This window comes from Mus caroli, unplaced genomic scaffold, assembly GCF_978045245.1.
Source record: "Mus caroli unplaced genomic scaffold, Mus_caroli_1 scaffold_13, whole genome shotgun sequence".
Classification (NCBI taxonomy): domain Eukaryota; kingdom Metazoa; phylum Chordata; class Mammalia; order Rodentia; family Muridae; genus Mus; species Mus caroli.
Window position 1 is genome coordinate 28,445,642 of NW_028227268.1, and position 144,179 is coordinate 28,589,820.

Sequence of the window (144,179 nt, forward strand, 5' to 3'; positions counted from 1 at the left end):
TACAAGTGATTATTTCACAGAACTGATTACCAGGACTGGCTGCCTTGAAATCACATCCTTCCTGGCTCATAGTTAGTTCCCTGGAGAGCTCCTCCACCCAAGGTAGGAGAGCTCCCCACCAACAGGCTTCTTGCCCTGGTACCATGGAGGCACAGTCCTGGGTTTCATGCTGAGCCTGAGAATAAAGACTGCTATGACCTTTGCTTTGGACCTCTTCTAGGCTTTAAGCTTCTGGGAAGATCCTTCCAAGTCAAAGATTTGGGAAGTGTGAGGATGTCACATTTACAGTAGGTCCCTCTCAGCACTGTTGTTTAAGATAAATATCCAGTAATTTTACAGCTGAATTCACATATATTTGACACAAGAATCAACTTGCATTGATGTGATCTGCATTTAGCCCCCAGAGTCAGTATTAAAAAATGGTGACATGCGATTCCATACATTTTTACACTAAAAAGTAACACATTTTACTTCCAGTAGCTACTACAAAACCTTATGTTATTAACCCCTCTTGCATAGAATGAGGTAAACCTGTGCATATTACCAATGCTATTATTCCCAAAAGTAGAGCAATATTTTAGAAAATAAATTGCTGGTTTTTAATGTTCTATGCATTTAAAAGTCAAACAAAAATCTTACCTAAAATGTCTCCTGGGGTTTTCCATTAGCATTCTTTTTTCTTTCTTTCTTTTTTTTTTTTTTTTTTTTTAAAGCATTCCATAGGCTGAAGGGCTGCAGAGGTTAATCATTTTGATTAATTTCTCATTAGCCCTGCCTATTTTCCAGAGGAAATGGGCAGTATTACCACTCTGAAGAGGCCAGGCTCAGACCCAGAAGCACTTCTAGAACAGATGCAATGAATTCCTGAGAGTTTAGTTTATGAACCTCACTGGTAAATGCTAGAGCTCTCTGATTCAGTCACAATTCGGTAGAAGGTTAGAAAACGCAGAGAGCAAACCTGTCACCAATTTACCCTTTCATTCTACTTCTTAAGGAAGCCGTATGAATTTTAAAATAGGGAATGTTTAAAATGGTCCAAATCAATTGTTACAATAAATTCTGACGACAATTAAAGACAATTCATAATGTGTGTGTGTGTGTATGGAATTTTAAGAAAAATTTCTTTCAAATCAGTTTCTAACAAATCCAGGACAGTTAAGAGTAGAGCTGGAATGATTCTGAAATCTACACTTATTTTGGTTAACAATTTTTTCATGTGATTCTTTTGGTAATAGAGGACAGTATCTGCTTTCAGGTGTGGCTACATCACTTGCTCTCTCACAGATAGAAGAAATGGCAGAGGTCTGATAAGAATATCCCTTTTATGGGATGTTTTCTAGCAAGGAAAACAGAATAAACTTAGGAAAATACTAATTTCCCCCAACCCTTTATGTAGACTGAGATCCTGTGTATTTTGTCAACCATTCCAGTTTAACACTTTAGTGTTAGACAATTTTAATCATCTTTACGTGAAGGAGAGCATATAAAAGTATCCAGAGTTCCCCTAGTTTCATATACAACTCCAAATAAATTTTAGCAGAATGAAAAAGTTTCTGTACAAACAGTTAAATGGGCTGCAATAAAACGTCAGCGAGCACAATTAATGACCCCTTCCGTGATCTACATGGTGATGAGCCCTCTGTGAGGGGTTCAGTTGCATATTTTCGCAGCAAAGGAAGCTGGAGATGTGACTGGCCTAACTCTAAAATCCAAAAAAATCTCCCAACAGGTACCAAGAAGGTTCATTTGTAATGACAGTTCATTTGCATTTACAACTATATCCTTCTTAATCATTTCCTTCAATCCTGCTACCTAAACTTTTATCTTACCAAAAAAGTTATAATTTCAGTTCTTGTTAACAATGCACATAAATCCAAACTTGGAAAATATTACAAAATTCTTTCAAAAGCTTCAAATACAACACAAAAATTGTCCGTCTTTATAAATTGAAAAATTGCCCCCCACCAAAATAGTTTCCCCCCCACCTGAAAAATCTGAAACTGAACTTTTTTCTGTGTTTAGCAAAATGTCCCAGTGGAATAGCCTGCTATACAGCTGGCTGATTCCAAATCAGTCCTGTAAACAGCCCCGTCTGCCCATGGTTTCTGAGTCGCCTCATGGCTCTTGTTTGATGTAGACGGTGGCAGAGCCATTGCTCTCCTGGTCAGATGCTCCGTGGAGGAAGCTATAGTCCTCCCCATCCAGCAGCTCCTCCTTCAGCTGTGACGTGGTCACTGTATGAGACAGACAGAAACGCATGGCTGTTACCAAGTCTTCTGGAACGCACTGGGGTTCATCTTCATGTTCTATCAACTTTACAGCTAAGACTCCGTCATTTCTTCAGTACCTATAAAGAGGAAACCATGGAAGGCTAGGTGAAAGTCAAGGGCAGAATGCTTGCCATGTGAGGTGATGGAGCCCAGCATTGTAAGACAGACAACAATGGTTGTCACTCTGTTGGTGTGTATGGTTCTAGGGCCTTGCATATGTTAGGCACATATTCTACCGCTGGGCTACACCCCTCAATCCTAATTTCAAGTATATTGTTCATTGAGGAATGCTAAGAAAAGGAACAAAGCTGCATACTGCAGAGTGGATGATCTCCAATGGAAAGCTCAACTAACAGTGTTCATCAATTCCACTAAAATAATTGGAATTTTTCTTGGGATTAAATATTCACTTTTATGTCAATGCCTATAGAAATGAACATATTTCTTGTACATTTTGAGGTATGACAGAGTCTGCCTATTTAGCCCAACATGGCTTTGGAATTTGTGATCTTCCTACTCCTATATCCAGAGGGCTGGGATTGTGGTGAATATATAGCTCCTCCATGGTGTGTATACATATATATGTATGTACATACACACACAAAATATACTTTAGTACTATCTTATGGTTTGAGACATCCAAGGTCCAAGGTGGGGTGCTTTTTTTTTTTTTTTTTTGGTTTTTCGAGACAGGGTTTCTCAGTGTAGCCCTGGCTGTCCTGGAACTCACTCTGTAGACCAGGCTGGCCTTGAACTCAGAAATCCGCCTGCCTCTGCCTCCCAAGTGCTGGGATTAAAGGCGTGCACCACCACGCCTGGCTTAAGGTGGGGTTTTGAAACATACATTTGGATGACTGTTTTAGAATATATAATTTGCATGAAGAAGGACTGCATGTGAAATATAAAACTAATTATATCCCAAACTCCTGAAATAATCCCTTTATTTCCCTCTTTTCCTCTGCCCCTCACTCCTTGCCCTGGAATTGGACCCTAGGCCTTAGGCACACTAGGCAAATGTCCTACCCCATGAGCTCTCACTCCCAGCACCACTTTTAAAGTCTAAGACAGGGGCTTTGCCAGGTTTCCCCAAACTGGCAAAATTTTCATCTTCCAGTCTAGCCTTACAAGTGCTAGGATTATAGAGTGGGAAATCATCATGGCCAGCATTATTTATTTTTTTATGGTATTGGGGACTGAATTTAGTTTTGCCTATGCTAGGTTAGCACTCCACTGGTGGGCTACACTTCTAGCCTCTGCACACTGATTTCAGTTATGAAGATTTCCTCAAAAATTACTGACTCCTCTCCCAGTCCAAGCATGTTAGCTCATACCTATAGTCCCAGTATTCTAGAGGCTGAAGTAAGAGGATCTTGAGTTTGAGGCCAGCATAGACTATATACTACATAACAAGATTAACAAATACACAGAAAACCCAGCTATAGGATATCTTTTTCCATTTTTACCTATTTATCTGTATTTTTTGAGATGGGGGTCTCACTTTGTAGCTCTGGCTGGTCTGGAACTTGTTAGATAGACTAAGCTAGCCTTGAACTCAAAAAGACTTGACTACTTGAATATTCAGCTAGCACCTGACACCTTATTTACAAATTTTAATGAATAATCTTTTGAGAGATGGCAATTCATCTTACTTTGGTTCCTGTTTTGGCATTTATGTTGAAAAACTCAATAGCCCATAGACAAAAAAGTGAATATACTATGTATAGTAAGAGCAGAAGAAACAACATACTGTTGAAAGGCAAAGCACATGCAACTGTATAGTTCTTCCTTTGCTTAACAAACAGTGGCAAATATGCATATAGCTATCCTTCAGATCTAACCAACATGCAGTAAATATCAGGGACATTTTAGCACTTATCACAAGGATAAACATGGTAACAAAACCCACATTTCATTAAAGGTGCAGTACCCACAATAAAAGGTTGAATGTTATCTTGTTCTATGATGATTAGATGGCTAAATGAATGGGAAGTACCATGCTTCAAGATCAAAGATGTTTCACTTAAACGGATGTTTTTATGTAAGGAAGATAACCAAGGTTCTGAAACACATCCTAAAGCTGTATCCATTTGTACTCAAAACAAGTATCTTGAGAAGAGTCATTTTAAAATATGGAAATGATGTACTGAAAAAAATCACTCAAGAAGAAGGTGAAACATTCACTCAGGTATGGAATGTTTTAATGTAAACTTTCAGTTTTCATAGAAACTAAAATAAAGCCTGTCTGCTATCATCCCCCTTTCCTAGCCTTTATTCTCAAACAGTGACGGATGAATGCAATAGATCAAGCAGCTCAATGTCACATTCTACAGCAATGTACTTTCTAAGCTCTGCTTTTAAAATCAATCACCTAAGTGACACTAATCATGAAAATGTCACAAGAGAAGCAAATGGAAGAAGTGACATCTTTGCAGGTATAAAATCAACAATAATAAATTTGCCAAACAATCAGTCTAACAGTGGCTTTCAGGTATGAAGGTAGCAGTGCAGTTCCCACAGCGCTTCACTAAGCAGATCATACCACGGCCCACAAGACACACCCCTGAGCAAGAAGACATGACAGGCACTAGAGGAATGAGGAAGTCGGAAGCCATGAGGTTTGCCGTCTAGCATCTCCCAAGTCTAGCTAAGTTCGACATGAATCAGAACCTCTAACAAAGTAAGGATAGTCATATTTGATCAGGTAAAATACTATTTCATAAACAGTGTGTATTAAAAGAGAAAACTTAACAATGACGTGGAATGCTCTTAGTCCTTAGAGGTTGATCATTAAAGAGTAGCTAACACTGTTGGCTTTGTTCAGACAGTCTCTCAGGAGACTGCTTGAATTCCCAATCTTCCTGTTGGGGTGAATGGGTCTCACACCATGCCTGACCACAGCAGATGAAATATGAGATTTGTAAATCCTACTCTGCCTTTCATGGAAAATGAAACATGGAACTTTCCCTTGATGTACGGTTGTCAGAATGGTCATCAGAAACACGGCCTCGTGGAAAGCTCAAGATGACTACACACATTATCAGAGCTGTGAGAGGTAAGAAGTTAAAAAAAAAGGGGGCTGATAATGTCAGGTACAAACATCCTGGTAAACAGTAACAGGAAACAACAAAGTCATTAATTCCACTTAAGTTTTTAAACTACAAAGCCATTTAGGAAATGCTGAACATCTAGAACAAGTCAGGTGAATACCATGATCGATAAGTAATGTATTTTTAAATCTGTGATGATGTTCAGCTTAGTTTATGGTAAATGCTACCACTAAAATAAAAATTACTTGAACTCAACACACGTTTTCCATGAATGACCCACTATGGAATGTTATGAACAAAGTCTCACTTTTAGGTCTGATTATTATCAGCATCTCTCTCTCTCTCTCCCAAGTCAAGTCCATAGACATCTACAATGTAGTATGTTCAACCATTCTAACCAAAACATCAAATATTGGAAGTTGCCTCATAATTCCAAAAAACTAAAATGATGGCTTTCACTGATGCTCCATATCAATCAATTCTTCCCTGATGGCTCCTCTTAGTGAAATGGCTGCTGAGAACCAGTGGAAATGGATATTTTTAGTTTAAAAAAAAAAAAAAAAAAAAAAAGAAGAAAAAGGAGGATTTGGATGAGTGGGCCCCTGTCCCGCCAGCCCATGCTTTGTCTCCCACCACCCTGCCCAGCACCTGACCCATACTCTATAGTACCTGTGATGCTGCTGTGACTAGTTACCTGTTTTGAGGCTGGGCCTGAACTCTCGGCTAGTGCTGGGAGGTGGGAAGGCCTCCAGGGCTGTCTGTGCTGGCAGGGTTCGATATGGAGGAGGAGTCAACTCTTCGTCCCCAGAGAAGCTCCTCCGCACCCCGCCTGTCATGGGCAGGCTCGACAAACTGACAGGCTTCTTCCCAACTGGCATCTTCCTCTCTAAACATCAAGTCAGACTGAAGTGAGCTTTGACTTACGTGTGTGCTAAGAAAGTGCATTGTATTACTAGGGAGGCTAGGCTGTCTAGGATGCTGCAAAGAACTGACTGTGCAAGGCTTAACTTCTGCAGATAAGTGTGTGCGCGTACCCGTGCACGCACAGCATATGAACATGCTCTGGGGCAGGAAGAGGGGAGGTTGCTCAAGTCTCTCAGGCCTGATTAATTCTGGTCTTGATGCTCAAGTTTAAAAAGAATGAGGTAAAATAAACTAGAGAGTAGTTAGGGTAGAGAAATGGCTGCTGTCCTTCAAGAAAACTCACCTTAAATATTGGGTGAAAAGTCTTTTTAATTTTTAATTTTAATTTTTTTGTAGTAGTGCCAGCAACCAGCAGGCTCTTATGCACACTAGGCAAGAGAACATTTCTGAACATGACTTTTAATAAAGACAGCATTTCCCTGGGTATAGAAGCCTAATTATGGTCCTTCAGTGGGAGAAGTCAAACAAAAATAGCTTCAATGCATTAACAGATGGCATAGTTCACCATTCTACAGTGTGCTCCCTAAGCTGAGCAGTGCACTACACAGCATTTGTAATTCTGCCCCAGAAACGGACTTCTAAAACCCAAAGCTCAGTGTGTGTTGCTTACAAAGTTCCTAAGCTCACATATTAGAATAGGGTTTCAGGCAGCTGATTTTTTAAAAAAGATTAATTTCTTTTTATGTATATGAGTACACTGTCACTGTCTTCAGACACAGCTGAAGAGGGAATCAGATCCCATACAGGTGGTTGTGAGCCATCATGTGGTTGCTGGACTTAGGACCTCTAGAAGAGCAGTCAGTGCTCTTAAGCGCTGAACCATCTGTTCAGCCCTCGGCCCAGGCTGATTTTAAACTCAATACATACACCACGCTGGACTTGAACTCCTGCCCATCCTTCCTGTCCTCATCTCCCTAATGCTGGAATCACAAGTGTGTACCACTATGCTCAGCTTGCTTAATTTGTTTTCAAGACAAGGCCTCACATAGACAAGGCTGCCTTCCTTCAAACTCACTAGGAAGCTGAGAATGGTCTTGAGGTTCTGACCCTCCCGTCTCTCCCTCCTATGTGTTAGAGTTAAAGGCATTTATCACTTTTTATAGTTTTATAAGGAAACATACTCTAGAGCTTATAAAATGGCTTTTACCACACTAAAATATGCTTGGAACTTTGTAAACACTAAACTGCCAAGCATAGTGCAAAAATAAGGGTGCAAAGTGAAATATTGTCACGTTATCTTTATAGATGTATACTTTGTTTTCCTCCTAACCCAATAACCAGCTAAATTTCAGATAATCAGAATGAGATACATAAATCTAAGTCAACAGTATTCCCATATAAAATGGATCTGAAAGGTAAGTGGATCCACACTCAGCTCGCAATTGCCATGCCAATGTCACGTGCAGTGATGACTTAACACATTTACAAGTAAAATACCAGGGAAACCCACTAAGTCCTATATAAATAGTAGCACCTCAAAGTGGTGAAATCTGAAATGGGTTCGGAATTACTATGGGTTGAGAAAGACATTTTTCTGAGGCTGAATATTTATAAAACCCTCCAGGTCAAACAGTACTCTTATTTTCCAAGTGCTAGTTAACAACAATCCCTACACAACACAACTATGGCATAGTTGGCTCACTGCTCACCATGCTACACAGTGGATAATAAGGACTACCTTACCCACTCTAGTACCGAGGAAACAGCATAGCTAGAGTACAACAACCTATCGGCAAACTTAAGACAAACACCAGGTTTTGAAACTCATCTGATATGGTCAAGTCTGCTGTAATGGAGAGCTTAAGATTTTAATTTTCACTTATGTGTATGTACGTGCCTGTGTGTCAATATGCATATGCATGTAGGTGCCTTCAGAGGCAAGAGGCTGTTGGATCTATTGGAGCTGTTGCTATAGGCAGTTATGACTCACCCCATGTGGACGTTGGATTCCAACTTGGGGCCTCTTCCAGAGCAGCCAGCAATCTCGCCAGCTCCCAGACAACTTAGGTTTTTTTAAACCCCAAGTTCTTTCATGTTTTAGTAACAGGTTGTGTGGGAAGGATTTCTTTGTGTGTCTGTCTGTGTATATGTGTTTATGAAGAATGTATGAGTGTGTGTGTGGCCAGAGGTCTACTTCAGGAGTCATATACTTCTGAAACTTGCCAGTTAGGCTAGGCTGATTGGCTCAAGAGCCACAGGATCCTATTTCTGCCTTAATGCCTAGCACTGAGATCACAGCTTGTATCACAGTGGTTTTTTTTTTTTTTTTTTTTTTTTTTAAAATGTAGGTTCTGGGAACAAATTCTGATCTTCCTGATCTTCAAGACTATGACAAGTACTTTACCGAGGAAGCTTTCCAGTACCACTCTGCAGTCCTAACCGCCCCCTTTGAGACAGGCTTTCACTCTGTAATTTAGACTGGCCTAGAACTCACTATGCATCTCAGGCTGGCCTTGAGTTTGCAGTAATCCTCCTGTCCTGTCCCCCGAACACTGGAATTAAATCCTGATTCACCACCACTTAGCCTTTTGGAAAAGATTTCTAATAAATGTTTGTAGTAGGAAAAAACAAACCTAAGCAGTAGGAAGAGGACAGTACCTTAATAATGTAAAGCTATTGCTTATTACAGTCCTGCTCTTCAATGCCAACATTCAAAAAAGCACTTTTCTAAAATGTTGGCAATAAAATCATACTCACTTGATGACCTATTTATTATTTTCACTTGGTCCACTTACTGTAAACATCTATAGTTTGCTTCAGAAAACACCCCAGAGTTTGCAGTGTTACACATACAGTATAGATTTCTTTTCTGAAGTGGAAAAAAATTTCCAACTCCAAAACAAAAACATATCTGGTACCAGAGGTTTTTAGTAAGGACCCATGGATTTATGTTTTTCTTTTCTATGTCAAGTAATTTAAAGGTGCTAGAGATGATGGCACAGTATTAAGATCAAAATGTCAGAGTTAAGGTGTGTTCCAGATATAACTAGAGCTTATCTCTAGCTAATTCAGGAATCTGACAATGTTAAACAGCAATGAAATTTGGGTACTATTATTCTTACTTCATCAATTCATTTATTTACTCCCACATTCCTATCCCAGAAATGCAAAGACCCAAACTTTTAAGCCAGAAACAAACCCTGCAAAGGTCACAAAGGGGAAGGCAAGCAACTTGTGCATATAATGCTCATTAGTCAGTCAAAAAGATTGTTTTTGTAAACACAAAGATTCTATGTATATACATGTGCATCTGAGTGTATATGCTGGTGACCTCTGAGCCAATAAAGGAACCTGGATCCCCTGGAACCAGTTACAGGCCATTTGTGAATTGCCTGATGTAGGTTTGGGAACTGAACCTAGTCATCTGCTAGGGCAGCAAGAGCTCCTAATGGCTGAGACATCTCTAGGCCCCTCTTTCTGTTTTTAAAGACAGTCTTATATTCTAGGTAGGCCTGAAACTTGTGGCCATTCTTCTACCTTAGTTTCCTAAGGTCTAGGATTACAAGTGTGAGCCACCATGACTAGCCTAGTTAAAAAGATTCTTCATAAACCACTGGGAGGGACTATATATTATACATGCACACACATATATGTGCGTATATATTGAAAATCATGTTAATATTGTGCAAACAAAACCCATATATATATATTCCCCCTCCTACCCTTAAGACAGGGTCTCATGTAGCTCAGGTAAGCCTTGAACTTGCTATGAAATTGAGAATAACCTTGAATTCCTGATCTCCTCTCCTTTGCTTGTTGAATGCTGGGATTACAGCCGTGTGTCTCCATGCCTAGCTAAAACCATTCTTTAACTTCAATGTCTTAGAAACTTAAGAAACCTTACTCAAGTTCTTGTCCAACACAAAATAAGACAGTTTAAATAAACCAGTTAAATTCTCTTTACAGTAAGTTGAGTAGTCATACTGCCATAGTTAATTTAGAGACACAAAATTCAAATGTGAACTCTTCCTAAGCAAGTTTGAATCAGCAGATCTTACTCTGACGGTGAATGGTCTAGCAGTGCTCTCTAAGCTCTTGTAGGTGAACAACTGTGTTACCAAGCTCCTGATGGGCAAAGTAATCCTGACTCTATTAACCACTGAGCCACCTCTCCAGCAAGAGATAGGGCTTTATGCTAGAAGAAAACTTGTTTTCAAAGCACCAGCACAGTAATTAGGTTCCTTACCTAAAAAAATTATAAATAACTGTAATCAGGAAGAACTCAGAGAATACTCAGATCAGCCTTAGGTCCATTTCACTACAAAAAGTGCCTTAAAACTTCTGTTGTTTTTTTAAATCTTAAGAATAAAATACTCTGCAAGTTTCACAAATAGAGAAACCCATGGCTTATTATGGTAGTGAAAAATACTATTATTATTATTGTGGCTAATGACAATCATAATTTACTGTTACACAAAGCATTAAAACATTGACTTTGTTAGACATCAACTCTGATCGTTTTCTCATTCTGTTGTGTGTCTGTGATACACCCATGGATGTATGTGCGAATGTGTTCTTCATTTGGAGACACAGTATTCTTCACCTTACTGGGTTTGTTTTTGAGACAGGGTTTCTCTGTGTAGCTCTGGTTGTTCTGTAACTTGTTCTATAGACCAGACTCATCTCAAACTTAAGAGATGGACTGGTTCTGCATTCTCAGTGCTGGGACCAAAGAAGTGTGTCAGCACATTAAGCCTCCACTTTTTCATTTTACCCGGACTGTGTCCCCAGTCCTTCTTAATAAGTGCGAATTTCTCAGGATTATCGTTCCAGATAGAGAGTTAATGACAGCTACTGTAAGCATGAAGCACTGCTTTATTGCTTCATTCAAGTTTTTAAAAAGGGATTAACTTTACGTAGGTATATAATTATTTCAAGAACCATTATAAGGCTTGAAAACACACAGATAACAAATACCTGTCTTTCTTTCTCTCTTTCTCCCCTTCCCTCCCTTTCTTTCTTTCCTTTCTCTCTCTTTTTTGTTTTTCCGAGACAAGGTTTCTCTGTATAGCCCTGGCTGTCCTGGAACTCACTTTGTAGACCAGGCTGGCCTCAAACTCAGAAATCTGCCTGCCTCTGACTCCAAAGTGCTGGGATTAAAGGCGTGTGCCACCATTGCCCAGCTGATTATTACTCCTGTCAATTAAAACTGTTTCTTAGTATCAAGAAGGTTTGTTTGCCTTTTATGTCATACTGCACCTTTAAGCATAATACATAGTGAACATACACCAGTTCTCACAGGGATGTAATTTTCTGTGCAAGAGTACTGTGACCTTAATTGTTTAACAATTAGAAAATATATGCAAACACATGGTGACCCACTTTTCTTATGTCCTTTGTATTGCTGAGACTTAGCCTTTTTCTTCTGTTTTGAAGAAGCTGACTGGCTTTCTCTTGATGCTGAAAAATAAAAGGGAAAATTGGTAACAGAACAATTATACAATCTTTTAGGAAGATCATCATTCTTTAAGCAATACCACTCCTGGGCATATACCCAGAAGATGCTCCAACATGTAATAAGAACACATGCTCCACTATGTTCATACCAGCCTTATTTATAATAGCCAGAAGCTGGAAAGAACCCAGATGTCCCTCAACAGAGGAATGGATACAGAAAATGTGGTACATTTACATAATGGAGTACTACTCAGCAATGAGTTTATGAAATTCTTAGGCAAATGGATGGATCTGGAGGATCTCATCCTGAGTGAGGTAACCCAATCACAAAAGAATACATATGGTATGCACTCACTGATAAGTGGATATTAGTCCAGAAGCTCAGAATACCCAAGATACAATTCACAAACCACATGAAACTCAAGAAGAAGGAAGACCAAAGTGTGGGTGCTTTGTTCCTTCTTAGAAGGGGGAACAAAATACCCATGGAAGGAGTTACAGAGACAAAGTGTGGAGCAGAGACTGAAGGAATGACCATCCAGAGACTGCCCAACCTGGGGATCCATCCCATATACAGCCACCAAATCCAGACAGTATGGTGGATGCCAACAAGTGCTTGCTGACAGGAGCCTGATATAGCAGTCTTCTGAGAAGTTCTGCCAGTGCCTGACAAATACAGAAGTGGATGCTCACAGCCATCCATTGGACTGAGCACAGGGTCCCCAATGGGGGAGCTAGAGAAAGGACTCAAGGAGCTGAAGGGGTTTGCAGCCCCATAGAAGGAACAATAATATGAACTAACTAGTACCTCAGAGCTCCCAGGGACTAAATCACAAAAGAATGCACATGGTGGGACTCATGGCTCCAGCTGCATATGTGGCAGAGGATGGCCTAGTCAGTCATCAATGGGAGGAGAGGCCCTTGGTCCTGTGAAGGCTCTATGCCCCAGTATAGAGGGATGCCAGGGCCAGGAAGCAGGAATGGGTGGGTTGGTGAACAAGGATTGAGGGGAGGGGATGGGGGTTTTCGGAGGGGAAACTAGGAAAGGGGATAACATTTGAAATAAAGAAAATATCTAACAAAAAACCCATGAGCCTTACTATTTACTCAACAGCATTTATGCAACAATGCATTTTCAGCCTGTAATATACAGTTCAACAGTAGTGTAGTTTAATTTGGTGACTTCTGGTTTTTTCTATTTTACTTCCATGTAACCAATATGGAATTCACATTGCCATGGCATACACAGTCTAATTCTGTGATATTGTTGGGTCTTAGGATTTTACCTGGCAACTCATCAGACATTGATATATTCTTGTCCTGTGAGCTTGCCCTCTGAGATATGAGAGTTCTATGGAGAATTTGCAGGGTTTTTTTTTGTAAAATAAAAGAACATGTTTTCTATATAGTAACTTACACTGTGATGCTGGAGGCTGTAGTTGATATCCAGTTAACTGACACCACCCTACAGGATAGAGGTCAGGGGACTCACAGTCTACCCACTGATCATACTCTTCTTCCCAACCATCAAAATGTATCCTCAAGAGCCGGTGAATAATTCGAGTAACTGTGGCTACACATATTAACCGTGGCTCCATGAGATCTACAGCTTCTAATTTCATTCCTACACGGAATCCGTGGTTTGGAACATCCTAACACAGAGAAATAAAGTATTAACACTGGTACTCAGAAGGACACAGACGAAACATTTGAAATCATTTCCTAAAGCTCACAACAGTTCCTCAGTTATCCCACCACATGGCACACACACACACACACACACACACACACACACACACACACACACACACACGCGCGCGTGCCCACATCACTCACTCACTCACTCACTCACACACAAAGTATGTTTATAAACTTGCTTCTTTTCCTAAGAAAATACTTTTGTTGATTTAAGAAATTCTAATATAGGCCAAAGAACATTAACTCAAGAAAAGTTTCCACTCATGTCATGATCATGCTACCATTCAAATTTACCTTATTAAATAGTTTTACTGGTGCTGCAATGGAGCCGGTTTCCCTGAGGTAGTCAAACCATTTAAAAGGAAGTTTTGTGTAACCTAAAAAATACAAATGGTTTAGGTAACAGTGCATTTAAAATTAACATAACCTTAAGATGTCAGTAACTTTAGTACATGAAATCTCAGATTTTAGGTGGTAAAGGTAATTTCTTTTCATCCGAGTTCTTAAAAAGACATATTTTTATTTTTGAGATTGGGGTTCCAAATCACTCAGGCTAGCCTTAACTATGCTATGTAGTAGAAGGCAAACACCTCCGCCTTAGTCCTTTTGTCTCCACTTGAAAGCATGGAGTAAAGACGTGCTACTTTACTTGGTGATATGAAGAGCTTCTGGTACCACATTATGAAGATGCCCCCCCTCCCCCAACATGTGTATGTCTCCTTATTTTAATGCAAACGTGACTCTTTTGTTTTCTACTCAGAATATCTCACAGCTCTTATATGTTTTAGTCTACTTATACATACTCACACATACTGTGTATAAATACACGTACAACAACTAAGATTAGGGCTATGTTAAATTTAAGCAGATTAACACACAAAAACAAAGCAAGGCTAAAAACTGAGTGTTTATACCAGGATGGAGTACCTCTGGGTGGAGTCAGTTCTATCATGTTAATTTCACAGAAACCCACAGGGAAAATAGAAGGAGAGGTTGCATGATAACAGAACCAGTCAGATCCATCTGCTGCTTCTGAGCCATCAATCCCAATCATCAGGAATCCATCAGCCAGCACCTTTGAAATCAAGAGAATCCCAAGTACTTGAACATGTATACCACTATTATAAAAATATTTTAAACAACATTCTAAAATGAAAACCTATTACATGAAGATGCTTTCCAAGTGAAAAACACTTCCTCACTGGATGTTAAGTAAAGAGATACAATAACGAGAAGCTGATACAGATTGTTAATGAATATCAGAAAACAAACAAACAAAAATCATACAGAATTGACTTCAGAAAAGCAAAGTTTACAAAGGGATGGCTTAAGATGCTTGGGAAAACGAATGTCTTTGGCCAATTACTGACTAAAATACTTTATGATTAAGCCATCTAATGCCCAGTGTGTTGAATGCTTGACTGCCAAAGTCTGATGACCAGAGTTGAATTCACAGGACTCACATAGTAAAGATATCCCACTAAGTTGCCCTTTGATTTCTTTTTTTTTTTTTTTTTTTGGTTTTTCGAGACAGGGTTTCTCTGTTAGCCCTGGCTGTCCTGGACCTCACTTTGTAGACCAGGCTGGCCTCGAACTCAGAAATCCGCCTGCCTCTGCCTCCCGAGTGCTGGGATTAAAGGCGTGCGCCACCACGCCTGGCTTGCCCTTTGATTTCTACACAAACACAAAAAATAAACAGGATAAAAATAACCATCTAGTGGTTAAGTGTCAGATTGTTAGTCCTAACATGTTTTCCTTCTCTTCTGATTTTTTACATAGATAAAACAAACAAACAAACAAAAAACCAAACCTTTTGCTAATCCCCCACCTTCTCCAAGCTTCAACTTGCTGTCTTTTACCATATTCTTCTACGACACTACGACTGATTGGGCCCAACCAAGAGTCCTCTTAACTCTGTAATCATGCCTTAGACTCCAGTTAATAAGTAGCATTCCTGCCTTCCAGTATTAGCTCTTGAACTTGAAATCCTCTTGCTCCAAATTCCCAAGCCTGGAATTACAGACTTGTAGAACCATGTCTAATTTTCCCTGCATTTATTTTTAACACTTTTTAAAATTTTTATACTTCTATATCTTGTTCAATTATCACAAGACCTTTTCCAAACACATGTTTTACACCCTTAATATTTCCCAATTCCATTACACTGAAAGTATTTTATACCCTGTCCAACAACCCAGAAAGAAAAAAAGCAAAGCAAAAAACAACAACAAAACAAAACCTGAAGCAGGCTCAAAACACAAAAGGCATAAGGGTATCACTGCAGTGGAGTCTGTAGACTGCACTCTGAGACCTGGTTCAAGGTACATATACTGCACAATTTGTTGTCCCTTTTTTATCCTTATTTAGCCTGCAAAATTCACCAACGACCTTGTTTTCTCAATTCAGTGGTCTGTTTTCCATAATACTAATCTCCTAAAATATAACCTTATTTAGTGAGACAAGATCTCACTATGTAGCCCTGGCTGGCAAGGAATTCACTTTGTGGTCTGTTTGGCATCAAATTCAGAGATTTGTAGCCTCCACCTCCTGAATGCTGAGATTAAAAGCATTCACTACTATCTATGCCTGCTCTTAAATCTTATTTTATATGACATTTGATTAATGACTTTTACTTTTTTGTCCTTTCACACTCCCAGACTGTCATGTTCTAGTTTATTGATTAATAGTCACTTCTCCATTATTCCCTGTATTGGGTTTTTACCTCCAACCCTTAGATTTCTGATTTTAGCTCTTTGCTTTGTTTCAATGATCTCAGACACAATCAACTTCATGACTAAGGGGAGTTTCCCCTCCTTTAGAGCCTCAGTATCCATTCGCTCTGCATGCTGGACACGTTCTCTGAGAGCTAGTCAGTGCCTCAAGTCAACAGCTCCTTCTTTAGTCCTTTAGAAAATATCACTTAATTCATAACTCTTATCTCAAACATTCTGGATTTTGCTTTTGTAAAAAAAATTTAAAGTACTCATTAATTTTTTTTAAAAACTGATGTATACGGTGATTTTGCCTGTATGTATGTCTGTGTAGCATGTGTCCCTGGTGCTCATGCATGTCGGAAAATGATATCAGAACTAGGGTTACAGATGGTTGTGAGTGGGTGGGTAGTGTAAACCAAAACCCAGATCCTCTTGCAAGAGTAACAAGTGCTTTTAACTGTGGAACCAACTCTGAAGTCTGATTTTTTTTTTGTGGGTGGTGGATCTTGGGGGGTGGGAAGTTGGGAGGTACAGGGTATTGATCGCAGAGCCTTTTACCTGTTAGGCAAGCACTCTATCACTGAGCTACATCCACAGCTCCAACTTTTTTGAATGCATATTGTATGCACATCAACCACTTGCCATTTCATTAATGTGTTGATTAGTCTCTGTTAACTCAAACCAGAGTCACCAGGAAAAAGGGAATCTCAACTGAGGAGCAGCAAAATGGCCTGTGAGCATGTCAGTGGGATGTTTTCCTGATTGTTAATTGGTGTAGTAAGGCCCAGCCCCTTTTGAGTGGTTCCATCCCTAGGCAAGTAGGTCCCAGATGGCTAGAAGTGGTAGTATACACCTTTAATGTCAGAACTCATGAAATAGAGGCCAAGGCTAAATAGGGAGACCCTGGATCAAAGAAAAAAAAGGTAGCTGAGGAGATCAGTGAATAGCACTACTCTGTGATCTGCTTCATTATATTAAGTTCTTCACTGATGGCCTATAGAAGTTAAGCTAAAATAGACTCTTTCTCCCCCACATTGTATAGTGGGTGCTGTTATAAAGGAAGCTTTCTGCAAGACTCTAGCTCACATCTGAACTTAAAGACTATCTCTTCTTACCTTATTCTTCAGTGTCTAAGTATTAAACTAACCTATATTTGGATTGCCCTGTTGGGCAACAAGCATATTAATTTCATTAGTATGTGTACTGGCTATTTTTGTGTCAACTTGACACAGCTGGAGTTATCACAGAGAAAGGAGCTTCAGTTGAGGAAATGCCTCCATGAGATCCAACTGTAAGGCATTTTCTCAATTAGTGATCAAGGGGGAAAGGCCCCTTGTGGGTGGGACCATCCCTGGGCTGGTAGTCTTGGGTTCTATAAGAGAGTAGGCTGAGCAAGCCAGGGGAGGCAAGCCAGTAAAGAACGTCCCTCCATGGCCTCTGTATCAGCTCCTGCTCCCTGACCTGTCTTGAGTTCCAGTCCTGACTTCCTTTGGTGATGAACAGCAGCATGGAAGTGTAAGCCGAATAAACCCTTTCCTCCCCAACTTGCTTCTTGGTCATGATGTTTGTGCAGGAATAGAAACCCTGACTAAGACAGTATGTAAATTTGATTTCTATCTTTAATAAAGGGTAAAATTATACACATGCCATTTTTCTCCCTCTGTGTAACAGAGCTCTGGCTGTCCTGGAACTTTCTTTGTAGACTAGGCTGGCCTTGAACTCACAGAGATCTGTCTCCCAAGTGCTGAGATTAAAGGTGTGCAACACCATGCCTAACTCCAAAAAATAGTTTTCAAATAAATTTGTGGTGTGTCTGTGTGTGATTTGTACAAGTATTTCATAAACCTGTATGTCATGGGTTTCATTTAAGTTCTGGGTGAAAAGGGGTTGTGAAGTCTTTGACTATCACACATTAAAAATTAAAACAGGTCTGACAACAGAACTCAAGTGTATTTAGAAAGTATTAATACCATTCTTCCCAATGAAGATCCAGACATACATTTTTTCAACTGACACCTGCTGATTTTAAACCTGGTTCCTCTCATAAAGAAATGAATATACATACATACATACATATACATATACATACACACACATGTGTGTATGTATATATATATATATATATATATATACATACATACATACATACATATATATATATATATATATACATACATACATACATACATATATATATATTTCAGAATATATATTCTCTTACCTTTCTAATGGTTGCAACACATATTGTAGAAAGATTTAATGGGTCTATAGCTTCCAATTTCATTCCTTCTTTGAACCATTCTCCACTCTGGTCTACTTCTTTTACCTACAGAAAATATATAAACTATTACATTACACATCCCTTAGAACTATTTATTTAGTGTGTGTATATACATGTGTACATGCCAACAAGCACATGGATAACTTGAGAGTCACTTCTTCCTTCCCACCGTGCTGAGGTAGAGTCTCTTGTGTCCACTGCACTGTGTACAGTGCCATATGAGGTACTGCTTCCCTGTGATACTCCTATCTGTGCTCCTACAGGAGTGCCGAGATTACACATCCACTCCACAGTGTCTCAACCAGGCTTTTTACAGATGTTCCAAGAAATAGGATGTGCAGTAGTACTTGACCCTGCTAAACTAGCCACAGGTTGGCTTTGTGGTAATCCTCCTACTTCAGCTTTCTAAATGTTTCACTTGAATGATGACAGTATGCCCAACTTGCAAACATTTACTAGATGCCTTTTCCAACCTAATGTTAGAGCTCAGTAAACATATGTGATATCCATAATTTTAGGAACTGCCACAAGCCCTTTTCAACTGAAATTACAAATGAGGGCTTGCAGAAACTTCTTACCTTAGCAAATAAGTGTGGAGGTGTATCGAAATGTCCGTCCTGTTTCTTCGTAATATCTACAAGGAAAAAGTACAGACTAGTCTGTCAGCAGTCTTTTGTTTTGGGTTTTTTTTTTTTTTTTTTTTGGTTTTTCGAGACAGGGTTTCTCTGGGTAGCCCTGGCTGTCCTGGAACTCACTCTGTAGACCAGGCTAGCCTCGAACTCAGAAATCCGCCTGCCTCTGCCTCCCAAGTGCTGGGATTAAAGGCGTGCGCCACCATGCCCGACTACCTGTCAGCATTCTTGAGAAGACCAAAAACCACACTTCCTTGAAGGGTTCAAACTCACAAGGTATGTAATATTCTAAAACACGGCAACCCCCCCCCCCCCGCCCATTTTCTGCATTTATTGTGGTGAAAATAGTAACAACCTTTTCTGTCTTTAGAGCACATGCATATATGCTATTACATTTACATGCACATATGCTATCACAGTGCTGGTAATTCCACAATAAGGGAATTACATTATCAGCAGCTTTTTTGTCTTTTGGTGTAGTACTGGAGGTTAAAGAGCAGGCCTCGCAAATGCCAAGTACTCTAATACTGAACTGTCTCCGCAGCTCTTTTCACTTTTTGTTTTGAGTGAGGAGCTCACTACGATGCTGAGGCTACTCTTGAACTTATGATGAATGATCATGCCTGACCCTCCTGCATAGCCGGGACTACAGGCCTGCACCACTAGGCCTCTCTAGAACAATGTTTCCTGTGTTTCATACCATGTCTAGTTAAGTTCAATCTTGCTATTTAGATTAAAATTATGTGGAAAGGAATTTCCTTATAGCTTTCAAATGGTCTGGATAAAAAAAATAAGAGTAGGAATACAATTGTAGTTGTGAGAAAGGGATTAAAATTGTCTTTTTGTGCTAGAAATAAAACTCATGGTCTCATGCATGAATGTACATTATTTTAAATGGAGAGGAAGTGGAAGGAACATAAGGAATTAGTACTCTATTGTAGAATAATCAGATTAGAATGCTATTTTGGATCTATACTTTGTAGGAGAAACAACCAAGTAGTTATGCAATCTAACTAATATTATCGAAAGTTTTTGTGACAGTTGCTTACCTGATCTCTTGAATCGATGGCCTATGCTTCTTGACCATCCAATATGGTGGATTAAGGGGCTGTGCATGTGGCACCAGAAGTCGTCTGTTCTATCTTCACTCTCTTCATACACCAGCCGTAGTCGTCCTCCAATTACACTTTCCACCACTGCTACTCTTGTTCGACATAAATGCCTCTTGTCAACTACTTCTACTCTCATGCAAGGTTTGAAAGGATATTGCATACTCTCAGAAACCTTCAAATAAAAGCAGAAAAAAAAATCTTGTTGGAGACTTATGACAACGGTCTATATGCAGCTTTAATATTGCCCTCCCTCCTTGCCTGTCTGTCTGTCTATCTATCTACCTACCTATATTTATGGGTTTATTCTGTAAATTTTGTTCCCCTAGAACAATGGTTCTCAACCTTTCAAGTAATGGAACCCTATCTACCTATCTATGAATGAATGAGAGACAAGGTAGACCTGGCTGTTTTGGAACCTGCTACATAGATATCGCTGGCATTGAACTTACAGATATCCACCAGCCTCTGCTTCCCAAGTGCAGAGATTAAATGTATGTATCTCCAGGCCAGGCCTGGCTCTCACTCTTTAGCCTACAGGTTAACTTTAAACTTCTAGCCATCCTTCTGCCTCAGTCTCCTCAGTGCTGAGATTATGGGTATGAAAATGTACTTGGTATTTAACAGTTCAGAAATTACAATTCTGTAAAAGTCCTTCTAAATCATTCTTTTAAAACAGCTCTTCAATTCTTTAAGGATCCTATTTTTACCTTTTGTGAGAAATCAGGAGGAAGTGTTTTGGCACCAGTAAGTCTTTTTACTAGAAAAGCTTTCCAGTTTGTATATTTATGTTGAACAGCTAAAATAAAAGAAATAACTAGTTATCCTTTAGCAGACAGAACTGTTCCACAAATTAATAATAAACCCCCCCCAAAAACAGAGAAACAGGTTAACAACAAGTTATGAGTATTAAGGTGCTTAAAGGTAGCAAGCATGGAGAAAGTATACATCTTGCTAGCATAAGAATTAATTGACATAAAAACATCCACTTCAATTTCTGTATTACTTTAGAATACTATGTATAAACCACCACTTAGATCTACATTTTTAAATGACCGTGGGCTGGGAAGTTGGCTCAGTGGTTTAGAGCACTTGTGCTGCTCCTGTAGTACTAGGGTTTGATTCCCAGTGCCAACTGGAGGCTCACAATTGGTTAGAATTGAAGCTCTGAGGGGCTCCAATGCCCGCTGTGGGGTCAGGCATGCACTTATTCATGTATACATAGATACATACAGGCAAAATATTCATACCTATAAGACAAATGAATCTGAAGTTTAAAACAGAATTAAATGACCATGAGGCCACTCACTTCTAGGAGGAACGAGAGGTTTTCCACTAGCTGCACACCAACCAACTGGATGAATATCAGACCCACATATATTGCACCAGAAGTCCAGAGAAGAATCATTTTCAAATCCTTCATATCTCAAAAGGGCATTATAACCTAAAGTCAACAAATCAATCATTACATAGTAAGAAACAAAATTAAAATGATACAGCTTTTAAGGTAATGGCTGTCAAGCTTTGCTGTCCCCTTGTAACAGAACCACCTGCTGTTTATTAACAGAGGTGCCCCTTCCAAGGACTCCAGTCCTATGCTAGGGAATGGGATGGTGTGGAAAATCTGTAAGTCCCTGGCCAATACTGATCTGTTGGACTACTATTCAACTTTGAGAATCCCCTGTTAATACAAAGACAACGCTTCAGAGCATAGCTTTTTCCTCTGTATTTCTATTTTACCTATAATTTCTCAAATGCTTAAGATGGCGAACACCACAGTGGGAACACGTGGTGTGGGAGGACACTTTCCTCAGAATGGGTACTTTTCTTTTGAGGTAGGGTCTCTTGTAGATGAAGCTGGCATCAAACTGATTGCAGGGCTGAAGACTCTTCCTCCACCTTCCAAGTGCTGGGATGATCAGTATGATTAACATTTCCCAAATCGTTCTTAAGAGGTTTGTTTTTGCTGTGTGTGTGCGTGTGTACGTACATACATGCACATGTAGGCAGGTCAGAGGACAATCTCAGTTACTGGTCCTCCCCTTTTACCCTATTTGAGACAGGATCTCTTTGTTGTCTGCTAGTGTATGAGTTTTTGGGGGATTTTCTTGCCTTTGTTTCTCTGTACTAGGCCCTGCCTCTCCAAGGCTTACTACCAAAATAGTAAAGAATATACTTGGAAGACATAGGAGGCAAAAAGAAAAACCAGAAATATAAAACCAGAATCAGTAATTAGGAATAATTCTTGGATAGTAAATGTGCTATCTTTTGAACAATTTACATGCAAGTGATTTAAACATCTGGGACATAAATGGTGTCTTTAATATATATATTAACATATATAATATACATGTGTCTCAAGGAAAAGGCCTGGGTCTGAGTGGATAGGAGAAATTACAGAGTGAGTCTAGGACTCTTGCCAGAGTGATCAAAGGCACAAATGTAGCTTACTAGGAGAGGCCTTGCCCAGCACACTCAGGCCTTCAATTCATCCCCTCAGCACTCCTGGATTCCTTTTTTTTCTCTGAGATAGCTCTTTCTGTTGTATGGGCCAGGCTGATCTGAATCATGCTATATAGCTGGGGCTAGCCTTGAACTCAGAAACCCACCTGCCTCTGCCTCCTGAGTGCTGGGATTAAAGGGATCAAAGATACCTCCTTTAGATAGCTCTATGGGCAGTGGATAGTAAAGCAGTATTTACTGTTATTGGGAGACAAGTTGGAGATTAAGTCCATTTGGCTGGCTTGGAATACTGTTTGTTTTAAATGGCTGGAAAGAACTGAAATATAATGTTTCCTTCAGATAAAGTTGTGACAGCTTTATGAGATAGACTCAAATGTCATGAATAAAATTCTACAGATATATACATTTGTTTATATGCTGTTATAGTTGTTCACAAGTTAAAATGAATAGAGACAGGAGTGTAATAGACTGCAAACACCACAAATCCAAGAATATTTACTGTCTGGCTATGTATAAAAAAAAAATATCTGCCAGCTCCTACACATGTATTATTTGTTTTGTAATAGTTGAAAAATTTGTATACATTTTTTAAAACAAAAGTTTGCATCCCTGGCATTTTCTAGTAAATCGCCATGTATGTTTTTCACCTGCTAATTTTATAATTCCAGCAATCCAGAAGACTTTGGTAGGTAGACTGCAGTCTGTATTGGGAACTTCTATCCTTACATTTTCCGAGATATCACCCCAGCAGGTCCCCATAGGTGCCTGTCATACAAAAATTATTAAATTATCATCTTGGTAATATAAGCATGAAACATCATTCAAAATTAAGTATCACCAGTAATGGAATATCAAATAAAGTATTTTAATCCACCCATTTTTTTTTAAATGCATAGTTTCCATTCCTTGTAAAGAATTTTATTTGAAGAAAGCCAGAGTCAGGATCAAATTCAAGATAGAAGACAGAATCTACAAATATTAGACCTATGTTGACTTTGAAATCCAACAGATCAAATGTGACATTTAAGTAACAATTATTCTAAAACCTGAATCACAAACTTGGCGGACATCATATGAAGCTGACTTGAAGAACTTAGTGTTTTTAACGTGTACTGAGTGAAAAGTACTTTACCCCTTAATTTCTAAAAATCTTGCCCAAGAATAGAGAAAAATAATTAACAGGCTTCATTCAACGTGATCCAGAGAACTAGAACAGGTATTTGAAATGCATGTTAAATCCACATAATGTAAATACAGTCTACAAGACAGACAGGAAAAAGCAGTGGAAGGGTAATTAAAGAGGGAGTTGAAGAGATCTGGGAAATAAGGCCCACAGTAAACAGTTAATTTATCATTTCAAAATTTATTATGCAACAATTACTATGAGAAGAAAATTTCCAGTGTTAGAGCTGTTGGCCACTGGTTAGGATGGCAACCGAGCAAAGTACTTAAGAGCATAACACCTGCATTTCCCAAAAGGTAGCATGTTCCCGAACCATTCTACAAGTCCCTAAACTACAAGGTCATACACAATTACTTGGATTTTATGCAATAAAAAAATTAAATCAAGTACAAGAGTTTATAATTATTCATTAGTGCTGAAAATTCTAATTTCTGTGGCCCTGGATAACCAACATTTTCATGAAATGTAGAACACTAGACATAAAAACGGTGAGGTTCCTGAAGACCTGATAATAGGGATACATCAGCTAAAAACAAAACAGCCTCAAAACTAAAAGATAAGCAAGCATAGACATCAACTAGCAAATACGGACATTGGGGAAGAAAATATATTCTGTCAAAGGAAAGCCCCTAATAAATTGTGATGGTAACCCAGAATCCAGTCAGTCTAAAGCAACATTTAATTCCTGTCCTCTAAACAGTTAATAAATCTCTGAAGGAAACAGAATGTCAAAAAAACAGTGAATTAAGATAGATCTAGAAGCCAAAGACACAGCAGTTAATGGCTAACACTTTGAGTAAGCAAGCAATGAATACACCTTACTCACTTGGAGACATGCCCAATCTCAATTGTTTGTAATTATGGGGAGGGAACACGCATCTATCTTCTCAAGAGAGGAGTGAAAAATAAAACTACTCCCGTCCCCCTTTGACATAGGGTTTTGCTATGCAGTTCAGGCTGGCCTGGAATTTGCCATGTACATCACACTGGCCTTCAATTTGAAATCCTCCTGCCACAGCCTCCCCACATCCCAAGTGCTAGCCTTATAGGTGTGTGTGCCATCATACCTGCTTTTCCTTTTTAAACAGGAAGACTGGACCCTTCAGGTTCTGCTACCTCCCCCTACATCACTCTAGACTGTAGGGCCATCCCTAATGCCAGCAGATATGATCAGAAAAGGAGAGGCTAGAAGAAAACAGGTAGTAAACTAAGGTAACATATATTAATAAAGACCATATATTTGTTTCTTGTGAGGATTAGCAACCGGAGAAGACAGGTACAGGTAAATGCATGCATAAAGCTGCATTAAACTGTAGTAGGATAGCTACTCTTTGCTTCCAAATCTGTGAATGTGACTTACTGAGAAGAGGCATGGTTATGCTGACATGCTACAGGTTAGGTGGGCACAATACTAAATGAAATTTGCATACAGGACTCCTTTCTGAGCTAGGCTTGACAATTGTGCTGATTCTTTTTTAAGGCTTCAGTATTATTTTTGGAGAAAATATCTTCTAGTGTTATTCATTAAAGAAAAGACATGTCAATGTTTATTTAAAAACAAACAACAAAAAAAGTAATGTTCACTTGAGTGGGAGATCTTTGGTTTGGTCCCTATAGTCTGGATTGGTATAGGAGAAAGTAGCAGAAAGTGACATTTGTTCTTGCCTGTAAGGTTGTGGTTCTGCTAGGCCCTCTTAAACCAATCCATATAGTTCACTCTATGAAAAAAAAAATGAAGAAACAAACATCAACAAGATAGAGCACTACAGTTACAACAGAGTATGTGCTCGATGTGTTGAAATAATAGCAATTTCATATATAAATCTGCCCTTTGGTTTTAAATGAATATTCTTTTAAGTGTGGAAGACTGAATGACCCAGGGCTTGACAGCCATCTTCATCCAAGTCATCTGCCTTCTCTTGCTGGCAGGAGGGACACCTTGAAAGTCTGGATTGGCATAGCATGAACTAGCAGAACCATCATTTACAGGTAACAACAAATTTACCTTCCAGACTCAGGATGCGAGGTCTACCTCAGGCTCCTCCCAAACAAGGAAGATCTGCTCCACCACTTCCTGCTTCAGGGCCACTCGTGAGAGCTATCTGGGAGCGACTCTCCTTCCCTGCAAAGTAAGCTGTCATCAGGTCCTGTAGAGATGGCCAAATCCAAATGCTGAGGGGTCCCCAACACAAATGTATGATAACCTTCATCTATCTATCTGAAAGAAAATAATCTGGCAGGAAGTCTTATTTCCTTTACTCCAAGAACATTCCCAGATAGTCCAAATAGTCCAGATGACTGGTATTCTGATTCTCAGAGGGCACACATGATGCTAACAGAGACAAAGATTTCCTTCTATAACACTGCTAAATGGCAGTATAAATGGGCAGAGGTTAAGACTTGAAGTTGCAGGTAGGAAACCAAGAAAAGACTTTATCCCCACGATAAAGCAAAATTCATCATTATAATTCCTCAGAACAACAACAAAAAAGTATATGCTTACTAAAGTTTACCTATTAGAGAAAGATTAAATAACATGTGGTCAAAAAAGACAAGACAAGAAGCTGGGCACAGTGCTGCACATCTGAAATGGCTGCACATCTCAAATGGCAGTACTTGGGAGGCTGATGCAGGAACTCTGTGGGTTTGAAGCTAGCTTGGGATACATAGCAAGGTCCTTTTTCAACTTCCACCCTGTCCCAAACAAATCAAATCAAATCAAAACAAAACAGAATTTTACCATTATCTCATTCTTTCTAGAAAATATACTCACCTTTTGATCTGACACTAGAATCTATTGGGTGTGGGGTGGAGGGGATGCTAGCATAGAGATGTAGGGTGCAAGAAAGATGGAATGCTTGAAAATGTCTGAGAAAAAATGCTATAAATATGTAAAAAAAGAAAGCAGAGGTCACTAATTTAAAACTTTCCACCCCCCTTTTGAGACAAAATCTTACTCCGTAGCCTAGGTTACCCTGAAATTCACTTTGTAGATTAAATTAGTCTTATACTTGCTGTGATTCTCCTGCCTCAGCTTCCCAAACAAGGAAGCCTTTTAAATGCCGAGATTACAGTTATTTTACTACTATGTTTGGGTTTAAAACTCCTTAATAAAACAAAACATAGCTTAATCACTAGGAGACCTCCACCAAAAGCCAGCCACCAGCCAACCAACCAACCAACCAAAACAAAAACCAAAATCCACTCTGGGAAAGAGTACAAAGTTAAGACAGTAACATAGGTTTGCATTTAGGGGCTTCCTTTTAATTTAGATTTTCCTGTAAACCCAAGGCAGGCAACTTCTCAGTGTGGGGCCTGCTACCTTTGCAGAGAATACACTTCATGCTCCTGATAGTGTGGGTGGAACACTAAGTGCCAGAAACCAACTCAAATTTTATTTTCATTAGAAAGTTATTTTATAATCTAAGATAATACACAGAGGTTCTATCTTTAGTTATAACTAAGATGAAGTTATGTATTTTCCGGAGTTCTCGCTGCGTGGGTCAAGGACAGAGGGCAATTTACCCTAAAAGGTAATTTTAGTAGGAAAAGTATTTCTCATAGACATTTAACTAAGAAATTATATCATGAATTCTACTTTCTATCACTAAAATAAGTGTAATGATACACATTGCGAATAAACAAAAACTTATTTCTTCAGAAAACTGCACCCAGGTCAGAAACAAAAACAACATAAAGACTATTAATATAATGATACCAGGTATACTCATGGAGGCAGCATGAAAAGGTCAAATAAACTCTGCTTTCAAGTTGTGGTAGATCATGTCTCCAATTCTAACATATAAGAAGCTGAGGCAGGAGAACTGCTAGGAGTTCCAGAATATTTTAAAATATTAAATCACCCCCCCAACCCATATCATAAACCCCAGCACCGTTCCCGCAATCCCAAGCCACAGGGCAACCACACATTCTCACAGCCCTCTTACAAGGCTTAGGCGATAACATTCTGAATTCCAGGTCAGCCTAGGCTATGGAGTGAGAGAGACTGTTTCAGTTCTTTGCAAATCAATCAAACCCCCCGCCACGATATAGATAGCTGTGAATCTGATGAATCTATACAACATATCTAAATGTATATTGCTATATTGATATCATGTACATTTTTTTCCTTGTGTAGATACTAATAACCAAGAACTAGAAAAGAGCTGAAGAAATGACTCAGTGCAAGCTGCTCTTGTAAAGGATTTTAGTTTGTTTCCTGACACCCATATGTCAGGGGTTCACAACCACATGAATTCCTGCTCCACGGGATCTGCCATCTTTGGTCAACATGGGCATCTGTACTAGGTGTGCATACCCACATGTAGGCATATACATAATTAAAAGTAATCTGAAAAAGAACTCAAAACTTTAAATTGGGAAAATTAAGTTTAAAATTATAATCTAGCTTTACTGAAGAGATGGATGGTCTAGGTGCTACGAAGTTTTGAAGAAGTAGCCAGCTTTGTGACTACACTACTATATCATAGGCCATTCTTTTTTGTTTTAAGGTTTTTGATAAAGGTCTGATTTTGTAGCTAGGTGGGCCTGGAGCTCACAATGCTCTTACCTTAGCTTCATGACTGCTGGGAGAAATTTGTCACCATATCTGGCTGATTTCCACCTTAAAGTCATCAAGGAAAGGGTGACCAAGGCTTGGAGACCAAAGTTCTGACAAAGTTTACTCTGTCTAATCAGTACGTGTAGTTTCTTGCTGTGATTGAGGTCTAAGTCAGATTTAATCAGGTAAGAAATAATATATGAAAGGACAAAAGGGATTCAGTTTTCACTGTAGACTTATCTTTTTGGTGGTATTGAGATCTTATCAATTTGCTCAGGCTGGCTTTAAACCTGTGAACATTTTATAGCTGAGACTGGCTATACTAGTAGGATTGGTTCCAAAGACTATTTATTTACTAGTCAAAGCCATGGTATATCGGTTTATCACCTTGCTGGCCTGGCACTCAGGGTATCTTAGGCTGGCTGTAAAAACAATGGCAGTACACTTGGCTTAGTCTCTTAAGTTCTGGGATTATAGTTATATATCACCATGCTTGCCTCTAAGATGTCTTTACTTCTAAATTTTATTTTCATTTATGTTTTTATATGTGTCTTTATGCATGTCATACAGGTCATAGGCATCAGATCTCCATGCAGCTGAAGTTCTAGGCAGTTCTGAACCACTTAACATGGGTGCTGGGCATAGAATTTGGATCCCAAGTGAGTGCAATATATACACTTTATTTGCTGAGCCATCCTTCTAGCCTTATAATGTACTTTGTAGAAACTTTGTTTTTAGAAATTTAAAGAATTTCACACTTGAAAATGCCTGACTGTTAAATGCTGATACAGGGTATCTGGACCCTTACTTGAGAGGAGGTCGATTTAGGTTGGAGAGATGGCTCAGCAGTTAAGAGCACTGTCTGCTCTTCCAGAGGTCGTGAGTTCAATTCCCAGCAACTACATGGTGGCTCACAACCATCTGTAATGGATCTGATGCCCTCTTCAGTGTACTTTATGTACATACAATAAATAAATCTTAAAAAAAAAAAAGAGAGGAGGTTGGTGGTTAAGCTGAGATTCCAGGCTCAGGATTCGGACAGCACACTTATACAATTTTTGTTTCAATCAGACAGCTTTGATTTTGCATCACACAGTAGAGATGTGTATTTGTAATTAGGTTTGAAAAATAATTTCCACCAATGCAAAGGTGCCTATCTAGTACCTAAGTGGGCAAGAGGGCAGGTGTCCAGTCTCTAAGAAGAAAACCCTACTAGAGAATGTGTTGTGTTAAGTCTTAGAAGGATGATGGTATGAGACAGGGGCTCTGCTTCCAGCAATTCCTGGAAACAGCTTTCCTATAGCCCAAACCAGTAACTTTTCTTAGAAAGGTATCAAATGATCTCGGGGTGGGGGTGGGGAATATTGGAGAGTCAAGTGAAGATTAAAACTGAGTTTAGGGGCGGCCATTTCTTTTAGCGCGGGTCGCTTGGGTGTAGCGGCAGCTGCTCCGGTCACGAGGGGCGGGCAGCGGCGGAGTCGGCGGCTAGCGGGGTGCAGCGCTCGCCGGTGGTCGCGATGAGTCTACCCCTCAACCCCAAGCCTTTCCTCAATGGACTGACAGGGAAGCCAGTGATGGTGAAACTAAGTGGGGCATGGAGTACAAGGGCTACCTGGTCTCCGTGGATGGCTACATGAACATGCAGCTTGCAAACACAGAAGAATACATAGATGGGGCGCTGTCTGGACATCTGGGCGAAGTTCTAATAAGGTGTAATAATGTCCTCTACATCAGAGGCGTTGAAGAAGAGGAGGAAGATGGAGAAATGAGAGAATAGCATCGTGGATTTTTTTTATATATATATGTATTTCTATACAATAAAGATTTGGGGTTCTTTTTTTTTCAAAAAAAAAAAAAACTGAGTTTAGCATAAGGTCTACCTCTGAAATCAAATGACTTCAACGGAAAGCAAATTGTTACAAAATCTCAAGGTCCTTTCTGGAATCATACTTATTTTCAGGGTATAATTACCTGCTCTATGACCATGTCAGTCTTAAAATAGCAAAGCTTTAAGCAAAACCAACCAACTTAATTACTGCAAGAGATGTACTCACTGAGAACTTTATGTCATATAATTGTTCTAATATACGGACTTGAAATGAAACACAGTTTCAGGACCTTGAGATGTTATTTTAAAATTATCCTGGCTACTTATATAAAAAGGCTTGATCTAATTCATGACATAAAACATTAAAAAGAGGATCTGAAGAAAGATGAAAACCATTTAAAAAGAGGAAATAGACAGATGTGGCAGGAATCTGGGATGAAGACTTACTATGGAAATTCTGAGCACCTCAGCACCACAGAGCAGCACACTGAGGACTGTGCTTGTGATTCATGTTCTGCAGTGGCAGGGATGGGACCGTCTGTGAGTGGCTGTCTACACAGCCTGTCCTGCCACTGACTGATACCCAGCTCTGCAGTTCTCTTTCTGGTTGTACATAGCACGGCCACATACATCACCCAGTTCTCTATAGCTTCACATTATTTACTAATAGCACAGCATGAATCACTCACTTGACGCAGATCAACACTAAAATGCAAAAGGTTGCATTTTAGGTTCTCTTAGATGGCATAATACAGACAAAGGGCTTAACAATTGTAAATTAAAGGAAAAAACCAACAATTAATGCACTGGGATTTAATACACATTTACACCAGTGAATTAATGTGATTGAGTCTGATAAAAATCCTTCTTCACTGGCAGAATTAAGTGAGAACTCATTTGAATTTCATGGTAAGAAAGCATGTGCAGTTTTGTTCACATGTTGTTATTTAATAAAGCCCTTGGCAGAATGTTAAGTGTGAACAAAAAACTTCATTAATTTACTTTTTTTCTATTCATGTAGGCACAAAAACAGTTTTTGTAACTTAATCATGTCAAGAAATATTAGAGCGAATTATCAAAGATTAAAGTAAAATGACATGACACTTTTTTTTTTAAAAAATTAAATGCTCTGAAAAGAACATCTTTCAAACTGATTTTAAGAAACAGACCACGTATTCCAGCTTACAAGAAAACATTCCTGCTGCTTCCTTGGTGTGCGATTTTTTTTTTTTTAAACATTTGAAGGCAAAACAGGACTGGAGGAAAGATACCTCTTTTAGAAATTACTTGATCAAATCCCAAAGTTCTTGAGATAAAAGTCTTAGGCTGACCATGTGACATGCTAGCAGCCAGCCATGTGTGTTATAGAACACCCCATTTTCATGTCTCCAATGGCTCAACATCGAAACTGGATGAGACGGCATTTCTTTTCAAAATCATTTCATATTGTAACTAAATCATTTCATATTGTAAAAGGTTTTTTGTTTTTGTTTTTTAATGTTTGAGGCAGAAAAGACACAGGGCCTTCAGTGTTCTAGGCAATCACCTGTCCCTAAGCTATAATACCAAAAGCCCTCAATAGAGGCTTTATTTTAAATGTAAAGATTTTATTTACAAAACACAAGAAGTTATTTTTAGCTATTAAGTATAATGATAAAGGAGAAACATTTTTTCTCTTTTAGTATAAGCAAACACTTTCTAAGCATATGATGATGATGAGGTGCTATTGTGCATTCTGATTTAAAGATCACATATTTCATGGTATGGGAGAAATTCTATACTCACATGCTTAAAACAGGCCACTGGAGCTGCTATGAAGCTATTGCTGTTGATGTAGTTACCCCAGCTGAAGCCTTCCACAGAGATTGCTGAAATAAAATAAATTTAGATATAACTCTCTAATATTGTCTTTATAAAAATTTATTTATTGTTAAGGCCTAGGTAACAGTTATCTGGCTAGTCTGCCATTATAAGGAAACTTTCTCATGTTTCTGCTGTTACTAGGAAACTTTTTTTCCCTTTTTAAAAAATTGTATTTAATCTTTTTTTACAGTCTAGATTTTATCCCCCTCTTGGACCACCCTCTGACTGTTCCACATTCCCTATCCTCCCATACCCCCCTCCCAACTCCACGAGGATTCTCCCCCCCACCCCCAACTAGGAAACTTTCTAATGCCAAGATCGATTGCATATTGTTATGTTCTGTGCCTATGGAAACCAACCGCGATACAAGTTAGCAGAACTTCCTGCACCTACGTATAAGCTTTTATGGTATAAGTTACCCCTGGGATAGATTCAACATAAGAGAGACACCTGCAACAATTTAATAAACTATTTGGAATAAGACTTCCATTTTGAATAGTGGTCTAGTAAAGTTTTAAGTTCCCCAGAACTTCCTGGAAACTGACATTCTATTTGGCAGAGAGAGAGATGTGAATTTGAGTAGTTGACATCCTCGTAGACAAGTTAGGACATGATATTAGACAAGGGAAGTCCCCTGACACAGTTAAATACTGCAACCAATGGGAGCAAGATAAATGTACAAAGACATGGTCCTAAGGAAATCCCCTATCCCTAAATCCTGATGGGTGAAATAACTGGGCATTTATGTTTGTGTATTATGGGCTTAAAAACCCTGTAGGATCTTAACTCAGAGTCATGATTCAGTTCCCGAATCTAGACCATGGGCCTGGCCGACCAGTCCTGGAGTGTATGCTAAATAAACTAGCTGTATGTGTCTGAGATCGGTGTTTGTGATGTAATTCCTGGATCCCAACATTTACTTATTTATTGTGTGTTGCAGTGTATGTGGATGCAAAAGCATGTGTGTGAAGGTCACAGGATAGCTTCTGGGAGTTGGTTCTCTCCTTATAGTATGTGGGTTCCGGGGACTAAATTCAGGTTTCTAGGCTTGGTCTCAAGTACTCTTACCCGCTGAGCCATCTCACTAGCCTGAAAGTTGCTACTGTTTATTATTATTATTGTTGTTGTGGTGGTTTTGTGAGAAAGGGTTTCTCTTTTCTAGACCTAGCTGTCCTGGAACTCACTCTGTAAGACCATGTTGGGCTCAAATTCAGAGATCCACCTGCCTCTGCCTCCCAAGTGCTGGGATTAAAGGTGTGCACCACCACTGTCTGGCTTTGAAAGTTATCTTTTTTTAAAACTTGAAAGGAATAAAATTAATTTTTTAAAAAGAAAAACTTCAGCGGAATGTGTTAACACATGCCTGTACTCAAAGCACTTAATAGGTTGATGGCAAGGGATCATAGTCAACTAGGGCTATATAGTAAAACCCTCTTCTAAAAATGCACTCAAATATCACCAGAATAATAATAAAGTAGCTAAATAATAGAAGTTTTTATTGGTTAAACCCCTGTTTTAAGTACTTGCTATGAAAAGTATATCATATTTCAAGAGTTTCATGGATTTTCAGGCATCTACATGCACTTTACTGGTGCTTAAATGACACATATTTTAAAACATTTAGATTTCATATTTTCCTTTTGGTTGTGCTATGAACTGAATGAGGACCTCACATACTATGTGAACACTATCACTGAACAAGTGCCTTTCCAGATCAGAGTTCGTATTTTCTGATTAGGAATGTCCCACTTGTATTTATAAATATAATACCATCAGCATAACATCTTTGTGTGTCAATTATTCCCCTTTGCAACAGTTAACCAACCAACCATCTGATAACAGGAAGCACACAGTCTAAATGTGCCAACAGAAAACACACAAAACTCAACGCAACCCGAGGTTAAAATGCTGTTATTTGAAGCTAGCTGAACAAGTAATATCTCACCTTTATTACACTTACCAGAATTGCCTGCTTTTGTCTTTGCTTGATTTTGCAAGGTAGCTTGATACTGAGCATAGGCAGCTAATTTAGCAACTAAAGGTTGTTTTTGAAGGACTTTTGCTTTCTTTGTTGGAGGCTTACCCTGAAACAAGAAAAGTTAAGTAAATAGGATTCTTCTTCATCCCTTCACAACCAAAATCTAACACGACTGCATACTACTCATTCTGCTTACATACTGAGGGTTTAGAAAATTATTAAAGCAGAGAAAACATACAAGGAATTTTAACATTAGAGGTTTTCTTTTTCCCTTTCTGAGTTCCGCTACATTGTAGTTATCTAATATGGGAAGTAGAGCTGGCACAGACTAAAACAGCAATATGCGAATTAATATGTTAATAAAAATTATATCCCATTTAATAAAATGTTAAAATACAGGCTGTGGTGGATATTCAACTTCTTCTTAGAGTAGACAGAATCAGGGTTATTCAGTCATGCAGTTGCAAAGCAATGCTACTGATATGGTAAGAGTAGTCAACTGAATGGTCAAAGAGCAAGTGACTGAGGTTTATACCTTTAGTGCTAACGCAAAAGGTCAGTGACATAATGATCATGGCCAAATTCAGTGTGACAAACTGCATCCATTTGGGTACAGACCACTGCTCAGGATCTTTGGGAACTGTCTATCTGAAATATAGAAATACATCTAAGTGATGTATTTCCTTCATCTAGGGGATTTAAATAACTCTTTCAGTGCTATGTAATGATCACAATACATTAAATGAGAGAGAAAAACTGTGATCATACAAAAGATAATTACAAAAATCAGTACTATAATGTCTTAAGAAATTTTAGATGGTATGTTAACAACTGAGTTAAGTAAGTCAAGACACCAGTACTTGGTCAGCACTAATATATATTTAAAAGAGGATGATTTTCTTTTTATTTCATGGATGTTTTAAAAAAGGTGAGTTATGTCAATCAAACATATTTGGTTAAGGTATCAAACTGGATGTACTCAAAAGTACAAAGCTGAACCTGCCGTTTAAAGTTGGGGTTCACCCCAGCAATAAAAACCCTAAGAGCAAAGAATAAAATCCAAAGTACAAAGCAAAGTTGAGGGAAGAAAACAAAACAGAAGGACCCCCCAAATGAATCATTCTCTGCCTTGATAGGAACTCAAGGACAAATTGGGGGGAGGACCACCAGAGTAAATAGCTGTATGTTCTACATAGAACAAGGTGTTTAATTGTACTTATGTGGAAAAAGGTCTTATTCATTTATACAGATCATTTACAGCTTATCTTGGATATCATGCTTTCACTGTGTAAGATGCTTCAGTGTATACCACTTGTGGCTCATACATTCCTAACAGTATAGGCTGTAAACCACGGGCCCATGGGCAGAGGTGGAGTGCAGTGAATCAGTCAGATGACTGGGAGTGAAAGTCATGGGAAACAGGAAGAATAAGAAGGTTTCTGTACCGTTACCTGAAGTCTGGCCAGAATGCTTGCCTTCTTAGAGTTTGACGAGTAACTTCTTGAACAGGAAACACTGCAGAAACGTTTTGTTTTAGAGTAAAAAGCATCTCGCACACCGACCATCCCACACATCTCACAGGTAGCTAATCAATAAGATAAAAACATCGGTATCAATGTTATATAATAAAATCAAAGTCTCTGCCTGTTTAATGGGATTTATCTAAAACTATGCAACGAATTACTTTTTCCCATCTTTTACACAAATGATAGAGAAAAGTTACAGACAGGACTTGATGCTGTGGTGGTGGTGGTGTCCCCAAAGTCTAGTAATTTCCTGAAGGTCTAAAGGCTTTAAAAAGGTTGAAAGTCCCATGGAAGGAGTTACAGAGACAAAGTTTGGAGCTGTGACGAAAGGATGGACCATCTAGAGACTGCCATATCTGGGGATCCATCCCATAATCAGCTTCCAAACGCTGACACCATTGCACACACTAGCAAGATTTTGCTGAAAGGACCCTGATATAGCTGTCTCTTGTGAGACTAGGCCGGGGCCTAGCAAACACAGAAGTGGATGCTCACAGTCAGCTATTGGATGGATCACAGGGCCCCCAATGGAGGAGCTAGAGAAAGCACCCAAGGAGCTAAAGGGATCTGCAGCCCTGTAGGTGCAACAACATTATGAACTAACCAGTACCCCGGAGCTCTTGACTCTAGCTGCATATGTATCAAAAGATGGCCTAGTCGGCCATCACTGGAAAGAGAGGCCCATTGGACTTGCAAACTTTATATTCCCCAGTACAGGGGAATGCCAGGGCCAAAAAGTGGGAATGGATGGGTAGGGGAGTCCTGGGGAGGGTATGGGGGACTTTTGGGATAGCACTGGAAATGAGGAAAATACCTAATAAAAATATTAAAAAAAAAAAAAGGTTGAAAGTATGGTGATGCATGTCACCGAGAGTGAGTGTGTATCTGTGTGTGTGTGTGTGTGTGTGTGTGTATACAGAGACAGACCCTGTTTTCAACTAAGATTTTTCCTAATGCTTATCATGTGATAGCAGGCAGTTTCATATATATTGATACATATATTTGTTATGTGTTTTGAATTTTAGCTTTTAAATAGGTTATGAGCAAAAGACTAAGAGGACTGCAATATAGTTGAGGATTAACAAAATGATAGCAAAAGCCTTTGAAACACTGCAAAAAAAGGACAAGTATTTAGAAAAACTAAGAGGATCCTGTCAAATTATGTCCAGAGGACGTAGAAGGATGGGGCAAGCTTCAATTTTGAGGTAGAAGTCGACTAGTAACTAGTCGGGCAAGAGACAGCTAAGTTTCTGGTGGGTATTACATAATGATTAATAGTTTGAAAGGCAGAATTACATAAACAAATGTCACAAGAACCGAAATTCAAGAATGACAGAGCTGGGTCTGTCTGTGCAGCCAGGCTGAGGCATAAGGGCTGAGAGGTTGAAAGTCTACCTCAGCTGCAGAGTGAATTCAAGGCCAGTGTGGTTAACTGTAAAATCCTGTCTCTCTAAAAAGTGGGCTGGGACACAGTTTAGTGACAGGAAACTAGCATTCATGAGGCTCTAGGTTTAATCCTTATTATGACCTAAGGGGAAGCTGGGGAAGAAACCCAAAAGGTTAACAGGTTAATGTCTTACCCAAATGGTTAGGCTAAAGCCACCTGTAGCATAACAGTACTTACGAATACATGAAAAATGGAAATAAGACAGAATACCCAAAATCTAAGGCTTTATGTCTAGCGGAGAAAAAAACGGAATAGTTCCTTGTACAAACTCTAGATCATTAAGAGATTTCTAATTACCTTCATTAAAAAAAAGGCTATCATAGTGGTGCACAGTTTTAATCCTAGCACTTGGGAGACAAAAGCAGGCCTGGTCTCCACAGTGAGATTCTTTCTTCAACAAAACAAAATGAGTCAAGTGGACAATGAATCCTTGACAAGAATTATACAACGTTGAACTGCACTGCTCCTTTGTGATATGATTTTCCACACTGGTGTGACATCACCAAACCACAGCAACAACATGTAGCAATAGAAACTAATTTTTTGTTGTTGTTGTTTTAAGACAGGCTCTCACTATGTAGAATGGCCTTGAACTTACAGAGCTCTGCCTGCCTCTGTTTTCCAAGCACCGGGATTAAAGGTGTCCGCCAGCATGCTAAGGTCAATATTTCTGACATAAGTTTTCAAATAGTTTTGTTAGCCATGACCAAGAAATAGCAGTTGAAGTAGTATACACCTAGGAAATTCTCCTTTTCTGTTTCGTGGTGCGAGGTAACACATTATCTTTCCACGAAAGAAAGAGCCCTACTCTGTGCTACACATCTATCTTTCCTTACACACATGTTTTTTTTTTTTTTTTTTTTTTTGAGACATGGTTTATCTCTATGAAATCTTGCCTGTCGTGGAACTTGCTAGGACCAGGGTAGCCTTGAACTCAGATAGATCCTTTTACCTGTCTCCAGAGTGCTGAGATCAAAGGAGTACCCCATAATGCCTGGTCCTATGATCATTTTAATTAATTGGGTTATCTTTTGTTTTGTTCCCCAGACAAGGTCTCATTATATAGCCCAAGCTTGTCTCAAACTCTCAATTCTGCTGTTGGGATTAGTGGATGCACTACCACATATGATTCTAGTGGGCTTTGATAAATGAAGCTCTGTGACAGTGTATACACAGCAGGCTACACACTCATGTGCACTGCTTGTGTGTATGGGAGCCAGGGGTCAACGTCAGCTGTGGTTCCTTAGGTGCCATCTTTGTTTTCTTGAAACAGTCTGGTTCAAAGCTTGCCAAGCAGGTTAGGTTTCCAACGAGCTCCATGGATTTCCCTCCCACCAGCCTAGGGCAAGTTGGAATTATGAATAGACACTTGGCTTTTATATGTAACCTGGTGATCAAACACAGGTCCCCACGCTTGCATAGCAAGCACTGTACTAATTGAGTGATTATCTCAAACACTGAAGTTGATTTTTATAGAAAAAAATTGTTTCTGGGAGGGCTTCCCTGCATAGTCCATACATATGCATGCTTTTATATTTGTGGTCCCAATGATGGAACCCAGGGCCTTGCATGCTAGGGAAGCACTACCTCTTGGCCCCTTGTTTAGGCTTAAAAACAACATTATAACAGAATAAAAAACAATCAAAACAGGTTAAGTTTGTTTCATTCTAAAGCATATTTTAGTACTGAGATTTACTAAAAAAACGAGATCACTTTCTGTGTAAGATAGATAGCACCTTATTACTAGAGGTGATAACTTAGGTGCCAGGCCCAGTGGGCCAAGCTGAGGCAGGAGTACTATCTCAGCTTTAGGTCAGCCTGTGATTTATAGTACAACCTGTTCTGAAAACCAACCAACCCATCCTCAAAACATTGAAACACAATGTCCCCAACCTCTGTCCCAAATATTAGAATAAATCATCACAGAGTAAGCACTGACTGTTTTTAAAAACTGGATGAGCACCTCCACTTTCAGCTCTATAGAGATAGTCATTAACTGAATTTTTTGTGAACTAATATGTTGTTTATGATTTTGTTCTACTTGTTCCCCACTGGAAGATAGGATGGCAACGACAAAGAAATGAAACACAAACTCTCTGATGTCACCTGAAACTCCTGACTTTGAGGTTCAGTCTCTTCAAACAGTCCTTTAGGAATTCTAAAGGAGGGCCGCTGAGATGGCTCAGTGGTTAAGAGCACTGACTGCTCTTCTGGAGGTTGTGAGCTCAAATCCCAGCAATCACATGGTGGCTCACAAACCATCCATATTGAGAAACAAACAAACCTATGGGCTGGAGCAAGAATGGTGCCACTGTTTATAATCTCAGCACTTCGGAGACAAAGACAGGATGATTCTGAGTTCTAGACAAGTCTGAGCTATAGCAACACACTATCTCAAAATAAAATAAAATGAAACAGAACTTAGCAAAAAGGTCCAATGAAAACACAAGCTCAAATGTAAAGTCACACAATAGGTCAAAGTGCAGGCACTCACCCATGCCAGATTTACCATCTGGGTATGTGTAGACCTGTCCATTATTTTTGATGATTGGGAGATTAGAAGGTAAAGGAGCAACTTCTTCTTCACTCTCCTCAGAGCTGGAGCTGCTACTTGTGTCCTCACTGCAGCTATCATAGCCGTCAAACATCCCGAACGAGTCTGCTTTTTCTTTTGGATTGTGAAGAATGTTCTGTCTTCGTAGAAGAAACCAGTGACATGACACAATGCACATACACATCCCCTTTACAATCCCTTAACACAAATTCAGCTAAGTCAGATTTGACAAGTGAAAATCTAGTACTGAGCACTGATAATTTTGTTGTTGTTGTTGTTTATCGGGAAAGGGTCTCTGTTTCAGCTTGGGCTGGCCTCAAACTCAGGTGATCCTCCCACTCAGCCTCCCAAGCTGCTGGGATAATAGGCTGCAGGCTTAGCAGACAACACCTGTATCCTTTTCAAATATTCTAAATTTCTTAAAAAAAAAAAAAAAAGTGTATGGGTGTTTTGCCTGCATGAATGTGCACCACTGGTGTGCCTGGTATCCATAAAGGTCAGAAGAGGCCACTGGATCCTCTGGAACTGGAGTTATAGACAGTTGTGAACTGCCACGTGGTGATGGATACTGAACCTGTGTCCCCTGGAAGAATATCAACCATGGAGCAATCTTCCTAGCACTCTTTCTTATTTCTTATTAGGTTTGCCTAATGCTGGCCTTAAGCCTTCTGAGAGCTGAGTGACTGAGAATACACAGGTGTGTCCTACTGTGCCCAACTTGGTTGCTCAGATCACACAATGGAAATATTATACCCTAAAGAATATTGACTTACAACACTTGGAAGATTTTGCATGCACTAATAATGTTGCCACAACTCCTAACCCCAAAGAACACTTCTATTGCTCTGAGTAACTTTGGGTAGTTTTATAATTACATCTATCTTCAAAGAGTCAAGATTTGATACTATTGGAATATTTAAAAAGAAATAATGAAATTCTAAAGGCAATTCCAAAAAAAACGTTTTTCCATTTTATGCTTATGGGGTAGGTGGTAGTGAATGGGTTAATCTTCACTTGATAGCGTGGCGACATGAACACAGAATTTTGATCAACCTGACTTTACCTGAGAACTTGAGTTTTTTCTTTTAGTTACCCAATAACTACTTATCAAACTGTATACCTCCACCATAACTGAGGGCACAGACAGAAGAGTGTACGTAGCAGACACAGTTCTTAATGGAGCAGTTATGTGGCAACAGAATAAGATGGGGCTGGCAGCATACTCAATGGTGACACCCTCCTCAGGGAAGTACTACATAGCACTTTATTCTGGAGACAAAGCATTCCTCTTAGAATTAAGCTTGTTAAGACACAGGATATTTTAAAGGCGAGGTGAAATGTCATCTTTTAGGGAAACTCCTTAAGCTTAAGAAGCAACTCAAAGCCTGCAGAAGTCCCTGAAACGGACCAGATACATTAGCTGCCTTCTTCCCAAGCTAAGGACAGCTGAGAGACATTGTCTGGAAGAGCAGAAACCATCTGAGCAGTGACCATACTGAAGCAGTATGCTTCAGGCTTTCAGCTTGTTTGAGCTGTCACAAAATGTGGGGATGGGCTTTGGAAATAGAGCTGCCATTTCTGCTCCTTTTAAGTAACCCCTCACCTACAGCCCTGAAAGTAACCCTAATCAAACCTACTGACTCACCACATTGGAATTGGGTGGTATCCTTACTTTGGTTTGTCATCAGTTATCTAAATGAGGTGAGTAGACTTTTGTCTCCCTAGGAATGGTGTCACACACATGAGGTAATAAGACCCTGCGTTATAGGTGGAACAACATTATGAACTAACCAGTACCCTGGAGCTCTTGACTCTAGCTGCGTATGTATCAAAAGATGGCCTAGTTGGTCATCACTGGAAAGAGAGGCCCATTGGACTTGCAAACTTTATATGCCCCAGTACAGGGGAATGCCAGGGCCAAAAAGTGGGAGTGGGTGGGTAGGGGAGTGGGGGGTAGGGTATGGGGGACTTTTGGGATAGCATTGGAAATGTAAATAAGGAAAATACGTAATAAAAAAAAAGACCCTGTGAATACAAAGGGTGACCCTTAGCCGGGCCGTGGTGGCACACACCTTTAATCCCAGCACTTGGGAGGCAGAGGCAGGTGGATTTCTGAGTTTGAGGCCAGCCTGGTCTACAAAATGAGTTCTAGGACAGCCAGGGCTACATAGACAAACCCAGTCTCAAAAAACCAAAAAAAAAAAAAAAAAAAAAAAAACCAAAAACAAAAACAAAAAAAAACCCAACACACACCAAAGGGTGACCCTTGAATATCTGCTTTTGGAACAGGCAGAGGAAGGATCAAGATTAAGGCTTTTAAGTTGGGCATGATCTTAAAAAAAAAAAAAAAAAAAAGGGCTGGTGAGATGGCTCAGTGGGTAAGAGCACCCAACTGCTCTTCCAGAGGTCCAGAGTTCAAATCCCAGCAACCACATGGTGGCTCACAACCATCCGTAACGAGATCTGGCGCCCTCTTCTGAAGTGTCTGAGGGACAGCTACAGTGTACTTAAATATAATAAATAAATAAATAAATCTTAAGTTGGGCATGGTAGCTCATGCTTTAATCCCAGCACTGGGAGTAGGGTAGAGTAGAGTGGTGAGGTGTGGGGTGTGTATGAAGATACAGATGAATCTCTGTGAAAGTTTAAGGTCAGCTTCATTTACATAGTAAATTCTAGGATAGGCAGGGTTACATGATAGAAAACTGTCTAACATCAAAAGGAAAAGCAAAGCTATAGGACTAGGGAGCTGTAATACGTTGCTACACTGACCTCACGGCTTATGTCTAGCTTGAGTGGACTAGAGATGATGTACAGGAGGATTTGTAATTGGATCATAAGAGGTCTTTCAGGCTAAGTTAGGTAGGATCCCCTCCCCAACCCCCATAGGGCCAAGAGAAGACAGTGTATAAATGATTTACCACAGTATTTGGTCTACAATATTAACTAACAAGAGCCAGACCAGACTCTGATTCTATAATAAAAATTATCTTGCGATCTCCATGTGTGCCATGGCATGTGTACATGAACACATACACACTCATACACAAGAGTAACACAACAATATTAAAATGAAGAGTCCACCTAGCCTTTAAGCCCAGCACGAGCAGATCTGTGAGTTCAAGGACAGCTGGAGTTTCAGGGCAACTAGGGCTACATAGAAAGATCCTGTCTCAAACAAACAAAGACAAAACAAAATAATCCTCCCAAACAAAAATCAACCCCCCATAAAAAAAAATACTAAGTCTCCAAAACAAAATAATTACTTCCCCAAAACAAAGTCTTCCAAAGTTTTCAAATATGCTTACCTACTATACAGCTAGTTCATTTAGCAAGTAATAGATTACTTCAAAATATCCTAACTATACTTTCAGAAAGTATCATCTTGCTTGACATTTCAGAAGATTAGTATTAGAGATGGCATACTACAGGCTGTCAGTATTTTTTAAAAAGAGTTAATGCCAGGCATGGTTTAGTTTGCAAGCAACTTGGAATGGGTTTACTTCATTTTACACTTCAGGTAACAGCCCATCACTGAGAGAAGTGAGGGTAGGAACTTAAGGTGAAAACTGAAGCAGAGGCATGGAGGAACACTTACCCCTCACTGGCTTATTCTATTAATTTTCTTACAGAGCTCATATACACCTGCCTATGGATGATTCCACCCCGCCCCCCAGTGGGCTGGGCCCTCCTATATCAATAATGAATAAAAAAAAAAGTTCCACAGACATGCCCACAGGCCAGTCTAACCAGGGTAATTCTTCAATTGAGGGTCCTTCTAAAAAGGGGACTCTAGCTTTGTGAAGTTGACAATAAAAGTTAAGCAGGACACACTTGTAATCCCAACACTGCAGGTTGAGACAGGAGGATCACATGTTCAAGGTTAGTACCTTCTGCATAAAGTAACATGAATATTTAGGAAAATTTATGCTTTCAAGTTCTTTAGAGCCTTTAATATGCTTATGGGCATTATTAAAGAGGAATATATAGTATACAGTAATATCTTTTAATTTACCCTGAAGGGCTGATGCTCTAGAGGAATGTTCTCTGACCTTTTCCATGGTCCTACTACACACAGAAAAGATAAATCTTTATAACATAGAAGGGTATGTCCCTGGACACACACACAGGCTAAGAAATCTGGCTATGCCAACATACTGTATACTCATATAGTATTTGACTTACTTATTACAACAAAACCAAAATCTTATTACTTTTAGTTATTAACTATATTGTGTGAGGGTAGGTGCCCATGGAGGCCAGATAGATGTCAGATTTCCTATAGCTGGAATTACAGGTGGTTGTGACCTGAACTTGGGTCTTTTTTAGGCATAGCAGTGTTCTTAATTGTTCAGCCACCTCTTTAGCCCAATACCATCATAATTTATGACACTTTTGGGGAAGCTGTATTCTTTGGAAGAGCTGTTCTCTAAAGTACCTTTTTTTCCATTAAAATAGTCTACTGGTAACAAACAAACATGGCAGACAGTGGTGGTGCAAGTCTTTCCTGCCAGCTCTTGGGAGTCAGTCCAGAAGAGAGCATGAGCTCCTGTAACTGGAGCTTCAGACGTTGCGGGCTAGGAATTGAATCTGGGTCCTCTCCTCTGGAAGAGCAGCCTGGATTCTTTTTTTTTTTTTTTTTTTTTTTCTCAAGACAGGGTTTCTCTGTGTAGCCCTTGCTGTCCTGGAACTCACTCTGTAGACCAGGATGGCCTCAAACTCAGAAATCCACCTGCCTCTGCCTTCCAAATGCTGGGATTAAAGACATGCACCACCACTGCCCGGCCAGCCTGTACTCTTAACCACTAAATCATCTCTCCACCCACAGAATTCCTATTTAAAAAACAAAAAAACTACAGACCTATCCTGATTATATCTATTTTCTATGGTCTGAAAATCTCCCATGACAAGAAAGTAAAGCGGTTGCAGTCCACCAGTATCTCCACAGAAAGCTGAAATTATTGTAAATTTTATCAGGTAACAGTGATCTCCAAATTCATGCAGTTGTACTTTCAGATTTATCATATATTACTGCATAATCAAATATCAGACATGCAATTACCAACCACCAGGTCAGAAGAGGTTGCTGAACGCCCTGAAATTGGAACTACAGGCAGTTATAAGCCATCAAGTAGGCGCTAGCATCTAACTGGGTTGGGTCCTCTACAAGAACCGCTTAACCCCAGTGTGGACACCATGTTCAATCCAGGGTCAGTAACATAGCTCAGTGTGTTAAGGCATTTGCCTCCAAGGCTGACCATCTGAAATAGATTCTTAGGACTGACCAGATCAACTCCACAAGATTATCCTTAGATTTCCACACATATGAGGCATGCGTACCATCCCCTCTTCCCTAAAGAATTCAAGACAGAAGATCCAAAATCCAATTAATAGACACATTCAAATAAGAAAACAGATGGACAAAATTGCTTAAGACCATAACAATTCTCTTCCCAGGACAAAACACCATTTCTCTACTCTAAAAGTCCTAAGTCCTGCCTATCTATACCACAAGAGAAGATCAGTACTCAACTAGAAACTGAAATGCAAAAACACTCCTTACAATACCAGCAAAAGTAATGAAATAGTTGAAGATAAATGTGGTAAAAGAGACAGGAACCTTAAAAATGAGAAAATAACGGGGAAAACAAGTCCTAAATGGAGAGGAGGATCATGTTCATGAACTATATATAATTAACGCCATTAAAAAGCCAATTCTTTCTCTTTGGGATTTTTGAGGTAAGGTCATTCTTGTTAGCCTGAGAACTCATGACAGTCCTCCTGCCTTAGCTTCCTGAGTGCTGGCAATCCTGGCTAAGCTGCCATATCTTGCACTAAAATGTCAGTTCTTTCAAAACTGATTTACAGATTTAACAAAATGTAATCACAGTCTTACCAGGGTGACAGCCTAACAATATTACAATGCTACAGTAATGTACAAAGTGAGATTTGGCCTTGAACAGGCTGAGAGATCAATGCATAAAGTAGAATGACCTAGAAATACCCATGTAGCCAATAAAAATCAGATACTTTTATCCATATTCCAAGTCAATCCAAAATGGTCATATTCCAAATTAATTCAAATGGCCATAGACTTAAAGGGGAAGACCTTAAACTGTAAACTTCAAAGAGAAAAATAGCACTTCTGGTTAAGGTTTAAGGTGCATACTAAAAATATCCATAAAAGAAAAAATATAATAAAACTGGATTTGATAATTTTTTTTTTCTGAGACAGGGTTTCTCTGTGTATCCCTGGCTGTCCTGGAACTCACTCTGTAGACCAGGTTGGCCTCGAACTCAGAAATTCACCTGCCTCTGCCTCCCAAGTGCTGGGATTAAAGGCGTGCACCACCACGCCTGGCTTGATAAAAAAAAAAATCTTAATTTCTTCTCCTGAAGGTACTGCAGGGGCTTGCAAAAAGGCTCACGGAGATAAAGGCACTAGATGCCAAGCCTGATAACCTGAATTAATTCCTGGAATCCACATATTACAGGTAGCAGACCAATTCCTGAAATCGGTTCTCTGACCTCCAAGGGTCATGCTTATACAACATTTAAAAAGGTAATCAAGAGAGAAAGATAAAAAGAAGACTGGGAAGAAATACTGGAAAATCGCATACTCAGATAATGATAACAATAACAACAAAGTATCAAAACTCAGAAAGGGCTGAGGCAGTTGGTGGAGTGCTTAGAACATGCAAAAGCCCTAGGTTTGATCCCAGAAACTTGTTATACTGATGTCAGGAAGATAAGAATTCAAGGTCATTTTGGACTACAACCCCATTTGAGGCTATCCTGGACTAAATGAGACCCTATAACAAAAACAAAATACCCTCCACCCCCAAATTCCCTCAATGATTGCGTGGTGTGGGGATATAAATTTATAATCCCAAAGTACTTGAGAGGCCAAGACAGAACACTCCAAATCTGAAGCCAGCAAAGAATACAAAAGGACTGATACAGCTAAGAGGTAGAGTGCATGCCCAGCAAGCCCTAGGCCTTAGCACTGAAAAACCAAACAAAACCAGACCAGTTTGGTGCCACTCCCAGTACTTACATTGGAGGTATCAGGAATTCAAAGTTACCCTCTGGTAAGTAATGAGTTTCAGATCAGCCTAGGTTATATAAGTGATCTTAACTCAACAAAGAAAAAAGGGGGGGAAAAAAAAAGAAAGAAAAAAATACTCCACAAAATAAAATAAGCATGCTCCCCAAACAATGAAAAACCAAAATTACGTCAGAGAACACAACAATCCAATTTAAAAAGTGATGCAAAATATCTGAAAAGACATTTCAAATATACTCAGATGGCAAATAAGGACATGGAAACAGCTTAATATTTTTAGCTATTACAAAATGTAAATAAATGGAGGGGGAGGGTATGGGGGGCTTTTGGGATAGCATTGGAAATATAAATGAAGAAAATACCTAATTAAAAAAAATGTAAATAAAAACCACGAGATTGACTGGTCGGATAGTGTAAGCCTGTAATCCCAGCATTTATCTCTTTAAATCCAACACTTAAAATACAGACAAAGAACAGTGCTTAAAGGTAATCTGGACTATACAGCAAGATTTTGTGTCAAGGTGCCAGAGATGGTCTCAGTGGTTAAGAGCACTGGCTACTCTTGAATATGGATCTGGGTTCAATTCTTAGCTCCCACGTTGGTGGTTCATAGCCATCTGTTAACTCTAGTTCTAGAGAATTCAATGCTGTTTCTTGATCTCTGTAGGCACCAAACATGCATACGCACAGGTAAAAACATACATAAAATGAACGAGATCTAATTTAGGCAGGTGTGGTGGCATATACTTTTAATTCCTGCAGAGGTAGGCAGATCCCTGAGTTCCAGTTCAGTGTTGCCTATAGAGTGAATTCCAAGACAACCATGATTACAAGACAGAAAAACCCTGTCTTGAAAAACCAAAAACTCCCTGGGTCTGACTGATCCTTGAAAAGCATAAACTGGGTGTTGCGTCACATGTCTGTAATCTCAGCATTTGGGAGGAAAAATAGGGCATCAGAAGTTCATCATTATCCTTAAGGATGAATCATAGACCCTGTCTCAACCACAAGCAACTTCACTTCTGAGCTTCTTTAGAGAGAAACCACACACACACACACACACACACACACACACACACACTCTTCAGGAAATCATGAATCCACACTTTTACTTCCAATTCTACTCTACTCCCAAAGAGCCTTTTCATTCTCACTTCAGTCTGTATTTTTCTTCCCAAGTTAATGTTGTTCCTAGACAAAAACCAACTTACCTATTTAAAACTAATTTGTTTTCTGATATGTGGTATACACATATGTTCATTTGTGTGTACACATGTGAACATGCATCTATCAGTGGTCAAATTCAGGTGTCTTCCTCAATCTGTTTCTACCTTATTTGTTGAGATGTGATTCACTGAATCTGGAGCTCACTGGTCCAGTGGCTATTCGGAGAGCTCCAGGAATCTGCATGTCTTTGCCTTCCCCAGGGCTGGGGTTACAGGTGTCACTGCCATGTTTGGCTTTTTACCTACATGTGGTGATCCAAACTCTGGCCCTCACGTTTGCAATGCAAATACTTTACCAAAAGGGGCATCTCTCCAGTCCCTCTCCTATCTTAAACACAAAGGTTCTTAAATGATAAATCACACAGCATATACCACTTTCTCTGTAGAAGTATCTAGTTTTCAGTATTTTGTATGCTATTATAAACTTAGGTGTGTATGTGTTTTATATTATGGTAAATCTCCAGTGTATAAAACAGTTTCAGAAGATAGAGGCTTAGGTAGAAGGCCATTTGACATGCAATTTTGTTACATACAAAGTACTTTCCAAAGAAATTTTACCAGCTGTGTTTCTGGCCCAGCAGTATTAGACCTACCTAGGGGAATATTCTCCCATTTTTGACTTTTTGTTAAAAAGACCGATATACTAGTCAGTATAGCCCTTCTTTTCACTTCTTTGGAAAGAAATATCACCCTTCCAGGAAGGCTGGAAGAACTGCACAACAAATGCCCATGCACTCACACTTAGGCCCAAGTAACATTCTGCCCCATTTATTTGTCTTCTCTCTAAATACATGGTTTACTTACACCATATGTACCAACCCTAACAATTAAAACCATCTCTCATATCTACACCACAGTTATCAGCTTCAGGAATTTTTTTTTTTTTAAAGATTTATTTATTTATCATATGTAAGTACACTGTAGCTGTCTTCAGACACTCCAGAAGAGGGAGTCAGATCTCATTACGGATGGTTGTGAGCCACCATGTGGTTGCTGGGATTTGAACTCTGGACCTTTGGAAGAGCAGTTGGGTGCTCTTACCCACTGAGCCATCTCATCAGCCCAGGAATTTTTTAAAAAGGATTTATTTTATGTATGTAAATATACTGTCACTCTTTTCAGACACACCAAAAAGAACATCATATCCCATTACAGGTGGTTGTGTGCCACGGTGTTGTTGCTGGGAACTGAACTCAGGACCTCTGGAAGAGCAGTCAGTCCTCTTCACTGAGCCTCTCTCCAGAACAGCTTCAGGAAGTTTGATAGTAATATATTTTTCTGCTAGGCAGGTGAAGTCTGCCTGTAATCTTTTTTTTTTTTTGGTTTTTCGAGACAGGGTTTTTCTGTGTAGCCCTGGCTGTCCTGGAACTCACTCACTCTGTAGACCAGGTTGGCCTCGAACTCAGAAATCCGCCTGCCTCTGCCTCCCAAGTGCTGGGATTAAAGGCATGCGCCACCACGCCCGGCCTCTGCCTGTAATCTTAGCATGAGAGAAGCCAAGGCAGGAGGATTCTGAGTTTGAAGCCAGCATAGGCTGCATCACAAGCTCCACACTTAGGCCTGAGTTACATAAAGTCAAATAACAAAATAATTCAAATAACAAAAGCAAACAACTATCTCCACCCCTTCCGTCCCCTGAAACAAACCAAACAATTAAGGCTATTAATTTCTAATCTACCATCCATATTCTAACATAATTGGAAATTTATTTTTGAGAATGCAACTTTTTTCCTTTCTTAACAGGGGTTTCTTTCCAATTTAGGAGTTTAGCTCATATTTCATTAATTAATGTCACACACTGCCATAGCAGTAAGTGATGTTCTGTTTACAGAATATTGCATCTAGAGGCACAGGATGCCTACTTGACCCTCACTGGTGACATTAGTTCTGATTGCCTGGGAATGGTCTAGTCTAGTTTTCTCATCCTTTCTCCAGGACACTTAATATGCAGGTAAGCTTCTTTATAGTAATCTCACATCTAATTTAGCACGTGATAACTTTTGGCAAATAAAACTTTATGTTAGCAGCAAAGTTCATTTTTCAATTCTAGTACGTCACTAGCCAGAAATAAATCCTATCGTTCTTATCTTTTTTCATTATCAGTCTGAATTAACTTTTGCTCCCCCCTTCACCATCCTTATTCATTTTGGGGTTCACAATCTTCAATTTGGCTGCGAAGGAATTCTTGAATTAGTTCCCACATTTATTTGACATGTTACTATAATCTCTGGGTAATTTCTTACTTTCTAGCATATTAATACAGCCCAGGCTCATTTTACACTGACACTGCACCTTGGCCCTGAAATTAATTCCTTTAGGGAGATCTAATAGCCTTTAGTGGTCAGCCCAGTATCTCAGCATATGATAGCTTTACACTATCCATCCCCTCCTCATTTTTTTCTTTTTGGAACAGGTTCTACGTAGCTTTGCTAACTCATGTAGACCCAGGCTGGCCTTGAACTCATGAAGATCTGCCTGCCTACCAAGACGTGGGATGTATCATCACGCCAGAACTTTTGGTCCACAACATTTTTCCCATAGTTGTTTCTAGTTAGTGTGGATCTGTTTGCATATTTTGTTTTTGTTTATGAAACTTTTTAGCATGCAATTAAAAAAATATGGTTAACTCCAGCACTCAGGAGGCGGAGGCAGAAGCAGGTAGATTCCTGTAAGTTCAAGGCCAACCTGGTCTACACAGTAAGTTCTAGACCAGTAGAAATTGCATAGTTGAGACCCTCTTTTGGTGGGTGGTATGAAGTTTTTATTTATTTTTTTAATGCTGGAGATCAAATTTAGGCCCTTGGGCATTCTGAGCACACGTTCTAGCAGTGTGCACTAAGCACCAGGATTTCCATTTACCTTTGAGTCAACATTAGACAAATTGTTTGTACAGTTTGTCTTTAACTCTGAGTCAATTAGTATTTATTCTCATGAGTACTGAGAAGGATCCAATATCTGTTTAAATGGCTACCTAGTTGCTGTACTACCTTTTTCTCTCTTCTGATTTGAAATACTACTTTAAGTACTGTTTCTATCATGTCCTTCTGTATATTTCTGAACTTTATTCCGTAGTCATTTGTCACTAATGACATGGATATATTATGGAAATTCCAACATAGGTAATTGTATTTACACAAACCTTGACCAGCTAACCTACTGTGTACCTCAGCTGTATCATAGACCATTGGGGTGCTACAGCAGTTTCCCTGTACCCAAGAATATGGGTTTCTGTCTTATCTTCTACTGTCGTCATTGTGTTTTTCCATTCCTGAGACCAAGCTTTCTAGAGTTTGGTCTTACTGCCTTCAATTCAGGAGATTCTTCAGTACCTTTGTTCTTGTTCTTCAAGCTTATAATTGCAGAACAGGACGTTCCTGACTGGAGAGTTTAATACCTACTGCTCATTTTTCACTTTCGTATTCCTTAATCACTTCTAATTTTGTTTTCACATCCACAATTCTTTTTTTTTTTTTTTTTTTTAAAAACAAAACAAAATTTGAGATAGGGTCTTAGTATGTCACCTTGGCTGGCCTCTAACTCCTACAGATCTGTTTGCACCTCAAGTGTTGGGATTAAAGGTGTACACCACCATACTGGGCCCAGATCCATCATTCCTACTGAGAATATGGCAGAGGATTCTAAATGCTTAGTGGTCATGAAAGGCAGAAAAACACATCAAGTCAAGTACCATAGACGATTGTATAGTTCAAAGCTGGAGCAAACCTGAGAACTGAGGCTGCTGCTGTATAACAAGGCAATGTGCTTCACACAGTTGGTGCATACAACTGTGTTTCATTTGTTTTTCATGTGGCTAGGTTCTGTCCTTATACATTTTAGAGGCTTTCTAGGGTATTCTGATGTCTGGTAAGTCTAGATCTACCTTTGAGATTTTCAATGTTTTGATATTTTTTTTCTTCCTTCCTCCCCTGTCCAAGTGAAATTTTAAATATTATGTCAAGACTTATGCCAAAATATTAGTGTTATTTTAATTGAGAATTCATTACATTTATTAACTAAGGGCTGAGGATATAATTCAGCTTAAAATGTGCAAATCCTAGGTTCTATTCCCAAAACCTCACAAACTGAGCATGTCCACAAAAGCCAGTAACATCAGCTTTCCAGGTGTCAGGGGGCTCAGAAGTTCAAGGCCATTTCTGGTACCCTATCCAGTTTGAGGACAACAACTTGAGTTACACAGGACTCTGTCTCAAAAGCAACAATATTTTATTAACTTAGGAAGGACAGCTTGATGTTGAGATGTCTTAACTGTGTAATGTTTTATAGCCTGCCTCACATAGACTTTATTACATTTTTCCCCTTTCTTTAGAGATAGGGTCCCATTATTTAGATTAGGTTAAACTCAAACTCAAGAGATCTGTTTGTCTCTGCCTTCTGAATGCTGAGTGTCAAGTGCCACCACACTCAGGAACAATTCTAAAATGATGTTTTATTATTTTAAATTATGTATAGCATGTGTGTAGGTATGCGCACGAGTGCGGGTGCCGGTGGAAGGTAAGGAGTCTCATCCCCTGGGAACTGAACTTATAGGCAACAGTGAGCCATCTGTGGGTGTTGAGAACTGAAATTGGGTCCTTTGCTCTAGCAGTGTGTGCTAAGTCATCTCTCTATCCTCAACAATCATTAAAACAAGTTTGGGAGGTAGTGGGCACGCAAATGCCACAATACACACGCACAGCTCGTGCCCTCCTCTGGTAGGATTCTATCAGTTTTTATAAATATCTTACAAATACAGGTTGAGTATCCTCTATCTTTCTCTCTTTTTCATTCTTTGGTTTGTTTTGTTTTTCAAGACAGGGTTTCTCGGTGCAGCCCTGGCAGTCCTGGAATTTGCTCTGTAGACCAGGTTGGCCTTGAACTCAGAGATTCACCTTCTTCTGCCTCCTAAATGCTGGGATTAAAGGCAAAGGAGTGAATTGCTTAATTAAATGAGAAGGTTTCAATTCCTTAAAGGCAATGTATCATATAGTATAGGATATAGTATATCCTTATATAAAATGCTTGCGAGTATAAAATTTTCAGATATAAAAATCAGTTTTCTTGGGGAGATCCAAATCTAAGCACACAAAAATTATGTTTCATATAAATAATAAGTATTATTATATTTTTAAAAAAATCATTTGTCTTTTGAGATACAGTTTCACTCTGAGCCCACCATGGCCAATCGCAATTTTGTGGCAGTCTTCTTGTCTCAGAGTTCCTAAGGTGGAACTACAGGTATGACTCATCAAGCCTGGCTTCTATTATTATTATAAAATAGGGTCTAAGTTGTCTGAGCAGGTCTTAAACTTATTTTGTAGGTCAGACAGGCATTGGGATTATTTGAACTGCTACAGTTTCTAGAACAGCTGGGATTTCAGACCTGTTCTACTATCCCTGCTTTTTTGTAGTATTTGCTTCAGACATGTAGTTCAGTCTGGCCTTGCACTTGTGGCAATCTTCTTAGCATTTGGGTGTGAACACCTAGGTTAATTTTTTTTTCTTCCATTTTTAAAGACAAAGTCTCATTAGGTTGTTAAGGTTGGCCCTGAACTTGTGATCTCCTGCCTTGGCCTCTGAAGTGTTGGTTAGAGCCCTGTATCACCATGCACCTGGCTTTACATAGAAATAATTTTAACTGCACCAGTCTTCCTTTTTTTTTTTTTTTTTTTTGGTTTTTAGAGACAGGGTTTCTCTGTATAGTCCTGCCTGTCCTGGAACTCACTCTGTAGACCAGGCTGGCCTCGAACTCAGAAATCCGACTGCCTTTGCTGTCTATGCAGAGATTAAATGTCTTCCACCATGTCTCGTCCCCCTTTTTGAAAATTTATCAGCATGAGTGTATTGCTTGAATGTGTGTCTATGCACTACTTGCATGTCTGGTATCTAGAGTCCAGAAGAGGGTGTTGGATGCCCAGGAATTGGGAGGACAGATGACTTGTGAGGTGCTGGGAATCAAACCCAGATCCTGAAAAGAGCGTCAGTGTGATCGTAACTGGTAAGTCATCTTTCTAGCTCTTGCACCTATGCTTTCACTGTGGATCATCACTTCAGGTCAGTCAGGTCACATTTTCTACCTGTGTGGTATCTATCATATGGTGCTCAAGATGTTTGGAGTTTTTGAACACTTCAAATTTTAGGTTTTTGGATCAGAGAAGGTCAACTTGTACTAAGAATTTAGACCTTAGAGCTGGCAGTGTATATACACCTACCTGTAAGCCCAGCATTCCAGAGACTGAAACTACAAGGTCATTTTAGGTTACACAGAGATACTATCTCAAGGAAAACATTGGAAACTATGAACATTTCTGCACTCAATGTCTTTCACTCAGCATAGCATATCTGAGATCCATCTATTACTACATATACAAATGGTCTCTTTTTATATTAAGTACTGTCCACTTTATCTACATTTTACAGTTTATCTGCTCTTCATCTAGACTTGACTATGAATAACTGTCATTAAATTTTTTGTACAAGGTTTTCTGTGAACATACATGGTATGTCTCTTTATGGGGATTTCTTCTAAGACTTCCTGTAGAATAGTAGAAACCAAGGATAGTTGTAAACCCTAAGAAGATAATGTGTACTCCTATATATAAATATCTATGAACTAAGTTTAACGTATATACTAGATCATTATCCCTACTAAAATATTATAGCAGTATAATAAAAGTTATGTGAAAGTACATTTACAAATATCTTATTGTGTTCACTCTTCTAGTGAACAGGGGGAACAATACAGATTTAGGTTGCTATATAGATAAGGTGTCACAACACCTTAACAGTCAATCAAAATGGATAAGAATAGATGGGACATGGAGAGTGCAAACTATGGATAAACTGGACAAAATCAAAGTCAGGACCCAGATATAACTATCTGAGAGAGACCCTGGATATTTCTTCAGTTCTTTTTTTTTTTTTTCTTTTTTTTCTTTTTAGATAGGGTTTCTTTGTGTAGCCCTGGCTGTCTTGGAACTTGTTCTGTAGACCAGGCTGGCTTCAAATTCAAGATATGTGCCTGCCTCTGTCTTCTGAATACTGGGAATAAAGGTGAAACCATTACTATGTGGCTATTTTTCTTTTTTTTTTTTTGGTTTTTCGAGACAGGGTTTCTCTGTATAGCCTTGGCTGTCCTGGAACTCACTTTGTAGACCAGGCTGGCCTCGAACTCAGAAATCCACCTGCCTCTGCCTCCCGAGTGCTGGGATTAAAGGCGTGCGCCACCAAGCCCGGCTTGGCTATTTTTCTTGAATCATGAACTTATGTGAGATCACAAAGTTCAGATGAGAAATCAAGAGATGGCTGGATTCAGGGTCTAGAAAACTACTTAGTTCCTGCTGGTTTCTGTCTCATCTCACCATCAGGATCAAATACAGTTTGATGAGTAACTGGGTCCAAATTTCTATACTTTTAGGTTCAATTTCTGGTTCTGTCAGTTTTACAATTTGGATGCCACAATTACTTAGGTCTCACTTTCCTTCTCTTTTAAGAAAATATAACTCACTTCAAAGGCAGGCTAAGATAAGGTATCTTACAAGTAATTAGGAAACAAACAGTGGCCTAAAGGGTCTTAAAAATTATTATTGTTGTTTAATTTTGTATGTGTGTGTTGGGGATTGAACCCAGAATCTTGCAAATGTTAGGCAAGCAGTATCATTGAGCTATATCGATCGCTACATCTCTGGTGTATCCATCTTGTCACAAAGCCTGATGGCCTGAGTTCAATCCCTGGGATCTGGATGTTGGGAAGGCTGCAAACTTGTCTTCTGACCTTCACCCATTCTGTGGCATGCATGAGCCCACACATGTACAAGCACAAAATAAATACAGATGGAATAAAAAGCCATGTAATTACTGAATAGAGCTAACCAGTACTGTTAGATATACGTATACAAGGGGTATTTCTATCATCTGTAACATAATTGGATATTAAAGAAGCAAAGTAATAGATATTAGCCTATAAGCTTCAATGCCAAACAACAGAAACATAAAAGTCTACTAGACTTGGTATGCCTGCTCTATGACTAGGCTACAAAGTAGGGTCAAATAATTGGGGCTACAATGCTTTAAATAAACTATCATATACAAGTAGTTTTATAATGGGGTAGCACTTATACAGTGAAAAGGACATCTGGGAAGACATTGACAGTGCTACTCACTTTTTAATTGCAGTGATCATCACATCTCTGAGTGGAGGCTTACAGAAACCCTATGAAAAGAGTAAGACTTGATTCTCACCTCATATTTCAGATGAAGAGATCAAAGCTCTGACAGTAGGCAACTTTCCTTAAGAATAAAATGAATGAATAAATGAATTCAGAGCCAGAGCTAGAGCCCAACCAGTTTGCCCACTTTGTTCAGATCTTGTTTTTACTACACTAAATTCTAAATTAACATTCAAGTCAGAGTAAAAAGCAGAAAGGAGTTCAAAATCAAACAGTGTTTCCCTAACTGATTTGGTAAGAAAAACTTTCTGGACACACATGAAACACCCTCTTGGCAGGGCTTGGTACACACACCTAAAACTCCAGCAATGTTGAAGTGGAAGCACATACAAGTTCAAAGCCAGACTGGGCTATGAAATGAGAACTTTGTCTTAAAAAACCAAACTAGATTGGGAAGATGGTAGAGTACTTGCTGCCTAAGTACTAGGACCCATGTTCAGATTCTCCTGCACCACATAAAAGATAGGAACAACAGTAGGCGTCTGCAATCCCACAGCTGCTGAAAGGCAGACAGGTAGAACCCTGGGGTCTTTAGTTAGAGAGGCTGTCTCACAAAGTAAGTAGAAAATGATACATAAGAGGAAAACACCCAATGCCAACTTTTGGCTTCTACATTCATACATTCCTGTGTGTGAGACACACTGAGACACACACACACACGAGAGAGAGAGAGAGAGAGAGAGAGAGAGAGAGAGAGAGAGAGAGAGAAAGAAGAGACGAGACAGAGACACATAAGAGACAACGAGACATGGAAACCAAACTAGACCAATCAGTTATCAGACCTTACTGTAGGCCTACTGAATAACCACCTCCAGGAAAAGCGTATTTTAAACTACAATCTTTAAGAGATGAACCTAGTGATTACATTGTACCAAAACCTACATGCTCAATTTGGAAGAGATACGACTGTTTAAATTGACATCAAATAAAAACAGTATAATAAAATATTGTATGCGTCCTTCCATTAGCTACATTTTAAGTGCTCAACAGCCACTGTGGCTGGTGACTTCCATACAGATAACAGACATTTCCAGTACAGCTGAAAGTTCTATTAGACAACTGATTCTACACCAATTCTTCAATTGTGAGGAGAAAAATCAAAGCTATTTGATGTCATCCAACAAGGCCACGGAGCTTGACAGTGGCAGAAGTGCAGCTCAAGCCTCTTCTAACAGTGTCCCCAACTACCATTGCAGCCCTTTCTTCCATTCAGAGACTATTCAAGTGGATTTATAGCCTTTTCACCCTTCATTACGCTTTCTAGCAAAGACAGACGAGAAACTATATTCTTACAGGGGGAAGGAGGGTTCTTAAAAAAGAAACAGTAAGCTCGCCGGGCGTGGTGGCCCACGCCTTTAATTTCAGAACTCAGGAGGCAGAGGCAGGAGGATTTCTGAGTTAGAGGCCAGCCTGGTCTATAAAGTGAGTTCCAGGACAGCCAGGGCTATACAGAGAAACTGTTTCTCAGGGGGGCGGGAGGGGGAGAGAAACAAACAAACAAACAAACAAACAGAAACAGTAAGCTCTTGTCTGGGGATGCAGTGTCAGTTAATAAGAATACTTAGCACCCACAAGCCCCTGACTCAAGCCCCATCACTGTATAAGTTGAATATGGTGGTACATGCCTATGAACCACAATGAGGTACAGGACCATGTATAGCTAACCATATAGCATTTTTAAGATAAAAGTTATCTGGAACCTTTAAAGATTAGGACCTATTAGAATATAAATCCATGCGTGGAACTACTTAAAATCTTTTGGCTTTATCCATTTATTGGTCATGTATTTGAAACCCAAAGACCAAAGACAACTCATCTTTGAAGTTTATGTGGAAGGTTAAATCTCCTGTGCCCAAGCAAAGCTGCATCTTCTGACGCTTGGGCGGTGGGCTTAGAGGCATGCACCACTATGTCTAGCCTAGACAGACATGTAAAGAGTTGTAAAGATAGAAAGCTTGGAAGTAATGAATAAGCAAGTCACAACAGCTGACTTCTCCACGTTTAACGCGTGGTTATTCAGATCACCTGAGCAGCCCTGGCTTTCAGTCACTTAGTACTTCAATGACTATGACATTAACATGCTGTTTTTACTCATAAACTGCAATTCTGTCTGAGTCTGAATGCTATATTTTAACACAATTTAAAATAATTTGCTTTGTTTTTATTTACAAAAGTAACTAAGGGATGAGGGAAACACCCGAATATCTTGGAAGACAGATAATGAGATCCATGTATAGCTAACCATAAAAAAACAGAGTAATGACCTCTTTAAAAATAAAACCAGTTGTTCCTGTCTAGTATGTTTAGCATGCAAATGCTTTTAAAGTCAAATTTTATCATGACAGTTCATGCTTAAAGTTAGCAGGAAAAAACTTTGGAAGGCGATACTGACTGAAACTTTGGTGTGTAAGTAGCTCTGTAAGTTTTTACAGCTAGGATTCAAATCCATGCTAAAACACTAGTGAACAGCCCTGAAAGAAAATGGATGCTTTAGTTCACAGAAAGTTACAAAAATGGTTAGAAACCCTGGCTCACCAGAAGACATTAAGAACAGTCACTTATTTGCCACAGTGTCTGCTCTAATCTGCAAGGCATTTGCAATACTTCAATATGGGTTTCCATATAAATAGAAGCTATTTGTTATTCAGAGGAGGTGGTGCAAAAAACCAGCTATTTTCTTTCTAAACACTCCTTGGTGTTGAGGTAAACAGTCTGAAACACACAAGAGCAAACCACCAGCCTCTACCACAGACTGGGGAACAGGAAGAGGATTGCTTTACTTTACCAGCATCAGGAGCAACTACTGGGAGTTAAGCACAGCAGTGGGTGCCAATATATATTTGCAAGTTAACTACTAAGTGCTAAGTTCTGGTGCATATTAATGTAAGGGGGATAAAAGATTAAACATTAAATTGTAACAAACATCTCAAGTCTAAGATTTCTTTTGCTTACACATACACACACACACACACACGCACACGCACACACACAGAGGTGGGGGGGGGGGGGAAAGACAGGCGGGTTCCAGCAAGTTCTTAGTAGGGTCTGCTGCCAATCTTGATGACCTGGGTTTGATTCCTGGTTCGCACATGGCTTAAGTTAAGATGATTACCTTCACTTGTTCTCTGATTCCCCCTCCCCACAACCCACAGCAGCATCCTATCCTATAAATAAATAAACGTTACAAGAAGCATTTGTGAGAAAGGGCCTTCCTTTTGGAGGGGGCATGGGTTTGCAGAGACCATGAGTCAAAATGATGAGAAGGAATAGTTTTGATCATGTATCTTCCAAGTATTGTATTTATTAGTTTCAATACTATTCCTCCCCCAGGCCCAATTTTAGGCGTTCTTAGGAAAAGGGCAAATAATGTACATTGACAGTACCAAAGATATGGTGTTAAAAATGTCCTAATCTCAAAGAGGAATACTTGTGAAACAGTCATGAAACCCCCACATAGCAGTTCCCTGACTTCCCAGGGAATAGTTTCAACCATCTTTAGTCATGGAAGCAGCATGCTTGATACTGACCCAGCAAAGTTTTCAGTTGGCCATCATCTCTTTACTCTCCCCCTCCCCCCTCCCTCCACTTCCCTGATGTTCTTTCCTGGCATACAAAATATAGGCCAATGAGCAGTGGGTGGGTGAGGAGGATGTGAGAACAAATTTGAGAAGTAAAAAAGGGAGCAACTTAACCAGGACACGACATGAATGAGACTGAAGGGTCTAATAAGGGCAGGCAAGTGAGTATCAGAGACTGAAAGAAACCGAAGGTGCTTTCCTAGGCTGCAGTGCGTGGTATATGGATGTAGGGTTAAGTAGAGGTCAGACTACCTACCACTCGTCAGAAGCTGGACAGGGGCGGCTGCTTTGGGTGACTTCTAGTGTCTCTTCCGACTCTGAAATGTCAGGATTTCTTTTTCACAAAGGAGAACGTACGGATGGTGGAAGCCCACTGACTTGGAACCCTCAAGTAGCAGCCTTGGTGGCTGACTCCCCGATACCACTCCTACGGCTCCCTCCCACACGTGCCCACCCCGCCCCCTTTCAGTAGCAGCACCTCCACGTGCAAAATGCCTCCCGGCGCTGGCTCTACAATGGTGGGCTCCGTCCCCTGCCAAGCTCCGAAACTCTGTATGCTCCTGCCCCCACACCCCAGAGAAACCACTCTCCCACCCTTGGCAGCTAAAAAAGGCAAAGTCTCCTATCTAATCTTTCCTTTCAAGCAGAACGGGGTTGGGAGGGAGCAGAGGAAAAACTTTCTTCTTATGTTTTTTTCTTTTTCTCCCTAAGAGTAGAGAGAACCCTAAGTCAGGGGTTGAGGGGGGAGGGGAACCCCTGAACGTTTAACGGCCAGTAGGGGGAGGGGAGCTCCGGAGACGGAGGGGGCGTGGGAAGAAGAAGCAGGCCCGCGAGCGGGGTCCCCGAGCTGCGGCGTTCCGGGGGCCGGGCAGCCACAGGCGTGCCCCCCCCTCTCAACCTGGCACACAAAGCGGCCGCTGCGCTCGGCTCTCACCAGATCCTTTGTGTTTTCCATCAGGGCCTCATGGGTAGGGGCCGTCCGTGCTCCCGGAGCCCGCGGCGCCCCCTCCCCCCCGCGAGCAGGGGTCGGGTGCCTCTCCCCGGGACTGCGGCGACTACAGGGGGGGACCCCCGGCTGGGCCAGGGCAGGCGGCAGCAGTGGCAGCCCCCGGATTTCCCCCCTTTTAACTCGGGTGGCCCCAGGATATCAACAACATTAGCATAGCCCTCCCTCCCCAGCGCGCCTGCGCCGTGACCCGCGCCCCGATTGGCCCACTTCCCCCACGTACCCTCCTCTCTCCCCTCCAGCGTGGGACCCTCGGCAGGCGCCGTACTCTAAGGACCGTACCAAGACCACAAGTCGATGAGGTAATAGAGGGCGCGCGGCACGGCGCGGGGCTCAGAATCAGCAGGGCGAGAAGTTCCTTTCAGCCACTTCCATTTGGACTCCGGCCTCGCCGAGTCCCTTCCAATATGTTGCCTCCGAGAAGTTGTGTTGGGAAAAATTTCCACTCCAGTCACGCCGCTTCCCCCTCCACCCGGAAGATCGGCCTTCCCTGAGGAACTCCCACATGGGGCGGGGCCGCCGGAGGAATGGGAGTGACGTAGCGCGCGAGTACCGGTCACGTGGCTTGCGGCGGCGCAGGCTCCTTCCGGCTCCCCGGGGCCGCACGGAGGAGACAAGCGAGCCGCCCCGGCACATGCGCAGTGGTGCTCCACGTGAACGTCGGCGTTTTCCCCTCAGCCCTGAGGATGCCGCCCGAACGCAAGAGCCGGACGAGACGAGAGCGGAGAGCCGGCGCAACGCCGGGGAGGAAAGCCAGACCCGGGAGCCGCAGCACGTCCGCAAAGGCCGCCCGTTCATTCCAACGGACACAGCTGGCCGAGCCGAGGGCGGCCCCTAGCGCGGGATCCGGGGCGGCGGCGGCGGCAGAGGAGGAGGAGAGCCGGCTCCGGCAGCGGAACCGCCTGACGCTAGAGGAAGACAAGCCGGCCGTCGAGCGCTGCCTGGAGCAGCTCGTCTTCGGCGACGTCGAGGACGACGAGGACGTGCTGCTGCAGCGGCTGCGGAGCTCGCGGGTGAGGAAGGCCTGCCTGCCGGCCTGCCGAGCGGGCACACGCTCTGGCGGGGCGCGCGGCGGGAGGCGAGGCCCCGGGGGCGGAGCCTGGGGGGTGGGGGTGGGGGACCTGTGGCGGCGAGCGCTCAGGTGGGAGGGACCGGCGACCGCGGGCGCCGAGGGGCGCCGTCGCGCTCTTTCGCCTCGGGTTCTGGGCTGCTGGCTGGCGAGGGCGGGGACGCTGCCTTTCTCCGCCCCAAAGGGGCTGCGGCGCTTCGCATCCAGCAGGCGCTCAACTGCCAGCTTGTTTTGCCGAAGGATGTCTGCAAAGTAGAGTCGCTCATCTTCGGGCTCTTACACCCTCTGCTGGAACCACAGGGGTGACCGTTTGATCACCTGTCGCGACTCCGCGTAGTGGATGGAACCAATACGTGGGCAGAAGGCGTAAAGCTGCATTTTAATAACATCACGGGGTGATACCCACGCCCAGCTTTTGAGAACGATCAGTGTGTATTCGTCTCTAACCTTTCTTTGGTTGCTAGCTCTTGTAACAATTGCAAATCCTTCCTCTTTGCGCTATTACTTTTGTTCTATACCTGGCCCCTGGACTAAGGGTAGAGATACTATAGAGACACAGCAGTGGAGGAATCCCACAAGAACCCCTCTTGGAACTTGTGTTAGTAGTGATAGAAAAGCGAGATAAAAGAGACGAGACTAGTAAAGTTAAAGTATGTTGGTGGAGAAGAAAATTAAAACATTTGAGAAAGGGATTTAAATGTATGTGAAGACTTGTCTTTTAGATAGGGTAAGCGGACTGACTCAATGGGAGTGTCAGCATTTGCTTAGTTAACCCTTTGTGAGGGTGCTTTGATGGAGAGCTGCAGCAGCCTTCTTTGGGAGGTGGAGAACACTTATGTTAAGAGCTGTGGGACAGTTCTGTATCCAAAGGACTCACTTGATGGGCTTTGAAAGATCTTAAATCAGCAGTGCGGGTGGATACTGCAGTTGGCTCCTTGGTTGGGAGAAAGCTCAGATCATTTAAAGGTTGTGTTTTTTTGTTTTTGTTTTTTTTGAGTGCTACGTTTAGGTTTCGACTGTGGTATAAAGTTTGAAGAAGGTGGAGGTGGAGCACATAGAACAAGAGATACTCCTCATGAGGCTATGAAACACCCAGACTATATTGTGTGGGATTCTAGCAGGCCCTGGGCTCTGTATCTGTTGGGCTTTGATGCTTGCTCTTTACCTGCCGGCGGCTTACCTTTTACCCTTGTCTACTTCGGTCTTTAGCTTTCGGAGCACTCTTCGGGGGCTCTTCTATCCTGCCTCGCCTGTCCTCATGGTGGTTCTGATCTTCTTTCCTGCGTGCTCCTTCAGCATGTGCTGTGGTTGTGTTCCATCACATTATTTCATCAGCACACCAGGAAAGCAAAAGCATTCTATAGGCTATTGTAGTATAAGGAGTGTGTGTGCGTGTGTGCTAGCACCCCGTTGGAGAATCACAGTGGTTTGATGATGGTGTGTCTCTGTAGGGTCAGCTACATGGAAGCTCAGATGATTCGGAAGTGGAAAATGAAGCAAAAGACATTTTTTCTCAGAAGAAGAAGAAGCCAGTTTGGGTGGATGAAGATGATGAAGATGAGGAACTGTAAGTTAGTCATTTTGTTCAGAATCCCTCTGGATACTTTAAAAGTTAACTTGTAGGTTTTTACAAATCACTCCCTGGGAAAGTATGACTATATGAAGAACCAAAACATTTGGCAGCACAGGAAAAAGGTTCATAATTCGTATCTGAGAGAAAGGTACTCACTGTTTCATTGCACAGCTCATTCCCTGCCTGTGCAGGATGGACTGCTTAGATAATCATTTCAGTTACATCTTAGCTTCCTTCCTCACTGGATGGTTCCTGACCACCAAGGGCAACTTTGGAATCTACCTCTTTGCAAAATGAGTGTCAGAACAGTGGCTGTCACAGAAGTCCGTTGGACCAAATGATGCATAGAGCATTTCTAGCCTGGTGCCTGGACTGAGTAAAGGCTTCAGGTAAAGCTAGCATGCTGTATTTGCTTTCTCTATGTAAAGTTATGTTGGAAGCAAAGGGAGTTGTTCCTTGTATGAACCAAGTACAAATTTACTGATCAAATGAATTTTTCTATTTTTCTGCTTTAAGACTACGGAAAAACATTTTTATGAATAAGCTTTTTTGTTTTCCAAATTTCTTAAACGTGTAGTATTTGATCAGAGACTAAGAACTTACGTTTCCCAGGAGAAGTGTGATTTCAGTCTTATGCTCAGTGAGGGTTCTTTTGTGTGTGTGTGTGTGTGTGTGTGTGTGTGGGTGGGTGGGTGGGTGCTTGTAGACTTTGTTAGTTTGACAATAGGAAAACAACCCTTCTTAAATTGTGTTGAGGAAAATTGATGGTGTATTATATATGTTCTTTATTATCTTTGTTTATTAGAGAGCTTAGTGTTCAGCTTTCTTACATACTAAGAGTTTCGATAGGAATTTCAAACTTTGATTTGCTATAGCTGAACCCAGGCTGTTCATGCTAAGGATAAAGTTGCTGTTGAGCTTTAGTCCCTCTTGAAGCCATGTTTACAGCTTGTTCACTGCCTGCTAACTGCATGTTTTCTTTATCTTTTTATTTTTCAAGACACGGTTTCTCTGTGTAGCCCTGGCTGTCCTGGAACTCACTGTGTAGAGCAGGCTGCCCTCATACTCAGAGACCGGCGTACTTTTGTCTCCTAGGTGCTGGGGTTAAAGGCATGGCCACCATGCTTTTTTCAGCCAGATTCTTTCACCTTTCTTATGAACAGAGATTTTCAAGTTTTAGATAGTCAGATCTTGGTTTATTGTTTTTTTTTTTTTTGGTTTTTTTTTTTTTTTTGGTTTTTTTCGAGACAGGGTTTCTCTGTGTAGCCCTGGCTGTCCTGGAACTCACTCTGTAGACCAGGCTGGCCTCGAACTCATAAATCCACCTGCCTCTGCCTCCCAAGTGCTGGGATTAAAGGCGTGCGCCACCACGCCGGGCAGTTTATTGTTTTTATTCTTGTTGTTTTAACTGTAAAATGCCATTTATTAGAAAGACTGTCACTTGCTAATAAAATACAGGCAGTATTTGATACTTTGCTTTTTGTGTATTTGACTTGCCCAGGATATTTTGGAGAGAGACTTGAATAGTGTCTAGGTAATTCAGGATGCATTTTCTCAGATATTTCCAGAATGCGTGAGAGTCCAGACGAATGGGAAAGGTATATATGAAACACTCCACATCTTACACTATTTAACTTTAGCGTTTTAGTTTTTTCAGAATACTAAAGGTAGCTCTTCACAATTTAGAATGTTTGTTCTTTACTTCACAGAGTTGACATGTCGAACAATCGGTTTCGGAAAGATATAATGAAAAATGCCAGTGAAAGTAAACTTTCAAAAGATAAACTTCAAAAGAGACTTAAAGAAGAGTAAGTATCCTCTCTCCTGTGGTTTACCAAGAGGTACAGCAACAGCCCTTTTTTTTTGCTTTGCTTTGTAATGGCTTTTTGGATAGTCATATATTCCATGAAATGTAGGCATTGCTTGCCTGGTGTCTTCATGTAAGTATTTTGGGCAGGAATTACAACAAATACAGGTATTTTGAAGGAAAAATAAAACCACAAAGCTTGAAATGCTATCACATATATAGTCAGTGATACTATGTATTATTATACTATACGTGACCATTCATTTGTTGTAGTAAGTTCACACTACTAAAACCCTTTCCCCCAGAGACAGGATCTTACTGTGTAGCCCAGTCTAACCTCGAACTTGTAGTTTCTCCTGCCGTAGCCTACTGAGTACTGGAGTTATTGGTAAGCAGCACTATGCTTGCATTTCACCAGGATATGAAAAATTAAAAAAAAAATGGAAGTACCCATTATATATGGGCTCAACCTAAAAAATAAAACTTTTGCCCTGTTGGCTTTATTTATTTATTTGTGTTTCCATAGTCTGTGAGAGTAAGATGTGGGTAATGTGACACTTTATACCTGAATTCCTCTGTGGGAATCAGTAACCATACGATCAAGGAGGTTTTCTTTCATTTTCAGTATCATGTCTAAGAAACTAATAGCTGACCAATTAATACTAAGTTCTGTTGACTCTCATAATCCACCAACATACTTACCTTCATTGCTTTTTCTTTAACATAATGATTTCATTATTTGTTTTTGTTTGTTTTAAAAAATGTTCACTCCTTACTGTGTATGAGAGGTCAATAGACAACTTCCTGGAGTCAGAAAGTTTTCTCTTTCCACCACCATATGGGTTCCAGGGATTGAATTTAGGTCACTAGGCTTGGTGACAAGTACTGTTATTACCTGCTGGTAGCCCAAGGGAGTCTTAACCACTCCTCCCAGTCTCTCATTGCCTGGGCTGGCCTCAGCCTCACTATAGAGCTGAAGATGACCTTGACCTTTGATCATCCTGCCTGCTTTTTCCAAGAGTTGGGATTACAAATGTATGGCATCACACCTGTTTTTATGTGGTGCTGGGGATTGAGCTCAAGCCCTGTGCATATGGATTTTAATAATAAATTTTTTTTTTTCGAGACAGGGTTTCTCTGTATAGCTCTGGCTGTCCTGGAGCTCACTTTGTAGACCAGGCTGGCCTCGAACTCAGAAATCCGCCTGCCTCTGCCTCCCGAGTGCTGGGATTAAAGGCATGCGCCACCACGCCCGGCAATAATAAAGTTTTAAATACAGTGTTTTTATTTTTATTTTGTACTTTTGATTTTTGAGACAGAATTTCTCTGTGTAGTCTTAGAGTTTGCTATGTAGACCAGGCTGCCCTGAAACTCCTGCCTCTGCCTTTCTGGTGCTGGGATTAGTTTGTGCCACCATGACTGGCCTAGTTAGTGTTTTGTAAAAATACTTATGGGGATTGAAACTTAAGGGCATGCTAAGTAAGCATTATACTGCTGGACTATATTGCTGGCCCCACTCCTCCATTTTGAAGTCTCTTCTTTTTTTTTTTTTAATTACGTATTTTCCTCAATTACATTTCCAATGCTATCCCAAAAGTCCCCCATACCCTCCCCCCCACTCTCCTACCCACCCATTTCCACTTTTTGGCCCTGTTGTTCCCCTGTACTGGGGCATATAAAGTTTGCAAGTCCAATGGGCCTCTCTTTCCAGTGATGGCCGACTAGGCCATCTTTTGATACATATGCAGCTAGAGTCAAGAGCTCCGGGGTACTGGTTAGTTCATAATGTTGTTGCACCTACAGGGTTGCAGATCTCTCTCTGCAGATCTCCTTGGATACTTTCTCTAGCTCCTCCATTGGGGGCCCTGTGATCCATCCAATAGCTGACTGTGAGCATCCACTTATGTGTTTGCTAGGCCCTGCCAGCCTAGTCTCACAAGAGACGGCTATATCTGGGTCCTTTCAGCAAACACTTACTAGTGTATGCAATGTTGAAGTCTCTTCTTAAGTTGACCAAGGTGGCACCTTGAATTCCCTTTGCAGTTCGGGCAGGCTTCAAACTTAATATCCTCTTCCCCTAGCCTCCCAAGCAGTTGGCCTATGCCACTGGGCCTGATTGAGGACAGTGTATTCTAGTCATTTGTGTTCAAGCATTTTCCTTTCAGGCATGTTCTTTGTGTATCTCTGTATGCTGGCATTGGTTTATAACTTCAAACAGCCTACATAGTTCCAAATATATAGGATGAGCTGATTAGAGCAAATAGGATAGTCATGTAATTGAACATAAATTTAACAACAAATATGGATTAAGGTGTACTGTATCCAGTATTGGTTTCTATGGGCAGAGAGGTTCCTGAGTTTCCAGTACAGAGAGCTTGGGGCTATTTTGTGTCCCCCCCCTCCCCAGTTTTGATTTGGGAAGAGATTTTATATATACTCTAAAGGGTGCCAAAGGTGCAGTGGTGTTACTGCAACACTTTGGTTTTTCTTCTTAGATTCCAGCATGCCATGGGAGGAGTACCTGATTGGGCAGAAGCTGGGAGCAAGCGGAGGACATCTTCAGATGGTGAGTGTTGATGTTTCTAAGCTTAGTAGGTCCCTGTATTGTTTTTATTGGAGTTTTCCCAAGCTGTTAAAAATGAAGTGTTTTAGATGAGCCTCCCTCATTTATGTTGGTTTTGAAGTCTGACATTTCTCTGAGTAAAGTCTCTGTTTTTGGTAGCATGGGCTTATTTAATACAGGTTGAGCATACTTAGTCTGAGACTTGACGTGTTCTAGAGTCTGAAACTTTTAGACCTTTCAAGTCTGAAACATCTGCAACACTGGCTTTTTGAAGCCAGGAGTGGGGAGTTATCCATTATGGAACTGTTTCATGCACAGAATTATCAGAAGTATCATTAAAGTCACTTTCAGGCAACATGTACAAGGTATATATGAAACCAAGTGGATTTCTTGTTTACATTTGAGTCATCCTTTAGCCACTTTATCATGTATGTGCAGGTACTCGGAAGCTCTGCTCAGAACAGTTCAGACAAGGCATAGTCAACCTGTAGCATCTTACTGTAAGGAAGATAGAGGATACATGGATTTTGTTCTGTTTTGACAGGACTGTGTTTTATGACTTCGTATTAAGGAAAAATAAGTGGTACTTGGTTCAGAGCTCTTGCTGAAGACACCTCTAACTATTCTAGCTGTCCACCCAGAAATGGGATGTCTGTCAGCAGAGCAGATGTCAGACCAAGCCCAGATGATAACATAAAACTGCAGGTTTTAAGATTTGCTTGTGTTATTAAATATTTTTTACTTTAAACTCTCTGAGTTTAGACACTATAAATACAGATGGCTTAGTCAAGATCTGATTTGTGTGAAGAGTTATAAAGCTTAGAATAACATTTAAACTCAATTATATGTCCTCAGACTTACATAGGAAGCACTTAACATCTTTTTATTGGCTTTACCAGGAAGTGATGTATGATATTCATGCATGCTTCAGACAGGATTTGCTAGGAAACTCTTGAGTGAGCTATGTAGACCAGATTGGCCTTGAGTTTAGGGTCTGCCTGCCTCTACCTCTGGGATTAAAGACTCAGGCACCTATAGTTTTCCTGTACAGTATTCTGGATGTTTCTTTTGATCTGTCAGCTAATTTTGGGATTCTGTTAAAAACATTCAGAGAACTGACTGTTCTTCTGAAGGTCCTGAATTCAATTCCCAGCAACCATATGGTGGCTCACAACCATCTATAATGAGATCTGATGCCCTCTTCTGGTGTGTCTGAAGACAGCTACAGTGTACTTACGTATAATTAAATAAATAAATCTTTGGGCTAGAGGCTGGAGTGAGTGATCAGGGCCAGAGTGAGAAGAAAAAAAAAAACTTTATCTTAAGAAAAAAAAAATCCAGTGGAGGCTAAATTTCAAGTACTGTTTTCTAGAATTTCCACTGATTATTGTTTGGTTTTTGGGACAGAGTTTTATGTAGCTTATTCTGGCTCTGAACTCTGGCTCTGATAGCTTGTGGCAGTCCATTCTCTCTTTCCACAGTGTAGCCCTGGACATCAAACTGGTAGTTAGGCTTGTTGGCAAGTTCCTTTAATCCACTTATCCCTCACTGAAGTGCATATACACGGTGGGCTGCCATTGCTTTTTTTCATGTGTGTTGTTAAGCCATATCTCTGTTCTGTTTCTGATTCTGTCATGGTTATGAGTTGCTCTTTTAAAATGAAATGCTTAAACTTGATTTCCTTTTATTCAGTAACCATTCATATGTCTTTCTTCCCTGTCAAGCTTTAATCGTGTGGGGTGTGTGGGTGTGTACTACCAGTTTGATGCTCAGGGCCTACACTGTGGAAAGAGAACGGGCTGCGCACACAAACCTACATACACACACACACACACACACAAGTGCAGTGTCATCTTTATCTTTTTTTTTTTTTGATTTTGTTTTGCTTTTACCATTTTCAGTTCAAAAAGTAGTTGAGGTTGTGAAGCTGGGCTGGAAGTTGCATTTGGAAGTAGAGAAGTCTGGGGTAGTCAAGGGCCTTCTGACTGATTGTAAAGATTAACCTTGTGGGTTTGTCTGACTCAGATGAAAGTGAAGAGGAGGATGAAGATGATTTGTTGCAAAGGACTGGGAATTTCATCTCCACATCCACGTCTCTTCCAAGAGGAATCTTGAAGGTGAGAGTTGTTGAAATTGGGATCTCTCCAGTTACTGACCTGTGACATCCAGTCTGCATCTATATAAGTATGCGTCTATACCAGTAACTCCTTGTATGAGGGGTTAGTGTTTTCCCTGACACTTTGCTTTAATATTCTTAGGTTTTTCTTTTCTTTTGCAGAGATGATAGAGAGCTATTTAAGCATGACCTGCTTAAGTATGTATAGGGGCCCTATAGGTTTCTTTTCATTTTTTTCTCTTTTTGCTTCCATCTCAATCAGCCTGTTGCAGTGACTGGGCTTCTCATGTCCACTGTACCTTATTTTGTGAACTATTCTTGACATATTAATACTAGAGGGAGCTTTTATTTAATTATCTGTGTATGCCAGGAATATGAGCACAGATAATTTCAGCCAAAAGGGGCATTAGATCACTGGAGCTAGAGTTACAGGCAGCTGTGTACTATTTGATATGGGTACTGGGAACTGAACTTGGGTCCTCTGCAAGAGCACTGTGTACTCTTAACCACTGAGCCATTTCTCTAGGACCTAGAGGGAGCTTTGAAAGATAGTTTCAGGTCTTATCACTTTTACTTTTTGAACTCTGTATTTTTATCATGGTCTGCAGTGTCCTTCATGGTCTTTCTCATGCCCACATCCTCAGACCTCTTTCATCTTAGTTGTTACTTAGGGCCACACAGGCCTTTGTGTTTCTTAAACAAACTGGGTCCTTTTCTTGCCTTTGAACCTGTACCTTGCTTGCTTCTGTCTGTGCCTTCTTTAAGCACTTTGAAAAACTTTTACCCCCAGTACTTGGTTTACCCTCACGAAAGTTTGTTTACATTCATTAATCGTAGCAACCTGTGCTTCCCTAGCTCAGTGCTTCAGCTGTTATTTGTCAAACGAACAGACCTGTGAGCTAAACATTTTCCTTTCTGTAAAATAGTGTGTCTATGGAGATGGGGCAGTGGAAGTAGTGGTAAGTTAACAATTAGACAAGAATGATGCTGTCCCCATTCCCTCCCCATTGTTGTACTCCTCTACTATAAAGGTTCGTACTGTGCCTCTGACTGCCACACTTGTACTGTGACACACGAGCCCATGCTCACACATCATTCACATTCACAATAAAAATAATAAGTAAAACTGAGAAATGAATGAAGCCACATTTTTTTTTTAAAGTAACAGAATTTAATTTCAGTAATTTTGAACACAGGCTATGTATACTTTGCTCCTAAATGAGGTTTCAATATGTATTTGTGCCTCTAAAAACAAGAGGCAGCTGAGAGAGTCCAAGTGATGAGTGATCACCATCATTTTAAACTAGCCACATGTGTCCTAGTATACACGTGTACATAGTAACTGGACTGCAGAGCTGTGGGGCCAGTGACATAGAGCCTATTGTACTTACATCAAAGTAGGTGTTTAACATTTCTCCACAAGTGCCAGTGTCTTAACCAAAATAAATATGTCTTTGGGGCAGTACTGAATACTAGTACTTAAAAAATGCTTAGTATATTTAGACTTTCATATGAGAAAGGTGTACCAGACTGTTGATCACCTCGACTAAAAGTGGAAACATTTACTTTGGTTGTGTTTCAGACTTTTTTTTTTGAGACAGGATTTTCCTGTTCAGCCCTGACTGTCCTGGAGTTACCTCTAGAGGCTGGCTTTGAGCCCAGACATAACGCCTGCCTCTGCTTGGGTTCAGCTCCCGTTTCAGACTTTTAAGTCCATGGTCTGTTGGTGTGTTGTTTCTGGGCTGTGGTAAGGGAGAACATCAGTGAAGGCATAGAGGAGCTAAGTTGGTTACCTCCTATGGCAGAAAGCAGAGAGAATACAAGAGGAGGTCAGGAAAAAGTGTAGTTTCAGGGACATCCAGAGACCTTTCCTGCAGGTAGGCCTCTCAAGGGCTTCTAGCCCCTTCCCTATCCTCACACATGTGTCTGTGGAGGGCATTTCTTGTTCAGAGCTAACAAACGGACTTAACCATTCATTTCAGAGACAGTGCAGATGTATTCTGTGTAGTAGTGACTTAACAAGCCAGAGCCATGATCATCTGGCACTGTAAATGACATTGGTTTTTTTTTTTTTCTTTCTTTAAGCCAGTGGTTCTCAACCTTCCTAATGCTGTGACCCTTTAATACAGTTCCTCGTGTTACAGTGACTCCAACCATAAAATTATTTTTGTTGCTACTTCATAACTGTAATTTTGGTATTGTTATGAATTGTAATGCAAATATCTGATACATGACTGCTGTGAAAGGGTTGTTCACCCCCAAAGTCATGACCCACAGGTTGAGAATACTGCTTTAAGTGATGCTAACCCACTTGTCGATAACCTCCCAGCCTTTTATTTCCACAGATAAAGAACTGCCGGCCTGCCAATGCTGAACGGCCTACCACTGCTCGGATCTCGTCAGTGCAGTTCCATCCTGGTGCACAGGTGGTGATGGTCTCTGGGGTAGATAATGCTATCTCACTCTTTCAGGTATGGGTTTTTAAATGAAGTCTTCTAGTGAAATGTTCACTGCCAGAATACAGGGTCTGTGGAAATAATCAAAAGAAACATTTGTACTTCTTACAGGTTGATGGCAAAACAAACCCTAAAATCCAGAGCATCTATTTGGAGAAGTTTCCAATCTTTAAGGCTTGTTTCAGTGCTAATGGAGAAGAGGTTTTAGCCACAAGTATGCACAGCAAGGTTCTTTATGTCTATGATATGCTAGCTGGGAAGTTAATTCCTGTACATCAAGTGAGAGGTAAGACTTCTGTTGAACACACAGTTGGTCATCTTTATCTTACTTACTCCTTCTCTTAACCTAAATTTGCCAGTATTTATAAGTATTTTCGATCCCAGGTGTGTGTGTGTGACTGACAGGCAGACACAGTCTCACTGTTAGCCCTCATTGCCCTCAGATTCATAGATTGACCTGCCTCTGCCTTTCAAGCCATGGGATTAAGGCATGTGCCAGTGCCATCACACCCAGCTCTCCATGGGATTCTTAAAAGTAAGCATTTGTTTAGTTAATAGCATTTGGCAATTGTCTTGTGTTGAGGAACCATGCTTGAATGAGGCCAGTGAACTGACGAGTTAAACACTTAGGGTAACTTCATAATTTACATCTATACATTTTTTTCTGGACCACTTGGCTTTATTTGTGCTTGTTAATTAATTGATTTTTCTTTCTTTGCTTATTATTTTTATTTATTTTGTGTTGGGGACCAAACCTAGACTTTTATGCTTGTAGGTTAGGATTCTACTTTAAGCCTTTCTTTGCCCTGATACTCTATTAAAAATTTTTTTAGGGGCTGGGTGTGGTGTTGCACACCTTTAATCCCAGCACTTGGTAGGCAGAGGCAGGTGTATCTTTGTTAGTTCAAGGTTAGCTTGGTCTACAAAGCAAGTCCAGGATAGCCAAGGCTACACAGAAACCCTGCCTTGAAAAAATAATTCTATTTTTTTTATTTTATGTACATGAGTGTTTTGCTTGCCTGTATGTATTTGCCCCATGTACATCCCTGGATTTTGGATCCGCTGGAGCTGGAGTGATATAAATGGCTGTGATCTTTCATGTAGGTGCTGCAAACTGAACTTGGGTCTTCTGTAAGAACAAGTGCTCTTAATTGCTGAACCTTCTCTCTAACCCCTTTAATTTAGAATTCTTTTCCTTCCTCCCTCTAGCTCTTTCTTCCTTCCTTTGTTCCCATCTTTCTCCCACTTCTCTTGTTTTCCTCTGTATATGTCTTTTTCATGTCTTTTTCTTTCTGAATACCACTTATATAGCCTGTTGGCTTTGGATGCTAGAAGAGGATGTCTGATTCCCTGGAACTGAAGTTATACATTGTTGTGAGCCTCCATGTGGGTGTTGGGAACAGAACCTGGGTTCTTTGGAAGATCAGCCAGTGCTCTTAACTGTGGAGCCATCATCTCTTCAGCCTCTGATACTTGGTTTTAATTTTAGCAGTTGAGGTGGTAGAATGAATGTTTGTAGCTGTTCTTGACTACTTTGTGGGTTCTTTTTTCTACCCTTTCCCGCCCTTTCAATTCCCTAACACTAGGGAAGAAAAAAAAGGATAGAAAGTTATCATTAAACTATTTAATGTTGAACTATTTCATGCTTGAGTAGGAATATCAAGTTCCTTGGGGCAAGTTTGATCTTCACCAGCAGGATATCTAATTTCTTCTTTTTTCTTTTTTGTGAACAACTACATAACAAATTGCAACCCACAGCAACCAATAACCCATCAACCTCTTGGGGCCCTAGCATTTATATTCCCCCTGAAAAATCTTCCAGAATTCCAGGTATCACACAATGGCAAAAACTATATGCCGCTGACAAAAATCATACCCTTGCATTATCCGTGGGTACTGCCCTTGCCTTTAATGGTCTTAATAATCTTTTTATATTTGGTATTTCCATACTGAAATGCCAAGGTTTCTATCAACACCTGCCTTTGTTCACGGCTGAGGCTAATCTTTGGAAAGAAAATTAGTGAAGGCTTTGCCAGAGCTTTAATCTTTGTAAATGAGGTGGATTTTTCCTCAACTTTGTCCCAAGCTCTTAAAGCAGCTAAGTGACATTGTTCTATTGTATTGTCATCAAATTGAATCTGTCCTTTTTTTTTTTTTTAAGATTTATTATTTATTATGTATGCAGCATTCTAATGCAGGCCAGAGGGGGGCACCAGCTCTCACTACAGATGGTTGTGAGCCATTGTATATTTGCTGGGAATTGAACTCAGGACCTCTGAAGAACAGCCAGTGCTCTTAACCACTGAGCCATCTGTCCAACCCTGAATCGTTCTTGTATATCAGAGTACCGCCCTTCACCCAGCAACTAGCCTACACTCTATTCATTCTCCTCACTATTTCACTGTTCATCTTCTTCCCTCCACCTTGTTAACCATTGCAGTTGTGGGCTGGCTTCAAGTACAGCTGTCACCAGTCCTTTCCAACCACGGGGAATAATTTTGAGTAGCCCAGTTACTGAGGATTTGTTTTCCATAAAGGGAGTGTATCCCATATGAAATCATGGCCTCTTTAAAATACCTTAGATATTTCCTTTCTATAGGATGCCATCCTGTCTCATCATAACCTTGTTCCATACCATTAGCAGGTATGTACTGTATGACTACTGGGAAAGCTGATGGTGGTCATGTCATAACCCTGGGCTGCCCCTCCTGCTCTGGAGGCCTAGTTGGTTCTAGATTAACCCTTTCTTTCAAAATGGGCTGTTTCATCCTATTGCCCTTTGGCTTTTTAGCATTTCTCTGACCCAGCCACCCTCTGTCATAGTTTCTTTTCCTCTTTCCTCCTCTGGAAATTCCTGTGCTCTTGCTCAGCCACCTGGGCTGAACCTTCTTGTTCTCCCTTTTTGGCTCCCCTCACTTTCACCTGTAGTTTTTCTAGCTGCACAACCAACTCTGCAACCTTCTCAGAAACAAGAGCAGAGAACTCTTTTCCCATTTCAGCCATTTTTTGTTTCTCAGGTCCCTTCATTTCCACCTGCACTGTCCAGTGCTCAAACATTGTCCCAATCTTTTATGAAACAATAGAAGAAGAAGAAAAAGAAAAAACAGAATATGCCATCTGGGAGCAAAGCAGGGAGTATTCCAGCAGTAGCAGCCAGGATAAATCTTTTGCTGGTATCTTTTTTTTTTTTTTTTTTTTTTGGCTTTCTGAGACAGGATTTCTCTGTATAGTCCTGGCTGTCCTGGAACTCAGAAATCCGCCTGCCTCTGCCGCCCAAGTGCTGGGATTAAAGGTGTGCTCCACCATTGCCTGGCCACTTTGTGGGTTCTTTCTTCCACACTTCTCCACCCTTTCAGCCTCCTAACACTACATAGGAGAGAATAAACGAAAGGGCGTGACCCTATTGTTAATGTACTTCCTGTTGAGTAGGGGCAGAGAGTTCTTTGGGGGCAAGTTTGATTTTCATTTTCAGGATATCTAATTTCTTTTTGTTTCTTCCTTGTGCATAGTTACTTAACAAATAGCAACCAACAACCCACCAACCTATAAGGGGTTCTATCTAGCATTTATTTACCCTCTGAAAAGTCCTCAGAATTCATAACCACACAATCACAGAAACTTTCTGTCACTGGTAAAATCACACACCTTAGAGAGCACTAGGCAAATCATAGTTTCTATGAACAATATGTAGCAGCTCCATATTCCACACCTGGGATTAAAATGAAAACATAGTCTGATTATATTTCTATGTTCCAAAATTGTTACTACACACATTAGCTAGGGATATAGAAGACCTGGCTTCTAGTTCGTGGACAGATTGTTCTCTGATAAATAGGGCATTAGATACTTTAATTTTAATGTTTATTTTAAATGTCAATTTATATTTGGAATAAAGCTCTTTTTTTGAGAAGTAAATTTTAAAGAATGGCCTAGCACCCTGCCCCCCCCCCCCATCAGCTGTTTTCATTAGGGATTTATTTATCCTCATCCATGTTTTTCTCTGTATTGTCCTACTCATGCTATCTGAAATACAGGCGACACCATTTTGGGTTTGTTTGTTTGTTTTTTTCGGCGGGGGAGGGGGGCAATAACGATGTTGGCTGGCTTAACATACATCTTGTGCCAGAGTTGACATAGCCATAGATTACTGGCAGTCTTCCTATTGCACTTGGTATGACTAGAATTGTGTTGATGGACAGTGAATAAGACCAAATTAAATAGACATTTATGTTTATCTTCAGTGTTTTCTTGTCTGTTCTTTCCTGTTTTCTGACACCTTTAATTATCCTTTCCAAGTTGGTTCTTTGTGAAATCCCAGCAGTTGTGGTTTGGATTTTGTAGATTTGAATCTGCATTTCCCACTGCATTAGGTACATTTCCTGGTCAGTGAATGTTGAAAAGCCCTTGTTTTGACAGCTACTATATTTGCAGTTCTTAGTATCCATGGTGCAAAACCATCTCTCAGCCCAGTTCTAAGGAATCCAACTCCCTTTTCTGGCCTCCAGTGGCACTGCACACACATACATATAGGCAGAATACTCATACACTTAACCACAACAAAAACCAAAGCCAGGCCTGCAGGATTGCTTAGCAGATAAAAGTGCTGCTTGCTGCCCAAATCTGATTACTAGGTTCTGTCTTCATAACTCATGATAGGAGGAGGAAAAAAAGGAAACAGAAGTAGACCATACTTACGGAATATATTCGCTATGCTGAGGCTTTAACCCAGGGCCTTGATCCTGCCAGGCAGGTGCTGTACCGTTGAGGAATATCACCATCCCTATGAAACTACTAAAAATTCACTCAAGAAATTTAGAATATTTCATTAAGGTGGGAAATTGCCACCTAGATATTAAAGCTTTTGTATGCAAACTCTTGGTGGCATAAATGCTTGTTTGAACAATGAAAATAGAATTGATTCAGATTTTATGTTCCATTAACCTGTCAAGACTTATAGCGTAAGCAGTTAGAGGTGGTCTGAAGGAGCCTCAGCTAGTTCCTCTAGAAGGCCCCAAACAGTAGTTGCACTTTAACAGCTTGAATTAATGATTTGTTTTTTTTGACTAGGCAGCATGTTTGCATGGTGTAGAAGTCCAGCATATAGTTCAGGTATACCTAAAATCCCTGCACTTGAGGCAGGAAGATCAAAGTAATCTGGCTATAAACTGATTTAAAGGCTGCCTTGGACTTGGACACCCTCACCCCATTATGTACAAATGAGTGATAATGGGAAAGTCTATTCTGCTCCTTCTCCCTGGCTTTCTCCTTCCCTTCCCTTGAGTAAGCAGCCGTTTGTACTGATTTTTATGTGTCCTTTCTATTAGATTACTTTATAATGTGTAACTTGGCTCTTATTCTCATAGGGTCACTGTGAAGGGATATGTCTCTTTAAATGGGTGAGCAGACTTTCAGCTATGTGTATGCCATTTCAAGAAGCTAATCAGTTCTTAAATGCACTTTAAAATTAGGAGTTTGTGCTTTTAAAGTACAAAATCAAAGATTATTTTCCCATTCATCATAGGTGGCAACCAGATATTTTGACTGTCTCTAATGGCAGTAGATTTCCTTTCCACTAATGAGTTGTGTATAACAGACTACTCCAGTCCTTTTAGTTACATTTGGCAAATGAGCTGATTTGTTTGTTGTTTGTTTGGAGAACTGATTCTCTGGCTTACGGCTGAACTGTTGAATGCTAACCTAGATGAAGTTTCCCAGCCATTTTGAAATGAACTTCTTTTTAGGGTCTTTTTGATGTTCCATGTAATCAGATTTATTCAGAGATTGTGTTAGTTTACTTTGTGTCTTGTAGACATTTTAAAAGGTAAGGGAATTTAATTGTTATTGAAGGGTAGGTAGAGTTCTTAAAAGTCACTAAATCTTGGCTGTTTCATCTCATTTCTTAGGTTTGAAAGAGAAAATAGTGAAGCAATTTGAAGTCTCCCCAGATGGATCCTTCTTGCTCATAAGCGGCATTGCGGGGTTTTCTCACTTGCTATCAATGAAGGTGAAACATGTTTTCTCTTCTTGTTGTTTCCATTTGGTAGTAAGGCTAGGGTTAAGGATAGTCTTGAACTTTAACTCAATGTGAGTTTTTTGTTTGTTTGTTTGTTTTTCTTTTTCTTTTTGTTTTTGAGACAGGGTTTAGCTATACAGCCCTGGCTGGCCTCCAACTTATAGAGATCCACTTATTTGTACCTCAGACTAATAGGATTAAAGGCTTTCACTAGGACTGCTGACACTCGATGTGTTCTTAAATCTACTCAAGTAGAACTTTAGGAGAAGCTATAGGCAGTTGGGGGAAAACTTTCAACTAAGAAAAAGACTCAGGGCTGGAGAGATGGCGTAGGGGTTAAGGGCACTTGCGACTCTTGCACAGGATCTGAGTTCAGTTCTCAGTACTCACATGCTGGTTCCAGTCATCTGTAACTCTAATTCTAGAGGATTTGTTGCCCTCTTCTGGCTTCTGTGCATAGCAGGTACAAATGTGCACGGACATTGCAGATAATACAGATGTACACATAAAATTAATAAAAATTAGAGTCAAATATTTTTGGCAGATAGATATCAGCTTCTAATATCTGGTAAATAATTACTCTTTTAGACAAAAGAACTCATAGGTAGCATGAAGATTAATGGACGAATTGCAGCATCCACATTCTCTTCAGATAGTAAGAGGATATATACCTCTTCTGGTAAGTTTGAATGTATTTATGTTTAAAGTTTTATTTTAAAAAAGCTGCATAGTTTTCTATGTATTATTTTAAATAAGAAAATCAGATATAAAGAGTATTCATTTTCTGTCATTGCCAGGTCAGTTAAGAACTAATAATGGTGAAGGGTTAACCATTTGCTATGTAGTGTTAACATGCTTGCTACATATACACACTTCAGTGTGGGAAGATTCAAGGAGATAGTTAAATAACAGTGTCACTGAATTCTCATTGGGAACATGAGTTGTATGTAGAAGGTCAAACCTTGGAACAGTATCTATAGAAATGGACTGGATGAGAGGGAGTAAGGAAATTCTTTGAGGTGAATGTGAGTATTGTATGCATAATAGGGTGAGAAATGCTGCAGGAACAAGAAAAAGGATTGACCGTTTTGGGGGATTAGATGGCCTTTCCATCATGGAAATATTTGTGGTCTCTGTATTTAATATCTTTTTTTGTTTGTTTTAAATCTTGCTGTCTTATCTGTTGCTGTGATGAAACACCCAAGGCCAAAAAGCGAGTTGACAAGGAAAGGGTTTATTTGGCTTACACTTCTAGATCATAGTCCAACGCTGGAGGAAGTCAGGACAGGAACTCAAGCAGGGCAGGAACCTGGAGGCAGGAGCTGATGCAGAGGCCATGGAGGAGTGCTGCTTACTGGCTTGCTTCCTCTGTCTTGCTCAGTCTGCTTTCTTACAGAACCCAGGACCACCAGCCTGGGGATGTCGCCACTCACAATGGGCTGGGTGAGAAAATACCCTACTGCTGGATCTCATAGAGGCATTTCTTCAACTGAGGCTTCTTTTCTCTTTGACTCCAGCTTGTGTTAAATTGACACACAAAACCAGCCAGTATACTTGCTGACTTAATTAGTTCTCCAAATCAGTATGTGATATTGCTTACCCTTAATATTCTTAATTGTCAATGACTTGAAACAAACTGTAGTTGAATCACAAACTTTTTATGGTCCAGATCAGTTCATTTGCTTTCTTTATCATCATTAAAAGTCTGCTTATTTATATTGTATAACCTTAAATAATAGTCACACTAATGCTTGTTGGTATTGCTTTCCTTTTCATACGTTTGCTTCAGTTATTTATTTGAGTAGAATATAGCACCTTTGTTCAATTCAAATTTTTAATTTTTAAAAAAAAATTAAACCTAAGGATACTGTTTTTTTGAATGACTGATGAACTTTTGCATATGTTTGAAATGTTTTTCGTTCTCTGGAAATAGGGTTTAGTTTCCTTCTGCTATTGAAAAGTGACTAGAAATGGTACGTTTACTTGCATTTTAAATTTAAGCAAGATTAATTGAGCCCTTCTTTGTCTTTTGCTTTCAGAGAATGGAGAAGTTTATGTGTGGGATGTGAATTCAAGGAAGTGCATTAACAGATTTCTTGATGAAGGCAGTTTATATGGATTAAGCATTGCTGCGTCAAAGAATGGACAGTATGTGGCTTGTGGGTAAGTGAAGAGAATCACATCGTGCTTATGAGATGTTTAGCAGTTAAATACATGACTTTACTGACAGCTTAGAAATATAAAATCAGTAATCCTAGCTGAGCCTTTTGTTTTGTAAAATTGTCTTGATGTATAGTTAATATTGACAGCTTGTCAACTTTTTGGCAAAAACAAAAACAACAACAAAAAACGCCGCTAGATTACCTTAAATTGTAATGTATTTTCCTGAATTTAGAATACTCATTTGATCACGGCAAGGGTTCCATCTGTTTATTTAGCTTCTTGCCATTGAGGAGGTACAGTGATACAATTCTGGGTTTAATTTTCTAAGTCCTTTAGCTATATGTAGTCTATATATAATCTTTGCAGATATCATTTGTTAGTATGATAGGTGTCTTAGTCATTGTTCTTTTGCTATCTAGAGACACCATGACTTTGGCAACTTTTATCAAAGAAACCATTAAATTGGGACTTGGTTGTAGTTTTAGGAATTTAGTCTATTATTATGGTAGGGAGGGAGCAGTGGTAGCAGGTAGGCAGCCATGATCCTGAAGAATTACCTGAGAGTTCTACATCAGGATCCATAGGCAGCAGCAAAAAGGGAGAACCATTGAGCCTGGCCAGGGTTTTTGAAACTTTAAAGCCCACATAGTGACACAGTTCCTCCAGCAAGGCTACACTTACTCCAGCAAGGCCATACCTTCTAAGCCTTCTCAAGTAGTACCGCTCCCTGATGACTAGGCATTAAAAGATATGAGACTGTGGGGGGTCATTCTTATTTAACCCACCACAGTAAGCATTTAAAAATATTTTCTAAAACCTGTTATTAGATATTAGTAGAAGAAAAATAGTTTATGCTTTGGAAATGACCTTATCTCCCCACCTGACTTCTACACATGTAGGTGCAAGGAGGAGTAATCACATAGTTAGTGGTAGTTCCCAACTAAGTTACAAGATCATGTTAGCATGTCTAATTTTGTTGGTACAGGATATTAGATTTGACTTCAGTCCAAACAATAATTGAGCTATAAAGAAATTGCAGTTAGGTATTTCTTGCCCTGGAGTGGGACGTTAGTGGAGGTGGATATGTAGCATACTTTCTCAAGATTAAAATTGGGGAAGCTACTTGTAAGTATTTCCAGCAAGTTTGGGGCCTGGGAAGTCAAGTTGAACTGAGCTGGGAAACCTGGAGACCAGTACAGCATGGGTTGGATTCGCCTTCGCGGTAGGAGACACTGGCAGGCATCTCTCAGTTTGAGTGCCTGTGATCTTTTACATATTAGGCAGTGTCCAGGATGGCTGGCGCTGACTCTTAATCCCAGACACTCAGAAAGCTGAAGCTGGAGAGGCCAAAGTTCCAAGGCCAGCCTGGCAACAGTGAGACCCTATACCAAGAAAAAGAATAGGAGAAAGAAATGCAAAAGGGCTTGTGGGTACACTTTTAGCATTTGTGTGAATGTAAGAATGGCCTTAGGTTCAATCCCCAGTAATACAAAACAATAGGAACCAAGTAGTTGCTTGCAAGTATTGGAAGTTAGGCAATAGGTGCTGTGGGGGGTGCATGTCTTACTTTCTGAGTTTACCTTCTTCCACAAGTTGTGCATGGCAGAGTGGATGTTTAATACAGTCTTGATTTATGAAAGTATAAAGTGGACATTCTGTGCTTTCTTCAGATTTGTAGCTAGGCCTACAATTGAAAAGCTGTTCGGCCAGCCTGAAGCTGCGCATGCGTCTCTGCGTTGAATTCTTCAGCCATTGTGCTCTTGGCATGTTATTTCCACAATCACCAATATGTTCATCTAGGTTGCAGAGGTTCTTTTGTTTTAAATCTTTCCATTCCCTTTTCCAGTTCTAAGAGTGGAGTGGTAAACATATACAATCAAGATTCCTGCCTCCAGCAAACAAACCCAAAGCCAATCAAAGCAATAATGAATCTGGTTACTGGTGTTACTTCCCTGGCCTTTAATCCTACCACAGAAATCTTGGCAGTGGCTTCAAGAAAAATGAAAGAAGCTGTCAGATTGGTAATAACTCCTTTTACCCTTTTATCTTTGTAATTTAAAATTTCATGTTAAAACAGTGAGTGATAACAGAATAGTAGTGTGTGGCTTACTCTACTTCTTGCCTGTAGGTGGGGTTCAGTTGTAAGAGTGCTTCCCTGTCAGGCCCTTGGTTCAATCCCCAGGACCAAAACACATTGGAAATGGTGACACATGCCCGTCAAGGCTATCCTTGGCTATGTAGTGAGTTGAAAGTTGGCCTAGTGTACGTAAAAACTCTCTCTTAAAAAGCAACAAAACACTAAGGAGTTTAGTAGAGATATTAGTTGGGAGCTTTTGGGTTCAACTAGTCATTGCATTAGTGCATATGGCCACCAAATTTTGCAGTGTCTATTCTATTGGAAATGTAGGAATTGTCAGAATTCCTAAAGTTATCCTAAAGTTATTCCTAAAGTCATTTTCAGAGGTTTCTTCTAACATATAAGTTAAAGAACATATTTAAGGTAAGCACTTAATTGGCAATTTCCTTACTTATTTTCTAAAGGCCTGTAGCTACAATGGAGTGGAGGCAATTCTTAGAGTTTGAAAGTCAGTTGAGTTCCATTATTAAAGGTGCTGCAATTCACATAGCTAGCTATACAGGGATGTTGAGTACCTAGGATCTCAGGCCACCCCAGTTCTTATGATTTAATGGAAAGACATAGGACCCAGTATTTGGCTGTATTTATTACAGCCATAGGATAGATCCTAAGCAGGATCACCAAAGGGAAGAGCTACACAGGTAAAGTGTGGGGCAACCTGGGAGCCTCTTTGCAGTAGAATTGTACAGGATGCACGTAATAACTTCCATCTGTGAGGTGTGGCTGCACAGCACGTGTTTCTCACCTGTGGAGCTCCTTAGAGACCCAGTGCCCAGAGTTATGGTTGAGTGTTCCTAGCATTCGCTGAATTCTAGGTGCCCAGGAGTAAAACCAGGTATTAAGCATAAATCAGTTCATTTACACAGCTGACTTGGGCAACTGGGCCTGAGTGTACTACTCTTCATATGTAGCAAGTAGGGCACTGTTTACCATCCAAGGGCCATTTTTACAAGGTGTTTCTGAAAATACTGGCCTCAGGACCACATTAACTGTTTTGAGGTCAACCTTCGAGTTCAGTTTAAATGGCATCCTCATATCTGGAAGTTTCCTGCTCCTCAGAACCAGTTTCTTCATTTAATAATTCTTTGCTCTTAGACTCAGGTATACAGACTCTAACTTTGAGTAGCAATTTTGTGTTATGTGAACACTGACGGTTTGTGTTTTACAAAGACTTTTTACATTTCATTGAGTATGAACTTAGATGATAGTGTGTGTCTTATGAAGATTTACAAAGAACTCCTTTAAATAATTTGATATTGATAACAACCCTTCAGAGGATTTATTTATCCAAAAGTCAACAGTTAGTAAAGGGCAAAATTGTAATTTCAAACTCTTTCTAGTTTGTTGAGACAAGGTTGCAGGTAGCATGGGCTAACCTTGAATTCCTGATCTCTTGCCTCCATGTCTCAAATGCAGGGATTGTAGGCATGCATCACCACTGCCTTGTTTAGATTCTATACTCTTTGTAACACAATATATATAAGGCAATATGACTGGGCAAAGAAGCAGCTAAGCTCCTGCCTATGTTATACATACATATCTACCCTAGAGTTCATGGGCCATGTGTGTCCAATGATAGATACTAGTGAGGCCCAACACATTTGTAGATGACAGTGGCAGATTGCAATACTAAAAGGTTGGACACTTCTAGTGTGCATTGTCACTGTTGCCCTTGGGGTATAATAGAATTTGGTTGTGAGTTTTTGTTAAATGATTCTCAGAGCCACTTACTAATTGTTGTGACTTGTTATTTGATTGGGGTTGTTGTTTGTTCTTTGTTTTTCTCTCATTAATGTAAGTGATTTGCTGGCTTCATATGTTGGATGTGACAGGTGGGTTCCTTCTCTTGATTTCTTCTAGTCACCTGTTTTTCTCAAATATATTCTTTTCTGGGCTCTCATGATTGAGACTTTTTTCTTTCTTTGTGTGTAGTGGTTTGTTTTTTTTTTTCAGATCACAATTTCCTACATTTATACTTCTGATCCTAATCACACCCTCATTACCTTCATTGGTCTCACTTCCCTACCGGGAATCCTATCTTCTCAGCTTGTACTCTTCCTGCCTCATGTCTATTGGATAGATTCCTTGTGCTTGTTTGATTCTTTCTCCTTCCCTGAGTTTTTAGGTTTGCCTCTGTCCTTTCCTTTTCTATTTTGTTTGTTTTTGTTTTTTCCAGACAAGGTTTTTCTTTTTGTGTGTGTGTGTGTGTATAGCCCAGGCTGTTCTGTAACTTGCTCTGTAGACCAGCCTGGTCTCAAACTCCCAGAGGCAAGACTTTCCCTCCTGAGTGCTGGGATTAAGGCATACACCACCATGCCTGGCTTACATTTACCCCCTTGATCATATCTTAATGCCTTAAAAAATTACGTGTATGTGTGTTTTGCCTGCATATATGTTCCATCTGCATGCCTGGTGTTCATGAGGGTCAGCAGAGACTGTCAGATCTTCTAAGAATTGGAGTTACTGATTGTAATGAGCCACCCATGTTGATGCTGAGAGCTGAACCCCAGTCCTCTGAAAGAGCAGCCAGTGCTTTTTACTGTTGAACCAGCTCTCTAGCCCCTGTATCTGAGGTGTTTTGTTTGTTTTGTTTTGTTTTAGATATTTTCTTTATTTGCATTTCAAATGTTATCTGGAAAGTTTCCTATACCCTCCCTCCGCCCTGTTCCCCTACCCACCCACTCCCACTTCTTGGCCCTGGCATTCCCCTGTACTGAGGCAGATAAAGTTTGCAATACCAAGGGGCCTCTCTTCCCAATGATGGCCATCTAGGCCATCTTCTGCTACATATGCAGCTAGAGACACAAGCTCTGGGGGTACTGATTAGTTCATATTGTTGTTCCACCACCTATAGGGTTGCAGACCCTTTTAGCTCCTTGGGTGCTTTCTCTAGCTTCTCCATTGAGGGCTCTGTGTTCCATCCTATAGATGACTGTGAGCATCCACTTTTGTATTTGCCAGGCACTGGCATAGCCTCATACAAGAGACAGCTATATCAGAATCCCTTCAGCAAAATCTTGCTGGCATATGCAATAGTGTCTGGGTTTGGTTATGGGATTTTATCTGAGTTCTTGAGTGTTCTTGTACTTATTTTTCTTCATTGGTGTTTGAATATAGTGTTTTGTCAGTCTTGTTCTCTATTCTTGATATTTTTTCACAGCATCTTATCATGTACCCATGGCTGGCCTGGAACTAACAATATCAGTCTGGCTTCAAACTCAAGGAGATCTGCCTGCCTCTGTCTCCTGCAGTTAAAGGCATGCTCTACTGTGCCTGGCTGGCTCTTTGATCAGTTTTTGCTTAGTAAGCTTCTGAAATCTCTTTCAGACTAGGGATGGCTTCCCCGTTTGGTATGTTGAGTTGAAGAGGCCTAGAGCAGCTGTCAGTCTTTCAGTCTGAGTCATGTTGCTGTCTTTCCTCATGGTCATACTTCTATGTTGTTATTTGTGCCTCTGTGCTGTGGATGTCTCTGCTAGTTTTATTTAGGGATTTTACTGAACAGCTTATTCTTGAGGACTTAGACTCTACCTAGTACCACTGAGAGAGAGAGGAGAAGCTAGCTGTTGTAATAGTTACACCAAACTGAAAAATGTAGAAGAATATTTAAAATGGATTGAAGACTACTGACAAATTCCCAATGACCATAAAATAGAAAATGTAGAGTGCTGTCAAATGTTAACAAATCAAAATAAAAACCAAAAAACCAGAAATTTCACAGTGATAAAAAATTTAAGGAAACGAAGTTAGGGATGACTCAGTGGGTAAAGTCCTTGCAAGAAACAAAGTTAGAGATGACATGGTAGGTAAAGTCTTTGCCATTCAAGTGTGAAGCCCAGAATTCAAATCCCCAGAGCCCATTCCAGACTCTGAGATGGGAAGTGGATGCAGGACAATCTGTGGTGTGAGAGCTTCTGTCTCCAACACAGTAGGAGGCGAGGACTGACACCGACCTCCATGCAAACTCTCACCTACACTCACACACACGAGCTTGAACATGTGCGTGTGTACACACAAATCTAGTTATGGGCAGTTTGGCCATGTTTGTGGAGCAGTGCTTTCATGTATGCCATAGTCAAGTGACCTCTGTTTTTTTTTTTTAAATCAAGATAGAATGAAAAAAATTGGGAAAGGATAAGTTCCTAGTTTTTGTAATTTAAGGCATTTTTTTGATCTCCTGCAGGTTCATCTTCCTTCCTGTACAGTATTTTCTAACTTTCCAGTTTTTAAAAAGAGTGCTCTTTCTCGTGTTCAAACCATGGATTTTTCTCCCAGAGGTGGATACTTTGCCTTAGGGAATGAACAGGGCAGGGCCCTGATGTATAGGTAAGTATTATTTATATTTAAAGTCAGATCTCTAATAAACTGCTCTTTAAAGTGTGAAGAGAATATTCTCAATTTTACAGTTTTATAAAGAATTTATTCTTTTAATTTATTGCATGTTCAAGCCTGTCTATCATTACCTAACTGCATAATTCTCCCACAAATGTGTGTGTGTTGTATAATAACTAGTGTTTTTCCCCAGTAAGCTTTGATTTTTTTTTTTTTCTTAGAATGCTAATCGAGGAAAAGTAGCCACTTTAACAATACTGTTATTTTTTTGGTAGTTTGAAAGATTGACTTTTGCTGAGTTGACAGTCACTTTTTAATCTACTGGATTTAAAGAATTTAAGTGAATTTAAAGAAAAAAAAAAAGATGTTTCTGTCCATGGAGCTGTAAGCTATAAATAAGGATGTTAGTCACAAAAAGATCCAAAAATTAGGTCATGTATCTGTTTCTCTTCTTTACCCAAATACTTGTCTTTAAAACAGGCATAAGCAAAATTTAATTGAAAGGTGAATCTTCAAGGAGAACTGAGACTTTGAGTAGGAGCCTGTCCTGAAATGACGGTCCCTTTCCCTTGTGTTGGGTGTGGCTGCTGCACAGAACCCTACGTTTCTGTGTGCATGCTCCGGGGAGTGCTGCAGGCTGAAGGAAAGGAGGAATGGACATTGGTTTAAAAGATAGTAATGAAATGAAAATACAGCAGACTGTGGGTTAAATTGCTACCTATTATGAAATGAGAATGAGTTATACCAGGGTAATTTTGTCAGATTAGTTTGGGAGCAAGCGCAGATTTTACTAAAAGAGCTCTGTGAGAGCTGCTTTGGTTTTCTTTAAGCCCCAGAGCATTGTGTTTTTCACATTGTGCTCTAGAGTGAAACTGTCTTGCTGTGCTAGGGATTTGGATTGACAGCAAGCACTAGGAGTTAGTGTGTGTGGCTGATGAGGTATTTTGTCAGTCCCAGTTTGATCCTTTGGAGCCATCATAGCAGTTTATGATGTAAGGATCTAAACACATCTGCTTGTTGAGAATAGCTGGAATTACCCCCCCACCCCCCCACCAACCCCTACCGTCATCTTTCTAAGTGCTGCTCCATGATCAGATTTAACTACTCTATGGCTAAACAGTTATCTTTTGCCTTTTCAGGTTGCATCATTACTCAGACTTCTGAAGATTTTTTTTTTGAAGTAAGAAAATTCTCTTTTAAAATAAATACCATGGGGTTTAGGGTGCACCCTTGATGTCATTTGGTTAGAGGTACCTTATTGACTTAGCCTGTCTCTTTGCCCCTAGGTCAGCTTTACATCTTCAATTTAGGGAAGTGGGGTGCAAATAGATCAGGAGCTGTCTAACTGACCTGTACCTTCCTTGGGAATTTCTAATCCCAGTCACAATGGTCTGCCTCCTTCTGAAGTCACATTTTTAATATTGTATTCAGTAATTGTCACCAAAACTGTAGTTATGAACATGTAACCCACAAAGAGAGAAGAATTGACAGCTTGTGTGAACTCAGACTCTTTCACTTGGTGATTATTAAGTAGCTTGCCCTGTTGCAGAGAGTACAAGAATAAAATAGATTTTTGCTGGCCATTGTTTAAAACAGGCTATGTTTCCTGTATGACTACAGCTTAGACAGGACACAGGGGTGATCCTGACACTGAACTTTGCAATTAATCTTTTTACCACAGCTGACTGTAGGCCTTCTTAGATTTATGAATGTTGAAGACCCTATAAGAGTACTCATAAGTTTTAATCAGAGAAAAGGGTTTTTAAAGAGAGAAGGATCTTGAGCAAAGTGAAGAAAGCATTCTAGTTTTCTTGCCTATCAAAAATATAGTGGTGGATGGAACCTGTTGCTTGTGATAACTAGCAGTTACAAGTGAGCTTATATAACTTTTCTATTCTTTTTCAGATCCAGTTGAAAAATCCCATCTCAGTACATCTTCCCAGAAGTTTCCAAGTGTGATAATATATGAATAATGATTTGTGGAATCTGCTTAAATTAGCAGCAGTGTCTTAATAAATTTATAACTTTGACAATAAGTGTACAATAAGTGTACATGATTCTTTTTAATCTTTGTGTACACACACACAGTTGAGAATGTGATTTCTATGCATTTTCTTTAAAACTAAATGTGAGAAATGGAAACCTGTCTGTAATAAAAAGTAATATAGGTAAATATTTTCATTAATATTCCTCCTGTGCACAGATCTGTCCAGGCTTCAGAGCAGGGCTTTTAAAACTATCCAGTCACCTTTTTTTTTTTTTTTTTTTTTGAGAGACAGGCTCTCAAAACTTGCTGTGTAGACCAGGCTGGCTTCACAGAGATCCCCTTCTGCCTCCAAAATGCTAATACTAAATAATAAACTGCTTAAGTTATAAATGCCACTCCATCTGACTCTAGCACCAATACTTAAGAATTTTTATCCAATTCTATGTATATAGGTGTATAAAATTGGTATATAAGCATTTTTGTATGTTTTACCACTTATTAAGTGTAAAAACAAGTTTGTATACTAAAGAGATGGATGTATATGTTTATTACATAAAGAATTGTTTCTTAGCTGAATATTTGATACTGCAAGACATAAATACATCTTCATTTTTTTTTTCAGGGTTGATATTTTGATTTTGTAATCACTGCTGAGAATGTTATGCCTTAATACATTATAGAAAATGGCAAAAGTATATTTAGGACTGTTTCAGAAATTAGAAATTCTGTTCTAATCCTAATTAAACTTTAATTATTAAAACTTTTTATTGTAAAGAAATTTACACATGCTTTGATCAAACTCAGCTTACCCAGACGCATCTCTCTACTCACTCAACTTGGTGTTGTCTTTTCTTTCTTCAAAACCAGAACCCACCAAGGCCAGTTGATGCTGCTCATGTGTGGCTTTTCACTGGAGTGTGGCTGACTGGTTACCAGGAGCTACACTTGTAATAAAATGATCTCTTCCTCCCCAGTAGCTTCCATTGCAAACAGCTCCACTAGGAGTGGGACTTGGTGCCCACCTCACTACAAGAAGGGATTTGATCTGACGTGAGCTTTTACAGGTGGTGTGCATGCTCTTTAACTGCTGTGAGGTCACAACATGCAGGTGCCCTTCTGTGTCCAGAAGGTAGGGTTTCTTTGTAATTGTTCACTGCCTCTGCTGACCAAGCCAGCTCAGTCAGCCAACAGGCTCTCAAGGGAAAGACAGACGACATTATAGTATAACTCCATGAAGCAGGTTTATTTTTCTCCCGTCTTTTATACCATTCCAAGTACATGCAAAGAATAAGGTCAAGAAACAAACAGCAATGAACAGAAATAGTCAAGGAGCAAAGTCCTGTGGTATTCAGGGACTTATCAAGATGATCAAGCTCTTGAGCCTACTTCCTTGTTCTAGCCCAGTGTCAAATTCCTGCCCAAGCCTACTTCCGTGTCCTGGCCCAATGTCAAATTCTTGCCAGGTTTCTAGAAGTGGCCCCAAAAGCTCTCCACACTACACTTTCTGCCCTTCAATCCCTGCAGTAGTCCTCATGCCTTTGGAGGGATATATATATATATATATATATGCCTTTGGAGGGATATATATATATATATATATATATATATATATATATATATATATATATATATATATATATATAGTATATATGTCCTGCTGCGGGAACATTCTGCATTCCCTTGTTCTCTGTACCTTGACTAGTTACAGGTTTTTGTAAATTGCCATCTACAATAAATAGATGCTTCTCTGATGTGGGTTGAAGCTTAACCTATGGGTATAATGAGTCATTAGGAGTCTGTTTAATACAAAGTTCATATATCGTGTAAGGCATTGAGAATGTGGTAAACATTTGAGAAAAGAGCCTCAACAGTTAAGGTCAAACTGGGTAGCTACACATAGAACAAAATGATCTTTCACCCTGCATAAAGTTCAGCTCCAAATGAATCAAGAACTAAGACCATCTAGCAATTGATTCTCAGTTTGTGGGTTGTAACCCTTTATGTGCATATCAGATATTATTCAAACTAACGATTACAGTTAGGAAGTAATAGAATTATTTTATGCTTGGGTTACCATAACACAATTGTATTAATGGGTTGCAGTATTAAGAAGGTTGAGAACCACTGCCTAGAGAATACATAGGCATTTATTGGCACAAGAAAGGGCTTTCTAAACAGGACCCACAGATAAGCACAGGCATCAAAACCAACAAGTGCATAAAACTCAACTCTAGGTAGATGAAGGATTTAAGACCTAATACTCTAGGGAATACATTTGGATTAATTGGTCAAGGAAAGGATTTTGAACAGTACCCCAATAGTGCAGGCATTAAGACCAACAATAAACTGACCTCATGAAACCTCCAGTACAGCAAGGGACAGTCCACAGAATAGGAAAACTACATACCAGCTATACATTTGATAGGGTTAGATTCTAGAATATACAAAGAGCTCAAGAAACTTAAGAAATTGTCAAGAAAACCCAATTAAAAAATAGAACATGGAACTAAATGAGTTTTCAAAAGGTGACACCCAACTCACTGAAAAACGTTTTAAAAGATGTTCAACATCCTATAGGTGGAACAACAATATGAACTAACCAGTACCCCAGAGCTCGTATCTCTAGCTGCATATGTAGGAGAAGATGGCCTAGTCGGCCATCACTGGGAAGAGAGGCCCCTTGGTATTACAAACTTTATATGCCCCAGTACAGGGGAACACCAGGGCCAAGAAGAGGGAGTGGGTGGGTAGGGGAGCAGGGCGGAGGGAGGGTATAGGGAACTTTTGGGATAGCATTTGAAATGTATATAAAGAGAATATCTAATAAAATATAAGTTAAATTAAAAAAAAGGATGTTCAACATCCTTAGCCAGAAGGAAAACACAAATTGTTGAATGGTTTCTTTATGAAATGAATCAGCAATTCAAGCAGGTTTTAAAGCACTCAATGTAAGTAGTACAATCCAAAGACAAACGACTCATACTGAAAAATAATAGTAGGAAAATGTTAGGTTTTTGTTTTCCCTAAGTAAGTCATTTTTCTTTAAGAGCAGAAAAATTTGTTATACAGTAAAAACACCAAATCGATTGAATCAGCATTTGGGCGACATTGCATGGGGTGACATGGTGACACTTTGCCAAGAGCACGTGTATTTGGGACTAAAGCTGTAGGGAAGTTGCATAATTCAATAGAAATGGACACTGCCAGAAACACTGCCTGATTTGCTGTACATTGAATTAAAAAATATTTTTTTGGTTGCTGTACATTCAGAAACCTTTTACTCTGGCCAAATATTTTGCAGCCTTCCTATAGTCAGATATACGACTCCATATGGGGTCCACATCCAGCTGAGATGTGTTTTAGGGTTTCTGCTGACAAGGAGAGGCTGGGGCTGTCAGGTGGCTTCATGGAGTCAGCTTTAAGTGTTCCTTTCTAGAGACTAGAGCTAGGGTTCTCATGCAGGTTAGATCAGCATTCTACCACTGAGCTCCAGGCTCAGCCTCTCTTGGTAGAATCTTGTCTGGTTTTAGCATCTTTCTTAAACTACGTGTTCTGTGAAGATGAGTTGTTGTTATCTGGTTGTGGCGAGCTTTCTCCCTACTCCCCGTTTAGCAAGGAATTTCATAGCGTGCTAGTACTTCAAATTCTTGAAACGGTGGCTTGTGAGTGGTTTTTCCAGCCGCCAGAGGGCAGCAGTGGATTCTGAGTTTGAAAGGCAAGGCATCTTGTAGCCTTTCACCATCACCTTGTTCCTAGCTTCAGTTATATTAAGGCTTGTCTTAGAAATGAACACCAAGCTATGTATGTGCTTACTTTGTGGTTTTTTTCAGGAACTAGGGGTTTTAAGATATATGAGAGCTTATTTTTATAGAGAAGAGGATGGAAGTAGAGTTTACATTTTAACTGTATTTCATTAAAACCTCTAGATTGATTTTATACAATACTAAGAGAGTTCAACAACACTGTTTTAACATCCAAGGCAGAGGTTACTCTGCAGACACATTACCGAACCTGTTTCTTGTTTTTCATTTTGTTTCCTTCAGTGGACATTAGGGATTTTGAGTTAGGCTCTCGTTCTTTTTCTTACCACCAGAGCTAAGCTAGTTGTTCAAGGAGATTGCAGACGCACGTAAGAATCCCTTCACACTAGTCTCTATTTGACGGTGCTATGCTAGCATGACTGCAAGCCAGTCCCTGTTTGGGACAATCATCTTTGGCTGTGAAGTGATGATTTGCCATGTAGAATTACTGGTCTTTTGAAGACATGTCCTGTCTTTAAATGATAGGTGGAAGTTGTGTGCCTTACTAGAAATCAGTGTGAATGTTGAATGTGCTTCTGGTGAGGGTACGTAACCCCTTCAAAGCTATGTAGAATGGATGGATGAGCTGCAGGTACTGTGCCGTGGTGCATTTCTGACCCCTTGTGAACAGAGGCAAACTCGGGACAGAGGCGATTGTAAATGCTTACACATACCTCTGAAGAACTTTCAGCTACTCGCAGTCACTCAAATGCATCTCTGTGTCTTCATCACACGAGCAAAACATTGTTACTCTGAATTGGAGGAAATGGATGCTGAACAGATGTAGGGAAAGGGTAGAACGTGCTGTGAAAACTCCCTGGAGCTGAGCCGACGGGCATCATTCTGGGTATTGGATTTCATGTAATTCTCAGTGCTGTAACAGACGAGGTACTCGGATTTTATAGGGCAGTTAAGAGGCGGTTTCCAGCAGTTGTACATCCAGTGCTACAGCCATGGTCTACACAGGTAGTGAGTAGTCCTCACAGCAGGGCATGGGTACCCTGAGTGTGAGCTATTGATGTAGTAGAGCTTATGTGTTCTGCTCAAGAGTTTTGTTTCACAATGTGTTTGTACTGTAAATGGCATAGGTAATTTATAAACATTTTATGTTTGCATTGAGGTTGTGTTTAATGTGCCTCACTTAAAAAAGCAACCCCTGATGGTGTATAGCCACACTAAACACGTTTCTGTGTGTGCCCTCTCCTCTCAAATTCTCTGTACCCTATAATGTTAACAGCTCTAGTGCCCCATTCACTTGAGCTAGGTAGACTTTAAATTGAGACTTCTCTCTGTCATGCCTTGTTAACTGAACTTTTCCCCCTTCTTAAAATATTCTCTCCAGTCTATGGGCACTTTCTCAGTTCTCATCCGCTCTCATGCATGTTTTCTTATTTTATACTCTTCCATCAGCTTTCCACATTGCTGCCAGAGATTTAAGAAAATGTGTATGTTAGAAAACTTGAGCCGGGCGGTGGTGGTACATGCCTTTCATCCCAGCACTTGGGAGGCAGAGGCAGACGGATTTCTGAGTTCGAGGCTAGCCTGGTCTACAGACTGAGTTCCAGGACAGCCAGGGCTACACAGAGAAACCCTGTCTCAAAAAACAAAACAAAACAACAACAACAACAACAACAAAAAACAGAAGAAGAAAAAGAAAAAAAGAAAAAGAAAACTTGAAACATACAAAAAAAAAAAAAGATAAGGGACATTTACCTTTGTTGCAGCTTCAGTAATTATCAGCTCATATCAACTGAACTAGTTATTTTGAAGCAAAGGGAAAATTATTTCATCAGCAAATACTTCTCAGTCTGTGAAGAAATGTGTTTTAACAATGTAGGTCTCAAGCTGGGTGTGGTGGGTGGTGCATGCCTGCAATCTCACATTCAGGAGGCTGAGGGAGGAGGATGGCCATTTAAGGGTCAATTTGGGTTGCATAGGGAGACTTTCAAGAAAAGAATATTTAGAAGAATAAAAGAATACATAGAAGCACAGTACTTTAGCTCAAAATCCTTCAACAGCTCATCTCTTCCATAGAGCCCTTAGTTTCCCTCTAGAAAGAAGAGACAGAACCACAGTTCACAAGTCCTGCAATGACTCTATGCTGTGTAAGCATTAGACCAGGACCTGGACCATAGGAACTCTCAGTGAATGTTAACCACCATCCCTAGAGAGATGTGGATGCAAGGCGATAGTCTGCTCCTAAGCCTGGGAGAAAGCCGCGTGACTCAGGCCTTTTCCCATCCAGCTTTCTGTCTGTGTGTGTGTACTTGAGCTACTTTGCAATCTCCCTGAAGAAACCTTGCTGGGCTTCCTCCTGTGCCTTTGTTGTGGTTCATCTATTCTGACATTCTCTTTCCCTGCTTTTAAAACACCCAAACCGAAAGACTCAGTAGGGACTCCTCACCTAAATCATTCTGTCCAAATGATAACCTAGATGGGAATCTACTGTATAATACCCTTACCTTTTATTGCGCTTGTTGGTTACCACGGGATATTACTGTTCATAATTGAATGAGTGGAAAAATGCTATCTAGTGCTCAACTCTGAGCTGTGATTTTGATTTTTTTTTCTACTGAAAAAAAAAAGGACAAAACTCTATGAAATTTATACCTAGGGCTGAAGAGATGGCTCAGCGGTTAAGAGCACCCACTGCTCTTGCAGAAAACCCAAATTCAGTTTCAACCACCCCTAACTAGCTTCTCCCCAAACCAGCTCCATGGATCTAACACCTCTAGCCTCCAAGGGCACCTGCATCCAGTCCTCCGCCACATAATTAAAATGAAAACAAAGGCATTTATATTTGTTCCTTAGGGAAGGCAGGAACTTGCCTCCCATGTTGATGTTATGGTTTTAACATGTCTCTCTGTTGCTAGAATTTTGCTCAACTTGGCTTCCTAAGAATCTAACATTACACTTGATCCATGTGTTAAATATTTATTTTTATGAGCTCAGAAATTGATTTTATTACACATAGAGTAAAAGACAGGCATGGGGCACATATGACTAAGGGCATATTTTCTAAATCTAAAATCAAGAGTTGGCTGACATCGGAGTTTTATTCTACTTCCAAATGTGAGTGCCATCTTGGAGATGTGTGTGTGGGAGCAACGAAGACTCTTGAGGTATTCCGACAGCAGGATAGAATGCTTGGAACCGGGATGATTTTAAGGGCTAAGTTGTAGAAAAGAGCTTAAGAAGGAATGTTGAGGCATCAGAAGAGATGGACTGTATTGTAGGTAGCTGGAGGCAAAACCAAAGTTGCTTTAAAAATAGATAAGTTGAAAATAAACTATGAAACTCTGAGTCAGCCAGCAGCTGGTAAATGCCTTTTCTTATTGACATGCAGGCAGCAATAAAATTCCCTCATTGTTGGACCTGTCTCCTTTTCAGAAAGCTTATATGGGTTTGGCATAGTGAAACCAAATTCCCAGAAATTCAATTGCGGTTGTTTGCTGTTATTTTTATACATGCCTGTGTTTTCTTTAATGCACTACCCTCCGTTTTGTGCTCTCATTTGGATATCAGACCATCTATGCACCCACCCATCCACCCACCACCCATCCATCCATCCATCCATCCACCCACTTATCCATCCATCCATCCATCCATCCATCCATCCATCCATCCACCCACTCATTCATCCATCCATCTGTCCATCTGTCCATCCATCCATCCATCCATGCATCCATCCACCCATCCACCCATCCATCCATCCACCCACTCATCCATCCACCCAGTGAGCATCTATTGAGCACCTGTTTATATCAAGCACTGTTTTCCTTGCCCGACCCCAAGCACTGTGGGAGGAAGGACTGCTGCTAGACAGTGTATAAGTTGGATGAATATGGGGAATGGTGAAGGGCAGAAGCCTCTGAGAACATGGAGTGAGAGAGCTTGGTGAGCCTGGGAGGGAGGTGTCAGAAAGATTCCTCCTCAAGCAAATGTTTAAGCCTGGCCCTCAAAAAATGCCATTTATTTCCAAAAGCACATTTTTAGATGCTCAATTGTAGCAATTCTCACTTATAAAACAAACAAACAAACAACAAACCTGGTTGGAGAGACGGGAGGGTCAGAACCTCAGAATCTCAAGATCATTCTCACTCTCTCTTCCTAGTGAGTTTGAAAGCAGCCTTGTCTATGTGAGGCCTTGTCTTGAAAACAAATTAAGCAAGCTGAGCATAGTGGTACACACTTGTGATTCCAGCATTAGGGAGATGAGGACAGGATGGGCAGGAGTTCAAGTCCAGCCTGGTCTATGTAGTGAGTTTAAAATCAGCCCGAACAGGGGGCTGGACAGAACATAGAGCCTCAAACATATCAAGTGAAACAAACAAACAAATAAACAAACAAACAAACAAACAAACACATTTCTTTACCTTTATAGGATAAGTTTGGAAGCACGAGTAGTATTGGTTTGCCGATGGAGGAGCGTTTAACCCTGTCTCTGTCACCTCTGTCTTCCCAGTGGCTTGCTCTATGTTGTGCTCTCTGGACTCCCCTTTGTACAGTGTGAGACTTCCACACATTTTATTGTTATTTTGCATTTTATTTTTATTGTTGCTCTTCATTTGGAGCCCAGGGTCTGCCCTGTATCTTCTGGATCTGCAAGGGACCTCTTTCATCTTTCATGGCTTCCCCACTCCACCGTAGTTTGATGACAGAGAATTCTACCTTGACTGGTTTACTTGGCTCTTGGGAATTAAGCAGAGAGAGTTGCCCACAGAAATGCGCTTTCACTGAGCTGCATCCCTAGCCCTCTCTGCACTTTTACACAGAACTGTAATAAGGCTTTGAAAGGGCATGGAATAAATAATTTCTTTCTTTCCAAGTCTGGGATAACTGTTCTCATTATAATGTTGCCACAGTTTTAAGGTGGTTAGCTCTAAGTTCAGCACCGAGTGAGATCTTTGTGTTTGTTTCATTGTTGGTGATGAATCAGAAAAGACTCTGGCAGCATATCACACATAATGTGTGCTGCATAAATGCTAGATCTCTTCCTCTGTGCCCCTTGCTCAGACAAGGCTAGTGCAATGCTGCTAAGAACTGTGAAGGTCCTCTGGCCTGACCATAGGGATGCTGGCCTGACCATAGGGATGCTGGCTTGACCATAGGGATGCATTCTTCAAGGCTACATGGCTTTTCAACAACAGAGATACGCTTGAGATCCAGGTTTTGATATTCAAACTTAAATGTCTTAAGTTGCATGTAGATCCTGTATAGCATCCAGTACCCTCTCCATTCTCTTTGGGGACCCTCTGTGAGGCTCACTAGCAGGTAACAAATGCCTTGGGCCTCAGCACTTAAACAGGTCTTCTTTTTTTCCCTACAAAAGTACACTGGCTCCCTCCATCTTAGGAGGTCCCAGCTCTCTCTTGTAAAGCTCTATTGCTGGTTGTCTGTTAGGGATGGGGTTGGGCAGAGCACCAGGCTTCTGGTCTTTCTCAGAGCCTGGCCTCTCCTGAGGGTTTGGACTATGTGATAACTAATATTGGTTGTCAAGTTGTTTATATTGAAAATCAACTAAAACACAAGCCATTGGGCACTCCTGTGAATACATGGATATAGACAGACATTTTCTGAAATTGTTCTTTCACTTTGTAAGGATATAGGAATTAAAACCAAAAAGTTTTTTTTAATGTAATAATCAAAATATCCTACATCTCTCAATCTTTGGAGGTGTTATTCAGGCATTCCGTTTACTTTGCATTCTTCAGGAGAATTAAATCATCTATGTCAAATTAATTTTTACTTCCTCCCAAATAAAATTCTTATCATGGTATATTATAGCTTTCCTCAGCCAGTAAAGAAAAAAGAAGAAAAAAGTAAACTTCTCATTAAAAAATATTTATCTAATGTATAACTCATAAAATTAAAGTCAGAAAAAGTTCCAGAATGCTTAAAAAGTATACAGGCCTAGATAGATATTTTGTAACCTTATGTCCCATAAGCGGAAATTGCTTATAATGTCCATGAAGTTACAGTTACTATTTAATTATTGCATTAGCAATAGTGTTTTTTGGTTACGAAACTTGGAGGATCATATTGTTGGTAAATACTCTTCTCAATTTCTTTCTTTTCTTTTTTTAATGTTTTATTGATTCTTTATGAATTGCACATCATGCGCCCCCCATCCCACTTATCCCCTGTCCTCCATATCTGCCCTCTGCCTTTGCAACCTCCTTTCCAAAGAAAACAAACAAACAAACAAACAAACAAACAAATCAAGATAACAACAAAAACCCAACATTCTCCCCTCCTCCCCACACAAACAAACATCTTGCCATTGAAGCTGTAGTGTGTCATGGTGTGTCACAGTGTCACCCTTTTGCCCAAACAGCTTTACTTGCAAATGTTCATTGCAGTGAGTCATTGGTGTGTTTGAGGACTCTAGCTTCTGCTATACTATCGACATACTATTCGTGGATCCTCACAGGGACTCCTCTTGATATTCTGTGGTTGCCTTGTGTCATGGAGACCCTGCAGCTTTGGATCTGCAGGACTGGCCCCTTTCTGAGCTCCAGCAGTTTATAGATGGGGTAGGTGTTGGGGTGGGCCAACTCAAAGCCCTGGGTCTAGGCGTAGGTGGTAGCTAAGTTGCTCAGACCTTGAGCTCCCCTGTGATATTGCCACCGGTGCCAGCTCTTCCACTCTCACACTCCCCTGCCACTCTCCCACGATGCCCAGGTGAGGAGTGGGGCCAATTCTGCACAGCCTTAGGACATCAACATGGCCCCAGGTGGTAGCCCAGACTAGGGACATCTGCTTGGCCTTTGGTGGTAACAAGGACCCCCACTGCTGCAGGGCCATACACCTGGCCATGGATCATGGCCTCAGGTGACAGCACAGGCTCTCACATCAGACTGTTCCTCACTACGCTCGTGTCTCCAGTTCCATCTCCCTTCATTGTGCACACACCATTCTGATTTTCTCTCTCCCATCTCTCCACCATTCACTTGCTCATCTGAGTGGCAGCCAGGTCTCTGGGTGCCATCTGCCCCACACATACTGTGTGATGGCAGGTGGGGGTCATCTTAGGCATTGAGTTTTGGGTTCTTTGAAGCAGGAAGATCCATCCTAAATATGGGTGGCCTCTTCTGTTGTCAGCCTAGATAAAAGGACATGGGAGAAACTGCTTTTTGCCTTAACTCTTGCTGACAAGCTCATTTATTCTGTTGTTGTAGTATTCTCTCACTGATATTAGAAGCAGCTTCTCCAGGCTTCCAACATCCACTGAAAATCAGCAGCCTCCAGGAATCCTTCAGGCCTTCAGGACCAGAGAGGGATCATTGAGACATCCAGCCTTGTAGACTCAGCAACTACCAGATTGCTCCTCTCTAGAATGAAATATCTACTGTTAGACTATGAGGCACACAAACACTTTTCCTATAAACACACACACACACACACACACACACACACACACACACACACAATCAGTTCTGGTCTTTTAGGAAACCCTGACTAATCTAGACCTATATCCTTGGGGTCTCTCTAAATCTCTCTTTCTTTGGAGGTATTCTTGAAGCATCCTATTTGCTCTGTGATGGGAGAATTATCCTCTTGGTATCAGTTGGTACCTATTGCACGTGTAATTTTTAGTACACAGGGTGATTCTACAGGAGGCAGACCAGAGCTGAGGACACAGAATCTGGAGACAGTTGATTTGGGTTTCCTATCAGCCTTAACTTGGGAAAACCACTTAATCTCTGCAAGCCCAGTTTCTCCCCTGGAGAATGGGAGAACAACAGGCCCTGCATAAAGCACACAGCCCACTGAATGGCACATCGCAAGCCTTTGGTGGCTGTCAGCTATTATTATTTGCTCCTCCAATACTTATTGCAGCCTTGGGAGTGGATGCTATTAACCCTTTTATACCCCTGGGAAGTACGGATTTCAGAAATGTTAAATGACTTGATCTGAGGTCACAAAGCCAGCAAATGGCAGTCAGGACCCCAGGTGGCCTCTGAGCCCAATGATCTTTTCCCTCTCTCTCCCTCTCTCTCTCTCTCTGCGGTCTCTGAAATGAATGATATTTCCCTTGGGAACCTGCTTGCCTGCCTTTCATGTTTCTGAGTTTGTTCTCCTTTTAGCTGCAGCTCCTTTTGTGAGACTGCTGCCTGGTCTTAGTCTATAGGAATCCTCTACCTGTTGCTGTGAGGCCAGGACATGAACAGACCTGCCAGCAAGGCTCAGGAGGGCCACTCGGCCATTATTAGCTCGGTGGGCTCCATTCATGCTGTTCTGAGCATTGGGAGTTAGCTTAGTTGTCTATTGAGCAGAGTTAACTTTGAATCCCTTCCACTTGAACTAAAACCAGTCAGATGTTTATGCATTTGAAAACTGGAGAATGATTTAATTTTATAAAAGGTATTATAATGTATACAATACTATTGAAAAGATATTAATGAGGTTTTGCACTGTTGAACCCAGTACAAAAGACAACTCCTCATGCATGGCCCCTGGGATTCTTGCTTTTATATGTTATCAAGAACAGTCCATTTTGTTCAACAAAAACACCAAGCTTCATTCTCTTTGCTGTCTAATGGATGGCAGGTAGTTGCTAGTTTCTTATTCTCTTTTCTCTGGAATATTAATTTCATAAGTGAAGGGATCTTTTGTATGGTTGGCTGGGTGACACTGGGTATACTTCTGAGTCTCCATCACTACATCTGATATGGTGATAATTATCTCATATGTATCACTGAGATGTGAAGGGACTTGCACAATATGGTTGCCCGACCTTTGGTAAATGCTTTGCCAGCTTGACTTTATCTATTTATTTTGAAGTTCTGGGGGTTGAAGCTTGGGCCTTGCATATGCTAAGCAAGAACTGCTAGGCCTTGAAAAAAATGTTTTTAAGTACTATATTTCTATCCAACCATCATCCTACTTATCCAACCTTCATTGTATTTCTTATTTTATCTGCTCTTTAATCTGTGTGTCATATGGATCTGGTATAACTTGAACTGTAGACAGATATGGTTAAATTGGCTGACAAAAAGTCTTACCAGTTTCTGCTTTCATCTACTCCCCGTGAAGTGCTCCAAAGTGCCATAGCACACTTAAGCATGCCTTTCAAAGAAACAGATAGAAAACCCCACACATGGCATGTATATAAGTTACTGAATTGTCCTAAGATGAGAAGCCAAACTGGTAGGCTGACTGTCATTCACCTTCAAAGCTGGCCACAAGCTCTGCCCCTGTCCAGTGCCTTTTAAAAAAGTCTCGTTGGATGTATTTATTGTACATGGCACCACATCCTAAGGACACTTGCAGACAAGTAGATGTTGCACACTGAGTGTGGTGCAATGCCTTTTATTTCCCTATAAGTGATCACTCTCCTGATTTATTGTGTTCTCTTTGTTCATCTTCAGAGTTTCTAAAAGCAGCTATGGTGGCTCGTTCTTATAATTCCAGTGATAGGGAGGTTGAGGCAGGAGAACTGTTGTAAGCTCAAGGCCAACCTGGACTATGTATGAGACTTTCTAAAAACCAAAACAACTAAACCAAACCAACAAAACAAAAACTCACTCACCCATCCACCTATCTAATTGACTAAACAAAACTCAGGTTTTCAAAAATCCAAACAGGTATCCCAAGCTACTATAGTTTAATTTTATCCATTTGAAAAGGAAGATGTATCTTTGTTTTTTTTTCAGACCTGGTCTCATGTAGCATAGGCTAGCCTCAAACTCACTATATAGCGACTGGTGATGTTGAACTTCTGATTCTTTTGCCTCCACCTCCCAGTTGCTGGTACTACGGGAGTAAGTCAGCATTGATCTCTTGGCCATTGTGGATCAATTGTCTTAGATATACATCTCTGCTTTCAGTATGGAAGTTTCAAATCTTTCTTCTCTTTTTGATTTCAGGGATTATTTATTTATTTATTTATTTACTATTTCATCATACATGTATAGCATGTGTTGTGATCTTGCTCATAACCTTCCTACTTGGCTGACTTCCTTCCTCCCATTGATTTTTCATCCTATCCTACCTCCATTCTTTTTTCTCTCTCCTCCTCCTCCTCCTCCTCCTCCTCCTCCTCCTCCTCTTCTTTTTCACACAGGTTTTAAGGCAGGGGAATTTTCTTGAATTGCTACTATTCTGTTTCATTGCTTTGGTTTCTCTTTGTAGTGCTAAAGCTTGCACCAAGGTCCTTGCCTGGGCCAGGCAAACACTCCTACTGAGCCACATCCCCAGCCTTGGCTTTCTTGAGGGATTTCATTATCACAGTACACTATCTTCTTTAACTTCACTATTTTGTCAGTTTCTATCAAATCTTTTGATTTTTCACTACATTTCTTTTTTTCTTGTCTCCCACCCTGGTTTTTTTACCTTTTATTTCTCCTAAGAAAGGTATTTAAACTTTTTCCTAGCTTAGTTCTTATTTCGTAAGTGTTTTCTTCTTTTCAGTTTTTTTTCTAGGTCATATCCCCCCACTTCTGAGTTTTTCTAATTTATGTTCTTTTAGGTTTTGTGGCTATAAGACTGTGTATCAGCTTGGTTTCCAACAGGTATCATTTTGTTGTATGGATATAAGTTTCTGGTATATTGTTCCTCTCCAGAGTGGGGCCAAATCCTAGATAGCAACCTTCAACCCTTTCCGTAGACCCACATAGGAGCCTGGTGCTGGCAAAGCCCAACACATTTAACAAGGGACCATCCTTTGTATGTTTCTTGATGTTTCAAGGCAAAAGTAATCTTGCAGTTATAGCTTCTAAGACTAAGAGATGAGACTGAACCAAGTTAAATGTCCTCAAAGCATGCCTCCCCCGTGTACATGGCTGGGTCCCCAGTAGTCTAGGCAGAAGAGCAATGCTTCCCTCCCCAGACCAGACAGCAGCAGACTTGCATCCATCTAGGACAACATCATTGTGCCATTGGGAAAAATGTGCTATTTCCTGTCATTGAGGATTAAATTCAAGTTCCTCTTTGGTGCCTGGAATGTCTGTGAAGGCTGGAGAAGAACCAAGCACTTAGATTTCCTCTTGTAATGTCACCAAATACAAAGACCTACCATACAGTCACTGCTGCATGCACACTTTGCATATCTCCACTCTATGCCCATTGGCCTATTCCCACTTGTGCAGAGGGCTTGCCTGCATGCTGTCATACATACCTATTTGCCTCTCTTGGAGCCAGGGAGTCTATTTAAAGGCCTCATTGTACCCCAGGGTCTTTCCATAATCTTTGGGACGTGTACAGCTGTTGACCATGTAAGCAGACTTTTATTGAGCACTTATTAATGGATGTGCTAGATACTGTGCTGTGTTTCAGGGGGTATTCCATTTATCTCCCACAGCACAGTGAGTTAGGCATTACTGCAGATGAGGCTGCTGAGGAGCAAAACGGTTGTTGTCTAGGTTACAGTAGTAGTAAGTAGCAATGCTAGGACCCACACTATGGGGTGTTACGCATGCCCAAATGTGTGTTCCCAGCAATCTTAATCGTGAGGGTTCCTGAAAGCAGACTCTGGGCTGGAGATCAGCACGCAGGTCTTGGAGCAGGCTGGAGAGCCGCACCCGTGGAAGGAATTAGCTGATGGAGCTTAATGAAAATCTCAGCCAGCCCTGGAGAAGCTGGAGGTGGGAAGGCCCTTCCCAATCATCCTTTATTGGAGTGTGGGAGCCAGAGGGAGGAGAAAAACCTAGGGTAGAGAAGCAGTTCTGGCTAGGTGGTGGCAGCACATGACTTTAACCCCAGCACTTGGGAGGCAGAGTCGGTGGATCTCTGCGTTTGAGGCCAGCCTGGACTAAAGAAGAGTTCATGGGTAGCCAAGGCTTTAACAGTGAAACCCTGTCACACACACACACACAAAAAAAAAACCCAAAATAAAACAAAAACAAAAAAAGTGCAATGACACACACACACACACACACACACACACACACACACAGAGAGAGAGAGAGAGAGAGAGAGAGAGAGAGAGAGGCTGACTTACTCTGTAGTTCAGGTATTATCTTTGAGGTAGTCCTTTTTAGTTTCAGCTCCCTGAGCATTGGGATTAAATATACCTCTTTTTTTTCTATTTTTTATTGGGTATTTATTTCATTTACATTTCCAATGCTATCCCAAAAGTTCCCCACACGCTCCCCCACCCACTCCCCCACCCACCCACTCCCACTTCTTGGCCCTATTGTTCCCCTGTACTGAGGCATATAAAGTTTGCATGACTAATGGGCCTCTCTTTCCACTGATGGCCGACTAGGCCATTTTCTGATTCATATGCATCTAGAGACACGAGCTCCAGGGGGGTACTGGTTAGTTCATATTGTTGTTCCACCTATAGGATTGCAGATCCCTTTAGCTCCTTGGGTACTTTCTCTAGCTCCTCCATTGGGGGCTCTGTGGTCCATCCAATAGCTGACTGTGAGCATCCACTTCTGTGTTTGCTAGGCCCCGGCATAGTCTCACAAGAGACAGCTCTATCTGGGTCCTTTCAGCAAAATCTTGCTAGTGTATGCAATGGTGTCAGCGTTTGGAAGCTGATTATGGGATGGATCCCCGGATATGGCAGTCTCTAGATGGTCCATCCTTTCATCACAGCTCCAAACTTTGTCTCTGTAACTCCTTCCATGGGTGTTTTGTTCCCAATTCTAAGAAGGGGCAAAGTGTCCACACTTTGGTCTTCATTCTTCTTGAGTTTCATGCGTTTAGCAAATTGTATCTTATATCTTGGGCATCCTAAGTTTCTGGGCTAATATCCACTTATCAGTACATATTGTGTGAGCTCTTTTGTGATTGGGTTACCTCACTCAGGATGATGCCCTCCAGGTTCATCCATTTGCCTAGGAATTTCATAAATTCATTCTTTTTAATAGCTGAGTAGTACTCCATTGTGTAAATGTACCACATTTTCTGTATCCATTCCTCTGTTAAGGGGCATCTGGGTTCTTTCTAGCTTCTGGCTATTATAAATAAGGCTGCTATGAACATAGTGGAGCATGTGTCCTTCTTACCGGTTGGAACATCTTCTGGATGTATGCCCAGGAGAGGTATTGCTGGATCCTCCGGTAGTACTATGTCCAATTTTCTGAGGAACTGCCAGACTGATTTCCAGAGTGGTTGTACAAGCTTGCAATCCCACCAACAATGGAGGAGTGTTCCTCTTTGTCCACAGCCACAGGGAAAGAAAGATGGTGTTTATGGAGCACTGGAAGTTTTCTTGAATTCAGTCAGTTTGGATTCTTCCAGAGTGTCTTAGCATGGATTCTGTGATTATCTTCATTTTTGAGGTGGGGAGGGGAGAAAGAGAGACCTGCTGAGGTTAAAGATCTTGCCCAGCTCTTGGGATTAAGCATTGTGAGAAGGTAAACTTTATGTTCTTTTTTATTCTTCTAATGTCTACCAAACACAGCTCTCAAAATCAGGGCTCAGTGACTTGTGATCTATAGGCTAAGTGCCTCGCCTCCTCCATGGCTTGCAAACTAGATTTGTTTTCTTTACTGATTTAGTGGTTTAAAGAATTATGGTGGGCTGGAGAGATGGTTCAATGGATAAGAGCACTGACTGCTTTCCCAGAAGTTCTGAGTTCAATTCTCAGCAACTACACTATGCCTCACAATCATCTGTCATGGAATCTGATGCCCTCCACTGGTGCATCTGAGTACAGCTACTCATAGACATAAAAGAAATCTTTAAAAAAAAAAGCATTATGGCAACAATTAGGTTTCTTGATGATATGAAACTCAAACTTTGTAGTCAATCAGTAGAGTCTGATCAGGACACACAGACCTGCCCACTCACTTGAAGGTTAACTAGAGTTGACTTTTGCCCATTGTGATGGAGCTGAATAGATGCAGCAGAGACACTGTAGCCAAGAAACCTAGACGTTTATTTCTAGGCTTTTAGAGAAAGACTTTGCCAAGCTTATTCAAGCTAACACCTGGTTATCCTGAATGATGGGAAAAGCTGGCCGAGTACAGACATGGATGCACATTTTATTGATAAACAACCTTGCTAGATATAATTAAGTATGCACAATTTTAGAAACATCAAATGCTGTTCCATCACCACTCAAGAATGGTCCCACAGGGTTCTGGCCTTTATAAGCATTTGCTCTGTGCTGCGGGGGGATTGCTCAGCCACATCAATGACTTGCCTCCCAGGTACTTAATATTTTCAAGAAAACACCAAGGATGGCATCTGGGATATTCTTGAATAGCCTGCTAATTTCTTTGTCTTCTGATTATCATATGCATAATTACTGTAAAAAGGAGAACAAAATGTTGACTGTCCCCAGGGTTGCTCAGCTCAGAATTTGTGGACGTTTGATTTATTGGTGGTGGAATAGATCGTGTTTGTTCATTTCAGGTAAACAGAGGCAAAGAAAGTTACATGTGTGGAAGTGGCTACACACACACACACACACACACACACACACACACACACACACACACACACAGAGCTGCATTAAAATTTCAATTAGAGAATATTTGATTGTGATGAAAGGTCTCTGACCTGACAGGAAACTACTCAGAGAATGGAAGAAGGGGAAGATTCTATTTCTCAGTGTTCTTTTAGGTTCATGAAAAAGTTCATTGTCTGCTATGTAGCCATTTCCTTTTGTCCATGGTGCTGTCTTGATATGTAATGTCTATACCCCCAGCATTGCCCTGCCTCACCTTTCAACTGCTGGGATTACAGGCAGATGACATCCCACTCATGGTTTATGTGACAATGAAGATCAAATCCAGAACCTCATGTATGCTAGGTAGTTCCTAGCCCTAAGGGCCTCTGTCTTGCTTTTTCATTCCTACATCCTCAGTATTCAAAACTATGCCTACCCCATAACTGATTCTTTCTAAATAGTTGAATGAATGGATGGATGATGGATAGATGCATAAGGCTATGGGGGAAACACCCCTTCCCTAGAGCTGAGAGCACCACTCCTTTCTCTTATGGATGAGTTAGAGGAGTGACAGTATCTTGGTGGCCCTTGGGGAAGTAGGCACAGCAAAGCCCTATAGGCAGAGAAACATGTCAGGAGAAAGTAAATGTGAGGGTTGGAGATATTTATGCATTTTAAATATTTTTATTTTTTGTTTACTGGTGTTTTGCCTGTAAGTATGTCACTGCAGCACATGTGTGCAGGGCCAGCAGAGGACAGAAGAAGGTGTTTGATCTCCTGGAACTGGAGTTACAGATGGTTGTGAGCTTCCATGTGGGTGCTAAGACTTGAACCCAGGTCCTTTTAAATGCCGAGCCACCTCATGTGCTGTGTCATCTCTCCAGCCTCTACTATTATATTTTTGAGACAAGCTCTACTGCAGCCCAGGGTGGCCTCATACTTGCAATGTAGCCAAGGATGGCCTTGAACTCACTATCCTCCTGCCTCACCTTCCAAATGCTGAGATTACAAGAGTGTGCCTTTATTATTCATGGTTCATACGTTGCTGAAGACCAAACCAGTGCCTCATGCATGGTAATCGGGCACTCTACCAACTGAGCTGCATCCCCAGCTGCAGGGCTCGAAGCTTCAAGAGGACTCAGAGAAGTGTGGTTCACACCTGTAAATCTATCACTTGGTAGATCTATTTCCAATTTTCTGAGGAATTTCCAGATTGATTTTCAGAGTGGTTATACCAGTTTGCAATTCTACAAGCAATAGAGGAGTGGTCCTCTTTCTCCACATCCTTTCTAACATGTGCTTTCACCTGAGTTTTTGATCTTAGCCATTCTGATTGGTATAAGGTGGAATCTCAGGGTTGTTTTGATTTGCATTTCCCTGATGACTAAGGACTTGGAACATTTCTTTAAGTGCTTCTCGGCCATTTGAGATTCCTGTTGTGAATTCTCTGTTTAGCTCTATACCCCATTTTTTTTGTTTGTTTGTTTGTTTGTTTGTTTTGCTTGGGTTGTTTGTTTTTTGGAGGTTAGCTTCTTGAGTTCTTTATATATTTTAGATATTAGCCCTCTATCGGATATGGGGTTAGTGAAGATTTTTTTTCTCAATCTGTAGGTTGCTGATTTGTCCCACTGACTATGTCCTTTGCCTTACAAAAGCTTTTCAGTTTCATAAGGTCCCATTTATCAATTCTTGATTGTAGAGCCTGAGCCATTGAAGTTCTGTTTAGGAAATCTACCCCTCTCATGCCAATGAGTTCAAGGCAGTGTCTCTGGTTTTATATTGAGGTCCTTGATCCACTTGGACTTGAGCTTTGTGCAAGGTGACAAATATGGATCTATTTTCATTTTTCTACATACTTACTGCCAGTACCATTTATTGAAGATGCTTTCTTCTTTTCCACTGTATATTTTTGCCTTCTTTGTCAAAGATCAAGTGTCCATAAGTTGTGGTTTTATTTCTGGGTCTTCAATTATATTCCATTGATCAACCTGTCTGTCTCTGTACCAATATCATGCAGTATTTATCACTATTGCTCTGTAGTCTAGCTTGAGGTCAGGGATGGTGATTCCCCCAGAAGTAATGGGATGAGGAACTGATGGAGGGTGGGCCAGGAGGGGAATAATGACTGGACTGTAAAAAAAGATTAAAGATAATTTAAAAAATTAAATCTTAACTTTTAAAAAATATCTATTACTTGGCGGGTGGAGGGAGGAGAATTGTAAGTTCAAAGCCAGCCTATTGAGATGTCAAGGGTAGTTTTCTGACTGGACTTGAGGTCCCTTCATAGGACAGCCTATGTCCAGTGTAAACCTGATCAAAATGTAATGGGTGGGAAGGTTATGTAGACCTTGGGGGGGTCTATTCTATTTGTATCCTTTTTTTGTTAAATGGATATATTCTAAATATTCATGTTAATACTCCCAGATTAGTGCTGTTATCATCCTTTGTCAGAGAAGCTTCTGGTAGCTGTGGTAATGATTAATGTGGAGCCTCTTCAATGGTCACTGTGCCAACAGTAGGCAATCGTTTCATGCAAGGACCTAAATGGGATGTCTATACTATCCTCTGCGAGGTTCAGGGAATGACACAGAAAAGGGGGTAGGAGGGATGGAAGAGCTGGAGTTAGGATGAGGAGGTGTGCTGATGGATGACACAATCTGGACACGAAATGACCTTTGAATTTAGAAACTCACTGTACCTGTGTTTACCTGTACAAGACCTGCACAAGATTGGGGAGATGGTACCATTTTCTTCAATGGTATAGCCCTGGCTCCAGTAAGTGACTACTCAAGTAGGCTTAGACAGGCAACTAAGGAAGGCAGTGTGCCACATGTACAAAGAGATATAAAAGTAGAAGGACGTCTTGGGAAGAAGGCTAACAGTGGAAGAGGGAGGGAGGAGAGGACAATGAAGGTAAAAGTGATGAAAATTCACTACATCATACATGTGTGTAACTCTTAAAATATTTAAAAATGGACCAGCCTGGGCTATATGCAACCCTTTCTCAAAATAATCAACTGATGAAATAAGATGTAGGCATACATTTTTTGCAGCCTACTTTTAATAAAGGTCCAACCTCTGTTCTAGCCCACCACCTTGCAGAGGTTGTGGAAGAGAAAAGTTATTAGGCTAATGGGGGAAGTGGACCTGTTTAGCAATAGTTCTTCAGGGTGACCTCGTTTTCTTTCTCAGCAGTTCAGTCCCGCAGCAAACACCAGATATGACTCAGCAGCTACAGGCCAGTCCTTTCAGCAGGCAGACACCAGGCACGAACCAGCAGCTGTAGTTCAATCCTGAAGAAACTGCCAGGGTCAGCAACAGCCTGAGTAGAGGCTATGGAAGGGGAAAGCTGCTGCAGGAACCTCACAAGCAGTTCTTGGGCGAGTTTCTCTCAATGGCTGCATTAACACACGTTGAGCTCAACAACGCTGAACCAATACATATGTGTCCTTTGCAAAGAATAGCGAGGTGGAGCAAACCAAACAAAGGCTCAGTGCTCATCTCCCACTGTCTGTGGGGTCATATTTATATTCCTTCATCATGGGTCCTTTCATGTGTTTGCTATATCAAAACATCCTTCCATCTGTGTCTGCTTCAGGAAAACATTCTTTCCCGTGTCTGCTCCAGCAAAATATCCTTTCACCTGGGTGCCCCAGCAAAACATCATTTGACATAACTGACTTTCCAAAGGAACTAGAAGTTTCCACTTCAATAAGAGGAGACACAGCTCTGCTGGTCATGATAAGGGCTATCTATGTATGTGGGGTCATGGGAGAGTGGCATGTGAGAAAGATGCCACTTCTGTCTATAGGGATAATAAAATGCATACAAGCTAACTTTATGATTCACTTGAATCAACAATGGAGCGGGGCTTCAAACCTGGCCTTTTATACATCACCTTCTAAATATTCTTCTAGGAGAAAACTCTACCTTTTTTTTGGTGGTAACCTCACAGGAAGTTCAGATACTTTTCATTTCTGTATTCTGGCAACTCAGACTGTCTAGGAAATTATCATATTCTCCCATGCTTTGCAATTCCTCTCAGCAAAACTAGGAACCAGCATACTCATGCTTTCTGTTATAGGGCTTTTGTTGATTTATTATTAATTATTATTATAATTATTATTATTTAGTGTGTGTGTGAGAGAGAGAGAGATCAAGCTAGTGCACGAGCGACTGTATGATGCGCTTGTGGAAGTCAAAGGTCAGCTTTGAGGCGATGGTTCTTGCCTTTACGTCTGTTCTTGGGATCGAACTCAAAGCCACCAGACCTGCATCTTTGGGTGCCAAGTGCCTTTACCTGAGGAGCCATCTCACTGGCCCTATTCTCTTATTTTAAAGTCTTTGTGGGACAGGAAGTTGAACCCAGGGTCTTGCAAATACTCAGGGAACTTCAATCTCAGTCCCCACAAACCCACCTTGCAGGATGGAAGAAATAGAGTTCTGACCTTAATGTATGCAAGGATTAACACTGGAAAGGGCTAAAGTGGTTCCCTAGGCCCAGACACAAGGTGTGGCCCAGATGAGGCCAAGTGTAGTACATGAGAAGCAATGGGGAAAGAATGAATCCCAAGAAAATCCCAAGACGGTGGATGAAAGTGGATCTGTGGATCAGGGTAGATCTTTGTTTGTGTAGGAGAGAAAGTTGGCCCCTCTACAACTGAATCTCGAGTGGGTAGCTATTTCTGGGCGTGGCACTCACTATAGTCAGTGTTTGGCACACATTCAGGGGAACAGCCATGACATCTGCATGACCTGAAGGATTGGGTGGGGCTTGTCTGAGACTGTAGAAGGTGGCTTTTGTCTGACATGGACGCAGGACATGAGAGGAACAAGAGCTCCCTCCCTCTGTGGCATGTCACAGGATGAAACACTGCCCTGTGCTGTGCACGCAGGAAGTGTCCAATTTAGTGAATGGCATCACCAGCCAGCCCCAGCCCCAAAGCCAAGAGTCAGTGTGGTACCTGCTTCTGCTCTCCCCGGGTCACCAAAGCTGTCAAGGATGCAACTGGACCAGCTCTGGGTTTGGTTCATTCTTCATAACCCTCCCCTGGACCAGCCTACCCTGGACCAGGACACCTCCTTTTCTGGCATCCTATAGCAGCCTCTTGTCTGCTCTCCCAGAATTCCCTGGAGTCCACACTTCTCCCACTGCTACCATGGCTGGCCTATTCTCCACCCTGTACCCAGAGACCTTTACAAATGGCAGATCCAGTATGTCCCCAAGCTCCAACTTCTGCCCCATTCTTTCAATTTCACCCAAAACATTTTCTCCCCAATCAGGTCAGGCCCTTCTGCTACGTCCTATCAAAGCATCATGCACTCTTCCTCCCAAGCAATTCCCGTGGTTTTAATCACGCAGTTCTTGCATGCGATTAATAGATTGTTTTCCTTCTGCTCACCGGGCTCTGAGTTCCATGAGAAAAAGGGCGGTGTCTATTTTTTGCTCCCCTATGACCATGTTTCCCAAGCAACCAAGACAGCGTCTAACTTGGTACCTGGCAAATGAGTAAATAAATAAATCAATCCATTTTAGTGAATGAAGGACTTGGGCAAATAAATGGCAGGGGATAACAAGTTACTGCTGGATTTGGATGGAAGGAAATATGGAACAAGAGAGAATGCCAGGTTGAGACCTCTTGCCTCCTGTAAGAGCATAGAGATTCAGTTTAGAAACATTTAACTTAGAAATAGTGGCTGGGAAGATGGCTCAGTGGGTATGCTGGCTACCCTTTTTTTTTTTTCCTTTTTTTTTGTCCTTTGTCAACTTAACACAGACTAGAGTCATCTGGGAAGAGGGAACCTCAGCCGAGAAAATGCCCCCATCTGGTTGTCTTGTGGATACATCTATGGGAGCTATTTTATTGATTAATGATTGATGTGTGTGTGTGGTGGGGGCAGACCATTGTGGGTGATGCTACACCTGGGAAGGTGGTCCTGAGTTGTATAAGAAAGCAGGATGAGCAAGCCGTGAAGAGAGAGCCAGTCTGAGTCCTTTCTCCGTGGCTTCTGCTGTACTTCTTATCTCCAGGCTCCTGCCTTGAGCCCCTGTTTTGACTCCACTAGCGATGAACTGTGTGATCAGGATGGGAAATAAACCCTTTGCTCTCCAAGTTGCTTCTGCAATGGTTAAGAGCACTTGTTCTGTAAGCATGAGGACCTGGGTTCGAATTTCCAGTGTACACACACAAAAGGAAATGCCCAAGTGTACCTGTAACTCCAGCATTGGTCAGGGGGAAAGACGGAGACAGACAGATCCCAAAAGCTAGCTGGGCTAGCCATCTTAGCTGAAATGGTGAGACTGTGGTTCATCCAGAGACCCCTCTCCAGGAAATAAGTGAAGACTGATCGAAGACACCTGGTATCCTCCTCTGGCCATCACACGTGTGCACAGCTGTGAGCTCTTACACTAACGTGCATGTCTCCACTCCTCACTTCCCCATGTTCTGTTATCCCAAAATGTTTCCTCAAGCAGGTGTATGGGCAAAACTGGGGTACACATGCGCGCGCACACACACACACACAGCGAGAGAGCGAGTGAGCGAGAGAGCACGAGAGCGAGAGTGAGAGAGAGAGAAAGGGGGCAGCATTTGGAAGGCAGGTGGAACTCTGTGACGTAGCCTGCTTGGTCCACTGTAAAAATAATCTTTTATTCACCTGATGTAATTGCTATCTCTGAGGCTTACTGCCTCCATCTGCTAACCTAGACCTAGTTCTAGCCTCCGTACAATTTTATCTAGGTCTTTAGTGTTCTCAGCTTCTGAGATTCACTGCTGAATAAGCTCACCCTTTCTAGCTCTTTCTGAACTCAGGCTGCCTGGTCAACTCAGCTGTTCTGGCTCAAACACCTCTCTAAGCTGACTGATTCCATCTGGCTTCTCTTTTATCCTCTCATTCTATCTTTGCCTGTGTCTAGCTTGTTTTCTCTCTGCAACCTATCTCCGTACAACTGTCTCAGTAAAACTGCCCTCTCTCTTCTTTTCTCCCTCTTTGATGCTCTCTCCTAAGTAGCCTCTTTTCTTTCCATTCTCCCGAGAGTTGGGCATATTCTATTCTGTCTTTCTCTGATTCATCTCTTTGTCTGCCACTCAATTAAACATCAGTTTCAAACATGCTTCCTCTACAAACTACCTTCATTTTTTGAGATTAAAGGTGTACACTAAGGGGGTATCTGTATTCCAGTTAAAGGGATTAAACGTATGTTTTAAGGCTGAGCCACACCACCAGTAGAAACAGGGTTTTTCAGTAAACAACACAATCTCCCAGTTCACAGTGTGATCAAATATCCTGCAACTGTCATAGCAGTAAGTTCCAGGCCAGCAATGGCTACATAGTGAGATGATTCCCCCCAACCCGCTTCCAATCCTCATGCCAAACAAAAGCAAACAAGAGCATCAACAAAAGCAAATTGGCTCCTTTCCAGGCAGAAAAAAGAACAAACTAGACACTGCAACATCTGGGGAGCTTTCAGAACAAAGAGGAGGGGAGCCACCCTGGGAACCGCAAGCATGTTGGGTGGGTCTGCACCACGGAATGGGAGCTTCTCTGGTCCATTCGGTACATTTGTGAGTTTGAACCAAAGGTACCTGCCTCCGGGTGCTTTCTCTGGAAACGTCTCCCTGTTACTGTGCATCTGTAGGGTGTGATGTCTTCCAGGCAATAGAATGGAGCCCACCTTATGGACCGGGCCAGTGAGGTAAGCACAGTAAGGAGGGAGCGATGACACACATGTCCTTGTATGGTGTACCATGTGCTTCCACCCAGCGCATGCATACTCCACACTCTGATTTTCTTAGGTGTTTGGATCTGCCCTCACCCCCCTATAAGCCACAACAGGATGAGACCCAGCATTTGGTTTCCATAGCCACTCGGTGTGCTCCTGTTCCTGCTCTTATGGCCCTGTCATTCTTTCCAGAGCACATTTGGGTAGAAGTGAAGGGGAAAGCTATGTCGCTTGGCACAGACTGGGCAGTGGAAGGACGCCAGGCTCTGAAGTCAAGCATACTTGGGTTCCGATCACAGCTGACTGTAGTAACGTACTCAGCTCTCAGCCATCACAGTCACATTTGGGAGGAAGGATAGTGGGAGATCCCTGGAAGTACTGCTAGAAAAACAGAACATGTGAGGTAGCCAGGACAGACAGACGCTGGACATCCTTGAGGACTCATATTGGCTTCTTTTTCTCTTCCGTCTCTCCTTTAGGGAGTAGCATGTATGGAAGGTAGGCCCGTAATTTCCAGCCAGACTGACCTGTGTCAGACCTCCCCAACACTCACCCCCCCCCCCCCGCCTCAGCCGTGGACCTGTGTGGCATCTATGACAAGTAGCTTAATCTCTCGGACCTTCTCTTTTGCCAACCATAAACTGGGGCTAGTGGCAGAGACTGGCCCAGCTCAAAAGTTGGTAATCACACAGGACAATGTTTGTACAATACCCAGGACAGAGTGGGTTGAATTCACGTAGGCAAGTTGTCTGTGTTGTCTCTGTTTGTGGCTTGATGGAGCTGTTCAGTTATTCGTGCCTCAACAAGGGATTGAGTTTTACAAAGCATAGTCGCCCCCCTCCCACCCCGCTTTCAGGAGAAAATGTGAGCTCAGGAGTAGCCCTGAAGAATATTAACTAAGACATCTGCTTTCACAGGCTGTCTGTACAGAGGGCTGCTTGGGCTCACGCCTGAGTTGGTATGCCAGTGGTGTGCCAAACTGCAGCTTTGTACAGGACAGAACCTTTCTTGCCAAAAGAATCTCTGGCTTTGTCTGAGCCACGCAGATCCCCAGACATCCTGCATGACAAAACATTCCCTCTGTTATGTCAGGCAGGTGTAGCTCCTGGTACTTCATTTATAAAGATGGCCATTAAAAGCCTAAGCCTCACATCCCGGGCTTCCCCGGAGGGTGTTTCTTATATTTGTCTACACACGAAGTAATGTGTTCCTGTTTAGCATTGCCCTTAGCGCATGGAGACATGGAAAGGCCGGGTGCTCCATGCGTGAACAGATGGAGTCCTCTCTGCACATCGCCTATAGTCCAGAAGTGCCCAACGGGCTCAACTTTCATCACCTCTGTGTGAAAGGTAGAGAGTGGGAAGGCTCCTATCACACTCCCTGTCTCCTCCAAATTGAATTTAAATGAATCCTGGGCATTGCAATCAGATGCACATGGCTTTGACATTTACTCACCTGGAAGAGACACCCTGGTCCTTTGAAATCTCTGTCCTAGTCATCTTCAGAGCAGGAGGAAAGTTGCTGCCTCAGAAGGCTGATAGAATGAGACGCTGTAGTGTTGGCTCAGCATCTGGCCTGGAACAGCATTGCCACTTGGCAATGTCCTTCCCTCCTTCCTATTGCTATTTTCTCGGGGAGGTCTGTTTAAAGGGTGAGTTAATTAGGCGTGATAATGCTAAGCTGTCTCAAACGGAATCATTGTGGATGGTCATCTGGAGTGACCACAGCAAGTCTCTAGGTCACTTGGAGGTAGGCAGCGCTTTAAGGGCTTGGCCACTGTCCGCATAAGCAAAGTAAGGCATAAAGGAAGGGGGTTTGCAAATGCCCTGGACCTGGTCTCAGGGTGGGCTTTCCCTAACTCACCTGGCTACACCTTGTGTCACTTCTCAGCTGGTATTTTTTGCAGTTGGTGGCTGTGTCAGGTAAGCCTTCCAGTGTGCATGTGACACAAGAGAGCCTCGGAGGGTAGAGTTGACTTCTTTCTGAGTGGCTGAGGCCTGAGCAGTGTCAGGTGATTTTTGACCTAATTTTCCAGGTCACTTTGTCTGCCCTTAGCCTGATTGTGGATAAATGGGAGAAATGTGGGGTATGGGTCACCCAGATAGGCCACAGCTTCAGGCTTAACACCTTCATGTGAGATGTTTCTATTTTGGGGGGCCGGAGCTTGAATGCAGGGCCTGTGTATGCTAGGCTAGAGCTCTTCCGGGAAGGTGCATGCCCAGAACTCCAGGTGTGATGACTTCGCTTCTTCTGGAAGTACTGGGAGTTGAACTCAGGGCCCTGTGTGTGTGTAGACATTTGCACTGTAGAAGAAGGAATCAGACCAACCTTTGCTTCCCAACCTGTCTTCTGTGGAGTCCTGGGTTATAGGAAGCCTCATGGACAGTTACATGATGATCAGATAAGGGTTGGCATCCATGGGTCCGGCAAGGAGAAAGATTAAAAATTATTTTAATTTTTGTTTAAAAAATGATGCTTCACCCCAATGTGTTCTCTCTCTCTCTCTCTCTCTCTCTCTCTCTCTCTCTCTCTGTGTGTGTGTGTGTACACACACCTATCTGTCTCTGTGTTCATGTGTAGGTTACAGAACACTTTGCAAGAGTCAGTTTTCTCCTTCCATTATGTGAGTCCTGGACTTAGGACTCAGGTCATCGGCTTGGCAGCATACCCACTCACTGAGCCATCTCAAATATCTTTTTACTACAGGGCTTTGCTTCTTACAACATGAATCTTTACCATTTCCAAACTCACAATACCTTATTTTTCTTCCCAGAGTACTCACTGAGATATGAAAGATGACGTCATCTAGTGGTTCAGGATATCGCTAGGATTTGGGAGTGGATGCCTTACATACAAGCACTGCTTTGCTGCTTAGTATTGTGTTAGGTAGAAATTGTTATCGCCACTTTCACTTAGAACACCACAAATTGTGTTGCATAGTAAATGGCCATATACACACTTGTGGTGGCTTGAATATATTTGGCCAAGGGAGTGGCACTATTAGGAGGTGTTGCCTTGTTGGAGTAGGTGGTGGCCTTGTTGGAGGAAGTGTGTCACCTTGGGGGTGGGCTTGGAGACCTTCCTCCGAGCTGCCTGGAAGCCAATCTTCTCCTGTCTGCCTTTCAATCAAGATATAGAACTCTTAGCTCTTTCTCCAGCGCCATGCCTGCCTGAGTGCTGCCATGCTTCCTGTTATAAGGATAATGAACTGAAAGCCTGCCCCAATGAATGTTGTCCTTTATAAGAGTTGCCTTGGTCATGGTGTCTCTTCACAGTAATGGAAAGCCTAGCCGAGACAATGGTGTTTGAGAGACAAGGGCTCTCTGGAAGCTCCTGTTGGTCTGGAATTGGGAGAGCTGATTTAGGTCATCATTGCAGTGTCTCTCAGAAGGCCTTATGACCACATGGCCAGGATTTGGTCTTATCTACATTTCTACTAAGTCAGGGGCTGCTCCTGAGCCTACTAGAGTGTCGGTGTAAAGCAGTTCCCTGGAGGGCTGTCGGCAGAATATTCTTTGTTTCTTGCTATGTGGGCCCCTCCAATTGCCCACTCCATTAAAGCCAGGAAGAGAGAATCTGCTAGCAAGAAGAAAGCCACACTATTATTTATTTATCTTTTTAATTAAAAGTAAATGTATTTATTATTATTAGCTTCTTGTTTCTGATGTGCTGTGTGCTCCTGAGCAATTCCTAAATATTCTCTTCATACTTCCTGTCTTGCTGTAGGAGTGCTGGCACTACAGATGTGCCTTTCTTGTGGGTGCTGGGACTTGATCTTGGGTCATCAGGCTTGCTTGACAAGTACTGTGACCCACTGAGCTCTTCTAAAAGCCAGCTCTTATGCAGCTTAATCACTGTGACACAATGACAGTGTGGCAGCCTGTCACTTATTCTACTGGCTGGGAGTGGTCACTTGGGCGAGCTCACACCCAAAGGGAAGAGACTAGGATGTAGCCACCAGGGCACAGGGATGAGCTGTGATGTGTGTATCACTTCACTTTTCTTATCTCTAACACTGTGATGACATCTTCTTATAAGGTTGTCATGATTAAATCAGTGTACATCAAACGGTATCTGGCAAATATTGGGCACTGTATACACATCTGCTCCTATTAATACCCGGGCCAGTGTCTGGCACATAGAGACAGCATGGCAGGTACTGGCTGAGGAAATGCCTTGAGGAGAGGGCTTGAGTTGTGGGACCCTGGCTCAGGGACAGCCTGCCATACTTGGGAATGCTGCAATGGCTCAATGCAGTCACCAGCGTGGCACCCGTGTGGCACTAACATGGCCCCCAGCACATGCCCAGTCCCTGGTCAAGGTCAGCGTTCTCCCAGTTCCAGATTCGGGAATAACGGGTGTGATGTAAAGCCTCAGAGTGGTCAGGGTGGGGGTGGGGGTGGGGTTGGGGTAGGGGTAGGGGGTTCTTACTTCTTTCCATTCAGCCTCTATCTCCTTGTGCTCTTTTCTTCCTGCCTTCCTTTTCTCCCCACAGTCATTTGCTCAGTACAATACCTGGGGTGGTGCCAGGAACAGTTAGATGCTTCGTAGCGATGCTAGATCAGGCTGATGATGACAAGTAATTATTCATTCATTCATTCATTCATTCATTCATTCATTCATGTGTGTGTGTGCGCGCGCATGAGTGTGTGTCTGTTTATGGGTATGTGCCCATGAGTGAAGATGCCCTTGAAGGCCAAAAGAAGGTATCAGATCTCTGGGAGCTGGCATTTCAGGCAGCTGTAAGCAGCTTGACATAGGTGCTTGGAATTTGGGTCCCGTGAAAGAGCAAAAGGTGCTCTTAAACACGGAGCTGTCTCTCCAGCCCCGTCCACTCCTGACATCTTAAAAACACTCTATTTCTTTTTTCTTTTTTCAACGTAACCCTTTCTTCATCACTGCACTCACGGCAGAGACTCTTCCCCAGTTTGCTTCTCTGCAAATGGGTTGCCTGGTGTCTTCTTTTAAGCAAATTAAAATTGATTTGCTTTTTGACTTTCATGATGCCTCTTGAGTTAATAAAAACAGCCGACAGCTGCCTACTGCTCTATCTATATTTGCAAAGTACTTTCACAGACATTCAATTTCTCATTTGAATCTTGCAACAACTTGGCGAACTGAGCAAGGAACTTCTCTTCATTTCCCGGTGGTCAGCTCACCAGGTCAGCTGAAGTGAAGTGACCAGATCAGAGCCAGTGTGAGGACCTTCTCACAGCATTGGCACCCCAAGCTGAACTCCCTCTGCTGTCACCCAGAGATGGCAGGTATCAAGGAAGACTATTCATGAATCCTAGCACTTGGATCCAGGCCCTTGCATGTCTGCACCCAGTGCTGGCTGTTACTGGGGAAACAGTGACCCTCTTCAGTTGGTGAAAGAGATCTCAAACTCTTCCTACTGGGACACTCTGAGCCTTGAATGATAGTTTCAGTTTCTTACTTGCCTTTTACAAAGAACATGGGAATGGCAGTAGTCAGACAGTGGAAAGGGGATGGCTTCCTGATGTTGGAGGGATGGTTTCTGATGTCTATTGATTCCTGTATCTTATGCTGGCTCCTCCACAGAGCAGGCTGTGGGATAGTTTGTCTGAGGGACTCAATTACGTTCTGATTCTATGATGTTCTGAAAAGACCAGTGACCCAAGCTTTTCAATACCTTGCCCCTGCTCCCTGAGAGAGCCCAGTCTCAAGCAGTTTTTTCTGGGAGACAGAATGGATCCAGAGATCTGATGGGCTATTCTCCCATGTCCATGTTGCTTTAGTTCAGGGATTCTCAGCCAGGGCTGATTCCCCACCTCTACTTCCCAGTGGCTGAGCATCTTCACCAATGTCTGGCAACAGTCTGAATTGTTATAACTTGGCAAGGAGGAAGGATTTCCATTGTCGTTCCAAAGGGTAGTAGACAGAGTTGCTGCTAACCGTCCTATAAGGAACAGGATATCCCCTTACCACAAAGATTTACTGGATATATGATGTCATTGTTGCTAGGCAATCCTGGGAAATCCTGGTGAGCCTTTATCTTTTAGGAGGTTGGATAGGTGTGGAGTCCAGATGGAAGAAGCCAGCTGGATAGTGTCACTGTTATTCCTTGCAGGTACTCTTTAGAGATGGGCTTCCATTGATAAATAGGTCCTTGTCTTGGAGCACTTCATCACTCTCCCCTGCCTCCCTCCGCCCCCATTCATCTAGCCTGTTTAATTCTATTTTAAGTGAGTGCAGAAACATCTTCCCCACAGGTCCTATGTCTGGCCTGCTCTTGGCCATGGTCTCATAGCTCTGGTCGGGAATCATGTGCCACTGTTTGGAGAAAGTCATATATTTTTTTACAGCAACATAACCCATTTTACCTTTATAGTAATTGTTTTGGAATAAGAAGTAATCATCCAGGACTGACCAACTTGCTTTACTAAGCGCCCCTTTCTCACTCCTGGCAAATTGCTTTGAGAATTGAACAAAGCTCGGCTCAATCATGCAGGATATCCATTCCAAAGGATGCCTGGGAAGTAAATCTCTGCTAAGCCAGCCCCAGTCATGCCTCCTTCACTTTTTTTTCTTAGGGATCAAATGGTGAGCGTGTGCTTCATTCCACCTGTTCCTTGTCTTGGGGGTGGTTGCCTTAACCCAGGGCTTAACCAGGGTCTTTGCGATGCTCCTGGGACTTCCAGGAACATGCCTAACGATAGACCGTCATATTAAAGAGCTTTCGCTCCCCGGGGTTGATGTTGGAGTTGGTGCTTGCCTCGTAGATACTGAGCTTAATTTATGGGAGCCTTTCCCTGATGTATATTCTGTTGAATGCTAAGTAGATGCTGATTGAAAAAGTGCTCGAAGAAGTTGGGCGACTCCTGCTCTGTACTGCAGGACTTTTCAAGGTTTTTACATTGTTCATGAGCTGTGTAAACTGCCAAGGAGAGGATATGGCATGGCTCAGGTTTGTTTTCAGGAAGCATCTCCGAGAGGGGTGGTGTTCTAGTGCAGAAGGCATTAGAATATCAGAAAACAGGAGTTAGATCTTTTCTCCCCTCCCACCTTCGCCCCTTTCCATCTTTTCTCCTCTGTTCCTTGCTTTCTCCTCTCTCTCCTTTCCCTCCCTCCTCTTGATTGAGGTGAACTTTCCATTGATGTGACCCTGTAGCACTGTTCCGTAGAGGTTCCACTTTCCATTCATGAAATGGGCTTTTGAGAGGCAGTAGGATTTGATGAGAAAACTGTGGATCTCTCATGTCAAGGACTTGGAAGTGTTGCCTTCTATCCCCGAAGGGGCTTCTGTCCACTCCTCTTCCCTGAACTAACTCTGCCTACTCATCTTTTAGAGCTCTATTTGAACCCCACATCTTTAAAGGGGCATTGCCCTTGTGCTTGGCCCCGAGGGGCCACATTTCAGCTCAGGAACTTATTTGTTGCATAAATCCATAGGTTCCATTTTCATCATGAGTCCGAGAGGGTGTTTATATGTGCCTTTGTGTGTACTCCTGACATTTGCATTAGGAGAGGTTAACAGAACCGTTCGCTCTGGCTGGAGCTGTGATCTTCATGGAGTCCCATGAAGAGTGGAGCTCTGCCTCCATGCAGCCCCTGCCTCTTTCTGTCATGGAGGGAAGTACTTCTGAATGAGGATCTGTAGCTCAGGTTACAAGTTAAATATATTCCCAGGGCCTGTAGTCTGTGATTATGCAGGATCGCAAGATGCTGATCTCTTGAGTAAGTCGTTTCTATTTCTATGACATATTACAAAGGCTATTATAGAAGCTGCCACCACCTTGGCTGTTAATTATGTGATTACAAGTCAAAATGAATGAGTATGACATGAGCTAACGTCCCTGAAGGTTTTTGAATCAAGGCTCACAGCAGCCCTGGTAGCCTGCTATCTCAGGGTAATGCTAAGCCACAGCCTTCTAGCCATCCTTGCATCCATTCAACAGATGTTGATGGAGTTTGGCCTTGAGCTGGGCTCCCATCTGTGGTGGGTGCCAGGCATACAGAGTGAATAAGACAGGGGCTGAATGCCAGGGAGCCAGCCTTTGTTCCTCAATTAGAAACTGTGCAGGTGCATATTAGAAACTGCAGAAATAGACTCACATTTTCTGAGTCTATTCCCTTTCTGTAGCTGTAGCCATTGCTTTTAGGGGAGTCCAACCATTTGGCATCATGACATCATCTTGTTGTCCATAAAGGCATTGGGTCTCATTCATAACTAACCTGGGATATGCAGAGACTGTGGGACATGGGGTGGACATGCCTGCTAGTTCTTCTGTGTCTCCTCCAGCTCTTTATTTAACAGGTGAAGGACTTTAGGGAGAATCGTTCTCTTCTTTTCTCCAGGGTCCCCCTTGGCTTGCAGAAGGGTTGCTCCAATGTTTCCCGCTCAGAGAAGTGCTGCGGTACACTTCAGCTCATCCTCCCTGCTTCCCACTCATTTTCTCCTCACCAGAGGACTGGTCTAGTTGTCTTGTTCTTGTGAGCTGTTGCTATGGGTGGGATAAATGTCTCCTAGAAAGCCCATGTGTTAAAGGCTTGTCACTGTTGAGAAGTGGTGGAGCCTTTAGAAAAATGCGGTCTAAGCAAAAGGAAGTCAGGACACTGTGGGTGTCCCCTCAAAGGAACGAGTGAGACCCTGGTTCCTCTTCCTCCTCTCTCTGTGTCCTGGCCATCATGAGGTATATAGCTTCCTCTTCCATGTGTGGCCACATGGTATACATTGCTGCCACAGGTTCTCTTTCTTTGCTTCCTAGCCACCATGAGGTAAATAGCTTCCTCTTCCACATGAGGCCACATGGTAGACTTTAGTGTCATAGGTTCCCAAAGCCACAGGCCAATGGCCTATGGTTTAAAACTTTTGAAACTGAGCCAAAATAAACAGTTCCTCCTTGTAGGTTGATTAGCTTAGCAACAGAAAGCTGACTAACACAGCAGGGTTCTTGATGCTTTGGTAGGATTCCTTCTCTTTCCCCACTCCCATCTATATGGGGATGCTACCTCATGTGTACACACACACACACACACACACACACACACACACAGACACAGACAGTATTTTGTTTACTCCTGGACTCAAAAGAACTGCCTTGCACACCATGCTTGACCATGTAGCATTTCAAGGTCCCGTGGGTTCTATGGGTTGGATTTGGTGAAGGGGTTAGACTTTAGGCATCTTTCTTCTTTTAGCTTTAGGTCAAACTCCGTTAGCAATTGCAGCTTTGTCAGGGGGTCCTACTTTCTGGGGACAATTGGGTATAAAACTGGCTGTTAATCAATACTGTCTTCGAATTTTCACTGTGTTTGCTGTGGGCTGATCAGCCAGAGCAGAAGGGCTTGGAGTGGGCTTGCTTCCATGATGGGCACTTGTGGGAGATGGGGAACTTTGAGTCTGGGCATCTTGCCTCTTGGTCTGGTACCCTTCTTCCTCATTGCTCTCTCTTCCTCAAGTGGGCAGAATTCACCAGTTAGAACAATGCCTGGTACAAGAAGATATGGCTGGATGAATGCCGTGATGAAGACACAGGGTTCTTGATTCAGGATGAAGAGAATGTTTACATGTGTGTGTGTGTGTGGTGGGGGACAGGGAGAGGTAGATGTCAGAAAACAACCTTAGGTTTTTAAATTTTTTTTCTTATTGATTCTTTGTGAACTTCACACTATGCACCCCAGCCCCACTAATTTCCCGGTCCCTCCATATCCACCCTCCACCCTTGCAACCTCCCTGCCCCCAAACCAAGACAAATAAACAAAATTATCCCAAAATAAATCTTGATGTGGAAGCTATAGTATGCCACAATATATCATTTTGGTCAATCATCTTTTTTTTTTTTAAGTTAACTATTTTATTACATCCCAAATATTGCCCCCACTTGTGATCCCCCTTGCAGAATTCTTCCCTTCGTCTCTGAGAGAGTGCCCTCCTCTCTTATCTTCCCACTCTAGGATATCAAGTCTCTACAGGATTAGGCACATCCTCTCCCACTGAGGCCAGACAAGGCAGTCCTCTGATACATTTGTGCCAGGGGCCTCAGACTGGTCTGTGTATGCCCTTTGGTTGGTAGCTCAGTCTCTTCTCCTGGCACTCCCAGGGGTCTGTGTTAGTTGACACTGTTGGTCTTCCTGTGGGGTTGCCATCCCATTCACTTCCTTTAATCCTTCCCCTAAGTCTACCATAGGCATTCCAGACTTCAGTACAACGCTTACCTGTGAGTATCTGCATCTGTCTCAGTCAGCTGCTAGGTAGAGTCTCTCAGAGGACAGCCATGGTAAGCTCCTGTCTGCAAGCACGACATAGCATCAGTAATAGTGTCAGGGATTGGTGCTTGCCCATGGGATGGATCCCAAATTAGGCTGGTCACTGGTCAGCCATTCCTTCACTCTCTGCTCCATTTTTATCCCTGCGATTGTTTTAGACAGGAGCAATTTTGGGTCGAAAGTTTTGTAGGTAGGTTGGTGTCTCCATCCCTCCATTCAGGGTCCTGTCTGGCTACGAGAGGTGGTCTCTTCAGGCTTTATATCTCCCCTGTTGGGCATTTTGGCTAAGGTCACCCACGTTGAGTCCTGGGAGCCTCCCCCATCCCAGGTTTCTGGTATTTCCTAGAGATCTCCCACACCCCTGGAAGCTACATATTTCCATTCATTCTCCTGGCCCTTTGGGCCTTTCTCCTGTCTCTCCCCATATCTGACCGGGCCCCTCTATTTCCTTCTTCCTCCCTTCTACCACCCAGGTCCCTCCCTCCCTCTGCCTCCCATGGTATTTTGTTTCCTCTTTTAAATAGGATTTAAGCATTCTCCTGACTTCAGCCTTTCTTCTTGTTTAACTTCTTTGCCCAAATAGCTTTACTTGCAGACGTTCATTGCAATGAGTCATGGTCTCATTGCGATGTGATGTCTGGTTTAAGACCCCTGGCTTCTGCTGCACCATCAATACTAGGTCCTCACCAGGCCTCCTCCCAGGTATCCTGTTGTTGCCCGGTGTCATGGAGATCCTGTGACTCTGGATCTGCAGGACTGGCCCCTTCACACACTCCAGCAGTTCATAGATGGGGTAGATGGTGTGGTGGGCCAACTCAGAGCCCTGGATCTGGGCCTGGATGGTAGCTGAACTGATTAGCCTGCCAGCTCTCCTGCCCTTACACCCTGGAGGCCAGCTCACCTTCATCCATATCACCACAGCCATCTCTACTGTGCTGCCCAGGCAAGGTTTGGGGTCTGTACTTCCTGGTGCTGCAGCTGGTGAGGGGTGGGGCATCTCTCCCTGGCCTTTTTAGTGTTGGTTCTGGTGATTGGATTCAGATCGCCACGAGTGCAAGGGAAGCATTTTACTGACTGAACCATCTTCTTAGCCTCTTCCCACACATAACTTCTCTTTACATCTCCCCACTTTGATCTGGAGAGAGGGCTGGCATGATGCTTCACTCACCGGGTAATTACTCTCTGAGTGTTACCTGTTTTTGCCTCATACCAAATGAAAACAAACAAAAAACCAAAGCCCCAAACTTCAAGCACAAAGAATCTGCCCCCTGGGGAGGACAACAGAATCCAACTGACACATGGCACTGGCACCCTGGCACCGGCACCGGCACTGGCGCCCGCCCAGGTCCTACGGGAGTACTGTGCCAGATTTTGAGACGTGGCAATTCCCATCTGGAGGACACCTGGTTATGGTAACTTTCCCCTGCCGACCACATAGCTCAGGCTGAATGCTCTCAATCCATACGTCTGGAACGCCACAGGCGCTGGCTGATATCTATAAATAGGAAGGAAGCCGTAAATGAGAGCTCATTAAGCTCTTACTGACTGCTGAAAAGTGAGTTAGAAAAAAAAATAAACAGAGCTGAACATTTGTGTAAACCTCAATCTTTTTGATGTTTTTTCAATTAGCAGAGTCATTTTTCATGAGAAAAATTAATGGCTGTCATGTGCCACCTGGCTAGAGAACCAAGTGACACATTTGTTTTAATGACCACTGTCACATCACTGGATTTAGTTGTAAGCCATCTGGGCTGGGAGGAGTCGGCAAAGAGACTGGGCTCTTTGGGGGGTAGAGGTGGGGCTCTGTTGTATGCCAGGCACTGTGCTAGGATCACAACACACTTTATCCCCCCCAAGATTCCTCTGTGGGGCTATGATTTCTCTCATTTCGTCAATGAGGCTCAGAGAGGTGATGAAGCTCCCCACCCCAAGTCATACAAGAGAGGCACAGGGAAGGCCTGTAATCTCTTTATTATGATTACTCCCCAACACCACACAACACAGAGGGAGAAAGACTTGTTGGGAAGGTGGGAGTTGTCTGAAAACCTCTGACAGGCAGCCTATAACTGAGGTGGGTCTGGAAGGACATTGTAGGGGTTCAAGTGGGCAGATTCCAGCAAGAGCCACCCTGGCCCAGTGTTGCTTGAAATTCTGTTGCTGGAGATCTTTCTTGGGATAACAGAACATCTGTCATCAAGGTAAAGTTTGGAGCTGGGCTTTGGTCTCAGAGACTACCAGCATAAGTAAGGACCCAAGCCACGGGGAGTCTCAATATAGAGGCAGTGGGTTATGAATAGCTCTGCCTCGGGCAGGCAGAGCAGGGGTTCCGTGACCTGAGCAGGATTTGTTGCAGCCCCGGGCTCCTTGAAAGAGTTTTGCTGATTGGTTTGAACTTTACCTTAAACCCAGGAGTCAACCGAGGTGCTGAGGTTTCTCGTAGGTCCCTCTTTTCATTTTATTTCCTCTCCTATTTCTCATTACTAAAGCTCATAATTATCCTCTTGGCCCTTTCAGACGCAGGTGACTGCTATGCTCAGTCTTCCAGTAGCTTGAACATTCTTCCCTGCACACCCCACTAGGGCTGACCTCACAGTTGACAGTTGAAACCAGTCTCTGTACCTGTCACTTCTCTCCTTACAGCATTCTTTGTTACCAGTTCATCCACCCACTGATTAGCCTGTTTATCTGACTACCCATCTATACCTTCATGAACAGCTCATCTCTGAGCTGGTAAAGATGCTTAGCTACGAGACGATCCCTGGAGGCCACCCCAGCTTTGCTGCAGTGATAGATAGTAGGGAGAGAGAAACAGAAGATGAAAATGCCATCAGTCTTAAACCTTGTTATCCTTTCTTCCTCTTCTTTGTGGGGGAGACAGAGCAGGAAAGTCAGGGTTAGGCGACGGACTTTGTATCTAGAGGTCAAGCTTCTACAAATGAAGGAAAGGTGGCCACCCAAGGTGATGTCTCCTGTCATTGCCCTCTCCTGATACCCACAAGGCAAGTCCCTGGGACTTGGGCTTTGGATGCCTGCAGCAGGGAAGATAAGTGACCCACTTTCTGCTCTAGAGCTGACTTCTCAGGGAGGGATGAGGGATGAACATCTTGGTGCCTTGTCTGAGTCTGTTTCCCTAGCTTTGTTCCCAGGCTAGCAATTCTTAATTCTGTTGGCTATTAGAATCACTTGGGAGGGTTTTTTTTTAAAAATTACATATATTTTTAGTTATTCACTTTACATCCCGATCACTGCCCCCCTCCTGGTCACCCTATCCCACAGTCCTTCCCCCATTCCTCTCCCCTTCTCCTCTGAGCATATGGGGGCCTCCCTGGATATTGCCCCCACCCTGGCACTTCATTTAAGTCTCTGTGAGGCTAGGTGCTTCCTCTTCCACTGTGGCCAGAAAAGACAGCGCAGCTAGTAGAACATATTCCATATACAGGCAACAGCTTTGGGGGTAATCCCTGCTCTAGTTGCTTGGGACCTATATGAAGGCCAAGCTGCACATCTGCTACATAAGATTGGGGAGGCTTAGGTCCAGCCTGTGTATGTTCCTTGGTCGGTGGAGACTTTGAGAGTCCTAAGGGTCTGGGTTAGTTGACTTTGTTGGTCTTCCTGTGGAGTTCCTATCCCCTTCGGAGTCTGCAATCCTTCCTCCTATTCTTCCATAAATGCCCCCAAGTTCCATCCACTGATTGGCTGTGGGTGTTTGTATCTGCCTGAGTCAGCTGCTGTGTGGAGCCTCTCAGAGGACAGCATGTTCCTGTTTGTAAGCATAGCAGAGTATCACTAATAGTGTCAGGGATTAGTGCTTGTCTATAGGATGGGTCTCAAGCTGTGTCAGTTACTGGTTGGCTATTCCCTCAGTCTCTGCTCCATCTCCACTGGGGAATTTTTAAAGACTCCCTGTCCTCCTGTCTCATTTTCCTGAATGTTAGGATTACAGGCCTGTGGCTTAAAAAACAATGTGCGTGTGTGTGTGTGTGTGTGTGTGTGTTTGAGCGTGCACATGTACACTGTGCCCTATGGAGGCCAAAGGTCAATATTAGATATCTTTCTCTATCACTTACTTTTTAGTTTGTTTGTTTGTTTTTCTGACAGGGTCTCTCACTTGGAGAAACTGGCTGGCCAATGAGCTCCAGGAATCCTCTTGCCACTCCGCCCTTCCTCCTAATCCCCAGTGTCTGAGTTTCAGATGTGTGCCACTGTGTTGACTTTTAAGTGGGTGTTGGGGATTTGAACTCTGGACCTCATGCTTCTATAGCAAGCACTTGACTTACTGAGCCATCTGCCTAGCATTATTTTTTTTTAAAGATTTGTTTTATTTTTAATTGTGTGCATATATGCATGAGTATGTTCATGTGAATGTTGTCCTTGTAGAGATGTGTGTGTGTGTGTGTGTGTGTGTGTGTGTGTGTGTATGATCCCCTGAAGCAGGAGTTACAGGAAGTTGTGAGCCTGTGTGTGACATATATGCTGGTAACCAAACTCTTTTAATCCATAAGCCATCTTTCCAGTCCTTCCATCCCTTTTCATTTTGTCTTGATATAGCATCTAACTCTATAAACCAGCTTGGCTTGAAATTTAGTATCTAGCCAAGGCTACTTTCCAATTTGTGGCAATCCTCCTGCCTTAGTCTCCAGAGTACCGAGATTACATGTGTGGGTCACTTTGCTAGGCCTCTCAACAAATTCTTGTCCTAATAAATAAAATAAAATAAAATAAAATAAAATAAAATAAAATAAAATAAAATAAAACAAAATAAGGGACCTTTAGGTAGAAGGAGCAGTTGACCAAAGGTGTGGGCTTATCCTGAGGAAGAGTGGTGGCCAGGCTCTTACATGCTATGCTAGGAGCCCTAGACTCCCTTCTTCTCAGAGTGCCTCAGGAGTGCGTGAGCGGAGAAACCAGCCAAGGCTGGCTTTGTTTTAGAGGGGTTAGTCACTTCAAAGAAAGACTTGAAGAAAATCAGATTGAATAGAAGTTATTTGATCAAAGAACTACTCGTGAATTGGACAGCACTCAGAACCAGAAGCAACTCAGAACTCTGCCCAACAGTGTGCGCGGAGAGCTTTCATAAGCTAATTGCCAAAGTACATTAGAGAGTGAGTCTGATTGGCTACGACAGGGCCTTGTCTGAGCAATTGGCTGTCCTCGACTGGGTAACGCTTGGCTGTTTGTAATTGACTGAAACTTGTCTATTTGTTGCAAACCAGGTACTCCCGAGCTAGGATTCATTCTGTTTATGTATGAGTGAAGGTTATGGCTTGTTACGTTAGAAGGATGCAGGCTAATGACCTGTGTAAGTTCAGGCTTTGGAGGATGCGCTGACCACAGCGTGTAGTGGGAGGGAACCACTCTCTCATCCACTCTTGCAGTGTGTGCTTCCTGGATGATCTGCAATGATGGGTTTGAAGCAAGGCTATTCTTTGGAAAAACTGGGTTGCCTTTTTAGAGTCAAAGGACCAATTGAGCAACTGGCTGACCCAACTACTATCCTACCTACTGACGCCCCCTCGGTTTTCTGAGGATTCTAGATGGACAAGGGTCTAATGCTACTTTCTGCTTATTATAGGATGTAGACATTCTAAAGCAAACTTCAGACTTCTTAATTTCTGTCTGGCACTTCTTGGCTAGAGTAAATGAAGGTTGGGGCTAGATGTGAGATTTTCTTGAAGGGTTTTGGAAGGAACAAACAAGTGGCTAAGTTGCCTCATGTTTGCTGTGAGTGCTCCAAGGAACTTTGGTCAGATTCCTGAAACTGGAGTCTAAACTCCAGCTCATATGCATACCAGCAGAATGCCTCTGGTTAAGTGTCTGACTTCCTAAGTCTCAGTTTACCTACCTGCAAAATGAGGATGATAGCACCTATGTAGAAGATGAGGTGACAAGTCCATTCGAGGTACTTCCTGTGAGCACGGACAAGGGAGGCAGTGCTTTCTTGTGGACCATAACGTCTGTTGGTAGCAAGAATTATTCCTGACTGGCTTCTCACTGTGGGCATTGGCTGGGAGTGGCTCTCTGGATCTGGCCTTTCCATTCTACCTACGACTGTTGACCATTTTGTTTGGTATGTGTCATTCAGTATCTACAGATGACAGAGGAGAAAGAGGAGCTGGGGTAGTGTGATGTGAAAGCCAACACTATTTCCCAGAGAGTGATCTGTCCTCAACCGGATGAGTTTTTCTTTTCATTCGACTCCTTTCTGGTTGGCAGTTAGCATCCTTGTTTCTCCTGAGTGGAGACTGTGAGAACTATCACAGCTGGAGGTGGGCTCCTTGGCAACGTGCTGGTGGCAAGGGAATAACAGAAAGTCAGAACTATTCAGGAGACACACTGCTGATCACCTGGGAATCCAGAAGATCCTCCCACTCAATCCTGTATCTCTACAACTATTGATTCCTTCTTCCTGCTCTCATGAATGCTAGTTATACATCCTCTAGCTAAACGTGCCTACTCACCCATTCATCATCATAGTGTGATGAACACACATGGGGATGTACATGGGGAACAAAGGGTTCCCATGTACCAGGCACTATGCAGTCTTTACAGATGAATTCATCTTCATGACATCACAAGAAGTGTGGTTTATTCTGTATTATCGTTGCCTGTATTTAGCCTGCATTATTTTTGTCTCTCTTCTCTCTCCCTATTTCCAAGAAAAAATTTTTAATTTTTCCATTAAAAAACCCCAGATACATGGAGTTTTACCTTGTTTCAGATGAAGTAGGAAGTGAAGAGCCTGAAGGAACCCTACTGTCACGCCACCAGAGCCAACATTGCTTCTCAGCTTGTGGGTAGCACAGAGAGACTTGTACCCTGCTATTGGAGTGACTAAGCACTCGGGCTGACTGGCTCAGAGTTCCCGTATTTGGGGGTGATTTGTGGCTGATTTAAAGGTTTCAATGGTGTTTTAATTTTTAAACAACTTACATGCATCATTTTTATAATGAAATAAAAGCGTGATTTGCACATAACCCCCGAAGCATATAATTTGCACCATGCAAAACAGTGAGCAGGAACTTTTAATTACTCAATTTTTTTGGCGGGCAAAGGAAAGAGCTCTGAGAAGCAGTGGAAGGAAGGAAGGGATTAGACTTTGGCCGCCATCGCCTGGCACGCTTCAAAGGCCAGTCGTTTGTTGGAGTTCTTCGGATATGTTCTCATAGTACTTCTGATGTGTTGTGGGGGTTCTAGTTTGCCGACTGGAGATGACTGATGCTTTGTCCCATCTCTGCCACAAGATGGCAGTCACACCACAATGATGAATCAGCCCCCACCCTCCAAGAGGAACGTTGAGCATCTTCCCTGAAGGAAGACACACAGAGACAAAACCGTGCAGCAGTTTCCAAGGAAAGATGAGTGCCACAGTGCAAGGGCAGTGGGTTATCTGTGATCTATGAAGTTCTTTATCCTCTGACTCGTGTAGGTTTGTTTTGCAGCATGGGGGGGAAATGATTTTGGCTTTTGAGGTACGGGCAACTGGTAGCTTTCCTTGGGGGTATTGCTGGGTAGGACAGCTTTAACTGAGGCCTGGTGTTTGTATTGAACTTCTAGGGAAGAAGGGCAATCAAGAATAAGGTGCACGCCTTTAATCCCAGCACTCAGGAAGCAGAGGCAGGCGGATTTCTGAGTTCAAGGCCAGCCTGGTCTATAGAGTGAGTTCCAGGACAGTCAGGGCTATACAGAGAAACCCTCCCTGCCTTGGGGGTTGGGGTGGGGAAGAAGAATAAGGCTTGGCCCCGGTTGGGCTGTTGTGATGAAACTAGATAGGGGAAGGGTGAATGGGGTGGAACACCAGGGTTTCTTGACTGCATTTCCAACCTCCAGGGTGCTCAGTTGTGGAGTAAGGGAGGGACTCCTGTGTCAGTTATCACTGTCTGCTGGAATAGATGAAGTGTCAACTGTCATTGGCGGAACACCCATAGTTCATTTGCTTCTTCTCTAATACTTGTACTGGAGGATCTGACACAGCAAGAAGGAAGCTCTTTTCCATAGGGCACTAACTCATGTACAACACTTTAAAGTCTCCTCTATTTTATTTTATTTTATTTTATTTTATTTTATTTTATTTTATTTTATTTTATTTTATTTTTTAACTCACAGATTGGGAGGACCCTGAGAGAGGACACAGAAATAGAAGCACACATGAGAGGTTTGCTGTGCAAGGCCCACTCTGTCCTACTGGCCAGACATGAGCAGCATGGTCTCACCTAACCCCACAGGAGGCTGGGAAATGTAGTTTAGTATGTGGCCAGGAGAGTAAGAAAATAGCCTTTGTGTAATGACTACATAGTCTCTGCTTCTAGACTCATCATTTCAGTCAACTATGGAGCTTGTCCTGAAGGAATAATCAGATTTGCGTGAACATCTGTGTGCCTGCACGAAGGTCTTCATCGCTGTTATTACAAAAGCCAGTATTTAGAATAAGATGTTTAGTGATCATGGATTAAAGACGGTATGGTCTATTTGCACAAAGGCATACTATACAGCTACCAAAAATTGTGTGGTAAAAGAGTGTTTGGCTCCACAGTCATCACGTGCCTTCATAAGTCACTAATGTTGCTTAATTAAGTCGTCACTGTACTTCATTAAGTCACCATGGTGTTTTATTAAGTCATCATGGTGCTCTATTGAGTCCTCTTTCTTGTTTTATTAAGTCATCATGCTCTATTAAGTCCCTGGGATGCTTTATGAAGTCACTACTGTGCTTTATTGAGTCATCATTGTCTTTTATTAAGTCATTGCGGTGCTTTAGTAAGTCAGTGTGACGCTTTATTAAGTTACCCTGGTGTTTTATTAAGTCACGATTGTACTTTATTAAGGCATCTAGTATTTTTATTATTTATTAAGGTGATATATTAATTGTAATCACAGGCACTTCCAGGGTTTATGTGAACCCAGAAAAAAAGAATACAGAGGCATTATCTATTTTCATTTAAAGATTCTACCACCTAGGATCATGCACAACACATTTATTTTGAATATAACCCCATGAAGTAGTCTCTCTGTATTTCTAGGAACACATTTCCCCAAAAGCAAAGTCTATGATTGAATTATACTGCAGGCTCTGTTGGTGACTGTTTAATTCATGTCTTATCTCCCTGGCTCAATGTCTGACTCCTACCCTGAACCACAGCATCACAGGGCAAGGGCTATGCTAGACATCTTTACCTGTTCCATACACAGTGTGGAATCCAGAGTGGGTACTTGGTAAATATTTATTAACTCAAGTTGAATTGAGTCCAATAATGTCAAATGTAAGAAGAAGAATGAGAAAAGCAAGCAAGCAAGCAAGCAAGCAAGCAAGCACACACACACACACACACACACACACACACACACACACACACACAGAGTCTATGTAAGAAGTTCACATAGGCCATTCAAAAGACTGTAAGAGAACACCTCAGCATGATAGGATCCTGTCATGCTCTTTTATTCAAAATTTCCCCAATCTTCCATTCCTTCTCCAGTGAATCATTTGCATAATCATTTGCAGTTATCATGTGCAGTCAAGATTAAAAGAAAAAGTCATACTTAAGTGAGGTTGCTGTAGGGACTAGAAAATGATCCTGATCCTGTGCCTTGGGGAATGAATTTGAGAAAAGGGTGGTCCCTGGTGGTGATGGACAGGATGGTACAACTGCTGCATTCGCCAGTGCTCAGACCCTTGTCTAAGAATGGGGACTGTGAGGGGCTCCGACAGGTGTCGGGTAGCCATTCCCTCTCAATGAAAACATTTCCTCTGAAGGAAGGAGGGTGGTTCAGAAGACACAGGAAGCTGGGTGGGTGTGGTGGTGTATACCTTTAATCCCAGCACTAGGGAGGCCAAGGCAGGCAAAGATCTCTATTAGATTGAGGATAGCCTAGTCTATACTAGCAAGGTCCAGGACATCTAAGGCTACATAGTAACACCCCATCTCAAAATACACACACACAACACACACACTCATGAACACCATTGCTACCACCACCACTACAACAACAACAACAACTCAAAAGAACAAAAAAGATACAAGAAGCTCAGAAAGTTACTAGCCTCATGAGCCTTTTCCCTAAGGCATAGCAGCAGTGAGCAATTGCTGTTTTCTCTAAACAGCACTGAGAGGGCCTTTGATCACAGGAGAGGAAGGGGTCCTGGTCTGTGGTGCACATGGCTTCTTAGTGGAGCTGCTCGCCAGCTGGGCTGGGGGTGGGGTGGGGTTCAGGGATATAGTTTTTTATTAGAAGGATTGAGTTTTTGGCTGCTACTGCAGCAGCAATCATTTCTGCTCCTGTGAATAACCCTTTCCCCAGGTTGACCAAGTTATACTTGGCTAGAGTAACTTCTTTGCCTAGTTGATGTTGGTGTCCTGTTTGGGGAGGCAGGATAGCTGAAGCACAGGCTGGGCAAGAGACTCTCGAATTCTTTTGGGAGCTTCTCCACCCTTCTCTAAGACTTGATAATCCTAAACTGTAAGACACTGGTTAAATTCAACTTTTAGATGAACAGCAGGTAATAATCTTAGGATAACTGGGCCACACAGCCTGCAGTGTTTGTAACACTAGCATAGGCAAGGGCTTGGCTTCGGTGAAGTACTTGGCGACTAATGGAGCTACGTAGTCTGAACCCTAGGGCTTAGACTCTGCTGCCAGCCTGACCACAGAGCTCTCCTACCCAGGGCTGTTCTGCTAGTCTTAGAATGGTTTCTGAAGAATGTTTCTCCTGAAGAAGCCTGCCCAGGGTGGATCAGACCCTTCAGATTCATGTAGGTGTCTTATCAGGGCCTTTCTATCCTGGATAGGATACTACTTTTCCTGGTTAACTCTGCTCTTGCTACGCTCTCCCCCAAGGCTTGTCCCGTCTTGTGCTGTTCTGTTTTTGAGATTGTATTTTACACTATTGGCCTAGACTTCGATATGTAGCCCAGCTGGCCTCAAACTCATGACAATCTTCCTGTCCCAGCCTCCTGAGTGATGGGACTACAGGCATGTGGCACCACACCTGACTTCTATCTAGGTTTGTCTCTCTCCTCAGGTCCTCAACAAGGTCACTGGTCTCCAGCCTCTTTCTGGTAATACATTTTCTAGACATTTAAAAAAAAAATGTGCGGAAGCTATTTTGCCTTGAGTTGGGGCATAGCAAGCGATCTAGGGAGAAAAGAGGATCATGGAGCAGGAAGGAAGAGACAATGGAGTCTGGGAAGCTAGGGCTGGAGGGGCAGGCTGAGCCTGGAGCCTTCGTGGTGGGAGGCAGAAGCGTTTAAGTCCACAGGCAAACAGAAGTGGAGAACAGGATTATCTTCCAGGGAATGAGGCAAACAGGTTCCGAATGGAACACAAAGGGCTGGCATTGGTTCCAGCAGATGACACCCTCGATAGTCACAGGGTGAGCCTGCCTGCAGGAGCTGCCAAGAGCCCGGTATAATCAGAGGGAGCCCCATTCTCCCAGCCTCTGCTGCTCCCGCTGAAATCCAAATGCTTCCTCTGTGCAGCGTGTTGGTTTTGAAAAGCGCGTTTTCACCGAAGGTTGCTGCATAAATTGTTCGTGAATGTGGAATTTCCTAGTTTTCAAAACACTAGGTCTAATCGAATGTTATGGCATGGCCAACGCCTCGCTGCTTTGAGCTTATAAAACAGGAATATGGCGCACACACACTGAGAGACAAGGTACACAAACACACAGTGCTATATGCAGACTCTGTTATAAGGGGCTGGAGACCTGCTCTACTGTGGCCAGCCTTGTCAAAGACAACAGATGGGGGCTGAACTGGTGTGAGAGCATCTTCTGGAATTTCTCTCAGAATTTTAAAAACCGAACTGAAGACGTTCCCACTGTCTCCTCCTTGCTTAGTACTTTATTCTAGAGTCTTCTCTATGCCTCTTTGCTCCAGAAGATTCCTCCCCAAGCCTCGGTGTCACTCTAAGCACCCTTGGCACACCCCAGAAAGCCAGGGCAGAGTCCTGCTGGGATCAAGTTCTCTTTGCTGCAAAATACAAATTAGTTCTGAAAACATCAGCCATACTGAATCAGTTTGAATAAATATTACCATTGTCATCTTATATAAAAGCTATAACCATTGATAGGACATGCAAACCTTCTGATTGTCAACAGCCCTCTTGGAGTCAATGCTTTTTTAACTATTGTTTGATGGTCAGGCCCCTGTGTCTTGTTTTCACTTCTGTTGCTGTGGTGAAATACCCAGATAAAAGCAACTTAGGGGGGAAGAGGGTTTATTTGGCTCGCAATTCTGAATTATAGTCCATCATGTGGGACAGTTAGGGCAGTAGGAAATTGAAGCAGTTAGTCACATTACATCCACAGGCAAGAGCAGAGAGTAATGAGCGCAAATGTGTGCTCACTTACTTGGTAGTGCTCACTCTGATTTTTTTTTCTTTCTCTTATGTAGTTAAGGACTTCTAGTCTAGGGAATGGTGCTGCCCATAGTAGGTTAGGGAGCTTCAATTAACTTAAGATAATCTCACCCATACATGCCCTTAAGCCAACCCAATGTTTCTCATTGAGACTCTCTTTCTAGGCAATTCTCGGTTTTTGTAAGTTGACAGTTAAGGTTAACCATCAAACCACGTGATTTCCTGAGATGGGAGATAACTAGGGTACACAAGAGTGTGGGCTCTGTGTAGAAGTCATATCTAGGAAGGTGAAACAGAGTCAGATCTCATACTAGTTAAAAACAGAAAGCAGGAGGCTGGGGAGATGGCTCAGTCTGTAGTGTTAGCTGGGCAAGCATGAGGATAGAAATTTAGATCCCAGCACATTTTCAAAAAGCTGGACACAGAAGTGTATGTCGGTAATCCCTGAACAGAGAAGGTAGAGACAGAGGATCTCAGAGAATCGGTGCCTAACCAGTCTAACTGAGTTGACAAGGTCTAGGTTCAGTGGGAGATTCTGTCTCAAAAGATAACATGGAGATTGAGAAAGATATCCACTGTCAACTTCTGGTCTCCCCATGCATGAAATCTCTCTCTGTCTCTGTCTCTGTTTCTCTTTCTGTCTCTCTCTGTGTGTCTCTGTCTTTCTCACTTTTTCTCTGCACAAAGTGTTACTGAACCTGAGACTAGGATGATCTGGTAAACTCCACAAACAGGAGTGTTCGATTTATGAATGTTTATGTGGACAGCAGTCTGATGGTTTAAGGAAAGTTTTCTTTTCTCTTTCTTTCTTTCTTTCTTTCTTTCTTTCTTTCTTTCTTTCTTTCTTTCTTTCTTTCTTTCTTTTTTTCATTTTCAGCTGTTTCACCATAGTTTTTTAATTCCCTAGCTATATGACTATAGACAAGTTTCCTAGACTTTTCTAACTTCAGTTCCCTCATCTATAAAATGAAGAGAATAATTCCTACCTCACAGGGCAGCACTGGCCATCTCACAGAACAAGGTTAAATGGTAGCATGTTTTAAACTATGCTCTCTATGAAAACACTATGTGTGGAGTGTGAGAACTCTCTTCCTGGTGAATGGTGAAGGAAGGAGAATCCAACCATCAGGGAGTGATCCTATAACCTAGGGAGGATGAATAGATAACATATCTGAGTGGGTGGATAGGATGGGAACAGAGTTGCTAGGGAACCAGCCATAGGACTGTAGGAATGAAGGATGTGATGCAGGATGCAAATGCACACAAGCAATCCAGGCTTAACTGAGTTGCAAACTACTGGGGGTGGGGCAGGGTGGGGTTCACCCACCCAAATACCACCACCGGGTACCAGCAATCTGCTCTTCCCTCTAGGGCTTTGGAAGTAGTGGCCACAGGAATATCTCCTGTGTATCCTATCCTCTCAGGGCTTTAAGACAGTGTGTTGTGTTGTAGTATTTTCTAAGCAATGACTATGACACATTTTAGAAATCATGATTCACAATATTCAGCAACAACAGTTTGGGTACAAATGTCCCATTGTCACTCAACATTGAGATTCCATGCTACACAATGAAGCTATATTACAGAATCTGCCATCTTCTAATAGATGTGCCCAATACAGACATCCATGGTACATGGCACTTGGTCCTTGAAGTGAAAGAATTTCATAATGCAGCAATAGAATGCATATCAGACTTCAAAGAAGCTGAAACAAAAGGGAGGGTGATTTCTTGGATTGAGCTCTGAGTGTTCTCTCTGCCCTTCTTCTCCCCTCCTGTCAAACTACCCTTCTTTCCTCTTTCTCTCCCTCTCCTCCCCTCCCCCCCCACTCTTTCTTCCTTCCCCTTTCATTTTCTTACCCCAAAATGGTACCACTAACCGCATCCTTTTGTTCAGCAACCTCATTGGTTTACCTTTTATCATGTGCTCATTTTTGGCCAATTAGGAGGATGAAAGTGTCCTGATTGACCTCTTGTGGGAGGGGGTAGGCTTGGCTTCCTCTCTGAACCACAGAGAGTATGGTCTTTGTTAGAAGATAGGAGTGGGTGTTGGCAGGTAACAGCAATTGACACTCATAGGACTTCAATGTTAACTATCCACAATGAGCTTTCTAAGTCAATAACTGTCTTTCTTGTTCACCATACTACCTTTAGCACAGCACCTGGGATGTGTGCGTATGCATGTGTGTGTTCCCACTGATGAACAAATACATTAGATACGTCCTCAGTCAGTTCACTGGCAATGTCTGCATCTCAACTGGAGCTCCCTGGTGTTTATGGGGGTTAAGTATTAATTTTTGTTTCAATTGAGGTACAATCTACATAACTAAAATGAATTATCTACAGGTACATGACTCAATAGTATCTGGTGTATTCACACTGCTTTGCAAATGGCACTTATTTCAATTCGTGAAACATCTTCAAAATCTCCAAGAAACGCCTCACCCTCTTAGGCAGTTGCCTTTTATTTCTCTCTTCCTGATCTCCTGGCAACCACCAGTATGCTTTCTGTCTTTATGATTTACTTTTATTTCCTATACCATACCATTCCTTAATGAAAGCAGTTAAATTCAGTGGATATTTTTTGTCTTGTATGTATCAACAAACAGAAACACACACACACACACACACACACACAGAGAGAGAGAGAGAGAGAGAGAGAGAGAGAGAGAGAACAATCCCCTCATATTTGATGGTAAACAGCACATACAAGCTTGAGAAAAGAAGTGTTAGGGATCTACCTGAGTTCTTTCTAGAAGCCATGCCCAGTTCGGTAATTGGGTACCACATTCTGCAAACTTACCAGAATTCAGTCTTCCATTTCTACTCATTTCTGCCTGCCCGCTGCTTCTTTCCCTGCTCAAGTGGGGTTTTCTGGTGTTTCAGAACATATGGTGGAAGTGTCGTCTCCCTCATCCCTTATGTTCTTCCCCATTCAGATGCTAAAGGGCCCTGGGCCCCACTTCCAACTTGTGGGAGAGTAAATCAATTGGTCCAGCTTGACTGGTACCTCTCCCTGCCTCACACTGTGGGCTCAGGGCAGTGCCCTCTGAAAGCTGATGAAGGAGCTTTGTGAACAACAGTAGAGGATGACATAGATCTAAGCCAGCAGGGAGCGGGACCAGCAACAACTCCAAGCCAGGGGCATCTCCTCTGGAGACCTGCCTGTTGCTCATAAGCCAGAGGGCTGCTCCGGTCTCCCCGAGCGTGGCCGTAATTGATTTTTGCTTTAGAGGATTTCATGGCCCTTCTTGAGATAATAAAAAGGACTACCATAAAATTCTTCCAAACAAAATCAATTGCTTTTCTCTCCCCCAGCACACAGAAGAAGTCAGCTGTTTCTCGGAGTGAACAGTCTCCTGAAGCAGTAGTGCCTGGGGTCTAGGGGAGGCAGGCGGTTTGGTTTTGGAAGGCGTTTGTGCCAGTTAGAGTCACACGGATTTGTGTCTCGTGCCCCTCGTAGATCTTTGCCCCATTTCCTGTCTTGGGAGATTTTTTTTTTCCCCCTCTACTTTCCAAACAGAAGTCTATGAAATTGGCAGGCCTCTAAAAGTAAAAAAGATGCTAAGGTATGGCAGTGGCAGGCTAATGGTGGAGACCCCCATGTACGCTATTTGAAAAAGCCACCTTCTTAGAAAGGCTCTGGAGAATGGCTTTAGCATCTTAGACTGTCTGCAGTATCTGCTGCAGGCTCTGTTGACGGCTAAGCAGAAGAGTTTTCCTGGAGAAGCATGGCCAGCCATTTTCCCCTGGGACCTCGGGCTTCCTGTGGGTCTCCGGGAGCGCACAGTGGCGTGGTTATAGAGTTGCTTGTATGCTGAGTTACATGTAGTTAACGCTGGGTGCTGAGAAGTTTGGCAATGTGCAGAGGGTAGAACAGTGGATCTAGAGATAGGAACTTCCAGGCTCAGTCCTGGTACATCTCACGTGGAGCTGTGTGGGTTTGGACTTCTTGTTTTGATCCCCGAGTGTCAACTTTCTGGTTTGTAACACAGGGAAGTATCCCCGTGTTCTTGCTCTTCTATGCAAGACTATCAGGAAGAGGGTTGATGGAATGTGAGTTTAAAATGTGTGTGAGCAGTCGAGCTGCCTCCCTGGATATGGGAAGTATTCTGGCCATTGCACCCAGGTTTGTTAGTTGAGTATTATAGTTAATAATAATCAATGATCAATGAAGATCCACATGCCATTAATGCTGGGCGGTACACTAAGGAATGGAGCTTTACTTTGTTCTACCTTTAGAAAAAGATTTATTTAAAAAATTAAGTCTATGTATATTTGTCTGCATGTAAGTATGTGTGCATGTCTGGATCCCTGGCATTGGGGATACAGATGATTGTGTGGGTGCTAACTATGTGGGTGCTGGTACCCAAACCTGGGTCCTCTTCAGGAGCAGTGAGTGCTCTGGACTGCTGAGCTGCCTCTCCAGCGCCTTCTTATACATTTTTATATGGACTCATCCTCTAGGAAGTGGAGGGGCAATCTTTAGCCCATCTATAGCTATCTAAGCACATTCCTCAATGACCTTGAACTTTCTCTACGGCCTTAGATTGTGGGAAGTAACTGGAGGGATTCTGCGGGTGCCCGATGAGCACTGTGAGGATGCTGGGGGTAAAGCAGTGGTGTCCTTACTTCACAGTCTTGTCCCACCTGGAGGAACTTGAATCACACCCACTTCTGGCTTAATGCTATCTTGGCTATTCCTGCACACAGGGATCTAGAAGTGTCCATAGCACCATGCTCAGGACCAGCTTCTAGTTCTCCCTCTTCTCCTTTTTTCAGAGTTTGGTGATCAGCAATGCAGGCTCCAGTTGCTTAGGCCGTGTAGAAAGGGCTTGCCCTCGCACAGTTTAAGAGTAAATAACATGGTGGAAAGAGAGCAATTTGGATTCCATCTTTGGAGTTCTGCCCCTTGTGACTACCTTGTAGTGGGAGGAAAATGACCCTTTAGGCTCACCATGGCATTTTCTTTTGAATAAATGACAAACATCCATCATGTAAAACATCCCAGCAACATTTCAGCCTGTCATTAATGACCTTATTGGAAAGAACATATGATTTAAGAGTTAAACCTTTCATGTCAACCTCTTTTAGCTTGGATACATACATCTGACATAAAATTAATATGGCTTTAGCCTGCGGTCAAGTAGTAAATCCATGACTTCTCTGTGCGTAAGAATCAGCCATCTCCATCCTCCCCTTATAAAACAGCAAATGTGCTTAATTCAACTCCTGATAAGTCCTGGATATATATTTGGATGCCTTCATTCATTTTGACCAACTGATGGAATGTTCTCTGAGATGTCAGAAGAATTATTGTTGTATTTCAGGGCTCAAGCTTGGAGCAGTGAGTGTCTGTTATTCTCTCTGATAGCTGTATGTCACATTGTGGACTTGTGGCTGAGGAAATGATTTAAGTCAGGAGGAAAGACAATGAATATCGAAGTGACACATGACAGCATGCAAAGCTTAGGCTGCTTTGCCTGCTCCTCTTTAGTACGTACACACTCACTTAGCCTGCAGTGGGAAAGATGTGGACTCTTGACAGTCACCTTGCCTTAGGATGCTCAAGTGTGTGCAGTGCCCTAGCTTGGTCTGGTTCAGGGGCATCAGACATGAGACTGTAGCTGCCTTTGAGTTCCCGCCAGTGGTTATTCAATGAGGTCCCTGGTGTGGGACAGCAGTGACTGCCAAAGGTATTTTCGCTGAGAAAAGAACTTGCTCCCCCCCCCCTTTTCCTTAGAGACAGGGTTTCTCTGTGTAGCCCTGGCTATTCTGGAACTCACTCTGTAGACCAGGTTGGCCTTGAAATTAGAGATCCACCTGCCTCTGCCTCCCAAGTGCTGTTGCTAAAGGTGTGCGCCACCACTGCTCAGCTTGAAGAAAGGTTTTATTTGAGATAGCTCAGGGGATAAAGAAGCATGATGCCGATCCTGACCATGTTTGATTGCTGAAACCTATACAGTAGGAGGAGAAAATTGATTCCTGTCCATTGTCTTCTGACTTTCACACACATGCTGTGGCATGAAAGTGTTTGACACACACATCTGCCTACAGAAATAAATGTAAATTGAAAAAAAAATTGAGACCAGATCTCATGTAGCCAGGCTAGCTTCAAATTTGCTATGGAGCAGTGATGACCTTGAATGTCTAATCATCTTACTCGCACCTCTTGAGTTTTTCTGGAATTAAATCATACCTGGTTGATGTTGTACTAAAGACCGAATCCAGGGCTTCCTGTGTCCTCTGCCAACTAACTACATCCTCATGATCCTTTATTGATCCTTTATTGACTAGACAAAGTCCCTATCCTTATATCATGATTTGGCAGGTCCACTGCAGGTTCTGGCTATGCAACAGTGGATGAGACAGGCATGGTCCCTGGTCTCATGGTGGCTCCATCCCAGTGGGGAGGCTGGTAACTAATAGGGAGTTGTTAGTGACTTCATAGGTGTGGAGAGAGGAAAGCACAGGGCCTTAAAGGAGATTTTACTTTGTCTGGGGTTCTGGGATTGCCTATGAGAAAGTGACAATTACGATGAGGCCTGTACTAGTTGGGTTTTGTGGGAAGCCGGGGATATAGTAAAGCAGGCAAGCTTTTGCTCATGCCACCTTGGGTGCTGTGTTCAAAGTGTTATTGTTAGGACACTGGAGCAGCTCTTCTAGCCTGCTCATCTTCCCAATACTGTAGCAGGGTTATTCTACCCTTGCTAATCTTTTACAAAAAAATCCTCTTACCAAATATTTATATATTCTACTTCTGCTTCCCATAGGCCAAGGTCTCGGTGCTCTGGGGGGGTAGTTCTGCTAACTTCAGGAGTTTTAAAATTCTAAGCCACTCAGATTAGAACATAGCTCCAGTTTCTAATAACAGTGTCCTGAACACAGTCTCCAAGGTGGTATGACTGGGTCTCCTTTCTAGGTGGAGACA

The 144,179-nt window shown here is 41.8% G+C and overlaps 2 protein-coding genes and 1 pseudogene across 2 annotated transcripts; 2 read left to right on the plus strand and 1 right to left on the minus strand.

Annotated features, from left to right (window-relative positions):
* Nucleotides 1-670: 670 nt before the first annotated feature.
* On the minus strand, nucleotides 671-61,122 carry Mbtd1 (mbt domain containing 1). The gene is made up of 19 exons (XM_085829667.1): nucleotides 60,859-61,122; nucleotides 59,827-59,887; nucleotides 55,927-55,976; nucleotides 39,416-39,615; nucleotides 35,400-35,533; nucleotides 33,931-34,054; nucleotides 31,893-31,975; nucleotides 23,183-23,300; nucleotides 21,382-21,516; nucleotides 20,783-20,871; nucleotides 20,013-20,247; nucleotides 18,910-18,965; nucleotides 18,272-18,376; nucleotides 14,264-14,411; nucleotides 13,631-13,713; nucleotides 13,056-13,290; nucleotides 11,564-11,641; nucleotides 6,012-6,203; nucleotides 671-2,234 (listed from the first exon to the last, which is right to left on the minus strand). Exons 3-19 carry the CDS (start codon nucleotides 55,944-55,946, stop codon nucleotides 2,116-2,118), a joined length of 2,154 nt encoding a protein of 717 aa, XP_085685793.1. The 5' UTR covers nucleotides 55,947-55,976; nucleotides 59,827-59,887; nucleotides 60,859-61,122; the 3' UTR covers nucleotides 671-2,115.
* LOC110306210 (small nuclear ribonucleoprotein F pseudogene) lies at nucleotides 29,686-30,126 on the plus strand (annotated as a pseudogene).
* Nucleotides 60,819-89,533, plus strand: Utp18 (UTP18 small subunit processome component). Its single transcript, XM_029483032.2, has 15 exons — nucleotides 60,819-60,878; nucleotides 61,255-61,589; nucleotides 63,097-63,212; nucleotides 64,928-65,026; nucleotides 67,521-67,591; nucleotides 69,614-69,705; nucleotides 72,050-72,175; nucleotides 72,272-72,446; nucleotides 78,064-78,164; nucleotides 78,762-78,852; nucleotides 80,213-80,336; nucleotides 82,183-82,357; nucleotides 86,654-86,796; nucleotides 87,942-87,982; nucleotides 88,708-89,533. Exons 2-14 carry the CDS (start codon nucleotides 61,263-61,265, stop codon nucleotides 87,964-87,966), a joined length of 1,665 nt encoding a protein of 554 aa, XP_029338892.1. The 5' UTR covers nucleotides 60,819-60,878; nucleotides 61,255-61,262; the 3' UTR covers nucleotides 87,967-87,982; nucleotides 88,708-89,533.
* Nucleotides 89,534-144,179: the final 54,646 nt, after the last annotated feature.

What these genes read in the sequence shown, in the direction of transcription:
- Utp18 (XM_029483032.2), top strand. Translation starts at nt 61,263, where the DNA reads ATGCCGCCCGAACGCAAGAGCCGGACGAGACGAGAGCGGAGAGCCGGC. An exon ending in GATGATGAAGATGAGGAACT is followed by an intron (nt 63,213 to 64,927) that starts GTAAGTTAGTCA and finishes TTTACTTCACAG; the next exon opens with AGTTGACATGTCGAACAATC. An exon ending in CTCACTTGCTATCAATGAAG is followed by an intron (nt 78,165 to 78,761) that starts GTGAAACATGTT and finishes TTACTCTTTTAG; the next exon opens with ACAAAAGAACTCATAGGTAG.
- Mbtd1 (XM_085829667.1), bottom strand. Translation starts at nt 55,946, where the DNA reads ATGATCACTGCAATTAAAAA. An exon ending in CCATCGATTCAAGAGATCAG is followed by an intron (nt 18,966 to 20,012) that starts GTAAGCAACTGT and finishes TTTTCCTTGTAG; the next exon opens with ATATTACGAAGAAACAGGAC. An exon ending in CAGTAAAACTATTTAATAAG is followed by an intron (nt 13,291 to 13,630) that starts GTAAATTTGAAT and finishes TCTCTGTGTTAG; the next exon opens with GATGTTCCAAACCACGGATT.